This window comes from Cygnus atratus, chromosome 10 (assembly GCF_013377495.2).
Source record: "Cygnus atratus isolate AKBS03 ecotype Queensland, Australia chromosome 10, CAtr_DNAZoo_HiC_assembly, whole genome shotgun sequence".
Lineage (NCBI taxonomy): Eukaryota > Metazoa > Chordata > Aves > Anseriformes > Anatidae > Cygnus > Cygnus atratus.
Window position 1 is genome coordinate 14727106 of NC_066371.1, and position 142433 is coordinate 14869538.

The following is a 142433-nucleotide window of genomic DNA, read 5'->3' on the forward strand; positions in this document are numbered from 1 at the left end:
GTGAACTTTAGTTTCATGTGAGTACATTTCTTCTAGTGCGAGAGCAGCGCAGCCTTAACCATACCTTATGCATGACTGATGGAGTGGTCAAACGAAGCTGCCTGATGCTAGTGGCTATTCTTCATCAGTTTTTAATGCTTCACACTAGCTTACTTTATGGCACCGCCACCAACCCTAATCTGCACATACACAGTTTGTGCTGTGGTGTCCAAGAACATCTTTACATCTCTTACTGCAGCCACTAAGTGTTTTGTAGGAATTCACACTTCTATCAGATAATTGGCAGCACTGTCATAGAGCTTAATACAGCAACAGCACTGGCACAGTAGTACATGTGCAGCACTTGGGTGATACATCCAGCTCCTTACTCGTACAACTTCAAAAGCATCAGCTGAAATTGCAGAAGAATATCTTGCCTTTGACCAGAAACAAATCTGACTGCTTGTCGGCATGCAGTCAGTGTATGAAGCAAGCGACTGGAAGAGGTTCCTCCTGCACAGGAGCTGCGCAGCAGTACTGCACCAGTAATGTGCAGTCAGCATTGCAAAGACTTGGGGATTGGAACAACCTACAGTAGCAGGATTCTCCTGAGTGCCAGGGGAAGTGCTCCCGGTCTGGGGTTACCTTCAGAGCTGGAGATGACTTTTCTTTAGGTCCTTGTTAGGATCTCTTTGGGACTGCTTTGTTTTTTTACCTGATGATGTGTTTCACTTGTGCCATCTTGGAGAGCTTCCAGAGGCAGCAGGTGATGAGAGGAGGCCTGCTAGCGTTCTGGAGATTGACTAGAAGGGACTGCAAGGAACTAGAGTGGAGGAACAGGGCTTGCTGTAGCTTCTTGTATTTTATCAGGTATCACAGACCTGCGGAATTAGAAATAATTTCCTGGGGAAAGGTTATCAGCCACATCTGCCTGCAAGTAGCTTAGGGAAATCTGCAAGGTTACTTAAAATTTCTTCTCCCTAAAGCTCCCAGTCTTTAGCCCGAGATCTTTTTCCTTCTCCTTTGTGACCTGTACAGCGTGTCCTACACCTGAAAAGTCTTCAGTTATGAAAAAAATGTGAAAAGGTTGCAACTATCCTCATACCCAACAGAGCAAGTATGCGAGACCTTACCATGGGGAAGGTGCAAGATGGCATGGCACTGCTTTCCTGTGGGTAGTATCTCATAATAGGGACAACATTTTGGCATTATAATAAAACTTGCAAAGATAGCTTATGCTGGTAGACTGGAGGGAGAGAATATTTTTGCATTCCCCTTTGCAGAACAGCTGTTAAGCTACGTGAAAGCTTACGTGCTTTTATCTCCAGCTGTGTGCAGGGGTGCTTCAAAAAGGAGCAGGATTCCAGTTCGGACACACTGGACGCTCTTAAGGCTGAGCTTGAGGCTTGCATCACTTTGTAAGTGACTTGTTTCCTTTATGGGTAAAGTGTTAAACTTTCTACCATTATTCAAGCTAGTCTAAATAGACTAAACAAAGGGCAAGGGAAAATTATTTATGTGAAAAGTGAACAGCATCGTGGCAGGTAAGAGCCAGGTTTCTTTCATGAACTTGTTTTCCTTAACATAGTGAAAATGGATCTGTAGTGTTAAAACAAAACAAACAAACAAACAAACAAACAACCCAAGTGAGGTGGAATGGATATTAATATGAAGTAATAAAAAATGGGAGTGTAGAGGTCAGATGAAATGAGAAGGAAGCAAAAACATAGATGGAAAAAGCAGCCAAGCATAAAAGAGCATGCCTAGAAGCTGAACTGGAGAGAAGGTAGAAGGTAGGGTCCCGTGCTGCAGGGACCAGGTTACAGATGCTTTCTTCTGCTGCCAGCTGGGCATCTAACCAAAGACCATGTAGCCTTTTTTACCACTGATGTAAAATGACTGATAAGGGAGCTGCATGTGCCCTGAAACCTTGTTGTCCTGAGTCTGGAGTTTATGACACCAGAAAGCAGTCAGGTGGGGAAGCAAAGGAACAGACCAAAGCCCTTGGATCTCAGTTTCTTCTTCCTTCCTACAATTGAACCTGATCAGGCATATCTACATGCCAATGAAATGCCTTTAAAAGAGAGAGCTGTCTTGAATATCTGAAGCAAAGGAAAATGCTGCCTCAATAACCATTAACATCCCCAGTGCCTGCAGCAGAAGCTATGAGCATCTGGCACCTGCTGCTAACTGGGGGAGCATCTTTTGCAAGGCCACTGAAGGAGGAGGACGGTCTGAGTTGCACTTAGCCCTGTGCGCCATCGGCATGCTTCTGCAACAGCAAACAGAGGAGTCCCAGTGGCTTTTCCCTTGCATCTGTGCTACGGTTCCTCTGGGGATGAACAGATTGTCTGTCACAGGGCTGTCAGCTGAGCCTCTCACCAATTTTAATACTGACATAATTTTCAGACTCTATAAAGTCTGAAAACAGGAAGAGCAAAGCAGAAGTCCAGGGATGTCGCTCAGTGACCCACAGAAGGTTATCTTCTGGGTTAGAATTCGTCTGGTTCATTGACCACAGAAACAGCAACTGCAAATACTTCATTTCCAGAAACGTATGTCTCTGGTTATTACCCCAGAAGTACTCTCTGTATGTTGATGCCCACGGGAGCAGTGGAGAGCAATGAATATTAATAAGTCTTTGGCAATTTTTGTTCTGTAGCATGGTAGTAAAGTTCTGTATATTTTGGAATAAGACATGCAGCTCTAAGTTAACAGCTAAACACCTTCAGCAGCATTTGCAGAAAAAGTCCCTACACTTAGGGAAAACTTAATGAGTGCAAACCACTGTGTCGAGCTGTGTGGAGTAGAAAGCTCAGTTAACAGGGCTTTGTCTCAGCTCCCCTTTGGGCATCCTGGGCCATGCTGCTCTTGTTATGCCCCTGCATTTGGTTTCCTTCCCAAACACCTACTTTTACCCCATTAAGGGCTTGCGATGCAGGCAAGGATCATGAGGGGACCCAGGATTTCAGAAGCACTTTTGCCTTCCCCTTTAAGATACAAATAGTAATTCCACTAAGACCAGCGTATGGCACTCACGTGCGTACTCTCGTGCGTACTCATGTAGGCTCCATCTCACAATCTTTACCCGAGCAAATCTTCTATTAAACTACAGGTAGAGACAAAAAGTTGTAACCAACTTGTAGCTAATTTGAATTTACGTATCTATAACTTACACTATCATCTCTGGGTTTTGCTCTCGCAGACACTCGCGATATTCCTGTAATTGAATTATTCCCATTCAGTGGATGGGAATGCTCAGCTACATTTGGGATACATTTGAGTACAAACACAGGACTGCAAAAACCCAGCGGTCCTGTTCTTAGCGCAGAGAGGTACGGCTTGAGCCTGCTGTCTGCGCACTCAGAAAGTTCATTGTAGTCGGAGGATCTTCTTGGCCCTTGCAGTCTGTAGGAGTGTGGTCCTAATTCATGTATCAAAACGAAGCCCAACTGAATGTTTCTCTGAATGGAGCGAAACAGAAACCCCTGCTTAGGCAGCAGCTGGCCAACACTTACTCCTGATACTGATAGTCTAATGCTGTTCACACAGGTTGAAAACTTAGTGTCAAAAAGGGTTTCCCTTAACGTTAGGGAACAACAGTAGGAAAAGGCAGTGTGCTGCTAACAAGGTATGTGACTTTACTGGCTCAGGTACTGAGGGTTTAGAGAAAATTTAGAATCCCTCTTTAACCACTTAATACCAACAAGAAAAATAAGTTTTTAGTGATTAGGAAGCTGATGATCTTTGAAGATGTGTGAAGCGCACAAAGTGTTCAGGTTTACCTTTGTTGTAGAAATGGTGTATCACAGTCTGCAGCAAAACCAAAACAAGTGCCAAGCAAAGGAAAAGGCTGTGGGAAAACAGCCGAACCACGGTGGTTCTTGGAGGTCCGCCTGTTGCCAAAGAGGTAGTGTTGGTTCAAGAATGGGGCGTACTGAGGAACGTGGGTAACGTGTGCTGGGAAGTCTGGTGCAGGCTTGGACCAGACTCCTGGGGGCACTTTTTCTGCATTTCTGACATGGCAAAAGGTGTGGATGGGTTGCACAGAGAGTGAGCGAGCTTCAGTGTAAGAGGGGAGACCTCCGAGGAGGCTGATACTAAACGAGCTTAAAACAATTTTTAAGGATGCCAATTTTTAAGGCATGGCATCATTTTAAATAGTGCTAGCACAATTGCTGAAGATGATCTATTGCCTGGAGCACCAGAAATGGGATGGAATATAATAGCAAGAAGTCATGCACTTAAAGATTAATTAGAATAACTGCGAGTAAGCTTGGAGGTTCATCAACTGTGAGATTACGAGGAGAGGAGTGCGGGTATGTTATTGGTTGTAGGGTAACTAAGATGCCACTGTAATGCGGTCTTAAAAATGCTAATGTATTCCGGGATGCATCGAGTGAGGTGTTTTCAGTAGACGGCGAGGTATTAATATCAGTGTGCGAGGCAGTTGTTAAGACCTTGTTTAGAGCAGTGCGCACAGGGTAGAAGGTATAGAGGACACTGGAAGAATGGAAAATGTATTTAGAGAGAAGATTAAAAACACAGCTGAAAGGTTGAGGGATGATGATCTAATTGCTATTTATAGGGACATTTTAGGTAAATATCAGAGGCACAGAATTATCATTTAATGTGAAGGGTAATACCGGTAAAGATCAAATGGCTATAAATCGGTAACGAATACATTTAGGGTGGAAATTAGAAAGTTGCTAGTTTGTCACAAGAGCGGATGCCAGAAAAGCCTTGAAGACGAAGGCAGGGCAGCCTGGCCACGTCCTCCGGCGGGGCAGGGACACGGCGCTGGGCGCCGAGCGCTGGCCCTGCCCCGAAGGGCTCCCGCTGAGCGCACCGCGGGCTGCGAGCTGCCGTGCGCTGCCCCGCGCGTCAGGACTCCGCTCACCCCCCAGAGGGGCCGGCAGGGCCGCTTTAACCTCCTGCCGTGCCTTTCGACCTCCTCCCGGTCGCCACGGAGGACGCGGAGCTGAACCAACCCGAAGCTGGCCAGCCGGAGGAGGCTGTGAGCGCTCCTGGGGCTGGCACCAGCTGACGGCACGGAGCGGCGGCGGGCGGCGGCTGAGCCCCGCGGCTGTCCCCCGCCCGCGCTGCCGGCAGCGCGCTCCTCTCGGCGGCCCTTCGCCTCCCCCAGGGCGCGCACCGAAGCCTCCTTTCCGGGATCGCCGGAGCGCTTCGGGGTCCGCCGCCGGTGCGGGAACTTCGCGGCGCTTCCCCGCCGCCCGTCCCGCTGCCCCGGTCCCCGGTCCCGGCGCGGGCCACACCTGCCCGGCGCGGCTCGGCGGGGCCGGGAGCGGGGCTCCCTCCGGCGGCACGGCGAGGCCCCCCTCTAGCGGACGGCCCGGGCCCGGGGCTCCGCCGCTCCGCTGCCGGGCGGGGAGCGGCGCGTTGGGGCCGGGTGGCGGCGGGGCCGCGCCGTGCTCCTGCCGCCGGCTCCTGCGCGCTCCGCTCCGCTCCGGCCGGGGTGCCAGCAACTGGTGGCCGGCACCGCGCGGGGCAGAACCCCGCGGGGGCGCGGCGGGCGGGCACGGCACCCGCAGCGGGCGGCACCCAGCCCGACTCGGCGGCGCGTCCCTGCCGCCGCTCCGCTCCGCTCCCGCCGCCGGGCTCGGCCCCGCCGCTCCTTCCCCCGCCGTTGCCAGCCCGGTGCGCGGCGCCCGGCCGGCGGAGCGGCGCTGCACGCGCAGGGCGCTTCCTTTTTCTTTCGCTTCGCTTCGCCCGGCCGGGCGGCGGGGGCGCGGGGCTCCGCCGGCAGGGAGAGCCGAGGCCCGCTCGGCCCCGCGGGGGGCCCCGGCGGGGGCGGGCTGGGGCTGGGGCTGGGGCTGGGGCCGGCGCCGCGCATCCCCGGAGCGCCCCGGGCCGCCGCCGGGCTGCGCCCCTGCCCCAGGCGGGGCCCGGTACCGGCGGCCGAGCCCTCGCCCGGCCCCGGCGCGGCGGGAGCAGGTGGCCGGGGGCAGGAGCCCGGGGCGGCGCGGCGGGGGCGGGGCCGGCGGCGAGCCCCGCGGGGCCGGGCGGGGAGCGGGGCTCGGCGGGCCGGGGGGGGGCGGGAGGGGCCGGCAGGGACCGGAGCGCCCGAAAAGCCGGGAGGGGAGGGGAGGGCGGAGGGGCGGCGGGGGGGGGGGGGAACGGGGGGAGCAGCGGCGGGCGCATGCGCCGTGCCGGCCGTGCCATATTGGAATGAGGCGGTGAGCGGAGCGCCGGGAGCCCGAGCCCGGGGAGCGGCGGGGGCTGGAAAAACTCCCCGCAGGTGAGGCGGGGGGCGGCGGCGGGCAGGCGCGGGCGGAGCGGCCCCAGGCGCAGCTGCTGGCGGCGTTTTGCCGGCGGGGCGCGGGGCCCCCGGGGTTTTTCCGGGCTCCCGAAGTTTGGATGCGGGGAAAAAAAAAAAAAAAAAAAAAAAGGCGGCGGAGGAGGAGGAGGAGGAGGAGGAGGAGGAGGGGAGGAGGGGGGAAGAGGCAGGCGGGGGCGCGCCGGGGCGCGATGCGCGGGGCCGCCGCCGCCTCCCCGCCGCGCAAGTGCCCGCGCGCAACTCTGCGCGCTCCCGCGGGGGCCCGCGGCGCGCCCGGCCCGAAGTTGCCCTCCCGGGCGGCCCCGCGGGAACTTGGCGGCCCCGGCTTGGGGGGGGGGGGGGCGAGCTCTCCCCCCCCCCTCCCCAAAATGGCGGTGGGAGGGGACCTTCAAACCCCGCACCGCCCGCACCGCCCCGCACCCTGCCCTGCCCTGCCCCGCTCGGCGCGTCCCGCCCGCGGCTCCGCTCCCCGCTCCCCGTCCGGCGGCCGCGCTCGGGCCGGGCCGGGCGGGCGGAGGGGGGCGGGCGCCGCCCCCGCACCGCACCCGCGGCTCTCCCGCAGCGCCTGCGCTGCCGCGGGGCCGGCATTGTGTGCGCGCCGCGCCCGGCGGCTCCTCGGCCGGCCCCGCAGCCTTTGTCTCCCGCGGAGCCGCTGCCCGCCGCCGCCGCACCTGAGGGCGGCCGCCGGCGACGCCGCCGGGGCGGCCGCCGAGGTCCCGGGGCCGGCCGGGGGCTCCCGGACGGGAGCGGTGCTGGGCGCCCGGCGGGCGGCGGCGGGATGCCCGCCCGGCAGCACCCGGCAAGTTTCCGTCCGCGGCTCCTGCAAACTTGTCACTGAGGCTTCTGCCCCCCGGCCGCAGTGGAAATAATGAAAGGAGAAGGAAAACAACGCGGGCAGCGGATGGTGAATTCCCAACTCCGCTCACCGTTATGGTTCCGCAAGGCCCTCGCTTGTTCGGAAATAGGCCAGCGCCGCCCGGTTCACAGGCACGCACGTGTGCGTTAGCAGAGCAATTAGAGCTCCTCGCAGAAACTTGTTGCCGTTATAAAATGGCTTTGCACGGTAACCTTTACGCCTGACAGTTTTACCCGCTCCCACGGTAGGATCGGGGCAGGAGAGGTTTCGAAGCAAGAAGGCCTACCCACCTACCTACCTACCTACCTACCTACCTGGCTGGCTCCTCGCCGCTCCCTCCTGCTCATGAGCTGGCCGCTGTCAGCAGCCTGGGAGGTTACCAGAGAAAACCTTCCCGGTGGGTAGAAGGGAAGGTGCGCCGGGCAAAAGTCATGCAGAAGAAGCTGAGCACCTCTCTTGTAACTTCAGAAATACCTGGGTTTTGCAACTCAGGGGTCACAGCAGATGTGGACTGGTCAGAAAGATCTGATTTGTAAGAGGAAAAAGTTGTCAGTGGGGAATGATCATGGTGTTGCTGGAGCGGGGGCTGTAACTTGCAGCACCCAGCGGGACAGAGTCCTGCTCTGGGTAAGGTCTGTGATTACTGCTTCAAAACAGCCAGCTTTCAGGGCCGAGTAAATCAATGATATAATGAAAATATATCAGCTAACTGTGGAAAAATGTGGGTTTCCTGTGTGGTGGTTATTACAAGCATGGATTTTACAATTAAAAAAAGAGTAAGAAGGCATCTATCTATCTAGAGGATCATCTGTAGGAAGAAGACTTAGTGGGCTTCCTGCCTTCAGTTCAGCCATTTCCTCTTTTACTTTTGCTTTGCAAATTGTTGCTGTGATTGAAGGCTGAAGAGAGTGAAATCTGGTTCTTCCCAGAACCATTATTAGTGGGAAAACGATACCTGGGCAAGCCAGACAGCTGAATAAAACCAAGAGACCTCACTTTACCCTTTTTGTCAGTCATACTTAAGGCTGAAGGTGGAAGAGTTGGGAGAATGGCTTGGCTTGTGTTTGGCTCCCTTTTCGGCTGGGCGCTTGCTTTGGGAGACTTCGGCAACCCCTTGAGTTAAAGCTGGCATGCACATTCTCCATGGGAGGCGGCAGCGTAAGATAGCTGAGACACAGTGTCAGACCGTAGCGATTATTGATCTGCATGGCTTTTCCTTTGCAGTTTTTTTCCCCTCCACTATTAATTTGCTAGTATTGAATTAACTTACCCGATTCTTTTACCTGGCAAATCTCCTGAGCAATTGCTGTGTGGGAGAGAAAGGTAGGTCAAGTGTAAGACTCACACAGTTTGCGTGCTGGGATCTTTAAATTCTGAACCTCTTCCACTGTCTTGTGGCAAAGATGTTAAGGAATACTGCAAAAACATCTTTGCCATAGCATGTTTCTGTACCAGGTTCTACCTTATGTAGGGGTTTTTCTGTGTGTGTTGTTCCACGGCAGACCTGTGACAGCTCCAGAGCTAAACCTTTGTCGTGTGTACTTTTTGAATCCACTCTATTTATTTTAGCAAGTCACTTGAAGATCATTACCATGCTTCCGTTTGCGAAGTTTGGCCATGGCATAGTGCTGCAGACATCAGCGCAGTCACTTTATGCTGGCCGGACTTCAGTAATTGTGTTCGAGTGGTGCACTTCAGACACCTGGCAGCTTAATTACACGAACACATTGACAGTGAACTGACTCCTGTTAAATTCACTACTGCGTCTTGTAAGTGCAGGAGAAATTGAAATCTGGGAGGCATTTAGTAAGGGATGAGTTCTGGGGAGAGAGTTTTCAACACCTAAAAACACAGGTTTTGCACTACATACCTTGTCCCTGCGTTAACGTGGTAGTCTTAGCATTACAGAATAGTCTTGGGGTTTGGTTTCTTGACCTTTTAAATATGCAGTTCTGTTTCTTGTGGATTGATCAGCGACTGAAAACCACGTAGCCTACGTAAGTTACAAGTGCTCTCTGGAACTACAGCACCTCTCTTTGGCGGTGTCCATCAGACGCGTCCTGCTCGATGTTTAGCAGACAGTGTGCGTCGCCTCTGTTTTGGCAGCTTCGCGCAGCGATGCGTTGCCACTGGTAGTGGAGTTGGCTTTGTGCCCATTTCCTGCTGCCTTTGGGACATGGTGTTCAGTTTTGGGGTCATAGCTTTAGGTTTGAGGTGGGTGGTGTTTCCCTCTAAAGTTTTTTTTGTTTGTTTTTTTCCTCTCCCGAGATTATTGTCGTGTTTGAAAAGTCAGAAGATGAAGTAAGGGGGGGGGGAGTTCATTTTTTTTGTTGTTGTTTTTATACAAATGCTTGCTGAAATTGTGCTGAAGGGGAATGTTGTGTTAATATGCAAGATCCTGAAAGGGAAAGGTAGCAGTTTGCATTCTCTAAATGTAGCAAAAATTGAAAATGAAAGTAAAATTTTATTCTAATTATATATTAATACCTTTTTACATTAAAAAAACTCATTAGTGTAATGGTGTTTTTCATGTAATTATATATTTTGATGAACTTTAATCAATAATTCTTTCCACTGCTCAATTTTCTTTATATGGATAAAGCCTATGAAAGAAGCATTAAGATGTTACTTATTGCTCATTTGATTTTAAAATGGTCTTGCCATTGGTAGAACAGAATGCTTTTTGGGGAAAAAAAAAAAAAGATTCAATGCACGTTAAGACACATAACGTTTCATGTTAACTCTGTATCCACTCTGATTTTTCCTTCTTTTTCTTGGGCTTGCTGACTACCATTATGGTTTGGCGGTGACGATGGGAGAGGTCTTTATTATTATTATTATTATATATATTTTTAATAACCTCATACCTTAGGATGAGATTGTATTTCTGAAGTGTACTTAGTGAGAGCTCGGCTGTACAATTGAAGTACTGCAACATGAATTCTACGCCGCATACTAGGGCATATCTTAGGGCAGTCAGTTGCCTGAGTATTTTCAGTGTTCCTCTATGAGAAGTGAGGGCATCAGTTTAGGCTGGAACAAGATACGCTGTGTATGAGTTGGGACTCTCCAGATAACTTTCCACTTCTCTGGGCAGTTAGTGTATTTTAACTAGCACAAAGCTGCTTGGTAGTTACAGAGCCCTAGGTGAATGCTTTAAAACCATGCTGAAGATGGAAAGCGCTGAGAGTTGGGGGAGCTCTCTGCTCGGTGTGCTGGGACAGTACTGTGTTATCACCCCGTACGCTGGTGAGGAGCATTTTACTGGGAACTGTGCAAACAAATGTGGCCCGTGAGCCAGAGGACTGACGAAGCTCTGCTCCCAAGGACTCTTTCTTCTTCTGTCTCCCCCTCTTTATCCTTTCTTAATTCCTCGGGATTCTCAGCAGTGTCTGTATTCATCTTTCTTTCACTGGAGACTGTGATGTATAGTGTTTTGTTTTTTTCTTCTGAAAATAAGCATTCTGGTACAACACTTGCAGGACTTTAATCTCACTGAGACCCCTGCCCCTCTGTCATATTTAGTTTACTGATTCTGATGAAGAGCCATGAGAGAGTAGGTAGAAAACTGTACATGCAGGCACTTCAAATGACAAGCCTTGTTTCCTGGGGAAACCAGGTAAACAATAGTGTTAAAACCCGGAGTAAGAGGACTTCGTGTTTGCAGTAAAACTGTTGTCTCTTCTGGAGATGCCTGGCTCCAATACTAGGATTTCTGCTCTTCCAGGTTCTCTTTTTTATAATACAGGACGGTCTTAAATGACACTAACATCTTGCTGCACAGATGACTTCTGGTAAACAGCTCTTGACTACTAGGTTTTCCCTCACTTAACGGGGGCGGGAGCCCTGCATGGTTCGCTTGGGCATTTTTCACCCGTTCACAGTTGGCAACTGGACCCAGTTGCAGATGCTTACAGGTCAGGTGAGTTGCTAGTTACGGAGTTAATCTGAACAATTTCTTGAGATTATGTGGACACTTAAAATGGGATTATTGTCCCTAGAGTCACCGTGAGGAGCAGCTTGCTGGTTTTCAAGGTCAATATTTACACTGCTGTGGCACTTCATTTACAGTGGTTTATTTGCTGTTACACTCGAGGACACTCCTCGCTACAGAAATGATCTCTTTCTTCAAATAGATGAGTTGGGAAGGAGACTAGTGGAATTTGATGCTATTTAAAAATGATGTGGCTATTCAACCAGCTTTGAGATTCTCTGCGAGTACTGAGAGGTAGAGGAGATGTGTCTTGGAGTTGTTTTTTTTTTTTTTTAAAGAATAAATTCTGTGCAGGGCTGAGTGACCTCCTCTCCCATTTTGGCTGATTGAACTCGAGGGCCCTCAGCATACCTCGGGAGGTTCTCTGTCTTGCGGAATTGGGTCATTGGATGAAAGTAATGGTGGTGGGGGGGAACCCTGCAGGGTTTCACTGTTTGTCACTTAATCTTTTTCAAGGATGTAAAGGACTGGAGCTGTGATATTGAAGTAGATATCAAGTGAATGGGAGAAGATGAACTCCTCTTGATGTATTTAGAGGCTGTAGTCTCTATTTCTTCTGGGGATGGGTGAGAGAAAGCCATAAATAGCACCTTCAGATTTGTCATTGTTTCCAGAAGAAGCCGATCAAGTCAGGAAGTGAATGCACTTCCCCTCTAATGCTGTTGTGCGCATTTATTACAAATGGCTCTGTGAGTCCTGTGGGTGTCTCGCCTCTCCGTACTGCAGTAGGTGATGCCCTGGCATTTGTTGCCTGTTTTTTGGTCTCTTGAATGGTGAGAATATGTCTAAATGTAAGATTTTACCTTTTATTTGGGATTTTTTTTTCTATCTGTAGCTGGACTGAATGAAATACTTCTAGGAATCCCTGGCTCCTTGGGAGTTGTGATAACGTGCACACACGTGCTGCTTGTATGTGCTGTCTGCTCAATGCATGGGGAGCCGTGGCCTCTGGTGTAAAAAGAAAAAAAAATCATCTTGAAATCATAAAATATATCTTAAGTCTAAGGAAATTCAAGTTACAGAATACTGTAAAGTCTTGTCTGAAACTAGGGTGGTTTATTTCTAACTATCTTTCTCTCTTGTCAAGGCATATTTTCATGAAGGGAGGCCGCCGCTGGCCCCTGTGCCCATTGACATCGCCCTGAGAGTGAGGAGGTGGTGCTGCAAAAGCTGTGGAGGTTCCAGGCAGGACTGAAAAATGCTATTGGAGCTCGATGATACACACAGACAGGCTTTCTCTCTCATGTGGATTAGTATTTTTTTTTTTTCCCAGCATCTAGTTCCAAATACTCCCCAGATCGCGTGTTAAGTAGTAAACCGATCTAGTGGTGTTGTAATAGAAGTGATGAGATCTGTCCAACACGATTTGTAAAGAAATGGCCGGGTAGAAAACGCCTGGCAGGCGGGCAGGGTGAAGGCATGGGGTGCTCTCCGGCAGTTGGGCCAGCGGAGCTCACTCACATCACTCGCATAACGCACATCCTAAAAGAGAAATTATTGAAGAAAGCAGTGGTTTATTCTAGGATTAATTCTGCTCGTTGCTGTTTTAAGTGTTACCATGAGAGTTAAACTAATGGCCCTAAGAAATAATGAAAGTGCAGGATCAGTCAGAAGTGTTACATATATGGCACTAATTGGCCAATTGAACAGAACTAATCAGCTCTTGTAAATGAATGTGACCATGGGCACAGGCATATGAAAATCTTCCCTGCTTTCAGGGAAGTTTTCTCCATTGTATTTGTAAAACAAGACTTGATCAAGTTAGCAGCTAGGCTTCTCAATCCAGCGGCTGAAAGGTTCTGGGGTGATCATGTTATGTCTTCAGTTATTTGTCAAACTTCTTGCAGAGGTTTGAGGGAGGGGGGAGGAACTTAACTTTGAATTCCCACTGCTGTTGTGGCCAACTGTTACTCTTTGAACTTACTCTTGTGCAAACTGAAGCATGTATTTCTCACTCCTCTTAATGAAAACCAGTGTTTTTGGGGAAGTGGCTTGGCTAAGTACTTGAATCCAACATTTACTGTGAAAATAAGCCAATTCTAGATAATTCCAGCCTAGTTGCAAGTGTAGAGGGATTACGGCCAACAGTTGGTTCATTTGGCTTTGTTTTCTCAACCAGTTCTTCAAGTAAGAGACAATGATTGTAAACGGAAAAAACTGGGAAGATGGCCTTTAATTCTTCCAGCCTGGGTACAGAATGGAGACAGGAAAATAATATCTGAAAGGACAAGGTGACAAGAAAAAAAATCAACTTTTTAAATTGCAATTGCTATTTCTTGTTTTAAATCTTTATCTGTCTTAAATGGAAAACCAAAATACTGTTTTCTTTGTATCTGTTTTCTTTGTATATGTTTCTAAGGTGCGAATGTTACTTAGCTAAGTAAAATGAATGTGCAGTTTTTGTTACTAATTGTAGTCCAATTTCCATCTAAATGCATCTTGACGTAAATTATAACTCTTAGAATTATCCAGTAAGAAATACAGAAATTACCTTTTTTATAGGAAAGGGAGAATTTTATTCAAGTACTCAGGCTTAATCTTTTGCATTTCGACTTTGTTTCCGAACAGTGGTTGAATCTTACTGGGAACAATTTTTAGGTTCTTGAGAAATTGCAGCATTGCATAGTTTAATAGGCTTTTATTTAAAGCAATTCGTGCTTCAGAAATGCCTTTCTTTTGTGCTGTTACGTAGATGGTGGCATCAAAACATGCTTTGTCAGTCTTGATCATTCTTAGATGGGAATGTGAATGATATATAATATAACAAAGCAATTAATGTAACAACTGCCTCTCAACTGCTGGAGGCATCTTAATGGAAAAAGAGCAGCACTGATGTTTCTAACTAGGTGTCTTTTCATACAGCTGTGTTACGCTGGTTGCAGTGGCCAGCCTGGGAGATTCTCGGAAACTAGCTGTGTATTTTGGGTTTCAGAGACAAGTGGTGTATGAATTCTTTATTTTCTGCTCAAAAGGGAGAGATCTGTCTTACCACAATGCAAAAACTTGATTTCTGACAAACTGCTCAGCAAAATCCACTTTAATGTATTAAAATTACTAACCCTTCCAAGGTCCTGCCTGAGTAGTGGGGCTTGAAAGAAAAACAGCAGCTTGATAGCTGTCGGAGGGGGCTGAAAAGGCTCTGTGTGCTGTGGGAGGACGAGCGCCTTCAAGTCTAGCTGAAGTTGCGATGAACTTTTACGTTCAATTGCCGCAGCATGTCAGATCAGTAGGACACCAAGCCCCGTGTCTCACCTCAGAAACCTTTTGAAATGAGGATCAGAAGCAGTGAAGGGTCCTTCTTGCAGTTGGTGACACGGGCGTGTAGCTGTGTAGGAACCAGCGGTTTGACCTGCTCGCTGTCAGTTGGTCTAATCCTTTCCGAATCCACAGCTTCCTGTGATTATGAGTCTGCAGTTTAATTATGTACAGCGTGACAAGGTGCTGCAGTTTGTTTTCTGGTTCTTGTGGTAGGAGAAATAGTGAATAACCTTTCCTTATTCTTTTTTGTACTAGTTATGATTTTACACGGCCCTGTTGTACCCTTCCTTAGTCGCTTTGTTGAGCCCAAAGAAGGAAACGGTTTTATTGTGCAGAAGGCACCGAAGCCTATTCATGTCTTGTGCGTGTGTAGTGCTGGACTGGGAAGGACCTCTCTTTCAGGCTGTGGGTATTGTTTGGTGTAGCTGTAAAACTAAACTGCACATGGATCTCGGTTAATACCGAAGTGCTGCAAGCCTCTGATCCTTTCCTTTGTGCATCTTCTAGTCGTGCTGTGGCTGTTTGGCACCAGGACTACGTGCTCTGTCAGGGTACAGGTGTGCTGGGGGTTTCCAGAGTTGTAACACAAGGTTTTCTGTTTTCTTCTCCATTCCTTGGGGTTCTTAATGACCATGGAATTGATGTTCTGAGGGAATTACTCATAACAATTCAAAATCCCGAGTCGCAGTTGCTAATGTAGATCTCAGTCTATAGGCAAGGTTATTTCTTTCTCCATGCGTTATTATTCTAGCTTTAATTTCATCTTCAACTATACTTCTGCAGTTCTTAGCAATCAACATTTATTTTTTATCGCTTAAACAGTTCTCTGTTGTCTTAAAGCGCCACACTTACTTTGTATTTCTGCACTTCTCCGCATCACAGGAAGAGAACTCAGGATAAGCTCATTAGTCCTCCCTGTATTGTGAAAAATGACTTGGATTTCTGTCATTACTTCCCATCTTCATTACTGAAGTTAAAATATAGGGTGATCTTCCAGAAAATGCTTCAAAATGATTGAAGTCTCTGTAGACAGCAGCAGGTTCTGGAAATACCGTGCTGTATCTGTGGGCCCCAGGCTTGGGGTGAGACATTTGCTTTCCTTAACTTGTGTTGAAGACAAGGAATGGGAGCTCAAGGTGCCACAGTTCTGATGGATTTTATATTCTCTGCTTGGGTAGGTATTTCTGTACACTGGCATGGGAAGCAGATGTCAGGAGCTGTGGGAAGATGGGTGTGAGGAGCTGGCCTTTGAGTTTATTTAGCCACAGATTCTTTCCCTGTTAATCTCTGGTCGTTCACACATGTATTTTGGAGGGGAGGAGGAGAAATAAAATTTTATAAAACTAAATTCTGTGCTTATAGCAGCATTAATACCGAAAAAAAATGTTTCTGTATGCAGAAAGCTCTTAAGGTTCCAAGTTCTAGCAATTGCAGTGTACAACTCCTTTTTTCTTAATTTCAGAAAGTTTTCATTTTGATAACGGAGGATGTACAAAGCAGAAATGCTGATACCACTTCTTAGGTGTTCCTGTTCTGGTTCAGATCACTTTCTCACCTGAGGTGACCATTAAACTTGGTTTTGGCCTTAATGCCTGGGTTGTGGCACATCCGTATTGAAACTGTTACTTGTTGCAGTCATGAAACCAGGTATCTGTGCCTAGATCTGCTGTACAGCATGTAGTATTGAATTTAACACTGAGCCTCTCGTCATTAAGAAAATCTCATTCTGAATTTCTCAGGGTTGTAAAGTGTTTTTAAACACTGTTAATTCAGCTATGTACACCAGGCTGCCACCCAGCCACCGAGCTGCGCGTGGTGGTGTTGAGTAGGTCTGCAGTAACTGCTGAGGTTTGGCAGAGAGCAGACCGACGTCCCTGCTGTGGGAGACGAGATCGGCCGCTTTGGCCGTGCCTTGGGGAGCTCGCTGTGTCTGGCACCTCCGTGGCTTGCACAGGAGAACATGGATTTTGCAATTAATCCATATCACATGGGAATATATTGCGATCCGAAGTGTTTGTATCCCACATGAATTTCTGCTGTAAAAGGCAGGAAGCACGCTGGGAAGTTGAATCCAGCAGCATGACCAGTGGCTGAGTTGTGCGGGTTTTCTGTGGCGCTTTGACAGGTCCGTTTGTTCCCTCTCTGTACCTCGGCAGTTTTCTGTTCATTTTGTGCCTCTCTGCTTCGCTGCTTCTGGCCTTGCCCATCGCTGGTGAAGGAGAGCATACTTTTCATCTTGCACATGTAGAAGAATGTTTGCACAACCACCAGAGCTAACGAAGTACCTCCCAAGCGTTCAGCTTGTGGTACTGCAGAGGTGCTGAGCCTGGGAAAGCTTTAAGGTGGCATTTCTTTCTAGGCCGGTTCTTCACTCAGTCTATGCGCCTGCTTTGCGTAGAGATTCGACAGAGCTGGACCTAAGTCATTTTTTAAATTCTCGTTACTCTTAAAAGTGTTCGTGGCAGTGCTTGTCTGCAATTTCCAGCTGGAGCTGAGGGAAGCGCTTAGGTGTGAGGTGCTGTAATTTACATCCAGCGCTGCACTTCTGCTTTGTGCTTTACTAGCAACTAAATACATGTACGGGGCAAATCAAAACAGGCTTTGGCTGTCAACCAAAGATAGTTTTTAAAAACAGGCAGCAAGCAATTTTTTTCCACATATGATCAAGAGCATATTTAAAAAGGAATCTCCCAGTGGAAGTGCATGATGACAACACATACCAGTATTTCTAGTGGTCCTAGCTCTTCAGAACTTGTGGGAGCCTACAGTTAGATACAGAGTATTGACCTGGGGAAAGAAAATCCAGGAGACTTCAGGAAAGGACATTTTAAGGTGGCATTTTCAGGAAGAGGGTGTCGTTTGATTTTTCTGAGACACTTTTTATTACATCCTACTGTGAAATGAAGATTTTCTGATTTAATAATCACATCTAATGATTCCAAAGTAGAAATTGAATTTGAATGAAAGTCTTATATCTCTTTGGTATTTAAATTTAATAACAGAAATAACATTGCATGTGCCAGCAGAATGGTGCATGAAAAGAATCCATTGAAGTTTAGGGGGAGGAGGCTGCAAAAATAATAAAATGAAAAAAATTGTTTCGATTTTAAAACACATTTTACGACTGTAAACATTCCAGTGTCATCAGGATCAAGCTTCAAAATCATACTCCTAAAAATAGAGGAATCTTTTTTAGTTGCTCTCTGTCTTTTGAGCCCTTAGGCTTCGGTCTTGTTTATCTCTGTGTATGAACAGAAGTGCAAAAGAAGTCTTAAAATGGGAACAGATTTTCATGTAATTGCATCACTCCTGATGCTGGAGTAATAACAACATCATCAGTTCCTACGAGATATCCACTAAGACCCTGTGCTGTCACTGTTCTTAGGCCTTTAGGCCTGTTGTGATTTGAAATGTATGTTGTTGAAAGCTGTTGTCTTGTATTTTTTTAAGCTTTCAGTTCTTTTTAAAGGGAGGAGCGGGAAGGAAGCATATAGGTTAATGTGCAGTAACAAAAGGCAAGGCCATGTTTTTGTGACGTTGCCTGGAGAGGGAGAATTCCATCACTGAGCACAGCTCGTAATGCCCTAATTCCTATGTAGCAGCAAAGGAGAAGGGGGAGAGCTGTGTTCTGCCATCACAGTTTGGAAGTCCAAAGGGTGGTACGGTCTTCGTAGTGACCCAAAGGGAGCTTTAGCCAGTTAAAAGAGCATTTCACTGCATAAAGCAGAAACAGTTCACGAGCTGTAGTGGAAACAGGTGGCCTTCTGGGGACCAGTCAGAAGGTTTGAAGATGATGGTTGGTTAAAGATGTTCCAGGATCAAATGTGGGGACTTTGTGAGGATTGTTTGTGTTGATGCTTGAAGTTTCGCAGAGTTAATATGTCCAGCAACACCTATGCTGGCTTCACAGTCAAGTGTGTGTGTTTTTCTCAGTTTTCTAGATGTAAAATGCCACATTTAAAGCTTTGTTGCTCTGAAATGTTTTCTCAGCCTGTTATGAAACTTAACTTACGCACTTTACAGAAAAGGCTCAGCTGCTGCTTTAACACCAGAAGTGTATTAAGTAATCCAGTCTGTACAGGATGAGAAATAACCGTATTTCTGTGCTTTTAGCCTCTTGTTATTGCTGTTTGGACATGATGATAAGAGATGTTCTGGCAGTGGAACTGAAGTAGTGGCTGAGATCTGCGGTGTAGGTAATGATGGCAGGAAAAGGACTTTCTGTTCGCATTTGGAAAGGTAAGTATCAGGGCATCAGTCAGGGAGGTGAGCGTGTTGGTGATGCAACGGTTGTGCCTTGCCTTGAAGCCAGCTTGTCTTAGTGAGGTTTGTTGGATCTTACACATAGAGCAAAGAGCAAGGTACGGTAATCTGGAATTTGAAATAAATGTGTCCTGTCAATATACACCACTCGAACAGAAGTTTTCTAAGCCTTGAGCTCATTGATGGTTTTGGGATCCCTTCAGTTGCAGAGAGGAATTTTTGGGGTTATCATTATAATATTCCTCGTTTAGATTCACATTTATTTCCACTAAAAATGTATTTGCCAATCTGAACTGGAACTCCTTTAAAACAAAAAGCAAATTGGAAAGCAGTGGGAGGTCTGAGGACTCTGTGTTGAGAGGATTGAACTCTGCCATCCACAGCCTCTTATGAATACAGTTAGCCTTCTAAAGATAAAGGAAAATTCAATTAAAAAGCATGAAGGAGGGTGAAGGGGTGTAATTAAAACACATAATGCTAAAAACAAAACGAACAGTGCTTTTTTGTGTTACGCTTAAAGCAGGCTGCTTTCTGTGTGCAGTTGCTGTTGCTTAAGATTATTGATTTCGTTTCCTAGGGGAAACACTTTTTAAGAAGATGCTAAAAGAGTGATGTCTGTTGGTGTAAGTGGCAGTGGGATGCGACACAAACATTGCTCTGATGGGCAGCTCTGTGGAGAGTTTGCCTCTTCAGCTTGCTAGTTTTTCTTTGAAAGAAATGAAAGCAGAAAATGAAGCGCTCCTTCTGCTTTTGTCTCACGCTAGCAGCAGTTGTCCTACCAGGCAGAGGGTGAGTGCTTCAGGCAGCGGGAGAAACCAAAGGCAGCACAGGGGCAGCTTGTCCTCTCTTGGTTCATCTATGGCAGCGCTTGCTTCCCGGAGTTTAGTAGCTTGGACCCTGATTCTCAAAGCATTTGGAGTCCAACTCCCATCAACGCTGGTGCCTAAGACCTTAGATAAGATGTGTGGCCTGAGGTCCACACTAGACTGGGAACCTCTCTTCAGTTCCGTGATAAAGGCTAACGCTGTGTAGTAGCAAATACACACCTGCTCCGTGGCGCTGTTTTGCTACTAATTCGCTGCTTGCTCTCACACGAATGGCAGGTGCTGGGTTAGAGCACCTGGTTCCCTGCTGGTGAAGCATCACCTGGCTTGAGGTAAAGCGCTTTGTTGTCACTGCTGTCTTTTAGGGTCAAAATACTCCAATGCTGTGTAGCGGGGTGAACTCATACACACACACAGTGACCTGCCCGCTGCAGCTCTGTCGGAAATGAGCGCGTACAATGTGCGTGAGTGATTGAAGCTGGCATGCGTTCCTTCTTCTGGATTTCAGACCTTCAAGAACCACAGCTGGTTTGATTTCACAAACATGGACGGTGTCTGATTTGATGGAGGGGATGAAGCTGTATGGAAGAAAAGGTGGGTGGGAGGTGGCAAAAGAAAAATGAGGATGAGTAAAAAGATTGGCATTGGGCATGAACTTCACTGTCAAAATGTTTCAGAATGGTTTCTGAATGCTGTTCTCTTACATCAGTAGCATTCAAAAACACATCTCCTTCCCAGCACTCAGGAGTTAAGCATTAAAATTTAATATTATTATTATTTTTAGTACTTAAACTGGTTGGTAAAATATTGGTGCCATTAGTTCATGAGTTTTGTGCAAAAAAATTGAAAAGGAAATATTTTGAATCACTGTAAGAAAGAGCGCCAGCTTCTTGTGGTAGCAAAGGCATGTATCTTGTTCTCTGCACAAATACTATAAGCATGTTTATAGAAAAATTATTGCTTAGCATCAGAAAACTTAGTATTAACCAAAAAAAGTACTGCAAGTTTTGTAGTGAGTTTGAGTCAAAAAAGCATTCTTCCCTTGTTTAATCTTTTGCTTGGTCTTCCTGATGTCTGCTTTTGTAACAATAGCTTGAGCTGTCAGTTCAGTTCCTTTGATAAAACTAATAATTAAACAAATACGCAATTAGAAACTAACGGCACCTATGCTTTTCAGCTGGAGAAAGCAAGCATATAATCACTCTGCCCCTACGAACATCCTGGAAGCATCAGGATGGTCGGAGCAGTGCATTTGCATTTTGAATGCAAAAAAAAAGGAATCCACAATCCTTTCAGCAAAAGTCACTGGGAAACCCTTTCCTGCAGGAAATAAGTCTGCTCATTTCTTCCTGGTCTGGTCTGAAATGGGAAATAAAAGTGGTCTATGGTTTGGAAAAGTTTAGAAGTAACAGCAATCTGGAAAGCCGATGCCTTAACTCTCCTGCAAATACACAATACGGACTTTATCCTTAGCATTTGTTTTCCTGTTACTTTCAATAACCAATCAACTGTAAACCAATCGCTATTAGTTATTAGTTATTTAGTAACCAGTGAATTATTTTGCCTACTTTATTTAAACTTCTCTATATTTTTACTTCCTTACACCACTTAATATGGTTTCATGTGTAGCTGTTCCTTAACCTGATTTTATCAAAATAACCCAGTTTTATCAAATGTTTTAAATTTAAAAATACCATTTTCACAGTTGTCTGCAGGAAATTGCAGGGATAACTAAAATTTTCTGATAATTTTTCTACAGATGTTAAACTTTTATTTAAGAAGTAGAGGGAGCTTAGTCAGGCTGAAACTATTCACGTGGATGTAGACTCTGTATTCTAGCTAGGTAGCAAGTAACATTGGAAAACCTAACCACTGCTGGTTTACCTCTCTTCTTATCCTGCTGTCTCCACCACCCCCACCCCCCCCAAAAAAAAACAACAAAAAACAACAAAAGACAAAGTCTTGGCAGATTTTATGTAAATAAATAAAAACCAAAAGACAAACAGAACGTCCATTGGCCAGAACGAGACCAGCTGGAAGGGAGCGGCAGTGCTTTCATCCCCAGGTAAGGCACTAGTGTAACGATCCACTCGACATACCTGCAGGCTCTTGCTTGGAGACCTTTCTGAACAGTTTTTACCTTCTGAGGGGGGAAAAAAGAAGACGAATTGTTGCCTTCTGCTGTTGAAGCTTTTCAAACATTGTTCAATGTATGTAATTGCAATGAGTTTCCTCTTTTAGTTAACGTAGAAAGGGACCGCATCTCATTTTTATTCATGCCAGTTAAGCCTGGTTTCTGGCCAATATGAAGACTGTAAGGGCCACAAGGGAAGGGCCATGGTTATTGCCTCATGATACCTGAGTTCACACTCGGCTGTTTGACAGGCATCATGTCGATGGCTTTTGACCTTCCAGCTTGAGCTGTCTTCACGCTGGCAGCCTGCAGCTTCTTCCCATGTGAGGATTTCTCTGTTAAACCTGGGTTAATGGCAGGTTTCCTCCTTACATACCTCTTCTCAGCCTTCCTTATGGTGCAAGCTGAAACCACATGGGGTATCCTTAATCTGCAGTAAGTGTGCATTCCAGATATTTACACGGGTCAAGCTGTGGACCAGTTGATAGGTGAGCTTTCATGTCTTGCAAATCCCTTGAGTCCTCCCTCCATCTTTCTCAACAGTCCCATGTCTCATCATCAGCTACTTGACTATGACCAATTGTTAGTTTGCAGAAATTTATGTGCTGTGCAAAACTTCCATCTTCTCCTTACTTGATGGCAATTTCTCCCTAACCGTGAGGTTTCCTGTCCTTGTGCAGAAGAGGATCTCCTGTATTTAATGTAATCTATTTCTCCAATGTCTTCAAAATATTTGTATTTTCTGTATGTGTGCAAAGCTGAAACATATGTTACCAAACAGGTGAGAAGCTAGATTTTGGCTCTTGCTTAATCTGATATCTAAGACAAAGACATTGATAAATATGTTTCAATACTTCAGTAAACATTTTAAGGTTTATCACTTAATACGTTTTAATAACTGGGATGGCAATCAGAACTTGCTGTTGGAAAAAGGGCTCTCTGGAGGCCACGTAGAAAAACAAGGTAGAAATTTTGAATAAGGAAGGTGTGGTGTGAGTTACTGTGCTGAGCTGTCTTAGAAGTGCTGACATTCCACATGCTTTAGGCTGTGCTGAAATGTGATTGTTTTGACCAAGCTGAGATCTGTGATTCCTCCAAGTTTTGCTTGAATTTCGATTTCCTGGATGACATTACAGCGTGATGGTGTCGTGCTGCTGGGCTTCTCTTGCGGGGTCTCGTTCACGCCGTGCAGGAGTGGCATGGCTGGGTTAGCCATTGTCATGAAGGTCTGCGTTGTAGATGCAGATGCTTTTAAAATGAATTTAATCATATTGAACTTTACCTTTTGAAAAATTACCTTTTAAAAATAGATGGTCTTAGCTGGCTCTGTCCAAGAACACCCTTTTTTGTGGCTGCAAGTTACACTAGTGTTCCAGTAGCAGTGCTTTAGGCTGGGGTATTGCCACAGAAGTCGCCCGGGGCTGTGAACACCTCGGCTGAATTCCCCGCTCTGTGTTAGGAAGGGAAGGCGGTTGTGAAGTACAAGTACAAGTACATACCAGCGGTAGGCAGCTGGCCTCTCTTGGGACATACGATACAGTTGTTCAGCAATTTAAAATAATACTCTGAATCTTGTAAATGTGATGCAAAGACTCCGATAGTACCTGGGGCATTACGCAGCTCTTCCACCAGACCATTTGACTTCTCTCGCCATGTGCAGCATAAAGAGCCTCTTAAACGGGATGCTTGGGAAGCTGCCAGCTGTTGCTTGCTGCCTGCAGACACCATGCCCGTGTTAAGTCTTCCATGGTGCATCAGCGAAGAAAAAGTGTGTGCTGTTAAAGAAAGAGGTTATTTTACGGTTTAAAACAGAAGATATGGCGTGGGAACCTGGAATCCTGCATTGCTGAAACAGTGAAGTGGCGGTGAAGAGTAAACTTGATTCTCATTTCCTCTTAACAACTCCCCAGCAGCGTTTGATTTTGATAGTTTCCTTTAGGTACTGGTATTGGATTAATTTGGTTATATTATAAATGAGTAAGTCCTGATTGCATTCAATTTAACTCCTTCTTTACTTAATCCTGTTGCATTTATTGTCTTTAATATCAGTGCCAGTATAAGTTATGGGAACAATTTTGAGCATCCTGTGCCCATGATCTCCAGATAGCAGAGTATTACAGGCTGTGCTATAATGGTGACTAAAAATCATTATAACAGAATTGTGATATTTTTATATATATATGTGTATATATATATATATGTTGGTGTTTTGTTTTTTTTTACTAGGCATCTATTTAAGAAGAAAAGGATAATGTCATTTCAGCATCATTTGTGTAGTTCTGAATTCTTCGTGATAGATATTTCCGATGTGACCTCTCTGTCATTACTGACTGCAAATGCTCTAGCCATGGGTAAACTAACTTGGGGCTTTACATTATCAGAAAACATTCCGAGAGCAGAGGCAGCCAGCCAGTGTGTGGTTTACTCAAATGGAGAACATGTGCAATATTGCACAATATTGCTAAGCTACTCTTAGGTGGCTGTGTTCAGTGACAACTAAAATCAGAACTCATTACATTTTGAGTAATTTGGATTAAAAAAAAAAAAGTGGTGATTTCATTTCTACTGAGCAGTTCTGTGGCAGCTCTGGATGTAATATCTAGAGCATCTAACTTTGCTCTTGTGCTCTGGTTTGTGCCTTGGATAAATGAAAACTGGTCATATCCACACTGCTCAGGTGTCGGCGTGGCATTGCCACTACTTGCTCAGCTGTATTTGCACATGTGGTAACGGCAGTGAACATGACTGAAGCAGGGAGGTCCGGCAGCTTATGAGCAGCTCTGGGTTGGGCCTCCAACTCTGGGGAAGTGCTTGGCTCTATGTCCTTCAATCCACAGCTGTCTCCCTGGAACTCTTTTTGGTAAAGCTTTTCCAATCAGCCTTACCTCCTGTCTGCCTGCAGGGATCGTGGAAACAGCTGGCCTGAGAGGAAAAACAGTGCTAAATTCCAAATTCCCAGGTCTTTCCCACTGTGTTGTTTCCCACTCTGTAGTGAGGATTACATCCCTCACTTTGTGTTTAGATGCAGCTCTCTCTTTTGAACAGACACAGACACAGACACAGATTTCTAGGTTGGAAGAGACCTCAAGATCATCGAGTCCAACCTCCGACCTAACACTAAGTACTCCACTAAACCATATCACTAAGCTGTACATCTAAACGTCTTTTAAAGACCTCCAGGGATGGCGACTCCACCACCTCCCTGGGCAGCCCGTTCCAATGCTTAATAACCCTTTCGGTAAAGAAGTACTTCCTAACATCCAACCTAAAACTCCCCTGTCGCAACTTTCGCCCATTCCCCCTCGTCCTGTCACCAGGCACGTGGGAGAACAGACCAACCCCCACCTCACTACAGCTTCCTTTAAGGTAACTGTAGAGAGCGATAAGGTCGCCCCTGAGCCTCCTCTTTTCCAGGCTGAACAAGCCCAGCTCCCTCAGCCGCTCCTCGTAAGACTTGTTCTCCAGACCCCTCACCAGCTTGGTCGCCCTTCTCTGGACTCGCTCGAGCACGTCCATGTCCTTCCTGTAGCGAGGGGCCCAAAACTGAACACAGTACTCGAGGTGTGGCCTCACCAGAGCCGAGTACAGGGGGACAATCACCTCCCCAGACCTGCTGGCCACACTGCTTCTTATACAGGCCAGGATGCTGTTGGCCTTCTTGGCCACCTGAGCACACTGCTGGCTCATATTCAGCCGACTATCAACCAATACTCCCAGGTCCTTCTCGGCCAGGCAGCTTTCCAGCCACTCATCTCCCAGCCTGTAGCGCTGCTTGGGGTTGTTGCGCCCCAGGTGCAGGACCCGGCACTTGGCCTTGTTGAACTTCATACAGTTGACCTCAGCCCATCGCTCCAGCCTATCCAGATCCTCCTGCAGAGCCTTCCTGCCCTCGAGCAGATCGACACACGCACTTAGCTTGGTGTCATCTGCAAACTTACTGAGGGTGCACTGGACGCCCTCATCCAGATCATCGATAAAGATATTAAAGAGGACCGGCCCCAGTACCGAGCCCTGGGGGACACCACTTGTGACCAGCCTCCAACCAGATTTGACTCCATTCACCACAACTCTCTGGGCCCGGCTATCCAGCCAGTTTCTAACCCAGCGAAGCGTACGCCAGTCCAAGCCCCGAGCAGCCAGTTTCTTGAGGAGAATGTTGTGGGGAACGGTGTCAAAAGCCTTACTGAGGTCAAGGTAAACCACATCCACAGCCCTTCCCTCATCCACCAAGCGCGTCACTTTGTCATAGAAGGAGATCAGGTTCGTCAAGCAGGACCTGCCTTTCATAAACCCATGCTGACTGGGCCTGATCGCCTGCTCGCCCTGCAAGTGCCGCGTGATGACCCTCAAGATAATCTGCTCCATGAGCTTTCCTGGCACTGAGGTCAAACTGACAGGCCTATAGTTACCCGGGTCTGCCCTCCGGCCCTTCTTATAGATGGGCGTCACATTGGCTAGCCGCCAGTCAACTGGGACCTCCCCCGATAGCCAGGACTGCCGATAAATGATGGAAAGCGGCTCGGCCAGCTCCTCCGCCAGTTCTTTCAGTACCCTCGGGTGCATCCCATCCGGCCCCATCGACTTGCGCACATCCAAGCTCCTTAGCAGGTCGCTAACCATTTCCTCATGAATAGCAAAGGCCACATCCTGCTCCCCATCCCCTTCCGCCAGCTCAGGGCACTGGGTATCCAGAGAACAACCGGTATTGCCGCTAAAGACTGAGGCAAAGGCGGCATTAAGCACCTCAGCCTTTTCTTCATCCTTAGTAACTAGGTTTCCCCTCGCATCCAGTAAAGGATGGAGATTCTCCTTAGTCCTCCGTTTCGCATTGATATATTTGTAAAAGGATTTTTTGTTGTCTTTAACGGCAGTAGCCAGGTTGAGCTCCAGATGAGCTTTGGCCTTTCTAATTTTCTCCCTGCACAGCCTCGCTACATCCTTGTAGTCCTCCTCAGCGGCCCGCCCTTTTTTCCAAAGATTATAAACCCTCTTTTTTCTGCTAAGCACAAGCCGCAACTCTCTGTTGAGCCAGGCCGGTCTTCTTCCACGCCGGCTCGTCTTTGGGCACGTGGGGACAGACCGCTCCTGTGCCGTTAAGATTTCCTTCTTGAGGAGCGCCCAGCCTTCCTGGACTCCTCTGCCCTTCAGAACCGCCTCCCAAGGGACTCGGCCAACCAGCGTCCTGAGCAGCTCAAAGTCAGCCCTCCGGAAGTCCAATACAGCAGTTTTACTGGTCCCCTTCCTGGCCTCGCCAAGAATAGAGAACTTTACCATTTCATGGTCACTCTGTCCAAGACAGTTTCCGACCACCACATCTCCCACCAGTCCTTCTCTGTTTGTGAAGAGAAGGTCTAGCGGGGCACCACCCCTGGTGGGTTCACTGACCAGCTGCGTCAGGAAGCTATCTCCCACGCTCTCCAGAAACCTCCTAGACTGCTTTCTCCGTGCCGTGTTGTGTTTCCAGGATATATCCGGGAAGTTGAAGTCCCCCACGAGGACAAGCGCCGACGATTTTGCAACTTCTGTCAGTTGCCTATAAAACTCCTCATCTGTCTCCTCATCCTGGTTCGGCGGTCTATAACAGACCCCGACCAGGACGCTAGCCTTGCCGGCCTTCCCACGGATCCTAACCCACAGGGATTCAACCTTATCATTCCCAGCCTGGAGTTCCACAACATCAAAAGATTCTCTAATGTAGAGAGCCACGCCACCACCCCCTCTGTGCTGCCTGTCCCTCCTGAAGAGCCGATAGCCAGGCATTGCAGCACTCCAGTCATGGGAGCGGTCCCACCACGTCTCCGTGATGGCAACCAAGTCGTAGCCTTCCTGCTGCACGATGGCTTCCAGCTCCTCCTGTTTGTTACCCATGCTGCGTGCATTAGTGTAGATGCACTTCAGCTGGGCCATCGCCTTCTTCCCCAGCCTAGCCATTGTTTCCCCCGGCACGGCTCCAACAAGCCTTGTTTGAGCCCCGTCCCCCTTCTCGCCTAGTTTAAAGCTCTCTCTATGAGCCCCGCCAGCTCCTGGCCTAGGATCCGTTTTCCGCTTGGAGATAGGGACCCATCTGAGGCCATCAGGCCGGGTGCCGAGTAAAGCTCCCCATGGTGAAAAAACCCAAAATTTCTGTGCCGGCACCAGTCTCTGAGCCACCTATTAACCACGTGAGCTTTCCATGTCCTCTCCGTGCCTCTCCCTCCCCCCGTAGGGATAGACGAAAACACCACCTGCACTCCCGCTCCCTCCACCAATCGTCCCAGCCCCCTATAGTCCTGTTTGATAGCCTTGAGGCTTCTCTTTTCAAGATCATCACTGCCAGCCTGGACTATCAAAAGAGGGTAGTAGTCAGAGGGGCGAACCAGGTTTGGAAGCTTCCTGGTAACGTCTCTGACCCTGGCCCCAGGGAGGCAGCAGACTTCCCTATGCGTGGGGTCAGGCCGACAAATAGGGCCCTCCGTTAAGCCTACAGCACCCGGTATTCCCAGGAGGTCTCCCATCCAAGTACTAACCGGGCCCGACCCTGCTTAGCTTCCGAGATCAGACGAGATCGGGCGTTGCCAGGGTGGTATGGCCGTAGGCCATAGAACATTTCTAACTTGAATTATTTTCATCTTTCCTCCTGGGCAAGTGGGAAGCCAGGCAGAAGTAGACCAGTGGGGTGGTAGTTGAGTGGTTTGGTTTCATTTCTTCTGGGGGAGAGCAGCACACTGGAAGGGAAATGGCCTTTCATGCTCCCGTCTCTAGAGCTTGGCTGTGGCTCGCAGGCAGCCATCACCCTGCTGCTCTCCAAGCCGTCTTGGTATGCTGGGCAATGAGAGGCCTTTGACCTCTTAATTTGCTGCTCTTTAGTCCTGTTTTACATGTGCCACTGGAAGCCCAGGAGAAATCGTCTGTGTTCACCTGTCCAAACCAGACCTTGCATGGTAAGACGAAGGCAAATGGAGTAAGCATCAATTAAACTAAAAGAGAGGTGGCCAAGAAGAAATCTTGAGTGAAACCCACAAAAAATGACTTTATCTTGTATCTTGAGCACCAAGTGAAATGGCCAGGCTGAAGAACCATTGACTTGCTCAAGTGAACAGCTGGCACTGTCTGTGCCAGGAGCCGTGAGGCCGCCTGGCTGTGGCTGTTGCCTCAACTCACAACTCCTGAGCATTGATCATGGCATCCTTGCCACTGCTGGGATTTAGCAAATGGTTTTCCTGCTTAGCCAGAGCAGAAGGCTTAGAAGTGAGTGTTGCTCTGCACGTTGGTGCTTCAAGGCTGATGGCATTCTGCAGCTGGGGGCTCACTGCTGTGTAGAGCTGGCATCTTCAGCATAGCATATACTGTATTTTCCAGGTAAAATCAAGTTTTCTGAATAATCAGCTTCACAGATCTGGTCCAGCTGACTGCATTGTGCAGAATAGTTGTCCAAAGCTGCAGATAGTTCTAGATAACATGTTATTTCCAATTCTGTTTGGTGAGTGCGAAGGGGAGAAAGCAAGACACAACTGAGCCTCAACCAATAAAAGATAACACTGAGTTATCTTGACAATGGACTTTTTTCTTCATCTGAGGAAAACTTTGGAAGACCGGCACTCTGTTCCTGACAGTGACTGATGGTTGTGGCTCAAAGTCTGCATGGCAAAGTGGTTATTGCATTGATTAAAATGTATTTGTGTACCTTGCTGGGGGAGAAAAGTTTGATTTGGTGAGTACAGATGTATTTTCATATTATGCTACTGTATGAATGAAACAGCTGTTTTCAGTACTTTTTGATTGCCATTTTTATACCTGGTGCATGGTAAATGAAATTGTGGTACCTTTAAAAGCAGCTGACATAAAGATTTTCATTTAACACAAGAAGCTAAACTATGTTTCTCCTCTTAGCAATTTTTCCCTTGGAACCAGCGTAGTTACAGTCAGATTTAAGTTCACTTGAGTTTCAGAGGTACCAGACTGTGCTATAGTGTAAACACAGCTGGTATCGAGTGAAATAGGCTTCAGTCTTCTCTAAAGTACACAAGTTCACTGTTAGTGCAATAATAGATGCTTATTTTATTAACTTTTAGTCTGCCTGTTGGCTTCCTTCGCAAGCTAAAAGGGTGAAGTGCACCATATGCCCGGCTGTCCATTCAGCGATACAGGCTGGGAGTGGAAAGCACTGCCAGAGCCTCGCTGAGAAAACAAACCTGTATGCTGGTCATCCAGAGGAAGGAACAGGGGGTTCCTCTCATGTTGTAAGAGGGACAGAGTATCCGTAATGGTGTGCAAACTACTTATAGTGGTTAAAATAGTGGTAAATATGTAATAGGTAAGTTTAACTGCATAGTGGTGCAGGTGAGGTGATGAATGCCAAATCCGACGTGGCCACGTGTATTTCACAGAACTCGAGAATCAGCTTCTCAAAGGCTCCTTCCGTAAGCTGCTGTCTCTCAGTTCCACGTGGTTTTGGATTAAAAAAATAAAATGACACAGTGGAAGTACATCCTCATGATAATTTAAATATAATTCACCTAAAACATCTCAGCTTTGCCTGACAATGCACTGAGTGAACACGTAGAGCTTGTCAGATACCAACATGTAACACAGGCTGAGTTCTGTTGGGCTTGTTGTGCGTTGGTCTTTGAGCTGGGAGGCTGTGGCATGGAAAACGACCGATGTTACCTGTAGCAGCGGCGGTGGTGTCGCTCCCCAGCGTGCTTTATGCGCACTCACAGCGGGTCCTGTGTGAGTCTGGAGCCTGTGCACTGAAAGGAAGGGGGTGGACGGCTGCTAGAGGGCAGTGGGACGCTGCTCAGCGCTCCGGGCAGGTGGGAGGCATGGCTGCTGAGAGAAAACATCTAGCAGGGGGATTGCAAGGCTTCCTGAGCGTTATTTGGGAAATCTGTTGTCACTGAAAGGGCAGTTAACCTGAAAACATGATTCAAGTCGTTGTTTGCACTTTGACACTTCGTAAAACCAGCTTGCGTAGCTCTCAAGTCAGATCGCAGGGGTCAGTTCAGTGACAGTCTGACAAAGCCCAGGCGTCCCACAGGGTGCCGTCAGGGTGGAGCTGGTGCCCCCCGTGCTGTGCCGGGAGAACAGGCGTTACTGCCCCAACAGACCCGGGAGGCAGGGTGCCTTACGTGACAGCCGGGATGGTGCGGCTCTAAGAGGTTTATAAATAACCGAAGTTACAAAATCTCATTCATCTGTGCTGCTAGAATAGAAGGCCATACCCGTGGGGAGCATGAGGTGTGTAGTAGTTTCCTATTAGCACTGAAGAAGTTATGAAATCAGCTGGCATTAGATCTCAATTGATACTGCTGTTCTGGCACAAGCCTGGGCTTTAATGGGGCTAGGGCTGGTGGGAGCAAATCGAGATGAAACGCAGAAACAAATACAATAGAACTTTAAAGTATATTTACGCAAATCAGACCACATGTCACTACCATTGCAAAACTGCTGTGAATCTTATGGAAGTCACGCTGGAATAAGGATGTTCTCTGTGTGCTCCCAGTGCTTGGTAATCCTGCAGCGGAAAATGCTCCTCACTTGGATACTCGGCACAGCTGCGTGGTTGGGGCTGTATGGCAGCACGGCGCCTCAGTCCTTAGAAACAGCTGGACTTCAGTGCATGTAAAGCAGTAAAAGGTGGAGCTGAAGCTTGTCATGTTTTTAGCAGGCTTTTATATCTTTAAGAAAATGAAGCAGCTGTTTCCCTTCTGTCGCATAATGTATATGGTGTGTAACCACTGGAATAATCAGGTGCGTTGTGTTTAGAAGAGTGAGGTAAATTCCTCTCAGTAAGAAAACATTGTTTTTTGTAAATAAGCTGTGGTGAGCACCATCCCATAAATGTAATGTTTTCTGCCTAAATCAACAGTCTTTATAGGTCTCTTTCTGCATGAGCACGTTGTGACTTGACTTTATTGCAAAAATAAAGGTTTTGAATTGGCCACTTTTGTGTTATGATGGAATTTCTTCCCCAGATTTTCATCTGGGGCTGCAGGAGCACAATGTCCAATGTGATACGAATGTTGCTGTTCATACAGTTATTTCTAAATGCTTTTTCCTGCTTTTTGTTCTTTGATGGTTCAGACTCTATTGCAAAGTGAGTGGTTTGTCTCTTGCCTGGAATGTGCCACACTCAGCATTTCACTGCTTCTACAGTTGCAGCCTCTTGGAGCAGGTGGCTTCAAAGGGGAGAATGCAAGGGGGAATTAAGGAATACTTGACTAATTTATGCAGGGTACAGTGTGTGGATTGCACAGGAGTGAAATACAGTTATTTCTACTCCTGAGAGTTTTAAAGTCGAGTTCTGTCAAATATGAGCTATCAAGCAATGCTTACTTATTCTTACCTGTTTGAAGCAGGCTGGAAATAGCATAGTTATACAAATGGTGAGTCTTAGGCAAAGTCATTTGCCTCTGACATTGGGCATATGAAGGAAATTGCAGAAAATTTGGAGATGTCGCGTGCTGAAACCTATGTGAGAATACAGATTAAGATAGTAAGTCTCTTCTCCATCTGAGAAAGAAGATTGTAGAGCTAGCTTTGTTGCTGGTGTTCAGCCACAACTTTCCTTTTTTTCTGGTTCTGCCCATCAGACTTAGTCTTCTGACTAATAAATATGTGTCTTGGTTGTGTTTAAAGTGTATTTTTAGATTAACCTGCTTAGAAAGCATGCCATTTGATGTGACATAATGCCTGAGTGTAGAATGTTTAAGTTCACCAAACATTTGCATCTTTTGCCACGCAGGTAAGTGGCTGTAAAGCTTTGCATCTGAAGCGCACCTTTTCCTGTGCAGTGGATGACTGCAATGAATCCTGAAGCACACGTGTGTTTTGTTGGCACAGAAGAAAGTGAGAACCACTTCACTTAGTCTTATTTGTTAGCATTAGTTCATTTTCTGTATTTTTTTAAGTGAGGCTTTGGAGTTACCCAGAGTCTTTATCGTTACTTCAGAAATCCTTTGGATATCATAATGTGCGCTGGCACAGGCATTTTTAAAACAAGATTCAGATGAGTATGCAGGGTGGGTAAGTTCTCTGTCACGTTGGTGCTTTGCAGCAGGACCTGCTGGACTTGGGTGACCCTGGTGGCTTTCTCATTGAGGTCACCGATGGATCGTGAACCCTCTGGTTCAGCTGCGCCTGGCAAGTCAGGGGAATTTTAGCCTGGCCCAAGTCTCCTCTTTGGTTTTGCTGTATGTGTTTGCTCCAGTGGAAAGTTTAGTGTGGAGCAGGAATGAGCGAGTGGGTGTGGAAATGCCTTTTTGGGGGTAGTGCAAACCTTACTCTAGTTTAATTACATGTGGAAGCTATAGCCAAGGTATAACTAATGCTCCCAAGGCTTTCAAAAACAGGTAGTGGTATAGTCTAGAAGCAAGCATCCTTTTAAGATGCGTTTCCTTGTTTCATGTTGAGGCTGAGCCCTGAGGAGCTGTAATCCTCAAGGAAAGCCTGACCTTTTCTTTCAGGTTCCTCCTCCTTCTGCAACATCAAAGGTTCCCATAGCACATGTTGGGGCAGGATCGTACCTGGACATTAACTGTTAGCGCTTTGCTTTCTGCTCTCCTCCTAGTTGCTTGTTTGAGGAGGCAGGGTGCAGGCGGGAGGTTTCTGGCGGTGCAGCCCTGGCTCAGCATGCGGCTGCATCCCAGTTATGCGAGCAGCCCTGTCCAGGTCAGGGCGCTTTGCCTTGGGAGTACGAGACTGCTCCATCTTTTCATGTCTGTTCACAAACCAAAAATGTAAACTCTACATTTCATCATCATCCAAAAGTGATGGCGGTGCTGAAGTAAAAATCAGGAGGGGAAAAGCTCTGAAAAATGTCTTTTGTTCCAGTTTTCTCCCTCATGCTGATTACTAACAGGCAAACAACTTCTGCTCTGCTCCCCTTTTCTCCTCTGAGGCAGCTGCGCTGCTCGAGTGCTGGGGCTGGAGCACCGAGAGCCAAATGGCACCAAACACGTCCCCAGGCCGCGCAGGTTGCCCTGAGAAAGCACAAGTCACGATGTGCGCAGCCAGGTTGGGCCAGGAGCAGCCAGTAGACTTTTTTTTTCTGCTCAGTCACTGAATTTGTCACAGTAACTGACAAATTAATCAACAAACTCATAATTAACGTCAATGAAAATTTAATTCACTTGTTATTTAAATGATGGAATAATTTCGATGGCAGTGTGTGCAGGGTTTTGTGTCATTGTGCAGTGAAGGCTGAGTGTGGGAAGTTGAAGATAGAATGGGAAAAAAACAAAACTAACAATTTGGGAGGCAGCATACAAATATTTACAGTGTTTATTGTAGTCATGAAAGCTGCAGAGTTCATAGTTGCAGGAGATGAGTAAGTTCTTCAGGACGTTGGTCTCTGAGCCTTTCCTCACATCACAGAGGTACAGAGTGATAAATTTGCTTGTTTGAAGCGAAGAGAAGCTTTAAGCCCTGAAAAAAGCTGGGTGTGTGGTGCTGGGATTGCTGTTGTGTGATGAAGCACGAGAGGTTTTGTTTGCTCTTTGCTTCTGCGAAGAGTTCGTCAAAATGACACTTGTGTAGGCAGCCTGATTTGAATTTTTTCCCCCTATATTCTTTATGTCCATAAGTGCTCACTTTCTACTTGGGGTGCCAGTAAGTGGGCTTTACAGGGCACAAATTTTAAGTGTAAAAAGTATTTGCAACTACAGTGTGTTGTAGGTCAGTGAAATAAATTACCACATCGTTTGCCTAAAGGGTTTCATTTCCTTCGTCACCAACTCCTTCAGGGAAATCTCTAGATCAACTATTTAATGCTTGTAATGGAAAATTTTGTTTCTGAAGCAACTGAATATTTCCTGGTGCTTATTCTTTCTTTCACTTTTTGTTTCTCCGATCCTTAGGTTTGGACAACATTGCAACAACTGCTTTACCCCTGTTTCCTCCCTCTCCTCCCGCTTCGCCCCATACACCCAATTTTGTGTGTGCCATGGGAAAGAGTCTAACACCCTTCCCTTCTTGGAGCTTTTCTTATCAAATTTAAGGTTTTTAGGCAGGATATAATGCTTCTACGGTCAGGGAATTGAGAGGTGCTCAAAAATTATCTTTTCCTTGTTGTCTGAGGAATATTCTGGTGTTCGGCTCTCAAATCCAAGCAACACAAAGGATGAAATGGTGCTATTTACAAAGCAATACTCTTATCTCCACAACCAAAAATGCTGAAAAAGTTGCTAGTACCACTGAGTGAGCCCATGCAGCAGATAATGTGTTCTGAAACATGTTCAAAATCCCATGGTCTGGAAAGAAAGACTGCTGAGGATCTGCCTAGCTCAAGATTACAGAGTAAGATTCAAAGAAGAAAAGCTCCTAATCTCCCTTACCGGTTGCGTTTGCAGCATGTGAAGTACAAGCTGATGTCTTTGTATGTTGGAGCTGTCACTGCTGCATTGCTGTGCGAGGCTGCAGGGCTGTTGGCCTTTGCAGCTAAAGCGCTTTCTTAGTAATAATAAATCCAAAGCTGCAGTGCCGGCAGGCTTAGAGGTGTTAATTTAATTTGCAAATATATCTTTTTGACCTGCTTGGCATAAGCCCATTCTTCAGGGAGTCCTCCCCACTTTGGTCCTCGTTCTGCTTAGCAAATGCTTGCGCCGTCCTGAAGGCTGGTTCTCAGTGATGTCTGCTTGCCTCTGCCTCTATAGCACTGCCTTCCTCTCCTTCCCATGTGGACGGTTTGCATTGCAGAAAGCTGCAAGTCACAGCGTTGTTCTGCTTGGCAGCTGGACAGCCTTGACACAGCCCACTGCCACTGTAACCTTACTGCGGTTCATTGGTGTCTTCATCTTTGCCTTGATCCCATGAGAGTTTGAAAAAAAACCCCATCCTCCTCTGGCATAGCGCCTCCTCTAGTTTAAGTCCAAGGATTAAAATTAGCGTGACTCTGGGAATTGGTGGACGCTCCTTAAAGTGCAGGATGCCATTCTTCGGTGGAAAAGAAAGAGCTTGCACAGATAATCTACAGCACAAAGCTCTGAAATAAGTTCTGCAAAATTAAAATTCAGGTGGGGGTTATGCAGATTGCCTTATTTGAATATTTAAATCTTCTTTAGCTTTTTGATGACTGCTTTATCATTGTTTTCCATATATATGCAATGATGCTCATTTACAGCCTTCCCCAATCAGTTATACAGCAAATACCACTGCTATAAATAAAATGTCATTTGCAGGAGACAGTTTTGTAAGTTAAATGAGCAAGAAAGATTCCCTTTGAAGAAACATTAGCCATCATCAGTTGGTCAGGATTTTCTCTACAGGATTATTAAAAGGGGTGGCTGAAATGTGTGTTTTCCATTCCCTTTCTTCCCTGATAGTGGCCTGGGAGTACTTTGGGTTTTTTTTGGTAGTGTTTCACAGCAGTTGTCCTAAAAGAAGGAAAGGTCTGTGGCTGCAGTGGCGTGTTTCAGCTCAGTCACTGCAGTGCTTAGCTCCAGAAAGGAGCAGAGCCGCTTGTCGCCATCCCTGATCTCTGCCATGGTTGCCGTCTTAATCCTGCCGTCTCAATCCTGCCGTCAGCTGCTGCTTCTCTTTAGCAGGAAAACTAATTGCTCTCTTTTTTTTCCAATTCTTTTTGTTTTCTTGGCCAGGTCATACTTGGGCTTTTTTAGTTCTTTTTCCTGTCTGTATTGTCTACTAAATAATGCAGAATTGTCGTCCGGGAGATATTTCTGTCTTTGCTGTTACTGTTTGAACGGTGTCAGTAAAGTCAAAGTTGTCACCACATGGGAAAAATGCACTTACTTTTGCTGTTAGGATCTGAAGCAGCAGTAGTGTCAGACAAACACCACTTTTGCAGGTCATACAGCCACACATGAACCGCATGCCTGTGGTTCCTCCATGGGCGCTCCTGCAACTGTGGGGAAATTGGTTGGCCTCCTCTGCAGTTTGTCCTCTTTTGTGTGGAGTGATAGATCCTGCGCTAGGTTGGTGAATCGTTGTGAATCATTTTTAAAGTAACCTAGATTAGGTTAGTTTGAGGTGGTTACACACAAGACTTCCAGCTTTACAGGCACAGTGAATTTTCGTCAGCAATGTTGTCCTTGGCAGCTGTGGAGCAGCTCATGTCAGAATGCATCTCTTGGTAACAAACCTGTAGCTGGAGTGCAGTAAGCTAAGTAACCTGAGTGTGCAGTAAGCCTGTGAAACAGGATGGGGATCAAAGTAAAGGTAGGACTACCGCACTCGAACTGCAGAGGGCTTTGTCTGAACTGTTAGAGGTTAGGATGTAGAATAAGCTGCCTCCAACACTCTTTTGTTAAGGTACGTTTAAATACGCATCGTAGGAAGCTGAATCTTGTCTCATCTAGGATTTCTGACTTGATGTAACAATCTTTACTCAAATAGTTGAGTTAGAAGGATTATATGTTTAATAAAGAAAGGAATTAGAAGTTCTGGTATTCACGTTTGGAGACCCAAGTAAAGGTCTCCAAAGCCTTTAAGATGTCTTGCTCATTTAGATGTACTCCCTGTCGGCCCCCATACATAACAGAACTGTGGTTTAGTTTTTCAGTTTCCCCCATTTTAAGTTGGTAATTCAGTCATGCTTTTGCTTTTGAATCGGGGAGTTCCTCTGAGTAGGAAATCATTATAGTCCTGTCAAGGCCTGATGCTTGGATGGCAGCGTGCTTCCGATGTTTCCCTTTGGTGCTCCTACCAGGGGAAAGAACAGAGAACCTGTATTTATGGAAGTGAAGCATGCTGTTATTCTGATTTTCTGCTACCGAGAGCTCTCCTTCTTATGAACATCATCTGGCAGGGGAACATCTTCTCCTTGCAGGAGAATACAAGCCCTCCGTTTTCAACTACTATGGACATCTGCTCCATCCTGCTGTGGCGGTCCTCTTTCTCCTCCTGTCGTGCCATCTCGAAGCCAGCTGAGGAGCACGTGCCGTGCTGGGCCCTGCGCGGGAGCAACAGCGGCCAGGAGGAGGAGGAGGGCAGATGCAGCCCCTGCGCGGCTCCTGTCCTGTGCGCTGCTGGCCCCAGGGAGCCTGTGGGGAGAGTTCAGTGCAGAGCGGGGGGATGCGGACGCTGTGATGGCGCCGGCACCTGCTGTTTGCAGGGTTGTTTGCTCGTGTCCCAGTGCTGCTGTGGTAATAAGGCATTGCCTGTCACAGTAATGAAGCACAGCAAGATTAAACTGTAAAAATAAGAACCTGTGGCATGGAAGTCCTAAAATGCTGCTGAATTCTGAAGCCTGTTTTTGTGAAGAAAAAGACTCAACAGGCCTGGAGTCCTGACCCTTAAAGGTTTGTAGTCTCATTTACTCCTGGGTCTCATCTGTACTGAGAAAGTGCTTATTAGCATTTCTGAAAGCAGGGCCTGAGCTCTGGAGGTCTTGGTGCTGAGGCGCCTTTGTAGCATGTATTCAGCGTGTGCCGAGCGCGGCTGACACTTTTGCAGACCCTCCACCTCTCATGTCCCACATGCAGCAGCAGCTGGGCTCCAGCACTTGGGTTTAGTTGGTAGGCTGAGGCTTATTTCTTGACAGTAGGTAATACTCAGTCCTTTCTGGGGAAATTGAGCCTTGGTTTCACACCTTCTGCAGCCACAGGTTGCGTTTGCTTTGTTTCCCCGCACTCGCTGCCCAGGTGTATGTTAACTTCTGCATAAGGAAAATGGTGACTTACGACTTTGTTTTGATCCAACTCCATACGATGTGATGAGTGTTTTTGATAAAACAGTGCAGTGTCTTACTTGCTTCTGCAGCTTTTATTTGTAATTATGTTTTTTTATAGAGCCACTGCTTGTTAAAATAGGCTTTCTGTCTGTTGGATAGCAGTTTGATTTGCAGTTGCATCTGTCTATGTAGAGTGTATGTGTGCTTAAAAGCAAATTAGTGTGCATTAGTGTGCTTAAAAACAAATAACAGATTCTTAGTTCTTCTTGTTGTTGTTGTTTAATTGAAATGATTTAAACTGAATATAGTACAAAACCTGCAAACTTTGAAACCAGCTCTTTTCTATTTTAATTTTCACTCTAGCCCACCCTTGCGGATTTGGCTGCCTGGGACTAGTTGCTTGCTCAGAGACGACCAAGACTCTGTGTCTGCAAGAAGTACAAATGAGATGCTACTCTCCTTGTTGCCCCCAAGTATCAGTGACAATATTTTATAAATACAAACCTAAGGTTAGACTATGGAGTCTGTTTTTAAATGCAAATCCAGGAGAACGGCTGTAATTTCACAAATGGTGAGCGCTGGTTAGGATGGTGATGGAGTTAATGGGATCTGTAACTGGGTGTACATGTGTTGACAAACAGGTTTAGCTCCTAACCTTTAAACTTGTGTATTGGTGGGGTGAAAGGAAATGTCCTTGGTGTTAAGCTGGGCTTGGCTGTGGATCTCAAATGGCTGGAGCTGGTGTGAGCCCTCACTGGCTGATGGGACCTGAGTTTATCCTGCGGTTCTGTTGGCATTCAAGGGAGAGTTCCCCTTTCCATGTGTAGCCTGTGGTGTAGAAGCTCTTCTGAGAAATGGGTGTAATATATTATTTTCTTTCTATATTGTATATTATTTCAATGACACAACAAAGGAAGTAAGCAAATAGGAGTATTCTTTAATATATCAAAAGCATTTTACATGATTGACTTTCTTTTTTAATGTCATGTTTGCAGAGTACCTTCCTTCCCTCTCCACTTCCTCCTCCTTTTATTGATGTGTTGTCTGTAGTGGTGGTATCCATTAGATGGTTCAAGTATAGTTTCCCTGGAATGAGGAGTTCAGTTTCAAAAAAGGATTTGGAAAATGCTGCAGGGTTTTTTTCCCCTTTGCATGACTTGAGCTTTGAGGCAAGTTGAGTGTCCTGCTAAGATTTAATTCAAAGACTTTCTTATAACATATGCACAGATTATAGGAGTCGGCAAAGAGGACTTGTTTGAATAAATCAAGCCTCCTAGCAGTATTATGGAGGTATTTATTACAACTTAGTTAAGACTGCATTGACCTTCATACTTTATCTGCAGGACTGATATCCTTCATGCATTGAAATTAGTTTCCAAATCTGTTGTTCTAACAGATAAATTTTTGCAGAGTCACTGGCAATTTTAATGTTTCAGGCATTTAAAGATGATTTTTTAATCTTTATTAATTGCCTAAAAAGTATGTGCAATCAATGTATTTTTTTGGTTTAAAACAACTTCCAGATACTGGATAGCTGAGTGTTATATTCGTAATTGTATTTGTCTGTTGGTGCTGGAAGTGCTCGTGCTTGAGACCACTGAAACAACCTGGTTTTCTTTCTACTTTTGGAGCTAACAGTTGTTGCGGTAAGCTGTTTTCATGGCATTCTTTTCCACCGATAGCTCTTCCCAGGTTGCTGTGTAGGTTTCTGTATTGAGTATCTCAAGTCCTGCCACTAGCTCAGAGTTGTCTCTTGAACAAAATTGAGTGAGTGAGCATTTATACTTCAAGTCAGAAGAGTAAGACTGGGTGGTGACTGACAAAACATTCAGTTATTTCATTTTTAAAATCTAAACCAGGATATTGTACCCATTTGTAATGCACCTACGGTGGGGCAGGTGAGAAGCCCGGTGTTTCACAGTGCTGTGCCTTGTGGTATGCGTTTCACTTAAAGGCTTCTCAAACCCACCTTAGAGGGTCCCATACCCCAACGGCTCTTACGTTGCTGCTGGCAGTTTAACTCTTGCGTTTCACTTTCTGTTGGGCAGCCATCTGCGTCACGTCAGTATGTCATGGGGGATTCGATACTTAAAGTGGTGGGGATTCAGGTGTGGAGGCAGGAGCCATTTCCTTGCTGTTTGTCAGCTCTACTTTGTCTCGTGATGACTTTTACTGCATGTTCCTGGCAGAACATGCACTTGTGCATACACTACCTGTCTTTAGACAGAGGGTTAGAAATTCTAGAGCCGTTATCTGGTTCTTCGGAGCACCAAGAATTTCGCATCCCTCCTTCATCTTTTTGTCTAGATTCAGGCAAATGTTTTCGTGCTGTAAGGTAAGCAATTAATAGAGTTTTGCATTAAAATGGAGAAGTCTATTCTGGCTGTTTTCTTTATTTGCTGATAACCCCCCGTCTTCTTGTAGCCTGTCTGCTGGAAAAAGGAGCTGGAGAAGGCAGAATAATGCTAGAGACTTACTGATTTGTAAAAAACAGAACCTTGACAAAAACAGTTGCTATCTTAAATGTTGCTGAATCGAACCAAGCAATTCCTAATAGCTTCTGTTTGCAAGCAGTTATAAATACAAGAGAACTTTTTGGGACACCCTGTCGTGTGTTGTTCCCTGGTCAAGTTGAATGCTCGGCACTGAGTTCGCTGGGACCGGAGCAGTGACTTCCACATTCTCACCTGGACTTGACGTGCAGCCCTGTGGAGGTGGCCTTACCAGCTGGGTAGCGCAGCACGGGTTGGAAAGACAGATCCCGTTCTTTGTTTAGCCGGAGCTGAGCATTTCCACATTTATTAACCAGCCTTCCCATTTTTAAGTGTGTTGCACAGCTGGTGGTGCTCTGTTGAGGGTCGGAAGCAACTGGACCTCGGGCAGGTGCTGGGGTTGGAAAAATCGCTTAAATTCATATAGCCTCAATGAAAGAAGATAAATGCCAAATGTTGCATCAGTGGACCTGGGTTAAATAGATTGTTGTTTTTTTCTGTGGTGGACTAGTAGCCCTGTTAAAAGGTTAAGTGTACAAGCCTTGATCCTATTTTGTGACAAAAGGACTCTCCTTTTCTCCCCGTTAAACATTTTTATCCTAATAAAAATGCACATGCACATACAACATTTCCACGTCTTTGAGGCAGAAAGGATTACCAGGGTTGCAACCTTTCCATCTGCTGCCAGGTTTTTGTTTCTTGGTCTGTGCAAACCCAGCAATTTGCTCTATTATCCTGACGCGAGGGGCTCCTGCCGAAGTTGGCCAGTGCAGCAAGCTGCCTGCCTCGACTGCACGCGCGGAGGCACCATGCCTCGTGCTGCTGGCGCCAGCCTCCTGGGGAGGCTACACAGGCAGGGAGGCTGCACAGGCCGTGCTGCTGCCTGCTGAGCTGAGGCCAGATCCCTTTCCTTTGCTACAGCCAGTGCGAAGCCTCTGCTCAAGGGTCGCGACGTGCCGCTGGGGCATTGCTCTGTCAGCACCTCGTAGGGGTGCCTCTCCAGGACCTGAGGGCATCTGCGCCTGAAGAAGCGATGCTTTAAATGTGTGTTGGTAACTTACTGCTCTGCTTCCAGCAAATCCCAGGGTTCGGTGTTCTGCCCACGGGCCTGGGGCGAACCCCGGGAAGTTGGCAGAAAGAGTGGGGTTTTCCCTAAGCCCTTGGGACAGGAAAACACGTGCATTATTGCAAAGGAGCGTAGCGGCGCTGTGCAGTGCGCTCTGCACGGGCTGACCCGACTGTCCTTCGCGGGTGCTTGCAGCGCTGTTGTTGCCTTTGTGTGGACAACATGCAGCGTGCTCCAGAGCCAGGTGAGTTACTGTGAGCCCAAATTGCTGCTGATGGCTGCATTTGGTGTTCTTCCCAGCACATCCTTTGCGCCATTTATATTTTCCTGAGAATTTCTTTGGAAATACAAGAAAGTAAGGTTTGCGTTCTTCAAATGCAGTTCTCTGGAGGAGTCTTGTTCTTGCTGTTGCAGTGGGGGGAACAAACAGCTTGGGGCTGGCTTTTAGGGAAATGGGTTTACTGGAGAAAAGCACAGAAATGTAAGGGTGCAGCTGCGAGGGCTGCAGGTCAGCCACAGGAGGTCGCAGTGTAGGTGTGGTGGAGGGATATGCTAAGTTTTAATAGTTAATCAATCTAACTCTGGTGATAGTGGGTTCTATTTGCATATATATATATGTATGTATACATATATATTTATAATCCTCACATTCAATGGGTTGTGTTCACAAAGGCCATGCAGAAGCTGTTCAGATAAGAACACTTGCATGCACTCTTGGCAGCCATGAAGATAATAGGGATCCTGTGCCATGTCTTCAGGAAAGCTTTCCTTGAGAAGAGCAGGAGCTGAGTGTTGAGACAAACACAGATCTTGTCCTCACAAGTACAAAAACCAGATAGGTTGTCAAGAGTAGAGGCTTCCTAAAGAGATCAGAGCAGTCTTTATGTGAGAAATTCTGAACGCTTTTAAAGAAATAACAAATTCTCCGGAAGGATGGCTTTAGGTTGCTGCTGCTGGCGTTGTTGGCCAGAACATAAGTGCTTATGGCTGAGTCACCAGGCGGAGCTGCAGGGCAGGGGCTGGCGAGCAGGACGCTGTCCCCGGGCCTCGGAGGGCGGAGCACAGCTGCATGACTCGATGGTAAGAGACCGCTCAGGGATGCGATAACTGAGGGTGGTGGACTCAGACTAGATTTGGTCACAGTTGGTCTAGCAACTACAAAAACCATGGAAGCAGAGCTACCACTGTTACATATTTTTTAAATAGCAGAATAATACTGGAATGTTTTGCTTTTGTAGTGGGGCCACCAACATGCTATCAAGATGGCCTAAAGAAAATGTTGGTGGTCACACCTCCAGTAAAGGATGAATTAGCGATCTGTTTGTCACTGATAAATCCTCACAGAAGCAAACAAATACGCTCCTGTTTACAGAGCCACTGTGCCATATGTATATGTAAAAAAAATACTTCAAAGAACTGGAAGTCCACCCAAAGTTTCTGTCTGTATTGGACAGGAAAATTTCTTCAGCAGCTGTGACTTTAGTGACATTGGTAGCATTTTTATTTCTTTGTCATAGAAGCATCAAACTTTATTTTGCCTATCTGTAGTTGACATTCTGGGCTTTGCAGGGCTGTCTTGGAAAGATTTAGAGTGTGCTAAGAGTGCTGAGCTAAGGGATCTGTGGCAGATAGTGGCTTTTACAGGAAAGAAAACTAGAACTGTGTTTTCCTAGTCACAGGACAGCACTTAAAATGGCTTGAGAAAATCAACATTCCACCATAAATTGGAGCTAGTGAGATGTCTCACACTTTGTCTTTTGTTTGCGGACGGTCAGACACTAGGGGAGCATATGCTTGTCAAGTACTTTGCTTATAGAGCTGACGGTTGGAAAATCTGTAAATGCTGGGCTTTCAACTGATGGTGCCTAAAGACTAAAGGACAAGAAAGGTCTTAAACCCTGTCCGGACTCTACAATGCTTAGAGAACCCGGAGCGTGCCCCAAACCTAGTGTCCTGGAGACCCCTTCTTGGAACAGCAGGATCCCTGCTATGGCTCCCAGCAGGGAGAATGACAGGAGGATGGGGCACAAGAAGAAAAAGAAGGCATAAAAGCAGGTATGTAGAATGCTGTGCTTCCCAAGCAAAGAACTTGAGAGCATGGTCATCCTCGTTGAAAGCTGCATATGGGCCCTCTGGTGCTGTATGCACAGAAAAACAGTAAAACAGAAGAAGTATGCACAGTAGAACAGGAGCTTAGAGAAGTGCGATTGTGGTTGCTGAATCACAAAACACATGAGGAGCAAGAATCCTACTCCATGTGGCCGGTTAGCTGGGGGGGCTGGTTTTGTGCGTGCTGTGCACAGTGTGGATGGAGTGAAACAATCCTGGACAGGGGAAAGGAGAGCGAGCAACGCCTCGGCAGCAGCTCTGTGGGGTTCAGGCGAGTTATTTGTCCGGATGTCACCGAGGTGGTTGTGCAGACTTTTGCTGATCTGTGAACTTGAAATGGTTCCTTACCGTCACAGATCTTCTACTGTCAAAAGATTTCTTCTACTGAAGGCTGTTCTAAATATTTGCTTGCTTTTCCCTCTTTCAGTCCTGGTTTTGAGGATGAGATTTTTCAAAGAGGGCAAATGCCTCCCGCTGATGTGCTGTGCCTGTAACTGGCGGTGTCCTGCTGAAAGGGCAGTGGGCTACCTGGCCTTGACATTTTCCCCCAAAAGAATGTGGCTGTTTTCAGGAAACACTGACCTCTAATTCAGGGGATTTGGGTGTTTCTGTACTGTTAGTGTGTTGTTACAAGAGAGGGAATGAAGCCTGCACTGAGCAGCCTTGTAGCTGATAGCTTGAAAGTTTTCTTCAGTGCTGGAGATCTTGGTTCTGATTGACAGATTTGCTTTCTTTTTGTCTTGTGCTGAAAATATTAACAAAAGGAGTTTGCAGCTACTGTGACGCGAACCTCACCAGTATACCTGTAATGGATTGCATAAAAATGGTCATGGGAAATCAAGTACTGCACATTGCAAGTGGACTGAAAATAAAGTTGGCTCCTACCCGAAGTGGTTTGTTATGTTGGGTTCTGGTTGTGCTGTACAGTTCTGTTGAACAAATTCTCCTGCTTAAAAACAAGGCTGACAGGAGAAAGCTAGTTTCAGAAGAAACATTTCAAAAGAAGCTGTCATCCTAGAGGATCCTATCTGATTTTTGGCGCGCTCTTTATCAGTGACAGTTGGCAGGGGCTCTGTCGGGTTGGAGTCCCTTTGTCCTTGCAGAGAGTGTGAACGTGTCTTCGTAAGGGCTGATGTTCTCCACAGAGCTTATCTCCTCGGTGAGAGACCCCATGCAGCTGCATTTCAGCCAGCTTAGATCTGCGGCCATGTCGATAAGGCGTGTGGTGTGCGAGCACCCGTTGTGTGCAGGTCCCTGATCCCAGCGTGTCCCCCTTCACCCGTGGCACCCCAGCCTCATCGTGCAGCCAGTGAGGCAGCTAGTGCCTTGTCATGACTGACTGCAATAATGTTAGATTAGGGAAACAGTGTTTTGTTTTTTTTAAAAAAAAAAAAAAAAAAAAAAAAGGCATGAAGCTGCCTTTCCCCACCTCGGACCACGTGCCAGACCCCCCCAGCATTGAGACTGGGCTCACTGGTGTGCGTGTTGGTGCACACCTTCCTGCCCGTGAAGGAAGAGTCTCTCCACCCAGCTAATTGTGTCATAGGAGATGCAGATCTTAACTACAGAAGAGCTTTTACGATGAACTCGTGCATTAGTAAGATGAATAGGGAATAATCACTGAAGGGGTCACTGTGCACAAGGAAGCGTAAACACTCATGGTTGTTTCCTATTTATAACCACACGCCGAGAAAGGCTGCTGCTGCTGGGCACTCGCCTGCCCCTGCTTTGTGCTAAATGTTGTTCCTTCTGAATGTTTGTTGGACAGGAGAGTGTAGCAGAGGGCTGCTTTTGTCCCGAGTGGTTTCTCTGCTGAAATGCCAGCAAGAATCTCTACTGTGAACACTGGGCCTAATCAGAAGTTGTGCTGAGCAGGGCACGGTTAAACCACAAGCATGAGTCTCACAACAAAGAATTTGTAATAGAAAGCCTTAGATGAAGTGCATGTGCTTTCTCTCCTCATAAGGAATATGTAATTAGTATATCTTTGAAGTAAGAAAGCATAGGTATATATGTGTGAATCCTCTCCTCCCCACTCCAGGGTATGCTCCAAGGATAATTAAAAGGACCTTTTCTTTTGGTCCTGCTTCGGCAGTAGATTTTTCTCAGTGGCCGAGCTGAAGGTTTCAGATGGTGAAGAACTTCTTCCCCTGCTCTGACAGACCTCTGCAACAGGTTTCCTGCCTGCCTCTGTGGAGTGAGGCTCCCCCTCTGCAGACACCGGGTTTTGAAGGAGATTTTGCTGGATGCCTTTGCATGAAGGAATGTGCTGAAACCCGATCCCTTCTGTAGCTTCTTCCCTGGTCCCTAGGAGTATCGCATGTCCCCGTTGTCTCATGCGCCTTTGTTTTAAAATAATATTAAGCCTCAGACACCAGCTGATTTACTTTAATTCAACATCCAACTTATGTTTGATTTCTTTTCATATTCAAGTGAGCCATCTGGCTTTAATGAACTGTAACTGTTTTTAATGCTGCCTCCAGTTGCTAACATCTGAATATTTCATGCGCTGAAAGGAGGTTTGAAATGCAGAAGTGAGACTGAAGAGTCCAAAGTATTTCCAAATCAGCTCTGTTCCAGCAGCACTTGAGCTCCCCTCCCCTCGAGGTTTATCAAAAGGTAATCTTTGGGGTGGCAAACTGCAAGCATCAGCCATGGTGGGTGCTAATTGCAAGTACTCTCAATGTTGTGTACATAAAATACCAGTGCTGCTTATGAAATCCTGAATAACCACCCAACTTGGGCAGAATATCAATCAACTTCAACAGGAGCTGCCAGGATTTGGCATCTTCTAAATAAACAGCCTCTTAATTTTGGGGGGGTGTTTAAATATTTCCTCATTGTAAACAACAACAACAAAAAACTAGTTTTACGTCATGTAGTTTAGTTCTAGAAGTTAACTGGGAGCTGGATGCCATAAATGAACAATATCTTAATTTCAGTTAAATTTCAAGGGTACTTTGCCAAGGTTATACTGATGGAAACTAGTGATATATCCCTAAATTTGCTGAGCTGTGTGCTTCACTAGTTTTTTTCACAGCATTGCCTTTGTTTTGGCTTAGCAGAGTGACATCTGATAGACTTCCTATAGGTCATTATCAAGAAATACTTTGATTAATGATAAAAAGTACATCGTTGGTTAGGTCTTCACTGTGTGCCAAGCATCATGCAGGTTACCAGCAACCTAATCTTGTAGTGCTAGAAGTTTAGATCGAATCTGTCTGCAGAGGGAAACCACCTTCAGCAAGGGTGGTCAGGGAACACCGTGGCTTTGGCTTTCCTGCACAGTGCTGTCCTGAGAGCATGGAAGGCAGGTACGTAAGAAACAGGTGGTGGTTGTTGGAAATTGCTTTGTTTCTCTTAAGCTCTGCTAAATTTCTCAATAAATCGCTCATAGGGACAAAGCTGAATTGGGAGTTCACTGATGGCTTTGTGGGTATCCACCAAACCCAGACTTTCTGAGCTGGAGAAGAGCAGGTTGGGAGCAGTACTGCAAAGACTGGCAGCTGAGTTCCATCCAGTAGCATTCCCGAAACTGTAAAGAATAAAGCCGTATAAATATCTTCTACATGGTAGGATTTTGTTGCATTATACCCCCATTTGAAAGGAGCTCTTAATGAGATACTCAGTCTTGCACGTGCACAGATTTTTGTTCCTCACTTGGTAATGGACGTTTTCAAGTTGTTAGTTCCAGAGAACTTCCTGCACCGCTGAGCAGTGTCGGTGGATATTTCTTTATTCTGTTCCAGTTTTTGTTTTATTTTTGTGTGTGTGAAGCTCACAGTATTGCATGCAGGAAAGCCCAGCTGGGCCTCTCAGTGTTTTGCATTGCAGTTCCCTAAAATTTATGCCAAAAACAAGCTCAGTCTACAGAGCAACTTTGGCATCTCCCTTTGAGTTAACACATGACTTGAGTTTGGTTGGACCTGCAGCCATCTAGCAACCTGGATGCTCCATCATCATGCTCAGCACACCAGCATTTGCAGCCTGCTACACTCAGTATTTTACAATTACACCATGGAAATCCTCCACTTACAGGCAAGTGATTGTCCCGCTCTGCTCTGCGCTGTGCGGCCTCACCTCGAGCACTGTGTGCAGTTCTGGGCACCACAGTACAAAAAGGACGTGAAACTGTTGGAGAGCCTCCAGAGGAGGGCTACAAAGATGGTGAAGGGCCTAGAGGGGAAGACGTATGAGGAGCGGCTGAGGTCACTGGGCCTGTTCAGCTTGGAAAAGAGGAGGCTGAGGGGAGACCTCATCGCGGCCTACAGCTTCCTCATGAGGGGAGTGGAGGGGCATGCGCCAATATATTCTCTCTGATGACCAGCGATAGGACCCGAGGGAATGGTGTGAAGCTGTGACAGGGGAGGTTCAGGCTTGGTATCAGGAAGAGGTTCTTCACCGAGAGGGTTGTCACACACTGGAACAGGCTCCCCAGGAACGTAGTCACTGCACCAAGCGTGGTGGAGTTTAAGAAGCGTTTGGACTGTGCTCTTAGTCATATGGTCTGAATTTTTGGATAGACCTGTGTGGAGCCAGGAGCTATACTCGATGATCCTTATGGGTCCCTTCCAACTTGGGATATTCTGTGATTCTACTTTGGGAGAGGTTTTTTCTTCCCCTTTGGTTTTCTTTCCAAGTTCTCTGCCTCAAAACGGGGGAGACACATCCTTAAGAACGTGCTTTCCACGCAAACCCTGAGAGCCTGAAGATACTGCTATCACAAGTGACAATGACGCTGCCCCTTCCGTCCCCGAGCCTGGCGTTACGGGAACTGCCTTCTCTGGTCACCCTGATAGACTGCTGAGCAATGGGGCGGGCAAGCTGGCCACCTCAACTTCCCTTTAACAGAGCTGCTTCTTCAAAACTCTTCAGTTTTTAACAAGTAGACAGATTTTCAAAGGAAAAAACATGCTGTTAGATTTTTTTCAGACCAGCTGTAATTCACAGTCTGCTTATTTGAATGACAATACAAATGAAACTGCAGCCTGCGTAAAACTGCTTAAAGGCTGCAAGCAGTTGTAGTTGGATGGAAAATGATCTTTAGTCATTGGTAGCTATCTTGTGTCCAGTCCAGTTACAGTTTCAGAAGGGAAATCACAGTGGCACCTCTAAAAGGTGAATCTTTCACCTTGCAGAATCTTTCACCTATTTATGGTGCTCATTTTGAAGTAAGATTTTGTTTCCATCTGCTAGGCAACTTGTGTTTTTTAGGGATTTGTCCATGCTATAGTAGGGGGAAAAATTGTTGCTGTTTTCTTTCTTTTTAAACCTTGGAAAAAACAAACAACCTCTCTAAGGATTATCAAGTAGTCTTCATAGACACTCCAAGTGTACAAAACTCAGGACAATTTAAGACTTGCAAATGTTTAAGGCTTCCCTCTTGTAAACCGTAGTTACTCAAAATGTGTTTGGGTGAGAAATGCAGCCTTTGTTTTTAAAAAATTTCCATCATTTCTAGTACATTGTTTAAAAAGGAAAACAAGGTGCTTCCCAGGCGTTCAACAGAAATGCAAAGGAAATCTGAAGATTTTTTTTTTTTAATGATTTTTAAGCTAATAATTTGTTTCCAGGGCTGGAGGGCCAGGTGTAAAAACCACTTGTATTGGGCTTGCTTTAGACCTGTTCTTTTTCAGTTTCTACGAGTAATAATGAAATAATGATTTAATTGCTCATAGGAATTGCAGTAATGGTTTGAAAGCCATGGCTTCTAATCATAAAATGTTTAGGAGCGTATTTCTGCCATCTGTACTTTGTTTGCTTTAACCTGATAGCTTAAAAACAGGTTATTTTTGCCTGGTGTGCATCAAGGGCAGGAATAGCTTCAGCCTGTGAGACCCAGTTTGTGTGTGCACATGCGTGTGTGTAGTGAATCCACGGTGCAAAAAACAACCACCTTCGGGGTGTTTTTAGTTTTTTACATGTGCCATTCTGGCATGTTCTGCAGAACGATAGCTTCTGGATTAGGGCTAACATGGTAAAATGTTAAATGCTTCAGCCATCTATGATTGTACGGCTTCCCTCTTTGTAGGGTGGGTTTGTCAAAACAGACTGCGCATTTCTTTTTGTCCTGCTGTCACCAAAACAGTTTGGGGCTCAATTGGCAGAGAGGCGTATTAGAGATTGGAGAGGGGCTGTGTTCCTTGGAGACACTGAGATTTTTCTCACAAATTTTCTCAGACAAGATCTTCTGCAAAGCTGTTTTATTCGCGATTGCAATGGTGGCTGTCCTGCAAGCAGGAGCACACAGTAAGAGTTTATCATAACCGTGTATTCCCTATTACCCAACACCTGATTTCTCCCTGTTTCCTCAGTGGCTGAGTACAACAGGTTCCCAACCTACTCGACGCACTTCTATACCATATATGTACAATTTTATTTGACCAACTGTTAATTACTCCTCTTCCTTTTTTTTTTTTTCCTTCTTCCCTCGTGACTAGAGGGCCCGTGATTTTTGTTTTTACTGATTTCGTACTGCTCATCCTGTTTTTCTTAGCTATCCTCCTTATTTTGGGACAGTGGGACCTTCCTCTTATCTGCTTAACATACTCCCTACTGCTGTGCCACGCAATCACTTGAATATGCAAGGTTAGTGGAATTTTCCACTGCAAAAACACCTTCTATTGCAAAAACACAACTTTGTTTCTCACAACTCCCCCCTCTTCTTTTCTTACTCCTATTGTTGCTTTTGCACCTCTTCACATACCCCGCTCTTGAGTTTTTCCAACATTAGGGCGCAATATTCTTCTTCGGATGTCACAGGGAATGACAGATACATGATGCCATTATTATTACAATACCAACAAATAGTTGTTTGAGCCAATTCCATTCAGGTAACCACAAAGTTCTTTTCTCCCAAATGTTTCTAAATCCCCAGGAAGTGTCATCTTGAGCCACTCTATATAGGATCTTTTTTTTTTCCCAAATATTTTTGAGATCAGTTAAATTCATCCCATTTGATCTATATACATACAGCAACTAGCACTAATTACAGCGCATGCTCCTCCTTGTGAGGTTAACAATAAATCTAATACCATTCAATTCTGGAGTACTATTTTTGCAAACTTGTTACCTCCTTTTGTAGTGCCTGGACTGCATCCAGAGTGTTATTTTCTAGTTCTTCAATTATAGCCAAGATATTTACAATAGCTTTTTCTAATTCACTCACCCCTAACTTTTTTTTTTTTTCTTCAGGATCTCTTCTTGAATGTCCTGGCTGCCAGCAGGATTGAAAGTGGGAGGCAACTCATGACCACCAAACTGTGACAGCCTCGGATCCCCCTGCTTCTAGCTGCTTGGAATAACCACTGGGCTATTGTGGAGATGAATGGAGAACAGCAGTATGATGCAGGTAATAGAGTGGTGGAGCTCTGGGGCTAAAGGTTCTCAAAATATTTGGCAAACAAGGTGGGGCAAGCTCAAATTTTAGTTACTGTGGGTTACATTATGACTACTGAGCTTAAGTTTGGTATTGCTCTGTTTCAAAAGCGAGGCGTATCATTGGCTTAAAGGAGAGCAAACTCCGACCTACCCTAGTAATTATGTTTCTAAGACGCTGTGTCTTTCCCCTTCATGATGCCAGCATGAGATGAGCTTATAGCTACTATTTTAAGGCATTTGCCTGTCAAAGTGGTTAATATTATCTTGTTCTGTCCTCGTGTGCCTTCATGTTGCTCTTAATATTCTCACAGGGTTGTGCTGCTGGTTTAAGAAGTCAGATAATCGAAGCTGTGTGGTGCTGTTGTAATCTGTCCCGGTTTGCTGATGTTCCTTGCTGCTCCCTTTGATGGGCTTGGGACATCAGCTCCTAACCTGCTGCAGAGTGGTATATTATGATACATTAGCTCAGGTTTTGGTTCATCTTGAAGCACCAGGCTGAGGAGAATGTCTGTCTGGGATGGCTGGGGATACTAACCGCTTTCTGAAACAGAGTTCTTAGGTTGTATGCTCGCATGGGGACCATCTGTTTTTCTGACTTCGCTGCTACAGTTTGTTCCTTCTCCTTGAGAAGGTCCCTGCCCACAGTGCAGCGTTGGGACAGTTAATGAGAAGTAAATTTTTATTTGTAGTTACCAGTATAAACCATTTGCTTAGGATTTTGCAGAGTATTATTTTCCTTTGATACTTGTCCAACAAGCAGCCCTTCTCATAGGACAATTCACCATTGGTAATTTTTGTACCTCTACTTTATGGAAGTCTGATTGCTGTGTTACTGAAGAAATGTTAAACATGATTTTAATCTACAGTGCTTTTGGCAGAATAACACCTGCTATCTGATGCTGAAACGGGCTTTTTGATTATTAATTACAGCCAATCACTCAGGTTGTTGTCAACGTTATATCCTCAAATAAGCAAGAAAAAGCAGCATGCACAAGTATGCAGAATGTCTCCAGGCACATGCAAATGCAGTTTCCTCTGCTACTGGGAAGTGCTAACTTCTGTCAGGTTGTGTAAGAAAGAGTTTTTGCAGCTGAGAAGAACATTAAGGAGATGTATATGCGGTCAGCAGCAGGGTGTTCACAGGCTGATGGCACACGGATCTGTACTAAATCCTTTATTGAAATGTTTCCATTTTCCTCTAAAAGTTGCAGAGGTCACCCAATCCTCTCTGCCTGCTTATGGAATAGCCGTGAAGGGCTCCCTGTTTCTTGTAATTGCTGAACAGGTATTTTCCTGAGCATCCTTTCAGTGTCTGGTTTGTGTACAGGTGGCTGTGAAGAGCAGGTGATAACGGAAGAGAGCTTTACTTGTTCAGTGCGAAGGCAGTTTCCAGCAAATGCTCACCATGTAAACATAAGCACAGTGGTTTTGGTGTTGCACCCTTGGCTAGTGTTTTCTGCAGTGCTTTGACTTAGACCAGTCCCAACCACCACTGGAATGTTCACTCCCTCCTTTGACTGGTGTCATGCTTCCAGCTGATGAATTTTAGCAGGTTTTGGAGATTTCCACCGTCTTTCTGTGGGAAAGACAACTTTCATTCTTGTCACAGTCTTCCTCAGCTGCCGAAATTCTAACCTGTCTTTATTTATTCATGGCCTTGCAGCTGGTATAGAAGGAAAAGATTAACTGTTACTAAAATCAGATTTAAATATATCTAAGTTTCAGTGTGAGAAACCTTTAGATTAGCTTTAACTGAAGGTCTTGCAGACTTCGATGTGATGTACTTAAATGTCCAATGTGACTGTTTTCAACTCAATCACATTAAAGATACATGAAAGTTATTTGCACTGAGAATTTAACTCCAGTCCAAAGATCAAAACAGTCTGGTGTAGACTGCTTCCATTGTAGGTATATTTAAATGCTCATGTCCTTAATATTCCTCTACCATCTTGTATCCAAATGATACAATTCGATATTCTTCCTCTACCTGCATGTGTCAGAGAGCAACAGGACGTAATTCATAGTTAAATCCAGAAAGGAAGAGTAGATGTTGAAAATAATGCTAGTAGAAATAGTGATAAATAGGAAGGGGTTTACATATCCAGGAAACTTTGAATATTCTTACCATTTTCTGACCTTCAGAGTGAATGTGCATTCTCCACAGAAGCTCTGTAGGACACTTCTCAGATTTTACTTACAAAATATGTTAGCTTGATTTGAAAGTCTTCCTGGCAAAAACTAGTTGTATGGCGAGGCCACAGGGATGAGAATCACACCTGGTTTCTCTCCCTGCCTGTGTCGAGGTTGTGCTTTGCCACTGAACTAATGTGTGCTTCAATCTCCTGTCTAATAAAGAAGAATATGGCCTGTTACATAGTGGAAAGCAGAACTTGTTTAGAACTCACAAGCAATTAAGGATATGGAGAGGAAGAGGGAAAGTACATACATGTACTCCAATACAGCACTACTTAACAAATTGTGCTTTAAGATTAAATGGATAAAACACATTTTTACTTGTTGTCATCTGTCATCCTAATCTACAAGTTTTCTCACAGTAGAATTGAATTGCTGGTGTAAATAGAAGAGGTTTGCCTGGGCAGTTTGAATTCGAATTGATTTGGATGTTTAATACAAATGTATGGCCCCTCAGGAATGCAGCTTCATTAAACCGGTCCTCTGCGTATCCCAGCATCTGCTAACCCACCAGAACTGAGCTGTGCAGTAGGGCCTGCCAAAATCTATCAGTGGACCGGATCAAAGACGTGGTTTAAAGAGGGCCCGGCTCCGCTGCAAGTATCCTACCAGTAAAAGCAGAAAAGCAACTGGATTCCGACTCAGCTTTCCAGCACATGTGAGTCTTGCTGGAGAGCAGGTGCTTCACCCCACTCTTGAAGTGTTTCTGCAGTCGGATGTAGAAAAATAGGTAGTGGATTTCTGAGATTTTTCTTATTTTCTATAGTCCTACCATGTGGCCATTCCATAATTAAAACATAATTTACTTCTCGCTCTGTGAAACACGGTGGAGTGTTTTTGCTGGGAGCTGTATCCAACGAGCTTGTCGTGTTCCATGTTGATTCAGCAAGCGCAGCACTGAACGACCTGGGATGCTGCAGCTGGGCAGTCAGTATCGCATAGCTTGACAAGGCCATCAGCTGGGCCTGCCTCCTAAAGCTAGTTTCTAAAGCTAGTTTCAAGAGAAGCTCTAGGCGTGCTGGTCGGATTTGGCCATCGAGGGGAACAAAGCGATCTGAGCCCTTCTCCCCACGTTGCAGACCTGGAAGGAAATGGCTCTTTGAGGTAGGAAAACACACAGGCTACAGGGCCCGGGGATTAGCGGTGTGAAAAGGACCTGGGATAGCTCTTGATCAGTTTGGGAACTGGTTTTGACCCTACTTAGAGGCAAAAGGGTAGCAGGAAGGGCATTCAAGCAGGCTTTCTGGGAGCTCCTTGTGGCAATTAAGTGGCAACATAAGTTACTAATTGACCCTTTCAGTGTGTTAAGTGACCTGTGCCTCATTTAAGGAGCTTAACTGCCCCTCAGACAGCTATCTGATGATCCCGCGTTACTGAAGGCTCGGAGCCGTCTCTCTCTAAGCAGACCAGTATGCTTAGACATTGCAGCGCGGGGCTTTGGGGGCTGGATGAAAGCTGGGTTGTTGCTGTTGTTTAGCAGTCTTGTGCTAAGGAGGAAGAGGGTGAGCAGCGCAAAGTCCAAGCAAGTTCATTCTGAGGTTTGCCTGACCATAAATGTTCTGTTCGAGCTAATGTTTCTTCCCGCTTTGGTTCACCAGCTGTAAACTTAACCATTTTGATGGCTATATTAAAGTAAAATGTTGTTTTAATGAGTTAAGAAGTCTTTGTTTTTTCAATGAGGTTATATTTTTCTTAGAATGACCTCCAGCCAAAACTTGGCTCAGCTGCACTCTAGTTTGCAAACAGCTGTGTTCTGTGACTTATCCTTTCTACTCCCTCAAAATTTGTTAAATCAAGGTACTTACTTTTGAGTTACTTGCTTTTGTCCTTTTCCAGGTCTGTTTCTGCAGTAAGTTAAAAATTATCCTCTAAAATGGGTGATGATGCTCAAGCTCCAAATTTTTTGAGCTCTCAGGCTTGTGAAAGGCCACTATAAGCAACTCGGTTTGAAAATAGCAAAATGAAATTGGATTGGGGAGCAATATGAGCTGCTTTTAAAACAGATACTGTCATCATCAGACAAAAGCTATCTGAAGATGTATTTTTAAATTTGGGGAAACATTCCTAGAATTCCAATGAAAAGTCAAAGATGAGCTTAACGTTCATTTGAAGAGAAAATGAACGCACCATACCCTGAGAATTTAGAGTTTTTTTAGATGATTTAAAGTACCTCAGACTTCTGGGCAAATATTTGCCTCTCTCTATTGAAGGAATAAGAAGTGCCGTGAAGCATTCTTAGCAGATTTTCAGCACGTCCATGGCTCTGATAAGGGAATGTGATAGCATTTCATCCTTTTTCTTTTTTTTTTTTGGACACTTAATGTTTCCTACTCACATTACTGCTTCTCGAAAGAAGAGTTGCCACCTGTCCTAAGAAAGACTGAGAACACGGAATGTTAGCATCACGTAACCTTGGCTGAGCTCTCCCCACACTTCGGACACGCTCTGATTTCTCTGTTCCCATGTAAACATGGCCCCAGGTTTCCTGGTACAGAGAGGTGAGCATCTCTCGTCTTCATTCACAAAGACAGCTGTGGTGTAGACTGTAGAACCAGTCTAAAAGTGAAAATTGAAAGCTTTACTTTTGTTTCATGTCCCTGCCATGCCTTTTCGCTACTGAAGCTGTAGTTCGTGTGTCTAGGTTAAAACTGCCACTTCCGCAGGGTGGGAGCAAGCCTCCCTTGTCATCCTGCCCTCTGCCTGCAGGGAAAAAATAATAAAAACACAGGGGCTGTGTGGTGAACGAAACTGGGGAGTAAAATCCAAACTGTTCTGGTTGCAGTGTCTTCCCAGGAACGTGGGTTACACGTTAGAGAAAAAGGGGACTGGCTCACTTCCCTGCTCTCTTTCCCAAGCACTGAAGGGGAGACCATGGGTGGAGGGACAGACGTGATAATAATGATAGAAAAGATGGCTAAATTGTAGAGTGTGGCTCGCACTACAGCTGCTGTCTACCCTGACAGCATGAGTGAGTGTACAACTGTGGCTTGAGTGGTTTTAGCCCATTCTGGCTTTAAATGCATCCAGAAATGAGGTTTTCTTGCTCTGAAGAAGCTGTTGCACCTTAAGAGCTTGTATTTTAAGTGACTAATTTGAAGGCTCTTGATTTCAGTTGTCTGGAGCTACTTTTCTTAGAACTACCCTGAATCCTTCTCTGTGCTTTTGTCACACTGAAATAAATACTTGCTTAAAAAAGCTTTTTTTAAGAAAAAAAAAAAAAAGAGGGGAGTCTTATTTCAAACTTTTTAAAGTCTTTCTTTTCAAATCACTTATGGTATTGCTGTTTCCTGGATGTTTTTTAATTGAATACACTGAAGGTCTGGTGTGCCCAGAACTTTTAGTCTCTTCCTAAATATTTATTGATACAAACACAGGGCTTATGCCTGTACTCCCCTCTCTTAGATTTATAAACAATTTATGCTTAACCAGAATACTCAGGATCTCACTATTTGGCAGATGAAATCCAACTTACAGTGCCCTTCCCATACAAAAAGAGGTGAAATAGTATTGTTTGTATGTCGAAATGCATAACTGAAGTTCATTGCACACTTGCATAGTCAGTCATTTAGAGGTGATCTTTGTTGTAGTTCTTAATAGGCCAAAACTTAAGCCAACAGGTTGCTGGATAGAAGATGTTTGGCTTCTCTTCCAGATGCTGGTTCTGGTGTGGAAGAAATGGAATTCAATTGGGATGAGTATCTAGAAGACACAGGAGCAGTCGCAGCCCCTCATGGATCTTTTAAACATGTGAGTAAGGGATTGTGTCATTACTTACCATTTCCTACGTCATTCTTTTTAATATGCTGAATGTTTAGGGTTTCTTTGAGTGAGTTGATGCGCTAAAATCTGGAAGACTAACTAAAATCACATTTCCTAGAGTAATGAGAAATGCGGAATTTCTTTTTTTTATTATTGTTTGTCGTCATCTCGTTTGTACATAGCACAGGGTAATCCCATCCCCATGTGCTGAAAGTTAAGGGGTCCCTTGTCTTTTCTGCACCAGAGGATAAGCTTGATTTTTCTCATGAAGACTGAACTGGCCAGTCTCTTTTCTTTGGGGATTTCTACTAGTCAACTGCTATGGAGTAACTGCGCTTCGGAGAATGGTGCCGTATAGTTCTTGAATAGCAGAATTCAGATGTGCTCTCCAAGAAAGTTTTAATGATGGTTCTCGAAGAGGCCAAGGAGAAAACAATAGCTCTGTTGAACACTTGACTTTAATAGTTAGAAAACTGATTAGGATCACAAGGCTTAGTGGATGGGATGAAGTCTAGATAAGCCCTTGGCTTTGCCTTTGGATGTTTTAAGTCCTTTGTTGCTAAACTTCAGAACTGCACCGTCCCATTGGATGACAACTGAAGTGTGGCTTGCTGTACTAGGACATCAGTGAAAGTGAGCTGCAAAATATTAAAGAATCTATTAAAATACAGCACTTGTGTTATTAGTAAAGATCCACAGTAAATGTAGGCTTTGCAGAGACTCTTCCTTACACTACAGTCGTTAAGTTCTTTGCTTCGTATAAGCTTTCAGGTATCGCGTTTCTGGAGAGGAGAGACCTTACATTTGTTTTTATTTCTTAGTTTATGAAGGTGCTAGCAGGAGCAAGCTGATTCAGCAGTGGTGCTTGCACAGCCCACATTGAGGAGTGGCATCGAGTTGGAGCAGTGGCCTTTTGTAGGAGCAGTGAGAGGTGCTGTCTGCCTGCTCCTTTGGTGTGCTTTGCCTTGTTTGATCTCCATTAAAAGAAGCCTGCTCACAGCTCAGGCATACAAACAAATTGTAATGCCAGCCTTATCGTAGTGGCCAGCTGAATTAACATGACAGCTCTGTTTTGTTAATCAGCAGGAGACCACCTTGGGTGACTTTGTTACCCCTGCACACCACCCTTTGCCCTCTCAGCCAGGCCAAACAAGAGGTCTGACCACTGTGGCCGTGGTCAATACAATTAGGTTAAAAAAAAATAATCCACGTTTTTAATTGTCATTATCCCTTACATGTGTAGAACACTGCAGGGCTTTGCTTGTTTAAGCAATAACCGCTGGGGAGAGTGCTTTAGGGAGCGAGTGTGGACAAAGCAGTGTCACCGAGTCCTTTCTGCTGCCTTGGGTGCCCTCTTGTGGGCAAAACCAAGGAGGAGCAGAGCCCGCAGAGCTGGCCCGGCTCCGTGCCCGCACAGGGATGCAGGCAGGAGAGCTGCAGGGGGCACGTGGAGGAGCGGGGAAATAGATGGCTGCGGGTTAAATCAGAAGGGGAACTGTCAGGCGTTGACGAGCAGAGCTCCCCTAGAATTTGTCCAGAGGCCAATTTTGATGTTCTCCATAATATGATTGGCATAAAGAAAATTGTTTTAAGTTAATGCTGACACAGAACTGACAAGCAGAGAAGGGAGGATATTTACAGCAGAGTCACATCCCTTAGATCTTGCTGTTAATAGAAATTCAACGGTGCGAGGTCATGTGTTCAGCATTTCTGCTGTCCATTAGAAGGTAACAGTTGGGAAAGGTAGAGGAGGATAACCTCGGTGTCTCCCAGTGGGTAGCGGGAGCCCTAAAAGTGTTAGTGTGGTTCAGGATACATCAGGTGAGAGATTTTCAGCAGAGGGCATACAGGCACTGATGTCTCTGTGCTAGAGACTGGTGGTCCTTGCAGCTAGATCTGTGCAGTGCTTGTTGCTTCACATGAAGAAGGTCAGATTTCTATAATCTAGATTCAGGAGAGCTGAGAGGGAGCTTTTGTACTCTCAGAAAAGCAGAGTGGGAAAAAACTAAGCTGAAGAATAATGCTGGCACAAGAGAAAAAGGTGTTGCATCAACTATAAATAAATTTTAAATGGAAGCTTAAGGTTTTTGTTTGGTTCTTTTGAAATGCTGGAATAGTGAGACTGTGACCAGCCTTCCATTATGAGCAGTGGATGAGAAATACCTCACCCACATCATAGGGAGAGTACACACGCAAGTCAGGAAAACAACCCATAATAACACAGCCTGTGTTAGCAAAGAACTAGTCTTGCAAATGAGAGCTTATATTAATTTTGAAGGTTTTGCTGTTACTATGAGCAAGACACATTGGAAAATGTATGCTGCTTTCTCAAGTTAAACATGTTCTAATGTTTAATTTGTTTGCGTTTTACAAATTAAACAATACTGAGATCCAAGGGATTGTTTTGCTTACAATCTAGTAGGAAGCAGAGTTTAGGAACCCAGAGTTGCAGCGGATGCCAGTGCTGTTATCCCACCCTAAGTCTAAGTAAACTTTCTTTGGAACGGTTTAATGCTCTTCTTGAATTCCCTTCTGCAACTTGTATGTGTGTGCAAATATGTATTACAAAATAAGTTAGTGCTCAGCATTGTCCGAGGATATGTGCTTGCTGTGTGTTCTTGCATGCTTTTAATAACATTTTCTTTGTTCTTTAGCATTCTCTTCCTGAGACGAATCAGGTTTCTCTGGTCCAAGCACAAAGGGCCACAAAGTAGGGGGTGGTACTTGATGGGAAGGAGGGGTTGGGGATTAGGGTGCCTAAGCTGAATGTCACCAGGTGCTCGGTGGCGCTCTCAGCTTGCCAGATGTGCAGCAGGAAGCTGCTGCTCTCGAACCCACTGCTCTGAAGAAAATATTCGCAGAGCTCCTGCACAGCATCTCCTGCTAGCCAGCCTTCCCAGTGATCCAGCCTAAATTAGGAAGGAAGTTTTGTGCTTTAAACCTCTCAGCGGTGTCATCTTGCCCAGCTGCCAGAAGAGGGTGCTAACTTCTTGGTCTCTGCTGTATCCAGCGGGAGTATACATGACAGCATTCGAAAAATGTACCTGACTTCAGGGAAAGCTCCATCTGTTGCTGTTGGTTTCCTTGAATACAGTTCTCTATGCCACGAGGCTTTGCTGAAAGTTCAGGTAGAGAGAGCTGTGCAGGTTTCCCAGTTCCTCGGGCCTTGTGTTGCTAGTGACCTCTCATGGGAATTGAAATCCGAAGTCTTTAATAACATCTCTTCAGCAAGGCAATTGCCTTTTCAAAGAGATTACCCCTGTAATACTACTTCAGAAAGACTGCAGGTATTGGGTCCTGCTGATTTGTTTTTATGAAGGGGATTCTCTAAGTGAGGGATATCAACCTAAAGGATGTGAACAGTTAACAACAGAGGCATATGCTTTTCGTTCTGATGTTGTTCTCTTAGTTTTATTTTTAGCAAACCAGTATGTGCTGGCTGATGAGACTGTAATAGCTGTGGCAGTTACTGAACCGTCAGCACAGAACTGGTAATAAATAACCCAGAAAACATCTACCACATCTGCATTGTACTGAAAGCCTTTCTTGCAGTTAATTCAAAGAGGAAATGGAACTTGGGACCATTGAAGAAAGAAAATACCAGTTACATTTGGCCGAGAGCAGGGAATTGACATGTTAGATGTTTAATAAAGACTGAGGCTACGGCATTAAGTGTAGCTTGGAAGTACTTCATAGTGGGAGCAGGGCAGGATCCTTTTGTCCTTACAGGAGTCTTTGAGCTGGCAAAACTAGGAATGCAAGGAACTTAATGTTTTGCCTTCCCTTCTGAAGTTCACATCTCAATATCTGAGTACCATGCAGTTGGATTCCTCTCCTTCACACAGCACACACACAGAGCGTATACACTATTTGGCACTCAGCTATTGGCAAGACATAAGTTCGCTGAAAAACTGCATGCTGTTTTTGTTAATCTGTACAATTTATGTAACAGTGTCACACGCAGAATTATTTAGATTTTTGAACAGAGACATTAAAAGTCCTTGTTCTGCAATTTGTGCAGGTTTGTGCCTTCTTAAATGAGCATGGTAACAGAGACAGAAGCATCATTAAAAAGCAGGTGTATATACTTTAAGTAGGCTCTTTGTCCGAAGAGGTCGAAAGAAATAGTTTAACACAAAAAGTCAAGGTTGTGCTGCTGAGTTTGACTTTTAGCTCTGTCTAGCTGGACAGCCCAGCTGTGAGTTGGAAAGCCTTTCTGTGATGGGGCAGGTATTGTCTGGGACAGGAAGATGCATTGCAAGGTATTAATTGAAGATTGAAAAGTACCCTGAAGCGTGGAGGAGATTTCATTAATTCTGATTCAGTGTGCAGTCTAATTTGGGTCCCATAACATGATGAAGTTGTTTATCTGAAGAGGCTGGATGGCATTTGGCTTGAGGGTTTTTGCTAATGATTATGTCTAAATTGTTCCCCGTGTTGTTCCATGAAGTTTTCTTGGAGGTGCTCAGATGTGATGATCTTTCTCTTCAGGTGGATACAAGTTTGCAGAATGGTTTTGCCCCTGGTATGAAGCTAGAAGTAGCTGTCAAGTCTGACCAGAACACCTACTGGGTAGCCACCATCATTACTACCTGTGGGCAGCTGCTCCTGTTGCGCTACGATGGTTACGGAGAAGATCGCAAGGCTGACTTCTGGTGCGATATCATGACAGCTGATTTACACCCCATCGGCTGGTGTGAGCAAAACAAGAAGATTCTCAAAGTGCCTGAAGGTAATGCCTCCAGGTGCAGAAGAGGGGAGTGTGACAAGGTGGGGTTATCTGCTGTTTTTTCCTGAAATCCCATGGCTTACTCTCTCTGGATTTTGTTCATTCACCAGAGAGAGTTGTTAGCTTAATTTCAGAATTGGACTTAGATTTACACAGAGACTTGTGGTTATCTTAATCATCACCCTCCAAATCCTACTGCTTTGTCATTTCCTTTAGAGAATGTTTTTTGTTTTATTTCTTCTTTTGAGGTGTTACTGATGAGCATGTGGCAGCTTCTTCTGAATTACACAGCACAGTAGTGTGGTAATGTCTTGTTGCCCGAATGATATTTAACTGGCAGGAAGTATTAGAGTTTTTATTCCTCATTTTTCACTAGGTATCAAGGACAAGATACCTGACCAGGAGGAATTCCTTCAGCGAGTGCTGAAAGGAGCATGCAGTGCTCCTGCTAATCTGCTGGAGGGGGTAAGTGTTTGAATGTGCTGCATCTTGGTTTTTGTCTTGCTTTTCCCTTTTGTTATTAAAGGAACTCCTATTAAGATTATCAGTTCAATGCCTCTTTTTTTTTTTTTTTTTTTTTTAATTTAAGAGGCATTGTAGTATGCTGCTGAACTTAGAATTCCACTCCTTAGTGTTTCCTGTTTACAGTATTTTATTTTGATAGTATTGTGTTTAAACATATCTTTCACTGCAGGCTTGGACTGTGCTATTTATTAATTCTATCAGAAGAAAGACCTTTTTCAAATTTCCTTAGGTTTCAGTCTTCCTCCTATTCTGGTCCTCCTTCATACAGCTCTAGGGAAATCATCCTTTATTTATCTGGCATTCGGGTTGTTCCATTTCTGAACTGACTCCTTTCACTAATTTTTTACTTTTACTAGTGGGCAGATTATAGTTTCACTTAATCTTGTAACATTGCTAGTTAAATCGTTCTCTGCAATTAGAACGATACTTGATCACTTAATTACCAATGTCTGGTTGTAAAGTGCAGAACATAATTTTTTTTGTAGAATACCATTGACATCGTCCTCACAACTAAAATTTCTATCTTTGTATGCTAGATGAGTCAGTTTTTAAAAGGAGTTATTCATGTTTGCTCATGTTTGCTATATAAGGAATAATACTTCTGAAAGCGATAAACAGCATTTAAGTGAAATGTGTGACTGTATCTACAGGCAGTACAGAAGTTCTGATAGAAGCACTGGTGATTCTAAATGCAGGTTTCTGTTGTCCTGTGTTAGTAAGGGACATGTTTTTCTTTATTTTGTGTTGATACTTTGATTTATTCAAAATAAATGTGTATAAAGGACAAAACAAAAGTGGAAGTACAGGATTTGGGGGTTGTTGTTGTTGTACAGAATAATTTCTTTTATGTTCTTGTTGTTCCCTTTCTGCAGCTTCACAGAGGGAAAAATCCATTGGATCTAATTGCACCAGGCTCCCGACTAGAACTGCAAAACTTCCGGGATTCCCTGGAAGCCTGGATTGTCAATGTGGTAGAAAATGTTGGTGGGAGACTTAAATTGCGATATGAGGGGCTGGAGGATTCTGACAAATTTGACCAGTGGATATTCTACTTGGACCCTTTCCTTCATCAATTAGGGTGGGCAACTCAGAATGGATATAACCTGCAACCACCTTTAGGTACTTCAAAACTTATATCTTTTATACGATGAGCAATGCTTGAGAATACTCCTGCTACTTTGGTGCTCTGAATCTGCATTCTGGATGTATACATGGTCACATAATCAGTGATCTGCCGTTGTATCTAGTGAAATGTAAGTGAAAACACCAGTAAATAGTCCTCCAAGACTTCTCACCCACTCATGCAAATGTTGCTAAATGGTTTTGCCTGTCAGAACGTTCCACCTATTTGTGGAAGGGGGGGAGCTGAGGAAGGGGACTTTAAAATTATTTTCGGTAGGTTTTTGTTCCTGTATGTGGGGAGGTACTGCTCAATGGCAGCTTTTGCTGTTGAGACTCGAAATCCAGTAGGCTCCTTAAGGCTCTGTCTAAAGAGGTGTTAAGTGGATATGGAAATGTTCTTGTAAACAGGTTTCCAGAGAATGAGTTCACGGAAGAGGGGGCAGAGAGCAGGACAGATTTCCGTGTTTCCCAGGCATGTGCATGTCAGGGTGGGTGGTAGCTTTTCTTGGTCATCAGAGAAGTGGGGCCTAAAATGGCTGAAACACAAATGGATTGCTTATAAGCTGAGCAGTGATGTAATGTTTCCTGATGAGGAGAAACCTTGGGATAAAACTGGAAAATGGTGAGTGTTTACCCTAAAGTCTTTCTGTAAAGGCAGACGTACATGCAAGGTGCTGGTATGATCTGTGGCATTAGTTGTGGAAGTCCAGGTCTTTCAGAACGATCGTTTTTGTTGTATTTTTTGTGTGGTTTTCCCTTTACTGATAAGAAGAAACCATGCTGAGGAAACCCAAACTATTTCCATTGAAATGACTGAGCATGGTGCCTTTGCTCATGCTTGACCAGCCTCTGCTGAAATTAGGACAGCGAGCAGGTACACACAAAGACACTGGCAGAAACCAGATGAGTGGATTCCACAGCACCATTTGAGTGAATAACGTCTATAAAAAATATTAGGCTCTGACTTTAATTATTAGACTAGTTTACTTTTTATGTCTATGTAAGAGCATTTGATATATTCAGAAACTTGACATCAGGGATCCTTTGTGCATGGTCCTAGTAAAAGTAATTCCCCTGCTATCAGAGAGGTGTGTGATCTGCAATTGCAGATGCTGAAAGAGTAACGTATACAACTGAGACAGACATGTGGAACATTTCTTCAGCCTTCTGCTTGCTTAAGCCTAAAACAAACTAACATTGTCCACCTAGGACTGTTTTCTGGTCATACATTCCTCCAGACATTTTCCTCAGGGTTGATGTGACTGCCATTTTCTCAGAAAGACTGGACTGGACAGTACATAGGTGATAAAATAGTGCTTGACTTCAGTCCCATTTTGTAACATATGCAAAATCTTAACAAGCAGTAAGTTTTTAAGAATGAAGATACCTGCACAGATTCTGAACAGATGTGAATGTAGCACTTAAAGGAGCACAAATCAAATTTGCATTACTGCATATGTTTTATGAGGGAAAAGAAGAAAGATGACTTCATTCACTATTTCCTGTTCTGTTTGCTCAAGCCATTAGGTCCTTGAAAAGTGAAGCAGATTGGCAAGAGATCTTGAAGAAAGCGAAGGAGGAGGAAGAGGAGTCATCAGTTCCTACAGACCTTTTTAAGGCAAAGACAGAATTTGTGTATTTTAATTCTGTGTGTGATACCAGAAAAATGCTGCATTTATAAGAAATTATTCAGGGAAGTCAAACATTGTTGCTCAAATTTCTTTCCATGTTTTGTTTTGTTTTTCTGTTTTTTTTTTTTGTTGTTGTTTTGTTTTTTAACTTCTTTTTTGCTGCTCATTCTAGTTAAAAAAAATTAAATTAAAGATCATACTACAATACAGTTCTTGTGAAATTAGACAAAATACCTATCACAACTATGTGAGCCATTACTTGTCATGCTGGGAAAAAGCCCTGATTCTGATCTCTATAATGGCATCTCCAGTTGTTTACCAGCTGGCCTTGCTGATTACTGTTCTTCTAGAGGACTGAGGTATTAACTGCACTCCTAATTTTTTGAGCATATTGAAAAGTTTAATGTGTAACATCTAATATGTAACCTGATATAGTTACATATGTTATTTAATGGGCCCTGTTAGATCCTGAGTGTTAACAAATATTGCTAATGAGTCTGAATTTAAATTTTTATGAATTGAAAAAGAAAAAAGAAATCTTTTGAATCTTTTGAAAAGAAATCACGTTTTGAGAAGTGGAAATGTAAATTTAATCCTTTAAGTTCTTAGTTCAGTTTTCTCAGCTACATTTGGGCCCATAAACAGAACAGAAGAGGAAGTGGTGTTGCTCTTGAATCCGTTGGATCTTAACCAATAGCATATATCTAAGTCTGGAGCAGGAACACTGTTTTGTAGGCTTTTGGTAAGCTGAAACTGAAGACATTGTCCTCTTTTAGGTTAGATCATGATGAGCCCTAAATGTTAGGGGAAAAAAGAACTTTTCTATTGACTTAGCAGACCACTCTGCATTGTGAAATCTTGCTTCTGTGTGGAGAATGTCAGAGAAGTATATCTTTGGGACTCAGTCTTATTAAAAACTCAAAGAAATGGCAGTCTTACAGGGCTGAGACTCTATGATATCGAGGTTGCTAGTACTCTAACATATTATTTTCTTAGAATGAACTACTAAAACTCAAGTTATCCTCTTCAGTTGAACCTACGTAAGGTTGGTCTTTTCTGATAGAGAAAGGCAGGTGATCACTGATGCTTGATTTTTCAGGATAAACCTGTGATTGGAGTACATTCGTTCTCTGAAGGCATGAAGTTAGAAGCTGTGGACCCGATGGCTCCTTTTGTGATATCTCCTGCTACGATTCTCAAGGTACTGGGATTCTTTAACTTGTCTTGCTAAGATTCAATTAAATTGCTACTTTTGTTTTCAAATGCTCAGGAAAATCTTGTTAACCAATTATCTTAAAATATTGTACTAGTTTTCAAATTAGGTATTTTGTATGTCTCCCTTCAGGGACAGGTCACTGTGGGGGGAGGAAAAAAAAAAGAAAGAAGTGGGGGGGGGGGCGAGGAAGAACAATCCTAACTGCTGATGGTGAAAACACTGGATTTGAAAGTAGAAGAAAAGTTCCGTAAAGATAGAACATCAAAAGATCAAATGGCTGAAGCTGTCAAACCTGGGTTTTTAAGATGAGATGCAATCCTTCATAATCTGAGTATCCAGCTGAAGATAGTTGTTTGGTTTTTGGATTTGCAAAAGTTAATATCATTTTTATGTACAAGCTATGAACTTTCAAAAAAGGGCCCACACGTGGATTTAGAAGTTGAAATGAAAACTCCCCAGCATACTCAGGTTGTGAGCAGCTTCTATCTTCCTGCGTTGATAAACAGGTGAAAGGTTCTGGAAGAGACTTGTTTTCATGTAGTAAACCAAAATGTTCCTGTACAACGTAAAACAAGAGCATATTTTAAAATGTTTTTGGTGCAAAAATAAAGAACTATAGCTTTTTCTTTAGGACAGATACTCTCTCAGTATGATAGCTTATGTTTCGGTGATAGCTCTCTTTTAAACTGTAACATGGAGTTTCTTCTAATAAGACACTCACTTTATTACTAAAAAGGTGCAACATGTTCCAAGTGAAGCAAAATCATTTGCTTTTTGTGATGGTGATGAAGTTCTGCTCCTCAGTTCAGGAGCTTAGTGTTCTACTTTTGACAGTCCATTCTACGACACAGTTCAATTTTGGTGAAATAATATAAGACTGCAAGTTCTATTTTCTCTGCTGGTTTTTTGTTTGTTTGTTTTGTAAGAGAAGGTCATATAGCACTTGATCACCTTACTTTTTAAAAAAGGCTTATACATTGCTTTATATTACAATTTATTTTTCTTAAGTTTCCAGATAATGTAGAGGAGTCTACTTTCTTACAATTCCCACAGATTCTTTTTTAAATGTTTCTATTTTTATGCTGTTTTATAAAGCTATCAAAATGAAGGAGAAGTAGATCATTATCTGCTATTTACAAGACCACATGGTACTCTTTTGGCTAACTACAGGTATACAATGAAAAATATTTCATGATAGAAATTGATGACTTGAGACCAGAGCGTACAACCAGCCAGTCTTACATTTGCCATGTCAACAGTGCTCGAATTTTCCCTGTGCAATGGAGTCTGAAGAATGGCTTGCATCTTAGTCCTCCACCAGGTACGTTTGTGCAGGTTTGTCATGCTCCCTCCTCTTTGAAGTAGATTGCCAGTCCCCAGAGTGCTATGTTTAGGACAACGCTTTTGCAAAATAATTACTTGTAGTAGGAAAAGTGAAGAAAATGAAAGATTCTGAGACATAGGAGTTTTGAGTTAGTGAGTCTGAGGTTTCCTGTGTATGTGCTTGGATTGGAGAAGGTAGCAGTGGCTAGGGGGACTGGCCTTGCATAAAAACCTGAAAGCTTGGAGGACATGTTTCAGGGCTAAAGGTGATGCTGATTTCAGCATTAATTAACATAATATCAGAGGTCTGTAGTCCATGCATTGGATTTTTGCTTCTAGTCAGATCAGAACATTGTTATTCAAAGTCTTAAAATATTTTCAGAGTATCTTATCACTTTAAATGTTAATGAAGTATTTTTTCCAAGGACCTATCAGGCAAGGTAGCGGATTACTAAAATGTTCCTTCAAGATAGAACAGAACTGAGGAGTGATCCTCAGCTACTGAATTATTAAGACCTTTTTGCAAAAGGGAAGTGACAATGGTATTGTAAAACTAGGGACTTGGTACCCTTATTCACCACCACAGAAGTGGGAATGTTTTGGTTTATCTGCTCATGACATCAGAGGAGCAAAGAGTGTAGTGTAGTCTTGCCTTTCCTTGGGTAAGGTACAAAAAGTGGCTTTGCTTGACCACCCAGCATTACCTAGAATTTTGCATGTAAAAGAAGACACCTTGCTTTATAGGCATGTGTCTGGAGATGATGGAGATTTTAAGCTTCTCTTCTTTTAACCCTGCAGGAAATGGTGGGCATTCTGAATTAACGTCAGGTCTCAAGTCCCACTGGCACTGATAAAACTGAGAAAAATATATAGGTCTGTGTGGTTAGGCCCTCACTTGATGTTTGTAGATAGTTATGGTAATGCTATATTCTCAGACTAGTTTTAAAATTTTGTTTGATTTCTTTAACCCTGTCACAGATGCCCCTTGGAGTGGTGCACTTCAAAGACACTTCTGGAATCAACTGCTGCTGTTGTCCATTTGCTATTATACTGCCAGTCTCAAACTATTATGGCAGCACATTTATTTTGCACCCAGTTCCCTTCAGTTACTTGTTGTTTATGAGATCACGGGGAAGCAAAGCATTTCCTCCAAGAAAAATTTAATTTGTCCTTTTTTTCAAGAATTGCTCTGTCCCTGAAGGACTCCATGTTAAGACTCTTCCCTTCAAGCATATGCAGATTTACAGCTATTAGCAAACTTGACACTTTTAGGAAAGACTAACTGCTCTCTTTAAAGGCTTGATATTTAGTAAGTGTTTAAGAGAGTAATATGTTGCTATTGAGCAGCTTTTAGATGCTCTAACAAAACACAAAAACAACTTCCCTTGTCTGCTTAGATATATTCTGTTCAAACCTCAGCATGCTCTCTGTGAAGTTGCTTTCAGTTTGATGCCATTTCAAGCCAAAACAGGAGTCAAAGTGAGGCAGTGCCCAAAGCTCATCTACACTGGTAATAAAGAGAGTATCTCAAATATATGAGAACCGTGCTATGGGCTCAGTGAAGCCATAGTCAGCTGACAAACTGAAGTGGTCCAAACGAATGTCATGTCAGCTTGAAAGGAGTCCTTTGCTCTCATGCTGTTAAACTGACTCCTGTGCTTGTTCTTTGCCCAGGTTATCCAGGGCAGGACTTCGATTGGGCAGACTACCTCAAACAATGCGGTGCTGAGGCAGCTCCCCAGAGCTGCTTCCCTTCGGTAAGGTTCTCTTGCAGAAAAATGTTTTTTCTGATATGTGAATGATACGCTTGATTCCAGCAAGAAACATTTTACATGGTTTTGATTTAAATTGCCTGTGATAACTGTTGAAATGGAAGAGTTAAAAGAGTGCAAATGAGGGTAGAATGAAGTAGGTGCATATGAACTTCTTATCTAAGTAAGTATTGGACCAAACTCTTCAGTTATAAAGCAGATCAGTTCAGTGATAAAGCAGATCAAAAGAAATGACTGTTTTGTGAAATGGAAGTGTGTAAGAATCCACAGAATTGCCATAAAATAACATCAATCTTAGGCGCTCCTGTGGTTGTGGAAACAGGGCCTTTTAATAGACCTTGTTTTCATTTACTTAGTACGTTATTTCAGTCTTCCTTCCTTTCAGCATGAAAAATTCATCCCATTGTGTTAATCAATAACCAGCCATCTTAAATTAGTACCAAGTAATCATTTTACATTAATCAATGCCTGAAGTACTTGCTAGATTTTGGACTTTTGTTGGTATAATGATAGTACTGCTGTCTCCCAGAGCAGAATTGCTGTCTCCCAGAGCAGAATACCTTGTCAAGCAGAAAAGGATGCCATTAACACCTACCTTCCAATTCCATTTACAATACTCGGGCTATTGCAATGCTTAAGGAAAGAAATTAAAATGAATAATTACCATTTTTTGAAGAGGGTGTTGCTATCTATGAATTTTTGTTGCCCTTGTTCTGTCTTGTAAGCTGTGGCATTTCAGAACAGGTCATTGAATTTATTATCCTTTTTCTGAGAAGAGTTGATTGCTGTGGGCTAGTTTCAGAATTTGTAATATATTGATCCTGTAATTATGTTGCAGAGTAGCTCTTGGAGGAAGAGCCCTCTGTCTGGCTTCTACTTGTTATTTTTAATTCAGGTGCTTCGGATCTAGATAAATACACGTTCTTACTTTTTAGGAATTTTTGAATAAATCCAAAAACCTACTTATCCAAAAATATAAAACAGAAAGAAAGCTTCCATTGCTGTCTGCCAGGACTCATTTGGAAGAGGCAGAAATGTTATTTGCAAACCTAAAATAAATTTCCAAGCTAACGTAATAGAATAGAAAGCCTTGTCAGACTATATGTTGGACTCATCACTTCTGTAGCAGGCAGCAGAGAATCCCTGATTGCATGGAGTGGAATGAATCCTTTCAGAGAGTCTCAGCCTCCTTATTTTTGAGTACAAATATGTTCTCTTCTAGGTCTGTCTATAGAATCTTTTTTTTTTCCTAACTTAAACTCTTTATAGTTTGTAATATATATTATTTGTGTTTAACATGCTAATGATCTGAAGTCTTCTATTTGTGACTGTCCTTCTGTGATACTCAGACATTGTGGTTTTTGTGTGTTATTCCTGTTCATGGCTTTTCATATCATACATTGGATATACAGATGGTATTCTATTGAAGTATTCTGTCTTTTTCCTAGTTAACTTCTGACCACGGATTTAAAGAGAATATGAAACTTGAGGCTGTGAACCCTGTTGATCCTGAAGAAGTTTGCATTGCTACAGTCACCAAGTTGAAAGATTCTTACCTCTGGCTTCAGCTGGAGGGTAAGCATAACCAGGAAGAGAAGTGTAGCAGTTAACACTGATTATTCTGTGGTACCATCATCTAACCTGAAAAGTATCTGGAACAAGCTCACTACCTGCTGAATATTGGCAGCAAATCACTGTTTCATCAATAAAAACACAGCAAACCATTTGCACTGCCTGTTTCTCAGCTAGCTTTGTATGGCAGTGTTTATTTAAGCCAGGCAAGAATTGCATTTGTGCACTGCAGTGTGTCGGTGCGAGGTTAGTGTACTGTGTGAAAGGCTGATCAGTATCTTTTAGAAAGCAAGGGCCTTGTAACATTTTTTTAAATAAATGAGTGACTTCCATCCTGAGCCAACCTTTGACCAGACATAGGAAGAAAACTTTTGGAGAGGTTCTTCATTAGGACTGAATAGGCTATATGAGACACCCTCCACATTAATCCTACTTCTTGATTGAAAGTACATCAGCATGCATTTACTCTGCATTGTGCATCTCTGCTAACCTGTGGATGGCAAATTCCCATCTCCAGCTTTAAGAGGAAAGAAATGAGGTCAGGAAGGAATCTGGGTAAGAAAGGAGGATGAATATACAATTGATATTGTGTACCATATACAACGGTAAATAAAAAAAGGGAGCTTCTCTGGCAACATAGCAAGCATTAACCAAATGAGTTTTTTGGATTGTTATGAGTTGTTTCAATTTTTACTTCTTTTAACTGAACAGGTTCCAAAAAGCCCGTACCTGACTGTATAGTGAGCGTGGAATCAATGGATATATTTCCAGTGGGTTGGTGTGAGACGAATGGATATCAGCTCAGACCTCCTCGCAAAGCAATAGGTATCAGTTGTGTTTTGTTTGTAGTGGTTAGCTGGTTTGATAGAGATGGTGAGACCTCTGAGAGTAGGTTACTGCACAGTTAGTTCCAGCATCACTGAATTTGGAAATTTCCACTGTGTATGGACAATCTATCCCTTTGGCAACTGTTTCCCTGCCTTCTTGGTCCAGCTGTGAGAAATACTTCAGTGGAGTTGGAATCCATACAACAACTCCAAAATAGGCACTGTTGGTTTGAGACCCTCACAGCCTGTAAGAGAGCGTGGAAACAATGCATTAGCCACAGTAAAGAAATGATATGTATGCATGCATGCACACACGCGCGTGCTGTGCATATACTTTTGTCTGAGCTGTTCTTGCAATGTGTCTGACTGATTGATTTTCTACTTGGGTTGTGCAAGCAAAATTAATGCCTTAGTAAAACACTGTTGAGTATGTATGCATTTGGGAGTTAAAAGTGAGGAGGAATGGCTTTGTAAATGTGCCAGGTTGTCATGATCCCTCAATGGCAAAATGTTGAAAAGTAAATCCTATCTGTTCTAATTACACTGTAAGTAATGTAAGAGAGTGCCTTCTCCCAACTGGTTAGTGAGTTCTGTTTATTAAAGCTTAATGCGAGATGGAAAAACTGAAGAATGTCTATTAGGTAAGATAGTAAAATGGTAAGATTGGAATGAGCTGTCATTCACTGCAAGTCAAAGCAAGAGAAACTCGTCTGGGAAATGTCTGCAATGCCAAGAGCAGAGGAGGGAGGAGCCTAATCAGAAAAAAGAAGCTTAAAAAAAAGCCAGATGTTTGATGAGGACAAAGCCTGAAATTGCTGTGGAGGCACATGTTGCCTTATCTTATTATTTACTACCATTATTATAATATTAGTATCTGATTGTAAGGTAAGAATTGACTCTAGTGGGTCAGCTATTTAACAGTTGCAGTGACTTTGAGTATAGATTCTCTTTGGCATATAACTTAAAGGAAAGGTGTCTAGTAAATACAGTAGTAGAAGCTTCATTTGCTTGCTTCCTGTGCTTTGTGGTTTTTATTTTCTTCTCCTTCCTTTCAGTAAACAAGCAGAAAAAGATTGCAGTAGTTCAACCCGAGAAACAGTAAGTAACAGTGTTTTGCTGGGTCTTTTTTGTGTGTTTGTTTGTTTCCCTAATTGGTAAATCTGTTGTCTTAGGGGACACAACTTTAGAGAAGCCCTCTACTGAGGGTTGAGAGATTCCTTAGTCTGTTTATTGTGATGTTGGTAGTTCCTGTTGATATTGAAAAAGACCTCTTGCGCCACTGTGGTATAGAAAGCTTGTGATAGATAGTGATATAGAAAGCTTGAAATTTGTTTTTTAGCAATGCTAGTGTGGCTGAACTGAGTTGACCTGTTGAATAGGTCAAGTCATTGAAGGTCTAGACTTGAAATTTTTAATCTGTCATTTCTAAGATTGGATTATCTGTGAGTATTGAAATATATTTAAGAAGAACTAGCCTGATCTTAAGAATGTGAATTTATAATCACATGTGCTTTAGCCTTTTTAATGGTGATTAATAGGGAAGAGTACAAAAATGCTTTTCAATTCCCCTTTTGTTGTATTCCCTTTTGAAATAATACAGTTGCTGTAAGGTAAACATGCTTAGAAAATGTGTCTGCCTTAACACGTAGCTGTGATTTTGCACAGTTGATTAGAAAGTTCATTTCTAGCGTGAATACTGTTACTCAGTAGATGTACATCTAATACTTCTTTCCTGAATTTAATTAATTACAAGGCCAAACTAGCCACAAAGGAAAGACAAGTCCTACTAATATCTACAGTTCATCTACAAACTGTCGTGCATATGAAACTCCTTCGTTTGAGCCTGCTCAAAAATGCTCAGTAGAATGCCTGACAGTTGGTTTTATTGACTTATATCTTTACAAACACCAGATCTGTCGGTGGTTCTGCCAATGTTTTCATTGTTCTTAAAATAACGAGCAGACTGTTCTTCCATGTTTTGTAATTGGGATTCTTACCAGAGTGCTTGATTCATTTTGATTGAGTTCTGTTTAAAATCCATCTTTTTCAAAGTGCATAAGGTAAGACGGTACATTGCCTTGTGCTGTGAAATGAAGATAAAGGAGGTAGAAAAAGTAAACTATTTTCAGTTGCTTTGTGTAAAGTGATTATCAGATTATATGTTAGTGTAACTATGATTCTATGATCAGCATGCCAGCCCATATGCTTCAAGCAAAGTATGATTGCTGCTAGCTGTTAGCAGTACAGTAGTTCTTTCCAAATTGAAATCAATAGTCTTTGTATATTTAAGAAAAAAAGTTGACGTGAGCAATGTTATGAAATACAGAATGTATAAAAAGCAAATTAATAAAGCTGGAGCAAGAACGGTTTTGGCTTTTAATGATTGGGTTTTAGCAGCTGAGGGGTCGCTGTCCTTACCATCTGTCCCTTTCCCCAACCTCCTTCTTTGCCTTTCAGAGTTTTGTCTTCAAGGACAGTTCATGATGGACTAAAGAACCAGGAACTAAACTCTTCTGACTCAGGTATTGATCAGGAAGGGCAGGGGAACAAAACCAAAATCCTTCAACAGTCCCGTCTCATTGTGCTGCTCAATAGTCTTCTGTCAGGATACGGGAAAGAAGATGAGGAAAGAGCTTGAAGATTTTCATCCTTGATTGATTTGAACATCAGAAAATGAAATGAACAAAACCATACAATTACTTCTGTGTCCTGTAATTGAAATGTGCATTAAACCTGGAAAGTAAATTTTTACACCAAACTTTCTTCCACCTACAGAGAATATGTGGAGCCAAATGTATGCTGTGACCCATGCAGATGATTTGTTAATGTCACCTGCTGTGTTTAATAACATTGGGAGAAGCATCATAACAAGCACGCAGCATCTGTACTCTTGAGTTGTTAGATTCTAGCTTTGAGAAGCAGGTTTATCTGCTTTTTATAACTTTGTAATCATGATAAACAAAGGCAATTCAAACGGTAAGCTGTGTTGTGTGCCAGATGGTGAAATCTAATAATCTTCTAAACTGTTGCAAGAATGAATATGGTGAATAAGTACATCTGCTGGTTAAAGAGTCATACAGATCTGTCTGTTTGGCAACAAAATGCCTCTTCTGCTGTTTACTGTATAGTGAAATGCATATCTGAAGCTGCACCAAATGCAAGCTTTATACAAACGATTTGTGCTTTCTTAGCATTTTAATTGTTTTTTAATAGAGTCATAATGTAAATTTTACTTCATTTATTTAGCAGTTATCACCTACTGAATTTAAGATCTTAAGTGATAGTGTTGCTCAATCAAAAATACTGCAACACTGTTAGGGTTAAACTTCTTTTTTTAATACATAATAAAATACATCTTACAATACATATTATACAGAATTTTAATTTTGAGCAGCGTTGGACCACTTCGAAGGCTTAACAAACTTCATGTCATTTCATCAAAGGTCACTTCATCAGTTGAATCAGTTCTGATCGAGTGAAAAGAGTGAAAATGCAAAGCAACCAATATTGCAGTTTAGGATGAATACTGGAGAACTTTGCCAGCTTCTCTGGTGGCAAAAGTTTAGGGGAGAGAGAGTTATTCGACTGGAAAATTTGTCTGTAATTACTGTGTTAGAATGAGCTCTGCTACCAAATAGTTGGGATTGTCATCTTCTTGCCTGTTCTCACTGAGGTACCATAAAGCATCAGACTAGCCAGAAGAAATGCTTCTTTTCTGATATATAACTGGCTTTATTTTCTATAGTTTGTCAATTTGCAAGCATGCTTGTTAAGTATGGGAAATATTTTTAGCAACATCTATAACTAGTCCTGAGATGGCAAATTTGACACCTGTATTCGCCCAAACTAAACTCATTCAGGTGATCTTTTCCTTCCTTTTTTACAGCAGGCAAAATATTAAGCATTGCAAGAAGTAATTTGCTCGGGAGGTTGTACCACGTGATTTAAATCTTTGTTTTCTCTTTTCTCAGTGATAATTAATGGAAAGTACTGCTGCCCAAAGATCTACTTCAACCACCGGTGCTTCTCAGGGCCTTACCTTAACAAAGGCAGGATTGCTGAGCTTCCTCAGTCTGTGGGACCTGGGAACTGTGTTCTTGTTCTGAAAGAGGTGAGGTGGTTCTACTCAGTGGACCTCTATTAGCAGTGCATCGTAAACTCTAGAGTGCCTCTCTAATTATAGATGGGTAATTAATACTTTTAAGGCGTTCATAAACTGATGATGAGTGAACGGGGTTTTTGTATAAAATGAAGGATAAATCATGGACTGTTTTATGAATAGCTGGAAAGAGTAAAAGCGTCCCATTTGTCGGAGTTAAGTCAACCTTCAACTGCTAACTTTTTTTTTTTTAGGTTAAAACAGAGTAACCTGTAATTGCCATGACCAAAAGAGTTAGTATCTTTTTATAGCTGTAATAAATGCTTCAATTTTAATTAACAGAATTTAGTTTCAGATAATCCCAAAAGCTTTCCTTCACAGTTTGCACCATTGATGTTAGAGCAGAGGAAATACAGATTTTCTTAGCAGAAATGGAAAACTGTTTTCAGTAATTGGGAAATGAAAAGAATTCTTAATATTTAAGTTTGATATAATTTGCAATGATCTGATGAAATAATGGATAAGCTCATTACTGAAGAAGTTCTATTTCTGCATGCATACGTGTAGCCGTCCCCAGCAAACATCGGGGGGAATGAAACAGTAAAAAGACCTTAGTCATAATGTTTTAACAGCAGTGGGGGTGCATATTAATTTTTTTGGTCTTCAGACATAAATATATAAAAGTGAAAAGGGTATAAAAGGGTATGTGTGCATCATACCAGTATACAACATGGTGGACATTTGAGTGAGATGCATACTCTTGTTTTGATCTCAAATATTTGACTTAAAAATTAAAACTTGTGTTTTGGCATGCCCATAAAATTGTTTAAATGATTTATCTACACCTCTGCTTAAAAACATATATCTGATCCTTCAGCATTTGGAGATGGGGGAATGCAGTTGTGAATTTTTAAGTAGACCTGTACCCTCATCTCAACTCATTAATCAAGTTCAAGTACTTTATCACTGGATAAAGCTTACTCATACCTAGTAAAATAGATAGTGGGCAGCTGGGGTCCCAGGACTGTGGAAAAAAATGGTATTGTGTCCCCAGGTTGTGGGGGGAAATCTGGTTTTAAGAGGTAGCCTGTATTTGAGCAAATCTGCTAATGTACCTTGCTTAATGGAAAGAGCATTTTCTTGTTAAATAACTTAACTGGGATTTCAGATAGGTAAATTAAGACTAGTCTTAAACTCGCAGCTGTATGGGATGAAGATTGTATATTTGAGACTGATGGCATTAGGCTATAAAAGCAATTACTGCTATAGAAATGGCCAGATGGCATGGAAGATGGAGGAGTTACCTACCTTTTTCAGAAGTGAATGGCCCTAGTGGCTGCTCAGATAAAGACCTGGATTTCATGAAACACAGGCTTGATCTACCATGGTGAATCTATATTATGGGAGGAAACTGCAGCTCACAGAAGCTATCTCTGAGAACCCTTATCACAGAATTCACAGAATTGTAGGGGTTGGAAGGGACGTCAAGAGATCATCAGGTCCAACCCCCAAATGACAGCTTAAATGTCACTTATTATTTTTAAAGCAGCAGTTTTTGCACTTCTTGACAAAACTAAAACAGATTCTTTAGCAAAAAAGCATCTTCAGTCTTTAGATGTGATCTGGTATCAGAAGATGCCCTTGCAGTCTCTCATTGGAGTGGCTGCTCTTCGTTGGTCCTACAGCATGTTCATTTGCAAGGGCTGAATGTCCCTTCCCATGCGGGATGCTGCACGTTGTCAAACTGAGTGAACACCACACTGTATTTCTCCCCATCCTTTCTGCAAGTTTCAGTTCTCTGATGTAAATTCTTCAGCACTCCAGAAGAGCAAGTGTGAAATTCTGTGGCAACTTCATTTCACCTTGAAGAAGGTTTAACCTTCTTCACCACCTGAAAGCATGAAGTATGCACAAATCCTGCTAATGTACAGATGCTGAGTGTTGCTAAAAGTTCAACCAATCTGCTTAGTTATATGCATTTTAATTATGATTCTGACTCTTTGTATAAATCCTGCAGTGAGTTCAGTACTTGCATAGTGTGATAATTGAATACTGTTCACTGGAGCTGTAGACCTCTGGATTGCTGTGGTAGTAGGACTGAAGCTGCAACCCTGATACGTTGGTGCAACCAATTTGGGATAAGCAAACGCGGAAAATAAGAAATACGATTTGAATGTAAATTTTGTACTATCCCACACTAATTTGAAGCTGTTCACAACTTTGAGTTACTTGCTGCACAGCACCAGAGAAATTCTCATTTTATTATAGTACAGGCCTTATTGTGGCTCACAAAAGCAAAAAGGACCTTAAGATTCTGGAGTGTGATTTTGTAGCAAGCAGTGGGTTGGCAGGCAGTAAAACCCTGCAGCATTTGTAGGCATATCTTCGTGCGTCAAACAGGCTCTAAGGTGATAACTCAGATTTACCCAAGGTTATGCAAATGTGGTACCCAGCCCCGTGCTTCAGCGCTTCAATTTAGTGACATGTAATTCGAAGGCAGTGACTGGGAAATTGCTTGATAGACTTGTGATACACTTGTGACTCTGCAGACAAATTGTGAAGGTGTGGCATGGCCCAAAGTGTTGACTGCTCTCTGTTTTCATTTTGGCAGTATCTGTAATCGTGCTGTGAATGAGTGCTTTGATGCTGGATAATTCAGATGAATAGAATTAATTTCCTATTCTACCCTAGCACTTTAAAAAAAGATTCATTGTACAAATAACCTAAACATTTTCTCCTCTTCACCCAACGATAGGTTCTCACTTTATTGATCAATGCAGCTTACAAACCCAGCCGTGTCCTGCGAGAGCTGCAGTTGGATGAAGAGGCTGCATGGCATGGGCATGGAGAGATCCTAAAAGCCAAGTAAATTCTCGTCCTGTTCCCCACTCAGCTGATCCCAGTGACAGTGTTCTCTGGGGTCTGGGCTTTAACTTCTCACATTTCAGAGATGGAAAAATTGCTTATAGCATGTAAAGATGCTGACTGACTAAATTTCCAAATCTTTATATAAAGTCTTTTCTGAATGTCTGGTGAAGTGCATCTGAATTTAATGTTCCTTAATATGCCACGTGCGCTCTGCTGCTGGCTCGTTAGCAGCTATTGGTGAAGTACCAGTGGTGTGGTACCAGTACGACAGTGTATCCATGGGCAGACCAGCACGTGAGGCTTAAAATATTTAATTTGCCTGAAAATAATTGTCAGTATTTGAAAGCAGAAGCACATACTGCTTAGGAAGCTTCTCAGGCTTCTATGGCATTTCCATGCCAGTTTCTCAGGGGAGGAAGATTCCTCTGAAATTCAGTTGTAGCAGTGCTTTGAAATGGACTGGCATGGAAGTCTTTCAACAACAACCTACCCTAAAGTGCTCCCTAGTTTTCCTGTGAGCCTTTTGGGTTGGAGCTTCTTTGCAAGATTATTCTGTGGCTAGGAAGAAAAAACAGGATCATATTTGCATATATTTGATAAATCCAGATATTACCTTATAGTCTAGTGATGGCCTTGTAATTAGGTCACCATGTTTGTGTACTAGAGATTAGATTTTTCCCAGTGTGCCATAGCACAGACTTTACTACATGGTTTTGAATATAACAGTAATTCTTTTGTTGGATCAGTTTTGTGTGTAAAAGGACACTTTTCCATGTATTGAAGGATTGTTCTGTGTTTGGAGTTGTACAACAGGAAGATCATAAGAAAAATTAATGCAAATAAAAGATGTGGTTGAAATAGAAAAAAATCTTTTGATCTGTTTCATGGAAGTTGCTTGCTTTTGTCACAGCAGTGAGAGCAGGGATGTCTGCAGTAGGAGGATATTTCCTTTTTTGTGTGTTTTTTTGTTGTTGTTGTTGCTTTTCAGTGCATTAATTAGATATTTGCAGGCCTGAGACATCCCTAATAGATATCAGCGCATGTCAGTAGCTGTGCTGGGAGAACAAAGCAGAAATGACGCACGAGATGGGCGGGTATTTCACCATGCTACTCTGTCCGTGCCATCACAAGGCTGATGAACAAAAAGAAATGGCTATTTCTTACTTTGAGTCAAACGAGCAGTATGTGGAGTCATGACAAACGACTGTCCTGACAAATTGTTCAGCAGTTAGATGAAAACTGAATGGAAATGCAACAGTAGATCATTTGTTTGCCATCACATGTGCATACAATGGCTCACGAGAAGCTGTTTGATGCTATCTTTTATTAGTAGTTGTTTGGCCTCTAGTGTGAATTGGTGCACTCAGTCTTGGGATTTAGGGACCAGCTGTCTGCATCACAGTGGACACTTCTGCAGTCCCTTGAAAAGAACCCTGTGAACAAAGAAATCACGCCATCTAAACACCAGGATAGTCCTGTCAGAGGGTATTTGATAGTTACTGGCAGGGCAGTGTTTGTTATGTTCGGTACTGTCAGCTTTTTTACTTTGCTCGAGGATCTGTCATAAGAGCCAGGACTACCTGTTTCCTGGACTCTCTCTGAGTCTGTTGTTAAAGCAGTATCCTTATACATTTTTAATTAAGTACTTTTGTCCTTTATTAGAGGATTCCTGAATTACGACCACATTTTCAATTGCAGGTACAAAGGGAAGAGCTACCGTGCAACTGTGGAAGTGGTAAGGACAGCAGATCGGGTGGCGGACTTCTGCAGAAAAACATGCATCAAGCTGGAGTGTTGTCCAAACCTCTTCGGCCCTCAGATGGTGCTGGACAAGTGTTCAGAGAACTGCTCTGTCCTGACAAAGACTAAATACAGTGAGTAGGCAGTGGCTGTCAAACTGAGGTGGGACTTGGGAGTGTTATATTTTGCTTTTGCTCCAGAAGCAATCCAAAGTACATTGGTTTGCTTACAGAAGGAGAAGCTCAAGCACTACGTGCGCTGGCCTACAAAATATCTGTGTACCAATGTGTAGGGCAGATGAAAATAGTTTCTAATTAAATGGTAAAACCATAGATTTTGCTGTATTTATCTCTGTAAGACACATTTTGGGACAAGAATTGACTAATACTGTAATTTAAGTGACATTGTAATTGCTTTTATCATTTTGTTGTGGAACAAAATAAAATACTTTAAAGCTCTTCTCTTAGCTTTTAGGTTTTTTAGACTTTTAGTTTTTTTGAAACTATCTTAACCATTTGACACTGAGAACAAACAGTGCATGGAGGCCATGCTTAAAAGCTGCAGGACATCACAAAAGACACCATTAAATTGGACGAAGTCTGTAGTTGATGATTTTTACATAAAATCTGATCATATGGGGCTTCTCAAAGATAAGTAAATCTCCTGTTACAGGGAAAATAAAATTTATTAGTAACTCTTGTTCCTTAAACCAAATTGAAGAGGAAAACATAGACATACTCATTCTGAAGTTTTGCAGAATTGGGATTTCTACTGGGAAATGTCCTGCTACTGGTTTTCCAGTCCTGATGATGGACAAACATAACTAGTGGCATTGAAGGTGCATTTCAACATGATGCTCCTTTCTTCTGTCCTGGTAGCACACTATTATGGAAAGCGGAAAAACAAGCGGATAGGTAGGCCTCCGGGTGGCCACAGTAACCTGGAAGTAGCCATGAAGAAACCAAATAAAAGAAGGAAGAGACGAAAACATTTTTTTGTTCATAAGAAAAAACGTTCTTCTACTTCAGTGGATAACACTCCAGCTGGATCTCCCCAGGTATGAGACTGACACCAACTTTAACAGATAACTGTATGTGATCATGGACCAGCTTCATTTGAAACAACAAACTGTTAGTTCCTTGTAACCTCAGGTTACTGCAGATACATGGATGGCAATTGTAGTTTTTGTCCTAAACTTCCTATTTCTGATTTTGTTCCTTTTTTATTTTATTTTTTTTCCCTACCTTCCAGGGCAGCGGGGGAGAAGAGGAAGATGACCAGGATGAGGTAGATGAAGAATCTTTGACCGAGGATAGCACTTCGGAGCAGCAAGACGAATTACTTGAGGAATCAGAGGTATCAGAGAAGAAATCACTGTCATCCTCTCCTACACAGAGTGAGCTGTCTCATTCTCTGGCTCAGGACCGAGACAAGCGGAAGAGGAAGCTTAGGACCTTTTCTTTTTCTGATGATGAAAATAAGCCTCCTTCACCGAAGGTAATTCTGAAAATACATTAGTGCCCTTTCTGAGTGTTGGGTAAGCACAAATATCTTGGGACTATTAACCATTACGTGTATTTTTATAAAATACTCCATTATCCCATAAGGGCATTGTGAAGACCCTGCAGAATAATTAAAAATCATAATTGCTATTACAGTCATGTTACAAGACTGTAATAAAGACTAAACAGAAAGCTGTAGGCAAAATGGGGAGCTTTCTACTTCCCAGCTGTTAACCATCCTCGGTTCAACTTCAGCAGTGCCAAATCCTGGTTTTAGATCACTGCTTACTGGCTGTGAGGATGTGACCTCCACCTGCAGCATAGTGCTGTTCTGCACATCTCTTAACCACAGAGCAAGGACAGTTTGGAGCTCTCCTTACAGCTTTATTTGGCAGCTGAACATTGGGAGTGTGGGGGAGCAGAGGGGACTGTTGGTCCATGCCTTCTGTAATATTTTAGGAGTTCTTTTTGTGCTGGGTGGCTTGTCTAGGACATAAAGATTGAAGTTGCTGAAAAGCTGCAGCTGGACAGTAACCCTCTGGAATGGAGCGTGGCTGACGTCGTGCGATTCCTCAAATCCACCGACTGTGCACCGCTGGCAAGAATATTCCTCGACCAGGTATGATTTTCTGTTAAAGCGTTGAAGCTCTGTCACTTTGCTTCTCAGCCTCTACTGAATCACAAAAAGAAGCTAGTTTAAATTGTATAGTAGGGTTCTGAGAAAAAAAAACACATGCACAACTTGCTGTAGTTTGGGAGAGGAGAGTTAAGTGAATGGACACAATTGTGTTTGGGTTTCTTAGTACTCAGTGGAGGAGGTTTTAGTCTGTGAGGCATCAGAATCCCAAAACCACAGAGAATGCCCACAGTTAAGCACCACAAAAGCAGCAGCTGATTTTTTAGGTGATACTGTTTTGCAACTTGAGTTGAGGACTCCAAATGATAAATGTTTTCCATTCTGCAGACTAACTGCAGGTGTCATAATGTTGTATGCAACAAGTGAACAATTTTGTGTTAAAGTATGATGACTCGAGTAGAAATATAAGTCAAATGATGCATCTTAGTTAAAATTTGCCACAAAAAAAAAAATCATCTATCAAGACTAGTACTGGAACTGGTGCTGAATATGGTTTATGATAGATGTTACAGAAGATATACTTTACCTTGTAGAACATCTGTTTCTATAGAATGATTAGAAGTTAGGTAGAAGGACTTTCTGCGTGAAATTTCCTTTGTTTCTATTGTTAGGTTGATTTAAAAATAGCCTCTCATGAGGTTCTGTCCCTTAAGTAGTGAACTTGAGCTAGCATTTTAAGAAAGGAATTAATTTGTTAGTGAGAAAGAAAGGTTCTTAAGTTACCTGGAGTAGCATGGAAGAAACTACTAATTCACAAATGCCCATGAATCTGAAATTACAGCAAATCAAAGCTGCAGGGGGATGGAGAACAAAAATGCAAAGTCACTATGGAGATTTTGTCTTCTGACAGGAAATTGACGGCCAGGCACTGCTGCTGCTGACCCTGCCCACCGTTCAGGAGTGCATGGACTTGAAACTTGGGCCAGCTATTAAACTTTGCCATCACATTGAGAGGGTCAAACTTGCTTTTTACCAGCAGTTTGCTAACTAAGGAGCTGCCAAGATAAAGTGGACCTTTGAAGCACAACCACAACTCTATGCTCCTTTCCCTCCAGCGAGGAAAGCCAAATGAAGCTGAACTGGGGCTCTGGCAACCTAAGAGAATCTGTCAGCCTCAGTTTTTCACTTTGAGAAAAAGACGACAACATCTGGAGCAAAATGCCAATGCAAACTTGGGCTACTCTGCCAGCTGCCAGCTTGGGAACACGATAGTCTCTTGCTCTATGGTTCCCTTTTTTTAATGTATTTTTTAACGATTACAGAAAAGTCTCCTCTGGTGGGAAGTGACATTTCAATAGTTCTGGTGGCACAGAACTTTAAAAGGAGAAACGGATCCTGTTTACGTTCGCATGCAGGCTGCCAGAAATAACTTTCTCTGTTCCTGGTGATTCACAGAATCCCCATCCCCTCCTGTGGACGAACATTTGCTTTACCACAGCACTGGCTTTGGAATGTGCTCTTTGCACATTCGTGTGTTAATGTTGAGTCTTTTAATGAATTTGTTCATTGTTAGGACAACAACGTGGCCACAGGGTTCTGAATGTACAGTATAGCAAGAGTGTGGTTCTTTTTTGTTTTGTTTTGTTGTTTCATTATTGTTGGGTTTTTGTTTTGTTTTGTTTTTACTACCTCTGTAGCCTGAACAGTAGAAGTGATGAATTTAAAAGGGAGGGAACTATTTCTTCTGGACAAATCGTAGGTCGCTGCACAGCAGTCTCTCTTCTGTAGGCATGTCATAAGTACAAACCCATATCATCATACAGAGCTTCTGTTCCCAAGCTTTAGCTGAAACTTCTGGAGGCTTAGCTTGGGTGTTACCTATTTCTCAGATGTCAGAAAACTTAAATTACTTTGCACTTCTCTTACAGATGGGCTGTAGGAAAAAAAGAAAGAAAGAGAAAGTGCCTCTGGATTTCCTATATTTTGGTTTTCAGATAAAATTTCTTTTACTTTTTTCCCCCTTTAGAATTCTGTGAAGTTGATTCCTTTTTCTTATACCAAACAATCGGGCCATGTACACAGAGCCTGTAGCAGCTTTTTGCTTTGCTACCTGTACATCTTTTCGTAGAATACACTAAGAAAGCTGCAATCAATGGAGGACTGCTCTACTAGGCTTTGCTTACTGAAAATTGTCTTACAAGTATGACTTTGTATTTTTAACTACTTACAGCTGCTCAGGATCAGACTGGATGAAAACGGTGGGGGGGGGGGGAAGAGGTTTTTTTGTGCTTTTTCTGGGGAAAAGGAGCACAGGGACATCTAGTTCCAGTGGTAGACCAACTGTACGATGAACTGCTGATTTTAATTTTTCAGGGTAATTAAACCCATTCAGCCACTTGCCATGGACTTGTGTGTCACACTTTAAGTAACAGGGCTTACCTTACTTCCCATTAAAGATGTGGGAAATTTGCATCAGGCTTGAGATCTGCTTCAAATATGCATTAGGTTTCAGGTGGTTTGCATTCATTTGCTTTTGCCTGTTCTCATGAGTATTTGGAGGAGCATGGGCTGGACCTTTATAAAGCAAGTGTGCAGCCCTTTTCCTTTCCCCTATTCAATTGCATTTTTACAGAAAGCCCCTGGCAAACAAGGTATCTCAGGTAGGAAGGTGCTCGCTACATGAATTTGTTTTAGGAAGGACACGCGCTGATTTCTGATCAGCAGTGGGTACTTGGTCACATGGAGTGATCCAAGCTTCTCTTCGCCCTAAAATGATAGGATATTTTGATGCTGTGCGCTGTAGGATTCAGTGAGGAGGTCATGCGTAAAGCAAGAGCTGAGCTTGCACAGTCTGTGTCTGTATCCAGCACATGGGTGTTGAGAGGAGCTACCTCCAATAGAAACTGTTTATACAGTAAGCAAAGCGAAATAGTTGGTGTTGATTTCTTTTGCTATTATCCCCTTAGAATAACTGCCTTGTAGAGACAGAACTATTTAAGGAAGTCCTAAATTAAACGTTGGTTTGTTTGTTTTTTAGAATCAAAATGTCAATATTGATTCTAATAGGACAATTGTCATATGTCTAATATGACAGTTTATGTCTAATATGTCAGTTGTCTAGTTGTCAGTTGTCTAATATGACAGTTTACTAGCTCAGTAGTTTTGATTGAGGGAGGGCAGGCAGTGTGCGACTAGAACAATTTTTCTTCCCAGATTATAAAAGAGTCTGAAAACATAGTTAAATTGAAATCAGAGTGCCCCTTTTTCTTCCCCACCCCATATATGTGGCCAATAAATGGATGTTTTGTCTCTTTGTGTTATGCCAAGGTCATCCTTCTGTACTCCATTCCTTTAGTTACAAGCTCAGTGGTAATCCATTAGGCCTGAAATTTTTTTTGAAAGAAACATTGCTGCTTTGTTGTCAGTGTCTTGTCTTGAGAAATTTGACCTGCAGAGAACTTCTGGGCTGGAAGATGCTTTTGGATCACATTTGTCATTCTTCAGGGATTCCAGAATTCTTTTGCACTGTTAGAGAAGCTGATGCCCAGCAGAATTGATCTGCATAACCAAGAGATATTAATTCTACTTTTCCCAACGGCCAGATTGGTGTCTTCCTGAGTAGCTGTTAGGAGAGAATAGACCTTAAAGGGTAATGTAGTGAACCTGTTAACATGGCGCCTGAGATTTAAATACAAAAGTCATACTTCTTTTTCTCAGCAAACAAAGCAGTGAGCAGTATCAGAGGTTAGTGGGATACTTACTGGTCACCTTTGGCATGTTTTATAGGCTAGATATTTCTGCCTTGTTTTGGGAGGCACTGACAGTCTGGTCCCAATGGGATCCGTTTTTGTTGAGATTTTCAAAAGGGATGTTTTCATTATTTGTGAAATGTTTTTATGCTGCACATGGGTACTGTACACTCTGTTTCCTGGGGGGAGGGGGGGGAGCACTCATTGCTGGATTTTAAAAGGGATAATTGGGGCTTTATCTTGATGGATGATGTTTCTACTTGGCTGTTTCAAGTTCCTCTTCTTCTATGTGTGGCAGATGACAACTGCACTTAACTTTGTTCATCTTACACCAACATAACTTGAAATCAGCTCACATGCTGCTTTAGTTGCTCTCTTTCTTCAGAACTGGATTTTTAGTAGCTCAATGCCTGAATCTTGGCTTTAGATGATACCTGTGTTTCCCAAGCAGGAGTTGCTGGGACTTTTGTAATTAACTTAGGCTACCACTTCTATTCATCCTAAGACATGACAAAGCTGAAGTCCAGCCTCCTGGACTTGGAAATGTTTTCATTACAAGAAAATGAGCTCTCCTTTGGGCGTCATGTACTTTTATGTGGGTGATAAAAGGAGATACTGCTTAGTTTATATTTTTGAGAGCTTATATTCTTGTCTTATTTTTATATGCATTGTGTAGTCTTGGTTTGCACATCATAGCTTTAGAAACCTGGTGGTGCGTCCACATGGCGCTTGTACTGTGCTAAGCTTAGCCTTGCTGGGCAGAAGGATTTTGTTGAGTTACTACAGTTTGCTCTCTGCATCAACACAAGGAGCCCATAGTAGAGAAGCATTTGACAAAAATGTTGCTGAAGGGTAATGTGGTAAATTGATCCCCCAAGGCATGAGCAGCAACTGAAAGTGACCTTTCCAGGAGAGGAGAGGTACAGCACTGACTTGGTGAATGAAGACTACTTTTTTTCTAATGCTAAACCCTTGTGAAAGTTGCTCTTTGAGGAAAGAAAGAAAAGGCAAATTCGTTTACATGTTGTGTAGAACACCAGGGGTGTTTGCAGTCTCTCCTGGGATTGAAGGAAGCAGTACAGAGTTTGCAGTGGTGGTTAGGATTATTTTCCCTTGTCACACACAACTTTTAGCACTATTTCATTGTCGCTTTAGACTTTGCTAGGGCTTATTCTTGATTCCAGTGATGCTTTAAGTGAGGAAAGAAGTATGTAGCTGCTAGGTCCACAGAAGTGTAAATGTATTTACAGCTGATTGGACCGAGCACTCCAATCTTCTGCATGAAGTACAAAGACATGGCAAAAGGAAAAGAGATTTTTGAATGTAATTGAATAGGCTTCATAACTGTCGAACTCAAATTGGAGACTGGATACCTTTGGACCAAATCTATTGCTGTGGGAGAAGCTCTTTGATTGAAGTAGCCCTACCCGAAAGCCAAAAATATGATAGATAGTAAGCTACTCCTTAACCGGTCCTGTTGCATAGTGGCAGACTGGTTACTGCCTACTGTGAGCTGAAATTGCTACAACTAAGCACAAAGACATAGGCTCTGTCAGGAGACTTCAGGTGTTGGCTGAAGGCTCCATTTTAAAGGGATTGTGTGCTGAATCCAAATTTTAGAGTGCTGCCAAACTTCCCCAAATGTGCACATAGCCTTGTTTTCAAAGGCAGCCTTATGGGTGAAGGATTAGAAGGGGACTTGGGAACACCAGGTACAGCAAACCTATTGTTACATGTTATTCTAAAATGATAATAATAATCTGTATGAAATCTAGCAAAAACAACTTACAGCTGGTGCCACTTTGTCTCCATGGTCTGGTCATTTCTAGCTTTCTCATAGTTGCATCTGTTGTCCTGAAGTGCACCAGGCAATAAGGATGGATGTTTTGATGAGAAGACAAAGTTCCTATGTTAAGTGCAAAGCCAGCAATGGTTGGCTCAGCTTTAAGCCATGGAAGCGAGCAGGTCTTGCGCTGACAAAATTCAGAGGTGGTTAGGTCTGGCTGACTCAGCACAACCATGGGCATGGAGCCTGTGGAAGTCCTCCAACATTGTGCCATTCAAGAGGAACAGGCCTTCTGCTCGAGTCACAGGCATGGCTCACTCAAGTCAATGAACAATGAAGTCTGGGCAAAAATGAGTTCTTGCCCACCCCAAAAGTTGTTGAGCACCAGTTTCCAAGAAACCTCATGGAAAAAAATATTTTTTCTGGAGGTGTCATGTTTCTCCTATCCTCTTCTTTTTTTACTTTTTTTTTATTGTTGTTATTTTTCGTTTAAAATAAATTAAAAAATAATCTTTGTAGACAATCAGAGGCCTTCTAGGAGGCTCTGCCCTAAGGGGGTACCTGCTCTCCACACGTGGGCCTCTTTCTTATACTAACTCATTGGAACTGATGCACTTTTCCTGTATTTTGCCTTTTTTAATTAGCTGCTTGTTCTTAAACAAAGATTTAAATGCATATTGTGTTGCGTCCCTTCTGCTTGTTGTTTTATCTTTCTTTAACTTTTAAATATATATATATATATATATGCAGTGAGACTGAAGTACTAAATGGAAGAGAAACATGCACAAGAAAATATGCCTATTAAGTCCCACCATTGTTTGAGCAGGTGTAACAATTTAATCAGAGGATTTTTTAAAAAATATTTTGGATGGATATTTTGCTTGTTTTGTCTGTAAATAGTGTACATAAGTTTGTGGTATATGACAGTTTTAAGTGGTTGTAAGAAAATTAAAAAAGATACTTAAACTGTTCCTGATGGTTGTTAATATAACGATGAATGCTGCTGCTTACACGTGGGTGGTTTTCTATCTTACAAAAGCATGGGGAACACTAGATTGTGTGTTCCATTTTATGTCTAAAAGGAAATGCTGACTACGTAAATACCACTTGCCCAGCATCCTTGTTAACAGCTCGTTTGGGTGGTACATATGGTTCCCTCAAAGGCAGGTACGTTATTGCTCTAAGCTTTCTAAGGTACCAGATTTTGTTTCACAGGATGCTGAAGGTCCTACAAAGGAGCTAAGGACAGAGCCTACAAAGAAGTTTCCATTAATTGTTGCCTTTAAACGTGTGTATCCAAACCTTGCAGGCGCTGCTGCTCCTTCTGCAGGGTTCTCTGAAGGTATACGCTATCCAGTCAAGTCGGAATTTTAAAATAAGCTGGTTTTGTTTTCCATGAATAACACAAAGTTCCCCCGGGTGTTCGGAAGCAGGTCAGCCTTGCAGCAGTGTCCCTGCGCCTTCACAGAACCAGCGAGGGGCTTGGGTTGGAAGGGACCTGAGAACCCACCTCGTTCAGCCCCTACCCTGCCCGCGGCCTGCACCCTGCTCCTCGGCGCTGCTTTCTTGGCTACACTTGGCTCGTCTGGAACTTCTTTTGTACTGGGCTCAGAACAACGCGCAGGAACGGGCTCAGACTGATGCGCTCAGTGCCGTCTTTCAGCGTGTAAATACGCGCGGTGCCAGGTAACCGTCCCTCCGTCCGCTGTGAGGAAGCTGGCGGCAGGAGGCGGCCTCCCGCCCTCCCCGCCGCCTTCGGCGGGGTTTGCGGGGCCTGCCGGCGGGGCTCGGGGAGCGCCCGGCCCCGCAGCGCGGCCCAGGGGCAGCGCCCCCCCGCTCTCGCGTCCCGCTGCTCCCCGGGCGGCCGGGCCCCGCCTGCCGCTGACGCGCCGGGGCGGGCCGCGGGCCGCAGGAAGCGGGGCGGGGGCCCGGCCTCGGTCGCCGGGCGCGACACCGACACTGCCGCCGCCGCCATGCGCCGCTGAGGCGGGCGCTGGCCGGGCCTCGCCATGGGGGCGCCGCCGCCCAACGGCAGCCTCGGCCCCACCGAGAGCCCCCTGCGGCCCGGCGGCGGGGCAGCGGCGGGGCCGGGCGAGCGCGGCTGCGAGAACGGGGCCCTCATGGACAGCTTCGGCATCTTCCTGCAGGGGCTCCTGGGCGTCGTGGCCTTCAGCACCCTCATGCGTGAGTGGCGGCCGGGACGGGACGGGATGGGGCGGGGCGGGACGGGCCGCGGGGCCCTCCTCGCTGCTCGGCCCCGGCCGGGCCTTCACAGGGGGAGCGGCGGGGAGAGGCCCGGGGGCCGTGCCAAGCCTCCTGTCAGCCCGGGGGTCGGGGGCCGTGCCCGGCCTCCTGTCAGCCCGGGGCGGGGGGACAAGGCCGGTGCCGCTGCACGGCCGCCGCCACGCTGCTGACAGAGCCTGGAGGCGAAGGGGAATGGCGGGTGCGGGCGTTTGGCAGCTCGGTGGAAAGGCCGGGGTGCTGTTTGCGTTGCGGTTGTGCCGCTGCCTTCCACGCCAGCATCGTGCTCTTGGGGTTAAGTCAGAAGTTTGCGGCATGCTTCGCGTTTCGTTGACGGGTAACGATCACGTTGCGCCTGAAGAGCTGTGCACACAGCAGGCATCGTCACGGTGCTGAGCGGCAGCGTAGTCACCGGTAAAGCATTCGGTCAGCCAGGGCGTCCTCATACCTGGGAGTCTGAGCGGCTTCCCACCAAAAAGGCACCTTAGGAAGATGACACATTCAACACGTGCATGTGCTGTTGGTATTAGAGTTAGGAGGATGTGAATCCGTGAGAACTGGCTGTTTGTATCAAAAGGTGATGCACTACTGATGCTCTGCATCAAGACTATTTTTTTTTCTGGAGATGTTTCCACTTAAATCTTTATACGTTTCGAGTATGCCTGCGGACTCTGTGAATATAAGGAAAAGCGAATACACACTACAGGCAGGGAGTATAAAAGCCTAGTTGTAGGCAGCACTTCTTAACCTCATTCTGCTTAAATATTTTTGAACCATGAGCTATTAGAAGGAGATTATCAGTGAAGTGCTTGTAATTGTGGGAGAGGGGAGTGGAAGGAAGGTAGCCAGTCCCCAACCCGGTACTGGTAAGAAAAGTGATCTGTTTCCGAAGGAGATTAGAGCAAAAAAGTAGCAAATTGTTCTGCTTACACTGGAAAGCAGAAGGAGAGGTTTGTTTGTCCCAGTGTTGACAGCCACATTGTTTTCCACTTGACATTGGGCCTGTGCTGTACCAGAAGGAGAAGCTGACCCTGCCACGCAGATCAGTTGCACTGGTAAGAGAGTGGTGGTCTCCCAGTTAGGTGCTGTGTTGCGCTGGAAGGGCTGGTTCTGTTCAGTCTTCTAGTTTTGTCTTACTGTTTCCATCCTTTTTGTCATACTCCAAGCAGCATCTGGCATGCTCTTCCAAAATCTTTCAAAGTTGTCTCAACAAACCCAGTAGGGCTTCTTTGTGCTCCACGTGACAGATCTCATGTGAGAGAGAAGCAGGAACTCACGGCTGAGAAGGAGAGGGAGACCACGACGTCTCCTCTGCGGTCACCTCGGCACCTCCGTAGCTGTTCCTGTCCCAAGCTGGTGTGGCAGAAGGGATGACACAGCCCCTAGAGCTGGATCACGCAACCGGTACAGTGAGGAAAACAAACAGAGCGATGCGGTTGTTCTTAGGCTCAAGTATTTCCTCTGGCTGTTCGGTACAACAGAGTGAACGGCACTGAGGAAGAAGCGAGCGGCTGTTGGCAAGGTCTGCCTGAGACGCGGCACAGCTGTCAGGTTGGAGATCAGCTCCCATTCAGTGTTAAGCCTCTGTATGGAGCTTCCCTCTGTAAAATGCCAGGGAACTGAAGACATGGGACTGCCTGGTACTTAAATTTAACTGGAAGGGGCAAGTCACTTTATTTATTTATTTTGAAAGGAAGCATCAGAAGGAGCTGTTCTGACACTTTGGATGCCATTACTAGTGCAGAATCCTCTGTTGGGGAAAGCAGTGAGAGTAACATCAACACAGATGTATTGTAAAACTGTTCTTTATGCACACTGGCTGTTTTCCTTTGAAAAATATTTGAACAGTAAGAATTTTTCTTAAGTGGGTAAATCAGAGGGTGACCCAGGCTTGCCCTTTTCTTGATGGCTCCTACTGTGCTTGCATTCAGTTGAATAAGGAATTACTGTTTTTTTCTGGTCATAGTAACTAACTGCAAGAGGAGGGCCTTTTTGTGCCTCATTACTAGATGTTCGTCTACAAATAAGTGAAGAACTATCCTTAAAGCAAAGCTGTTTAAGATCTGATGCTCCAGCTTGGTACCTTCCCGTGTGTCTGCCTTGTCCGGTTGCCATGAAGTTACGCTGTCACCTCCCCCTCCAGTGGCATCAGTTGAACTTTGTCTTCCAAGGGCTGAGCGCGTCGTTCGTTCTGTGTCAAGTTCTTCAGCGTGCTGGAGATGCGGTGCCTCTGACAGCGTGCAGTCCCATCAGCAGCCTCCCCAGTACATCCTTTCACTGCTGGAGGGGCACAGGCAGGAAAGTTGTGGCAGGGACAGAGAATCTCGTGCTTTGAGCTGGTGAAACGAGCATTTGAAACTAAATCCGAGGTTTTCTTTCCTTTGTAGCTCACACCTCCTTGTTCTGTCGCACAGGGCGTGAAAAACAGTTTACCTTTTTACTTTACAGTAGCCTCTTAAGTATTTGAGAGCTGTTACTCCATTTCCTCCACGTTCAAATATACAACTTGTTGTAATCCCCAGAGTTTTGCCTTGTAGTAAACAATTTGGCTAGTTATCAGCTGTCCTGGGCTTATTCCCTAACTCCTTCAGCCTAAGAATAACTTGCATTTGTTCTTACCACATTAAGTTTTTTGAGGCCTAAGAAATACACAACTTAATCAAAATCACGCTTTCACACCTCTCCATCCCCTCCTTCCCTTCCTTTCTCATCATCCATAAACCAGAGGAGTAAGCTCCTCCTCTGTTGTCCAAGTCATGAGGGGATATACCTGGTGCTGTCAGAGCCCACTGGTGTGTGGATTAATTTTACCTGCTCTGGGTTCAGCTCTCTGCTGGGAAGCTGGAGGCACCCTGGGACGATTTCACCCAGGCGCTGCAGATGTTCTGGTTTGCCCAAAGTCGCACTGAAGTCAGGTTAGGTGACTTCTGCGGCTTCTCTCCTACCTGCAGGCTCTAACTTGCTAAAAAAGGGAACATGCTGATTTAAAAACTTTTTATTTTTTTTTTCTCCAAATCTGCATGGAATGGTAGCCCTTTTGGATTCTGTCTGCTAATTCTCACATCTGTTAGCCTGGTTTTTGAAGCCTGTTTCTTGATTTTGCTCTCATGCCTAAGTATGCATTGGTTTTCCAGCCTGGTTTGTTTCAGCCAAGCCACTTGGTAGCAGGAAGTCGTAATGGGTTTCCGCTGCCGTAGGAGATGGATGTTTGTGCTTCACGTCAGCCAGCCAAAGATGAGACATTTTTCAAAGTTTGCCATTACAGTGCTCATCTCTTATTTCATGGGGATATTGATTTAAAATGTCACGTTTGCTTCTTAGCTTTTATTTTTTTTTGGTGCTATAGTTACGGTTTTTATTACTGATGGCACAAAGCTAGTTTTAAACACTTTTTTATACCACAGTGTATTCAGTCAGTAATCCCAAGTACCTTCTGAGCATTCTCTGGTCAAGCTTTTAGTGATGAACATGGTGGGAGCACAGTCATCCCACACATCTATGACATAATTGTAAAGAATACAGTTATTATTAGCCAAAGCTGCAAGAAGGTGTGGCGAAAACCGTGTTGCCAATCCCTTTATCCTGTCTGTCACAAGCTTTGTCTAGTATTTTGTCCTGAATGTGTGCGTTTATCAGCAGACCCTTACCGTGCCAGAGCGTGGATGAGTTTGTGTCAGGCTGTGTAGGAATGGCTGAGAAATTAGATATAAGTTGTATTGACAAATTACTGAAATAGAGGAGACCTGTGGTGCTCTGCAGGTAAAAAGTTTGTGTCTGCCTGTAGGAAAGCATTAATATGCTGCAAAGGAGACCAAAGCGTGTGGGGCTATTGATCTTTTATGGCTTTTTTACAGTTTGTGTCTGTACTCACACCAAGAAGGTAAAAGCTGCTGAAAGCACTTCCAAAGTGAAGTGCTTGAGTATAGGTGCTGGGAATAAGCGAGAGGTTGGGTTTGCTGTTGGGGGTCACGGCTTACATACGGTATCTTTTATAAATATTTTTCTCTATTTTGTTCCTTGCCCTCTTTGTTTACAGTGCCCTAAAGGAAGCACCTTTAAAAGCTGCATCCTTACATCCATTTACTTTACAGCAAGGTTTTCCCACCTGGTAAGCCTGCCAGGAGAATGATTGCTGCTTCGTATTGTAAGTTGCCTTGTTAGATAGTTTGGTAGATTTTGAAATGCTCTAGCAAAATTAAAATTTTCAAAGGAGTTATTTCATATTTTCATCAGGGTAAGGGAGTATTGTTACAGGTGTAAATGTTCCAGGGAGCAGGGACTTGAGAAGGACGACAAAGTAACTCCAGTGACCTTTCAAAAAAAAAATTTGGCCTGAAGAAAACTATTAATTATGAAATAACAAAAGCATATCATTTTCAGGGCAAACGCTCCTGGCACGACTCGTTGTAGAGCTCATCCCACACACGAGTTTCAAATCACAAACAGCACACCTCGTATGTATGAAGGCGTGAGCAGCATTGCACGAGCCGTGCTGGATCATGCTTTGCAGGATGCACATCGTCCTCGTCCGCAGAGCTCTGCACAGGTGCAGGTGCTGGGCGAGTCGCCAGACGCATGCAGGTCGTGGGCTCGGGGATCGCCTGCGTTGGGGCCCAAAAGGGGTGTGAAAGACCGTGGCGGAGGGAAGAACGCCTCGGAGCAGCACCTCGGTGCTGTTATGTTATCGGCAAAGGAGATGCAAAAGTGACTTAGAGATGGGAGTTGTGCTGGGCACCCAGTAGCGAAGGAAAGCGATTTGGTTATTTTGGACTGGCTTGGCAGGTAAGGAGGCAGAGCCTGGCGAGCCAGAGCGGTGCTCTTCCCTGGAAAGCTGCGGGCAGGACCCGGGGTGGAACCAGGGCAGCCCTGCAGCTCCACCAGGGAGCTGGCTGCTTGTGGCTGCAGGACCCAGGAGAGCCCCGTGAGGTCCTGCTGCTCCTGTACATCCTGTGAAGTGTGGGGTTCCCTAAACTGCTCAAAGGTCCTGCTGTGTTAGGTGCTTGTTTGTAGTTTGATTTAAATCACCAGTCCTTTCTGTGGCATCCTCATCCACGTCTGAGACAAAAATGGGGGGTGCATTAGGATCCAAAGCAGGAAAAAAAAAGGCAGCCACATGGGTAAAAATTAGTTAAGTGAATTGCTTTCTTTTACTGTGCTAATATTGTAGTATTTAGCATACAAAAGATGTAGTTCTGACCACTGCAAGCTCTGCAGGAAAAAAAAATCTTGCTGAGAAGCATCATATTGTACAAAAGCAAGTAATAATACGGCTGGGAGCTGTTCAGTTGATCCTTTTTTAGGGAAGCAAAAAAAAACTGAAATGAATCTGGGAGTAACACTTTCAGGATTGTTTCTGATTTTTGGAAACTGAAGACCAACAATCTTGCCTTGTAGCATAGTTAGGTATGCATCTCTGCATTTACTGACCATAGCAGAAACCTTTTCATACTGTTTAGTTCTGCTTAAACTACATTACCTTGAGTTTTACTTATTTTTTTTTGCAGGACGTCTCATTCTTTGCGGGGTATAGTTTATAATAGCAATTTGTTGGGTGGCTTCATGTCCTGGTGGTGTGATAGTGTCAGGTCAGAAATATTTAGCGTCACTAAATACAGCAAGTCTTCTGGAAATGCCACGTCAATATATATATATGTAAAGAAAAAGGACAATTATTTTTGTCAACAAATAATCTGTAATGGTGAAGTAAGTTGTACTTTTCATTAAGAGTTGTCTGCTGCCCGTTTATCTTGTGGGCTCAGAATGTATTACGCTGTTCTTATTACTCAGCTGATTGCTGGATATAATTATACTCCAGATAATAAGATTGTTCTGAGTATAATTATGCATGTCATTCACATCATGAAATGTTTAGAAAAAAGGGTACATTATGTTGACATTTGGAAATTATTAAGATGATAAATTATCCAGAAACTGAGAAGCTGTGTTTAATCAGAAGTAACTTCTGAACTTAGCTAGCCTGTTGTTTAACTGTAAACTGCCTAATGAATTTTTGTTCTTGACTAATGTTTTATAATTGAATTTGTAAGGAGCTGATTTGCACAAATAGTGTACATTTTTGCACTCTGCTGTGATGTTAATTTCATGGTTAATGAGGTTTGCAGACATAACAGGTGTCTAACACTTATCTTGTGGGTGGTGCTGATGAAATGAAAAACCAGGTCTGCTTTCTCACAGCAGCACATGCAGCTTGTTACCACTGCAAGATTTCTTGACCCCAGCATGCCGTGTACCCCACAGACCTCAGCGTGTCAGTGCTTACCTGCAGCCAGCAGCTTGCGTGAGGCTGCTTTGCAGGTGGTAGAGGGATGATGCATTAGCCTTTGAACGGGAATAATTCAAGTTGCTCAGGATACCCATGGCCTGTTCTTCCACCACCAGTCCCGAGTTGCACATTACACAGCCTCGTGCTTTGTGTTTCTGTTCTTGTTTTGTCATACGTGATGAATGTTGAGGATGGCGATGAGCTAAGCAGATCTCTAAAGAGAGGTGAACGTCGGAGAGGAGTTCCTGAGTTGTGAAGGGTTTCAAAGGTAGCGGTGGGTTCTGTAGAACCAACTGTCCTCTGGTTTCTGGTAAAACTTAAGAAACCGCTGTCCTGGGCTTGAATGCTCAAAATGTGACCAAAAGCTGTTCTGTAGGGTTGATTCCATCAACCTTTGGCAGACACAAGGCAGACGGGCCAGCGACTCACCTTGCATCTGTGCAGAAACAGCCTTTGCTCGCTTTTTGTTGTTCTAGTCTGGTTGTTTTCTCCCTTTGTCAGAAATAGATATTTTTCCATGGAACAAAAACGACTCTAAAATTACAAACAACTATTCACAGTTTACAACGCGTGTCTTCTGTCTCTAATCATTTTTGAAGATGGTATGCTCTGAAATTTTAATTTGTTTTAGAGTAATCACCCTTAGTTATTCATACTGGAAAATACCAGCTATCAACTGTCAGAAATTATCATTTCAGGAAATGTTTCTTATCTTGAGGCTGACGGTGAGACTACCAGCATATTTTTAGTTTATGTGCGTGGAATTTCAGTGCTCTCTTTGGAAGGTGATTGTAATGCTAGAAGATGAAATAGTCTAGAGAGCCTTAAAATCAGAAAACAAACAAAACCTCAATTTGATGTTAAAAACTTGAGTTTTCTTATAGCAATAGGTTTCGTAGTGCTGGCATTAGCTTTTAGTGCTGTGAAGCTTTTATTAAATTTTCACAAATGTTAAGAGGTATGAAGCTGTGTCATTAAGAATAATGCTCATGCAAGTGGAAACTATTGCATGTTTTCATCTTGATTCAATAAAGACCTAATTGGTAGATACATTATATCAAAGAAATCTACATGATTGGCCACTGACGCTCCCTTCATGATACTTGTTTGCGTGAAAAGAACACGTGGAAGTGGGCTGTGTATCTTTTTGGAGTTTTTTATTATTATTTTTAAGTGGTTGGTCCTATGTGAAATGCGCCTTGCTTTTGCAATTCAATGCTTCGATTATTTCATCAGCCTAGTAGAATAAATTTGGTTAGCAAAGCTACTTAGAATTTAAATGGACTTTAAATAGAAAGTATAAATCCACCTTTGGCCTCCTTGATTAACTATTTTTGCAGTGTTTTTCATTTTCTACAAAGAGAAACCGTTCTGCGTGCTTTTTGGAAATGTCTGAATTTATGTTTTGTGCTTCGTTTCTGCTTTCAAGACTGTTCCAGCTGCCGGCGTAAGAGTTTAATATTTTAATTAATGACGGGGTGAGTTTGTTGCTGTGCTTTGGTGGCTCTGTCGGTTCCCAGGAGCTGATTTAAAATAAGTGCTGTGAATAACTGAAAGTTCATTGATATCTGTTGTCATACGAATAATGTCGGGAAAGCTTCATCTATTATTGAGTGATCCGTGAGTGTTGTAGGTGAAAATGGTGCTGTGAATCGTAAATCGCTGCTTAGTGCACATTAATATGGATCGGTTCTATTTGTTTTGCATTAAATAATTTATGTTTCCCAAATGGTTCTTATTTGTAATGGGGGAAAAAGTCCCCTTGGCGATGGCAGGCTGTGCTTTCCAGTTCTCCTGAGGTGTGCATATCGCACGGTGGGACGGGGCTTTCTGTAGCACCCTACCTCTTGTTCCTTGTAGTGTTTTCCTAGCACCTCGTGCAGAGCACAGAAGTGTTTTCAAGAGAGCTGTGTATGAAAATTAAACTTCTGAAGGCAATCTTACAGCCACTCCAAGTGCCAGAGGCTTAGATTAGCTTCCCTTCAGCTATCTCCTATCTGCTGAGGAAGCAGAACAGCACGTGCCTCTGTCTGGAAGTGCTGGGGAGCTGATTTACGGGAGCCTTTCAGACAGGGACACCTGGACCGAAGTCATGTGTTACACACGGAGATAACGACTAACGATTTTCTAAGACCAAACGCTGGCTCACAATTTAATGTTTGGGTAAATATTACGCAAGCCGTTGGTGCTGCTTACCTCAGCGTTCTTAAAGCTTGCAAGATTTAATGTTTAGTGTTGCTGCACCGTTGGCACTTATTTATTTGTGTACTATTTATTTTCCTGATAGTGGTTTGTCCTTTCCTTTTCCACTCCATTGCGAAGAGCAGCTTTGCGTCGTGCTAGCACAAAGCCCATGCAGGGACAAGAGTCACAGAGAGGCTGCTCGCTGGGTGCGGAAGCAGGTGGGAAGTAAACATTTTTGCAGGGGTCAAAGGACAGCACTGTACATGTAACAGACAGTATCTGTGCTTCTCCTGTGTTTGTCCAGGAAGCACTGCTGCCTGCTTGGTACATTACTTGAAGTCCAGTGTTGACGTATCATTTTCCTTCTTCTTCTTTCATCCATGACAAGACAAAGAGCCCTGGTCATGAGATAGCTGGGCTTGGCTGATGCTCAGCTCTAGCGCATGTAACTCCGCCATAAAACGAAGTCCCTTGTTCTCTGCTCTAACAGTCAGACCCATTTATCCAGGGCAAAGTCTTTGCTGCCGAAAAGCTGTAGCCACGACCTTGCTCTAACTGCTGCCATTGGACTGGGAGAAGGTGTGTGGGCACCTGCCTGGACACTGAGTCTTTAGTCCCCCAATGCCCCCCAGTGACTGTCTGGGGCGCTAAACTTTACTGTGTCCTCTGTTTCTGTAACATTTTTCCCTGGGTCACCATCTTTAACAGACAAGTGTTAATTGCCCACGGATCTCTACGGAGCCACTGAGGCCAAGGACTCGGTGCAATTCAGAAAAGGGGTGTGGGTGCTGGCGTGGCTAACACTGCTTTCTGCCTTCCAGACGTCTGAGAAGTCCTTTTTGCAGGTGAGCTCATGCATTTCATGGTATGTAAACCCTTAACATGGGCTAAATTGAACAGCAGCTCCTGGTGTCTTTCTCTGATGAAGCTCTAGTGCTGGATGTGGTTCCAAATCAGTTGCTGCAGCTGGTGCTGCTGTGTCCAGCAGTGACTGGTCCAGGCAAAGAGCAAAAACATGAGCAGCAGGCTTGCAGGGTGGCCAGTGTTTGAACACCACACTTGTAGCTAATGAGGCACAGGGAGAAAAGGAAGAATTACAGTGGGGCAAAGAGTGAATTACCAAGTACACGGAGCCGTTTCTTTTTTGTCCAGAAAAATGTTCAGCAGCATGACAAAAGCACTTGTTCTTTCAGTCTTTTGTGTTAACAAAGTCACACATTTACTACGTCTGTTTAAAACAAGTAAGTAAATACCTATGTTCCTTTTTCTAAACTGAATGGAGGGAGATGCTGAGCTCAAAAGCGTTGCAAAAGCTGGTTTGTGGCTTACAGACTCATTATCCTTTTGTAAGGCATGCTTAGCTCATTCTTGTTAGACATGTAGTTTCTTGCAAGGTTAGTTTAAAAAAAATTAGTCTGGCAAAATCTGTAATTTCTTATTCCTTCTTTGCTGCTACCAAAGAAATAATGAGGGGATCAAGTGAAACTCCAACTACAAGCCTCTTAAAAGCTGTGTGAAAGGGAGGTAAGTTCAAACATATGATAAAGAGCACAGGTAATGTAAAATTCAGCAACAGTTGTCATTCCATGATGGTGCAAATCATTTATCCTTACAGGATTTTCAGGAATTATTAGTGTGCATCTTCTTGTTTGTAACAGACGTGGTTCCCACTGCTTTGGCAAAGTGTTGATGGTAACAAGTGGAACAGGGTTTCTGACAGCCTTCCTAAACAGAATTTGAAATCATTGAAATCTGGCCTGCATACGTGGTTGACTTCTTACATGATCCAGCTGCAGGAGGTTCCTCATTCATAAATTCTGTGCATTCCAGTAAATGTGTGTGTATGGCTTTTAGCTTGATGAACTTTGGTCCTTGGGTACGTGGCTCAGATCCTGGAGCTCTTAAGCATCATATCGCAGGATGGTGATTTTTAGACCTCCCCCAGGCTGCCTTCTGCTGGAAGGGAACCCTGGGTTTCACCCCTCTGGGCACCTTATTGCAGAGTTCAGTTGTTCTCGCTGGAAATTTTCTACTTCTGTCATGTTGGAATTTCCCTGGTCGCAGCTCGTGTCGGTGTCCTGCTGCATCTGTCATAAGGGCCAGCTGGTTCTGTGTGCTGTAGCTGCCCACACGTACTAGCAGATTTGCATGTGTGACGTGCAAATGTGATCTTATCCTCGCTAAATTTCCCCCTTTCCATTTTCTTCCCTTTGGGTGGCTCAGCTGTTGCTTTGCTGAGGTCTGGTGACAGTGACGAGGAGGAGGTTTATGAAACGTTTTGTGATGTGCTTTGGTTTTGACCTCATCTCGAAGAAGTTTTGAGAAGCACTGGAATACAGGTGGAATTCCCAGCTCTGTCGTGGGAGGAGCAGGGTTATTGCAGTGCAGCTGCAGAAAACGTCAAACACATCGAATATTCTTTAGCTTGCTTTCATTCATTTGAATTTTAAATTGGTGAGCTACAGAAATCTTCTTAGATCTTTATTTGGATCAGAAAGAGTCTTATTGTGAGCTGCCAGAATGCGTGCCTAAGAAATTCAGTAAAATGTGGCATGAAGACCCGTTTTGAACACTTGAGTCGGGTCAGTTTTGGTGCTGATACGAGAAAAACCGTCTGGAAACCTGGAGTGCTTACCTCCAATAGTGAGGTTGTTTCGCATCAGGAAGGTCTTTCCTGGGGGATTTTCTTTTTTTAGGGTGAAGAAGGGAGAGAAGGGAAGGCTGACTTCCACGTGCAGGCTCAAGTGTTGCTTTCCCTGTGGACAGCACGGAGAGGTTTACTTCACCTGTGTTCATACATATGGCCTTTACTCTTCCCTGTGCGTCTCCAGATTTCTGGAATACTAAATGTAAAATATACTGTGTTGAAGTAACTCTTAGAAACCCTTCCATTATCCCTAGAAACTTCATGAAACATGAAGACAATTCAGCTCATGCTCTTGTCTTGTGTGCCTCCCTTGTCGGTTGCCTATCTGGCTGCCCCCGTGCTTGTTGGCAGAAATGCTTTTGTCGCCTTCCCTGAAAAATTATGGCATTGAAAGTATAAGTTCGCAGCACTTCTCTCTTCCTTCATAATTTAGCATGGAATTCTGAACATTATTAGGTAATTAATGTTAAATACAGTGAATTCTTGGTAGCGCGAGCCTCACGCTGCAAACTGAAGCATATGTCCTGTGCCGCAGCCACAGGTTCGGGGTGGGCACGAGCTGCTTTCCCAGCTCCCTGCAGAAGACGTGCCATGCCTCTCGCTGCAGGGAAGGCGAGTTGCTCTCCCCTGAGCCTTGAGCCTCTCCGGAGCGACAGCGTGCTCTGGGTGGCAGCGAACCCCCAGCCGTGCAAAAATACCACTGGGGCCCTCGTATGTCCCAGGTGCCTGATGTTCACCAGCATGAAGCTGCGAGAAACTGCGCTGAGAACACAGCTTGTTTCGTGTAGATCGGCTGGGCTTGCAAATATATAGGCCCACGTTCATCAGGTAGCAGCTTGTAAAGCACTTAAACACAGCATCTCATTTAATTTTTGTAATGGAGTGGGGTGGAAGTTTGTGGTATGATCGGCTGTATAAAGCATCCCTGAAGTTGTCGGTGGAGCCTTTCAGAGTTAACTCTCCTGTTCAGTGTTAACTCAAATGAAATATTTTCAGAATTGGATGGAGAAATCCAGAGGTTCCAAAGACATTTCGTATTCTATCAATACTGAGAGAAAGCTGTTGGTGGAATTGGTTTTAAGTAATCTCTTCTTGTGAATATGTATCTAAAGAAAGGAATTCATGAGCTCATACAACTTCTTCATAGTGCTAATAGACAAAAACCTGAACTTGGAGTTCTTCCCCCAAAGTTTGTACATCTTATCGGTTTAATTCCTACTGTGACTGCAGGAAAGTGCCTTGCACAAAACCTGCAGTAAGTTGCAACTTGTAGTTCTTCCATTTATTTTGACTTGCTTTGGAGCTTCTTTGTCACTTGCAAAAGTGACACTAATTAAAATAATCCATGTTGTGGCCCAGGAGGTTTTGTCATAAACAGTAAGCTGGTGAACTCAGCTGGGAAGTGCTCGTTTCTTAACGGAGGTTTTATATTTATGGCATGCTGTTCACAGGGAAAACTGCTGGCGAACATTGCTGTTACAACTTTATCGTTGGGGTAGTGTGCAGTCTTTTCCTCTTGTCACTTTTAATTTCTAATGGACGTATTATATGGGGGTAAAACACAGTTTATCTCTGCTGTCAGAGGCAGTAACAGTGCAGAAACAAGAATATATACAGCATCCCCTTTGAAACTTATATGCATCTCTAACACCTGGAGAAACCTGTTAAAAAACCTACTGATATTTTGTCTGACGTGCTGTGGTTTGTGCCTTCAAGGCAGAATCTCTGCAAGTTGAAGGGGAGTAAGGGAACCAAGGCTTAAAACTCTTTTTTTTTTTTTTTTTTTAAGAGACAGCTTCTAAAATAATAGCATAAATGGTTATTGTTCAAGATTGATGTTAAAGGCGCTGATCGGTGACATTGAACTTGAGGTGGTATGGAAGGACTCTAGGCAGTAAAAGCCATCCTTCCTGGAAGGGTTTTCCATTACCCTGTTACTGTTGGTCTGCCAGTGTCTGAAGATGGGACAAGCCGTGTAGATGAGGTGGTACGATGCTACGGACCAGCCACCCTGTATGTATGGCTGGTTGCTTTTATCCCTTACCCCTCTATTTTTCCTCTACAAATCACCTTGACCCCTCCCTTTCCCCACCTTTGGCTCCTCCCCTGAAGAACCCTTAATAAGTCCCATAAATGGCCCAGGGCTCTTCCCCACATCCCATAAGGCATCCTGCGATGCCCTGTTCCAGTGGTGCCCCTGGTCCCTCCGAGCCCCCCAGACTTCTGCTCTTTCATGGGGGCACGGAGAGCTTCCTGGCACGTAACCGCTCATGTTGTCAGTGGTAAGAAGATGGAGATGGTCAAATGTATCCGTGTGGGTTGGGTTCTCCTTGTGTGTAGTTGGCTTCTATTTTAATACTGCTTTTTCCTTGAGGTTGTCTTTTTTGTAGGCTAATAACTATCAACCTTCCTGTGAAGGGAGTATCTGATTAAGTAATCTGTCCAATTTCCCTTTTGGAATTCAATTTGCACACAAAAGTCCAATTTGTCATCCATAAAATAAATAGACTTTGTCAGAGAATGTTTGTCCTGTTACTAATTCTTTTGATTTATTTCTGATATTATAGATTGCCCCTACATTGCAAGTAATACTTTCCTATTTGACTGTTGATCTCCAGTGAGTGAAAGAAACTGCTTTTTCTAATAATACCCTGAACCTGCTTTATTATCGGAAATTAAATTTTCTGGTTGGGTGATCATAAAAGCTAAGGCCATTGAAATGGTGGTCAGGTAACAGATTATTTGTAGGTGATAGAAGGGAGGCAGTTGATTTTAAAATCTATCTTTAGAGCTTCATAAAGTGAAATACAGGTGTATAAGGCCTAATTTATTGAGGAGTAACACTTCTGCAAGATGATTTGCTTTTATTTCTCTATATTTCTGTTGCTCTGCGAGTTGCTGATTATCTCCAGTTGTTTCTTTCTTTTGTAGTAAAACGCTTCAGAGAACCAAAGCATGAAAGACGTCCTTGGAGAATATGGTATGTTTTTGCATGGTTCACTCCTTCATTTTAGCTTCTTGCATGTTTTAGAAGCTGATAGAATGATTGTCTGCATGTGATGATGATGATTTAAAAAAAATTGATGACAAGAAAGTGATGAATAAATGATGACCAGAACAGTTACAAAAATACATGATTTAACAAAATGTTGTGTTCTTACGAATATTTCCCCGCTAGTTCATTCCTACTAGACATTGCCGGGAGTCTTCATGAAGATGTGCGTTTAGACGTAAAGCTTAAAGTTGCACTTCCTCCTGAGGATGGAAACTAAAACTGCCCCAAGATGCTAAGCTTAAACAGATGTTCTTGTTCTGTAGCTGTCCTATTTTTTGTAATAGAGAAAATGGTTCGGTAAAAGATATAATTTAATAAGCCGTTAAAGACTATGTGGTATAAAAAGTATATTTGTTTTTATTATCTTTTAAATGTTGTTGTATTGTAGTGATGCCAACGTAACCTGTCTTAGGTTTAAGTAGAGACTGGTGTAAAATTTAAGCTGTTGTTTGTTCCAGGTGTTGTAGACTGTACTGCTTTGTTTTTTCTTCAATGGCTTATATTCATCTTTGATTCATGATGATTAAATTCATCATACAGTGCTGCTTTTCATAGTTAATCTTGACCTTTATTTTATGGGGAAAAATAAACACAAAATCTTTGTGTACTACAGTCTACCTCAGCCTGAAATTCTGGCTAGCGCTGCGGTAGCTTTTAATTTTTAAGCCAAGAATCTAGTTCTGAGATTTGAGTATTGTTATTTATAGTATGTTGTAGTGATTAGATAAGTAACGTTCTGGCTTCCTGCCTCATCTCCAACATTGTGCTGTCAGTGTTGGGTAATGAATGAGAGAGAATAAAGTTTAATACCAAATTGTCAGGGAGCGCAGATGAATTCGTGCATATAATATTGTTTGGATCTATTTTGGTGCTCTTTTTAGACATGGAAACAACAGGCAAAATGAGTGCTGGTCTGTATAAAGAACACACTCTTGCCTACATAATACTTTAGACACAATTCCTGTATTTAACATATTTAATAAAGCATCATGGGAAGTTAATAAGTATATAATAATAAAAGAATTGGAAGGGGCTGGAATCAATGTTGAATCTGTACCTAAGTGGTATTTTTTAAAATATTTTCACAGTAAGTAGGAAACTATTTTCTTCCCATCTGTCTTTTGCTTTGGAGATGGTGGTTTCAGGGTGATAACTCCTTTGCAGTGAGGTCTTGAAGCTGTTGTGCTTTAGCTAAAATTCAGGGAGGCTACTTCATGCTGTTAGGTGAAAAATACCGATGATGGAGTTTTAGCAAAATGCTATAGATAAAGGAAACATTAACCAGCTATTAAATTGTTCATGAACAAGCATGTGATGACAATTTTACCTCTGTCCCTGCCATAAACTTACTAAAAATACATAAACATAGAAGGACTGAAATATCTTGTGAGTCTGAGATACTCATTGCTTACAGAAGGTTATTAAAGACTTAGATAGGTTTAGTGAAGATTAGCTCATGGATAATGCATGTGATACCAGGAGGATCACTCTCGTCTTTAAATTTTCAGTGCCAAGGCCTCGAGTTGGTATGATTTGATTTATTGTTAGCATGATTCCAGAAAAAAAATAGCAAAGGGTTGAATTTAAAGTGGAACATGGTTAAGTAAGTTAAATACCATGGCATGTTATCCTTCTGGTGTTCTTGTTTGAAGAAAAATGAATAATTGGGATGGAATTTTAATATAAATTCGCAGTGTTCCTACTGTGTTGTAAACAGTTTTGAGTGTCCTAAAAGCTGTTTTTTACTCTCTACAGGTTTTTAGATACTTCCAAGCAAGCCATAGGGATGTTGTTCATCCACTTTGCAAACGTCTATTTATCAGACCTTACAGAAGAAGACCCTTGTTCACTGTGAGTGTTTAATTTTTGGATAGTTGGTCTTTATGGAGGTTCTGCTGTTGAGTTTGCTGTACTTGGACACTAATGCAAGATATATCAGAGAAACAAATTTGCATGCAAAAAGTCAGTCACTTTCAAAATACTATGTTTTAAGCTTAGTTAATCAAGGATCAGAAATCTGCTCTTTTAGTTTATGTCTGGCAGGACCTAGGAAAGTTTTGTTTTGTTTGTGTTTTTTTTTTTTTTTTTTTATCTGATCTGTGTATGGGTGTTTTAGACTGAGAGTAAACTGTTGCTTCTCCCTCTCCAGTTACTGATTGAGGATTTAGGATGCACATTGTAATATGAGGCTGTTTACTGAAGGAGGTAAGAGATACTAGGAACCAGTGGAAGTGAATGTAAAGTTGTGTACACTGACCTCCAGCTTCACTGTTCACTGCAGCAAGGCTTTAATATAAAGTCAGGTTGCTTTCAGGGATATTAAGCAAAAATTGTCCCTGCTTGTATTTTCTTCAGAAAACTGCATCAGCTACTGCAGTATCATTTTCACTCTGTTAAAAGCACGAAATCTTGCCTGGTATCGAGGCAGTTAGTGCAAAAATTAATTTTGCGATCTCACACTTGGAGCAGTGTGACTAAGTAGGTAAGCATTTCACTGTAGTGTATTAAACCTGAAGAATCTATGACTAAGACCCTGTCAGGCTTTTTAGAGGAGCTGCTGAAGCAAATGACAATTGTTTGGGTTTCTTATTGATGGGGCTCGTGCTCAAAGAAACCTACGCATTTCTTGTAATAGAAACTGTGAAGTTACTTTTAAAAGTCTAGTAATTTGCCCCTGAAAACCAAATGCAATTCCTTCCATGGCAGCTGCTCACAGATGTCCTTTGGTAAACAAAGGAGTTAAATAGCTCAAGGAATATGTTTGTTGCTTCATAAGACTAAATGTTTTATTTGCCTTATTTCTCTTTAGTTTCCTCTGTGTTCCCACATGCTATAAATGTGCTAGTAAAAACACTTTCTCCTCCCACCACAAAGCATTTTGGTAGGGAAAATGCATTTATTTTAACACACTAACTGTAGAAGTTAAGATATAAATATGAGAGTTTCAGTAATACCAGGCATCATTGTAAGATCATTTTGGTTACTCTTTTAAGAATTTCCTGATAATTTACAAAAACTGACAGGTGTAAATTGCTTTTATTTCATTTTCATATATATATTTAAGCAAGCTAACCAAAGCGTGTTTAGTATTGTTAGCATTCAAAGTCAAAGCTTAATGCTTCATTAAAATATTTTTAAAATAACTTTTTATATTGTCTGAGTTTTTAAAATAAAAGGTTTGCTAACGTGTTCTCTTCTACATGTTTCCATATAGTCTACATAACTTTTTTTTTTTCATATACCCCTTTTAACACAAATCTAATGTGACACATAACAAAGGCACGACTGTCATTTGCTGTTCTTAGGATAACTGTGGAGGTGGGCAGTTTCTCAGATAAGGGTGCAGGTCCTCCTTATTGGCAGAAAAAAATAGCATGCTATATCAACCAAAGCCACTTGTCCTTTCTTGGGGAAAAAATACATCTTAAAGTTACAAGTGGGTCAAAATTACTGAGTAAAAGTAGTGTTTCTGTATGTGACTTTAAATAATAGTAGTTTGAGTCAGCAAACCCAAACACGGATAGCTTTCTGTGCTTTCCTGTTTTGTAGTGTGGGGGTTATTTTCAGAGCAAAGCCAGAAAATGTAGTTTTAGAGAACATTGTGGTTGGAAAGAACCATGACTGGAAGTTGCCATTCGTTACTTTGGAAATGTAATGCTCTGCGTCAGGCAGGTACGGGATAAGGTGAAAGCTGATGAAGCGTCTGTTAAAACACCTCAGACAGGGCTGGTGTTTGAGGGCTTTGTACTAGCCAAAGGAGCCAGCGGGGTTTGGTGGTGCAGGGTGCCAGCTGGCTGCCAGGCGCACCGGGGGGGAGTGTTGGCTCAGGCCAGCCTTTCTCGCGGAGCTCTCAGCCACCGATGGCGCCCGCCCGGAGCCCGCCTGCTGCCGGCAGCGCTGCCAGGCGCAGCGCGATGTGCCCAGGTGTCGGCACAGCCCTTCTGCCAGGCCGGGTGGAAGCCTTCCTGCCGCGGGCTTAGAGCAGCCCCTGGTGGCCTCTAGCGGAGCCTGTAGGCTCCTAAGTGCTGGGCTTCCTCTGCCAAGCGCTAAACCTTAATTTCTGTGTTCCTCAAATAGAAAGTTCACTAAAACTATGATTTGACACAACTGTTAGAAAATAACTATTTTTAGAAAGTTTGTGGATACGTCTTTGCTGAAGCAAGTTACGTTCAATTCATTTTTATTCTTGAGCTGCTGCTTGAACGAGATTTTGAGGATCAAAGCAGCTCCTCCTTTACTTCTTTGATTGCACATACTGTGTATTTGCTTTCCACTTTCTGATGTTATTTTGTCCACGTGGACTTGCCTCTGCAGCTAGCAGGAGCCCCCAGCTCTCTGATTTGTTATTTTAACAGATTCTAAAAATAGGATTCTAGATCCTATGAATTCTAGAGTTTACCGTAAGTATTTGGAATTGCCAAATAAGACTCAGTCACAGGGATTTACAGTGTGGCGTACAGCTGGGATAACCATCGCTGGCTCTTTCTCAGCTGCTGTTTTGTTCAGCCAAAATGGAGCAGTAGTAAACAAACCAAACTGACTTGCAAGATGCTTTGAACTTCAGCTGCACCATTTAATGGACCTAAGAATTAATTTGAAACCCATGGTGATCTCTGTTTTCTTGAGGTATAGGTGAGATCCCAGAAGTTCCTTCTGAAACAATTAATAGTGCAGCAGTTGTGTGTCCATTACGCTTTATTTTTTTTCTTTGGAAGGCTTGTTCTAGATTCAGTTTCAGATGTTTATTAGATATGATTTGAAGTGCTAAAGCAAATCACTTTCTGCTAAACTCTTAAGTAATTTGAAATGTGGTTTTGATAGTGGCTTTGATAGTGACTGTTGTTCCTTGTCAGCTCTAGTAGAGTGCTCCTTCAAGCAAGAGAAAACTGCTTGTGGGGCCTTCCGCATTAGAATGAAAGTGTTTTGGGTTGTTAGGTTATTATTGTGTTTTGTGTTTTTTTGTGTTTTTTTTTTTTCCTTCAAATTCTGTGAGGTGTTAGGATAACTTATTTTTTTGTTCTTATTCCTTTTATTCCCCTGGTTTTATTCAAATAGAGTGTTTCTATGCAGAATGAACTGAACGATGGGAAAAAGGAAATCTGTTTTTAATTTAAAGACATAAAATGAATATTGGAGTTTTACAGAGGATGCACACACACAGTTCATGGAAGTATAAGTTGAAGGTTAAGTTTAAGGTCAGAAACAGAATGTTAAGACTCTCAAAACTATTTAAATTTTACACTATGTAGGTACAGAAGTGGGTAAATGATTAATCTCAATGTTGTCGCTTTTCAACATATATGAAGATCTATCAATTGTGGTGTAAAAATACATGGAACTTCTGGAAATTGGACCCTTGCTCCTTGTTTTCTTTACATTTTTCCTTTCAGGTACCTTATCAACTTCTTGTTAGATGCCACATTAGGGATGCTGTTAATCTACATTGGTATACGTGCAGTCAGCAGCATTGTGGAATGGCAGCAGTGGGAGTCCCTTCGCTTTGGTGAATATGGTAAATGTTTCTATTGTTGCACTAAAATACTTTCCAAGACAGAATTTTGGAATATTTCAGCTAACAGTTCACTGATCTTTAAGTCATTACACAGTTGTTATAATGGCTATTGTAAAATTCCACTCGGCAGTAGCACTCTGAATCTTGGCATGCAAATTCTGTGTTGTAAAGTTTAACAAGTCTTTAAGCATTTAGTGAGGTTTGGAACAACTGCTTGATTTTGTTGTTGGGAGTGATTGAACAAATTACGGTACTGGCTAATCTCGGGTTAAAAAACAACAGGATAACTGTACTCTGAAACACTTTAAATAAATGGTAGCTGGAACATCATTTCCTATTAAAGCTTTCACTGCACCACATGCCGTTGTCTGAAGATACGAGTTGAGCATTCTGCCAGCCCTCTTTAAAGTAAACAAGCACATATCTTTGCGAAGAGAATGTGCTTGTCCTCAAGTAGGGATCACTTGAACTCCTGCACACAGGGCTTGTATCTGATGAAAAATGCACAAGTCTTTCTTACAGGCTAAGAAATACCGATGTGAAATTACTTTCATGTGAAGTTGTGGGTTTTGTCTTCTGTTAGCCACTGCAGTCTGCTGACCTGCAGAAACTGTGGATTTGAAGATGCAAAAAAAACTTGATGTATTATGTACACAGCATTCAATTCTGTTCAACCTGATATTTTCAGATCATTTAGTCTGGCGGGCTGGGAATCGAAGTTCTGTATAAATACTAAAAATTGCACTTGAAGCTCCTTGAAATAAGAACGTGGAGAGGGGTTGTCTTACAAGAGAGCTATGGCTCTTTACCAGAGAAAAAAACACACTGTAGTTTAAAAATAATAACAACGTTTGCCTAACAAAGTAAAAGCTTTTGTAGCAGTTTCATAATTACCATTGTTTGGTTTTGTCTAAGAAAGACAAAAAAATAAAAAATAAAAACAGCCAACCAAACACCTAAGTGGCTAACATAATTAAAAATTAATAAAGGCCTTGTTAAATTCAAGTACTTTAAATGGTTGGGAATTTTGCAATTAAATCAAATAGCATTAATTGCTGTTTGTTTTTAATGTCACAGGTTTAAAATAGATAAATGCCTGGCATATGTATTGGGAGAAATAGCTTCCTCTACCATTAGTGCATTTTTTAATGTTAAATTAATGTCGAATGAATGTATATCTTAGGCTACAGTTTATGACCATTAAAGCTGTTTAAATCAATGCTGCCACAACACTGTTTATCTTCTTTTTTCCCACGTACCACTGTCCAAATGCTTTCACTCTTTTCCTTGGACTGGTGCTCATCTCACTCTTCAGGGAACTGATGCAGAGAGCTAAACTGTCAGAAAATTTGCCATATGTAGAAAACTAAATAGTTTCTCCAGATCAGTCCCCAGACTTGGGTTTCTAAGGGGTTAGGTAAGCACCAATGCTCAGGGAAGGTTAAAGGGCTGAGACATTGCTGAACTTACCTTCTGACTTAGCTGTGAGACCTGCTGCTCAAAATCCCCTTTTATGAGTGTTGACTTGGCTTGAAACTATTTGAAATGTTTTAATAGCTTTTACCCCATGTAAAACTGGCTTTCTACTCAGAGCAAAATTTATTCTGTATCTGTTACCATTATAGGTAGGTAGTCGTAATCATGTTAAATATTAGAGGGTTTTTTTCCTCTTGTAGCATTGTTTTTTCTTGTGAGATCTCTCTTGTCCCATTTTAATTTCCTTTCACAAATAAGTAGTCTCAGTGGATGGGAGGATGTGGGGACTCTCCTGCAATTGTTTCCATCTCTTACTGACTTCTAAATGAGCCCATTTTTATTTTAGTTAGGCATTTGTTACTGCATTAGCTAAGCTTTTAAGATCCACAGCTGAATTTGTTACTTATGTTGAGGTGGGCTGGGACTGATCCTTCACTTTCATTTTGAGTTAGGAGATCCAAAATGTGTAAAAGTCATGTATAAAATTCTCTAACTCCTTTTAATTAGTTGTTCTTTCCAATATCAGATCATTCTGTTAGTGACTTTCTTTGTATCTTCATTAATGTGCTGCCTCTGACCTTAGTGTGTTGGTTTTTTTAAACAAACTATCAAAAGGACTAATAAAAAGTGTATTGTAAATCTGTTTTCATTAGTGATGTGGGAAAAACTTCTAGCATGAAGAGAACTAGGTACCAGATGGACAGTTATTGCTGACGGTTGTGCATTAAGGTTAGATCCCATGCAAGAAATGGGGAACTGTCTAAAAAGGGCAAGTCACACTGGGTTGTTTGCTGCCCTCTTCCCTTAAGCACCACTGTTGTTTCTGAAATGAAAGCCCACTTACTACCATTTTATCTGAAACTTTTCACCTTGGCTACAAGAAAGCTCATCTTATATTTTGTAAGATCCTTAAAAATAAATAAATGAAGTGGGGTAAAAGGAGAGGACTAAACAGCAGTTCTGTGGGGTCTCAAGGGCATTTAGATTCGTATTTGGAGGTAAACATGGATGTATAGCATACATTAGTGGCAAGGTGGCTGCTCATTGAAATGTGTTGGAGACCTGTGCCATTTTATCTGAAGTACTAAAGGAAGGCCTTTGCTTGAAGATCAGTATGTTTTTTGTTTGTTTGCAAGTGTGGAAAAACAAAGCCCACAAAACAGCAAGTCTCTTCTTTTGATTGAGTGATGTTTGTGTTTCTAGAGCCTAAATAATCATTTGTCTCAAGTTAATTCTCACTGTGAGCTCATTTCCCGTCTTAGCTCTATTACTTGATCCCTGGTGATTCATTACTTGAGATGCTGTCATAAAAATAGCAGTTGTCCTGCTGGTTTTAAAAGCCTCTCTTTATATGGAGGATAGTTTTTAAGTGTAAATGCCTCAAGGAAAGAATGGATACCAAAATATCAACATAGTCGCTGCTAGTACAGCAAAACAGCACTGCATGCTGATTTACAAACCAACTAGCATGATGCTCCCTTGAGGGCATTCGTGTGTCAGAATTTTTAAACTTACTAGATTTGCCTTCACATTTCCAGTTTTGTATTATCAGATTGATTATGTCAGCAGCTGGAAGTACAGAATCAGTTTATATAGTAGAGTATGTAAATAGGAGAAAAGCAGTTGTGATCTGTACCAAAAAGAATGTTCCCTGCATTCCTCTTCCCTTCTTGTGGTAGCTACTTTAGCTGCTGTGAGAAGAAAACAGGTGACTAAACCCTGCTGGTTGACAATGAACTGTATTGACAGGTAAAATGTCTGTGCTTTTCAGATGGCAAAGCTTAGGAATTGCATTTGATGAATCTTTTCCCTCTAGCTCTTTGCTTGTGATTTGCAGAACAACTTACTCATTTACCTATAGCCTACCTGTAGGGTAGATAGGCACTTGCTATAAAAGCTTTGAAAATTGGTCTTGGAGAAGTTCTGTGAGTTGACATTTTTGTAAGAAAGTTCCTCGGGATTTGAACAGAAACAAACTACAGGATAGAGGAATCACAGATATTTTGTTTAAGTGCTGTCTATAACCACGATTCTATGCAGTAGCTGATGTGAACTAGGATGCCCCCATATAAGACTAGTTACCATTGCCCAACATTTTAAAAAAATAAATGTTGCTACAGTTGTCACTGCTGAGGCTTCAAAATTTTTCAGTTTCAGTCTTAATGTGGATTGTTTTTGTGTTTTTTTTTTCAGTAACAAATTTTCTTTTGACTTGCAAGGATGTTCTAAGTGCACAGATTATACAAGGAAGGTATAAAATCAGAATTCAAAAGACTGTCCCAAACTTTGGAAATGAAATTAGGGCTTAATGGCTTCAACATTAGCTTTAAAGTTCTAATTTGAGTTTATGCACTGAATCTTTGATTGTACGAATGTCCCAGATATTCTTGGGAACACAGCCTGGATGTGACAGTGCTATTAACGTTTTTCACTCCAATTACATAATTTATGAAATTGTTTAAAAAACTTAGTTTGAAAGCGTCTCCAGAGATCTCATTTTTTGCATATTTGCTACTTACTGAAGAAAACTAGAGAATGCAAATAAAAATGTGGAGTATACAATTTCATTATCAAATTTAACTCAGGCCTTGCATCCCCAGAAGAATCACAGTTGCTTACTTGTGAATTACTGTTTCTGCCTTCAAATCTTATATATATTTATTTTTTTCACAAAAGAAGCCTTAAACTGCAGTGCGTAACTATAAAACTTGAGTATTTAACTGTTTTTCTTTTGGACTACTGAGTGTCGATCCATTAGCTCTTACTGTAAAACTTATTTGGAAAATGTCCTTTGTCTTGGACTCCGATCTCATTTATCAGTTTTTCTTTGTAGCATTTAAGCAGCAAACAGTAAGTCTCAAGACTATTACCAAGTATTAGTACTGAAAGCCTTTCAGAAATCTTCCAGAAAAGGAAGTAGCAACTATCCATTATGCATTACAAATACATAAAGGCATCTGAATTTCCATTGCACATTGTTCATCCCCAGGCTGAAGAGTTCTAAGCTGCATTTGAAGATGATGCAGAAGGCTGCTGGGAAGTCTAAAGAGCTGACAGTCCCTGCCAAAGCTTCCTTTTCGTTTCCAGCGAAGTGCTGCTCTAAGCTCCCCTGCAAAGCTGCTAGGCATACCGTTCTTCTCTTTTCCTTTTTTTTTTTTTTTTTCTCTCTCCTTGCTTTCATGGAATCTAATAGTTTACAGAGTTTTCCTGTTCAAATATTTGTCTAAGATGGTCTTCGTTCTGTTGGCAGATAACAGCGCACTCAGGTTTTCACTCTGCCATGTTCTAATGGGGTGCAGCACAGTTTCAAACCCTTTCACACTGAAATGAAAATGTGATCTTAATTAACTTCTTATTCAATTAATTTTTTCATATCGGTGCTTGCACCTGTTGCTGCAGTTAAGATTGGTTAGTTACAGCAGCCAAATTTGTAGAGACAAAAGATATGTTTAAGGTAGCCTAGGGAGAATGGCAGAAATCCTCATGTTTCTATTTAAAGTAGTAGTGAAGAGAAAGATGCTTCTCCTCAGCCATGCTTGTTTTAAGTTTTTCCGTTCTAGGAAATTCAATGCTTTGTAATAGAGGAGAAAAAAGAACAGTTTTGTGAGAAATAAAGGTAACGCAACTATATCTAACTCGTCATCAGATTAGGTAAAACAGCACATAAGCAGGCACCACTGAATCAGACAAAGTCCGGGTATTTTCAGTTTCTAACTGATACTTTTTGAAAATTGAGGTGAGGCTGAGGGAGGGGAAGGAACAGCACTAAGGAAATAGTGGAAGGCACTGTGAGGGGATATAGTTGCCCTTCCTCTAATACTGTTTTTCTGAAATGTTTGCTGTGAAGTAAAATGAAGCATACGCATCTCCTGAACCTTTCTTCCTTATTGCAGGTGACCCACTGCAGTGCAGTGCCTGGGTGGGGCAGTGTGCTCTGTACATCATGATTATGACGTTTGAGAAAACCATCATCATTATAGTGCTTCTGATACCTCAATGGAAGGAGGTTTGTGTTTTTTACAGCATCTTACAAATGAATTTCAGGTGGAAGCCGTAAAGCATAGATTTCTAATGTTCCAGTGTTTATTTGGTTAACTTGTCCATCATAACAGACTACAGTCAATGCCATTTAATTCTGGGAGCAGTATGTTCCTGTACTTTAATTAGGCTACTGTTAAATAGGCTTTCTGTCATTCATTGCCAGGAATATATATATATATAACGACATATAAAATTTTATTCTATCTACTTGTCTGAGTGCTCTTGAAGGTAGTGTTTTCTGCTTTTCTCATTTTCTTAACCTTATTCAAAGCTATTTTGTTTTGTTTTCTGTAGTATTTTAAATTTCCTTTGCACGGTTTTGTTGATAAACCTAAATTGTATGCTTTTAGTAAGTTGCAGTGGATTAGTGAAGCCAATTGCTGATGACTGGATATTTATTTTAGCATCTGTGTAATTTAATACTCAAAAGTGATGGGGTGCGGTACTATAGCACATTAAAACCAGTTAGTTCCTATTATATGGTCTGGACTAATTTGGGAACTCTGAATCCTCTCCTTACTGTGTATTTTGTAAAGCTCTGGTCTTTTTGAATTTTCTTAAGATAAAACTTAAAAACATGTTCCTTGAGAGCATACAGCTCTAAAATGGCCAAGATGGTTTGAATGCATCTCTTCAGACTTCTATAAACAAAAACAACAGAGATAAGTTTCTTGCCACCCCCGCTTACTTACTTATCTGTGGTGATTTATAAACTGTCCTAAATATTTTCCTTTTTGTACAAAGCTGTCCTTGTTTGGTTCACATGAATTATTTCTATAGTGTTAGCTAGTACAAAAATAATTGCACTTACTAATCCAGTTGTGAGCACGTGCTGCCATGATCTGAATTTAATCCTTTTCTTTTCACAGGTAGCTTTATTGAATCCTATAGAGAACCCCCAGTTGGAGTTGGCTATCGTCATGTTGATAGTTCCCTTCTTTGTTAATGTTAGTACAACTTGCATGCTTCTGTGAGACATTTACTTGTATTTTTCTCCCATATGATAGTTAAATAACATTAATCCTTAAATGTTAATCCTTAAACATATAGCACAATGTACCTCGATGTTTAAGTTATTTTAATTTTTTAAAAGGAAGGGTGTTAAAGAATGGAGAAAATGCCTGGATATGTAGATTATTCTTAGCTGAAACCTATACTGAGCTAAGTAACCAGGCTGAGAAGAGGTGTAGAAATGCTTCATTGACCCTTTTGGGCTGATGACTTTGGTAGATTGAATGTAATACTGAAATACTGACATAGAGATTATGAAATGACACTGAAATTTGCTTTGGGAAACAGTTGGGCTAAGGATGGCTGTGCTGTGAAGTATCCTGTGTCTGATGACAGCTGATAGTGGCTGGCCTATGCAGGAGTGGAAGGAAAGGGAAGTGTGTAATCAGCCTTCCCAAAGAATACCCTTCCAGCAATCTGGGATTTAGGAACAAGAGTCAGAGATGGTATCTTCGCATGTAATACCTGCTGGCAGCTTTTGCTTTCATTAATTTGTTCAAGCATGGATTTTATCTTTGCAAACTGAAAGTTTGTTGCAATAAGATGTCTGCCTAAGCCATTCACATTTCTATACAGAGTTAATGTATGATCACGCTGAACAGCATCTGTTTTGCTTATTCTCTCCTCTTCTGAAAGGAATAAAGTGGATGTGTTTTAGAGCATTTATGCAGTGTATAATAAGCTGTGGGAGTATATGCCTGTACAAAACTTTACCTTTTTGGCCAATTCAGAATTATTTTTAAGCTTTCCTAACTCTGTCCAAATGCTGACTGAACAAACATATGCTAATCTGAGGAAAACTGAACTGTCACCTTTCTCTTTCTCTTTACCAGGCATTAATGTTCTGGGTAGTAGATAATTTTCTTATGAAGAAAGGGAAGACAAAAGCTAAACTTGAAGAAAAGGAAGCAGGACAAGATTCAAGAAATGGAAGTAAAGTCCGATATAGGAGAGCAGCATCACATGAAGAGTCAGAGTCAGAAGTATGTAGAGTTCATTACTGCAATTAATGCAATGTCAATCCAGTTCATCCCTCATGCTATTGATTTGACTGTAACATTTTTAACTCGGTTTTGATATTCTTTGCATGTACCTCTAACAGTGGTTCCTAGTATTTGCAATTGAAAACCAGTTAAGAAAAGTTATTGTTGCACCACTCACCGGTTAGTTATTTTCCTTTCAAATGAGCGGGAAGACATAATATATGTAAATGTCACAGATGAACTGTGTTACAAATACTTCTACAGATCTCACATAGAGCACGAAGCTAACAGACCATTCTAATTTGAAGACAGGTTAATGGCTTAAAGTGAGAGGAAGCTGGAGGAGGCAATTGGCCTGATTTTTGTAGAAGTACTTGTCTTTGCTCTTGCAAATAACTTTTTAAAAGTGCCCACTTAATATTATTTAGTATAGCTTGCCTGGAGGATGGGCAGTATCTCTGAAGGTAAGTTTTTTGCTTTAGTCAGTTGATGTGTTTAGTCAATTTTCTGCATTCTAGGCAGTGCTGCCTGTATATTTTGTTTTTTAATAAAATGACTATCATGGTGCAAATGTTGGTGGGGAGCTTATGCATTCCCTTTCACTTTAACAGCAAGCTGCCCCCACTGTTCTGGAGGTGCTGGAATCAAATCTTTAGGTTAAGAGTCTGTGATTGTAGTAGAGATTAATTTGCATGCATCCTTCTTTGAGGTGCTTGCTTACTTGAGGTTCCAGTAGGGTGCATGACAGAATGCAGTTTTTTGATAGAACTGGCAGTAAATCCAAATTATGTTCGGTAAGCTCTTTCTAGAGCAAATACTAAGGTCCTTTGCAAGGATAAAAAATAGTAAGTTAAAAGTAGAATGAGGAAAGACTGACTTTGATCCATGTTACTCAGAATCTGTAATTTGTTTTTAGATCCTCATTTCAGCAGACGATGAGATGGAGGAATCAGACGCTGAAGAGGACTTGCGTAGACTGACCAACTTGAAGTCCATTAAGAAAAAGAAGCATCGTTTTGGTCTGCCTGTATGACACATTCTCTGACCTGTGTATTTGCAGGTTTCATGGCAAAAACTCCTCAGTCAGTGGGTTTTAATGTTGCAATTGCATCTCCCTTTTCATACAAACTGACTTAAAAGCAAGGTCTACCAACATAATGCAAGCATTTGGAAGACTTGCAGTTCAGTTGCACTACAGACACACTGACCAATTATGCAAGAATGTCTTTTCATCATATGTGAAAACAGCGTTGTTAAGGACTAGTCACTAAGGTGATTTGTATCTGACATTTCAGAGAAGATCATAGAAAACAGATACAGCGATCTTTCATTTATGGTTAGTGAATGACACAGTGTAAGATGTTCTCAAAAAGGCATCTGAATCAACTAAGTTAGTGTGTTTTATTACTAAAACTGGCTTTTGCAGCATAATTCCTAGAGCAGAATAGTTTATGGTTACAAGCTGTAACTTAATGTTATTTTTTTAAAGTACAAATGTTTACTTGCTACCAGGTACCTATGGAACTAATAGGTGGAACAAAGATTTTTTCCAAGTCTCCTCAAATCTATTTGACTATTTTATATTTAAGTTATATTTTCATACAGTTGTATTTAAAGATTCTCTTTGTCAGAGAAAAGGGTGCAGTTCCCTTTTTTGTGCAGAAAAGGTCATAAGATGTGTAGTGAAAATAATTTTATCCTTGTGTCCTGGTTTAAGACAAAGAGGTTGCAAAGGGAAAGGCTCTCTGTCACTGCTGAAGTCACCAAATATCACTAAAAATGCAGTCCTAAGTGTGCTTTTGACCACATAATTTGAAAGTACCTTTTTTAATAGGAGGTGTTGTTTGCATATTTGACAAATGTGCACTTTAGTGTATAACGAAAATCTGTTGTGATAGGTTACTTATTTGTGAAATGAATATATCTATGGATGACTGTAAGTATTTTTGTTTCTCTAAGTCTGTTATGTGTACCTCTCGTATAATGCAAGAGAGATGGAACATTTCTTTCACTTTTCCTTGTATAGGGCCTGCCATCCAGGACCTTGATCTGATTGGAGGAGCTGTGCTACAGTATTGTGAATAATTCTGTCCCATACTTGATTTTGTTGAAAAAGCAATCTTCTGTTTAATGTGCTTAAAAATGGGTTTCTTCTGTTTAATTTCCTTTAAGTCTGATTATTCTTTAGTATTTTTAAAAAAGAGAGGTATAATACAGTCACTACAGAATTTCTGCAGTTTTCAGTGTCTGTCTTCTAATAATTGTCAACATGTGCTGCTTTAAAACCCTGCAGACATGTTTTCAGTTACATCCTTTTGCTTTGCGAATTTTCTAAATGATTGTTTCTGACAGCTTTCCTTACGTAGCTAAACCTTGTACAGGACAAGGCGGTGTGTCGAAGAGGTGACAACAGAAATAAATTGCAGATCTGTTTTACAATCTAGACATCAGAAATGTTCCAAGCCTTAAACCAAACAGTTTCATCAGAAAACTGCTCAGAACTTTTTAAGATTTTTTACATTTTTATAGATTTACTAGGTCTTAATGTGATTTATTATCCAGGCCACTTAAATGGGGTTCTTGGGCCTTAGTAAATACTGAACTGTGCGCTCCCTTACTTCTTTTCACTATTCCAGCATTCCTTTTCACCGCTTGGCTGCTGAGGTGAACACAGTGTTCTGAGACTTCAGGTACACTTCGGCAGATCCGGCTGACTAAAAGGGACATTTTACCAAACCTAACGTTTGCAAGTTTAGTTGAGCCACTGACCTCTGTTACTGTGCACTGAAATGTAATAACTGCAATAAGTTTAAATACTAGTGTTTCTTTTAGACTAAATCTAGAAACTAATGACAATGGAAGCTTAATTGAGTTATTCTGAAGTGGGGGTAGGGGGCTGGGGAAATGTCTCTAATCGGTGTTGCCTCTGTTTTAGTTTTGTTGGTTTTTTTTCATTGATTGTGTGACTAGCATCTTCTCTTGATTGTTGACTGTTGGGCAGGCTCATATCTCCAAAAGCACAGTATTTAAAGGAATTCATTTTCATCAACAGGATAGTCTCATACAGCTCACTGTTCCAAAGGAATTTAAGAGCTAGAGCTGGCTCTTGTTGCAAATGTCAGTGTTTATTTTTTAGCATAGGATTTGTTCTATTTCAGATAGTGAAATAAAAGTATTTAACATGTGCTACATACCACTGCACAGTCATTGCTATCCTCGTCAACTGAGCAGCGCACACAAATTTAACTGTACAAGCTTTCATTTTATCTTCCTTTTCCCTCCTCTTCTATAATTACTTAAATTATCGAAATGATTTCTATTTCTAGTCTCATGTTTAGTCTGTGAAATGTCAGTATAAAATTATGGCCTTAATCATGTAAAATATTTGTTTTGAGCAGACCTCAAACTTACTGACCAAGTACAAAACAGTATAAAGCACTATGGAGCAGTTTCTTGAAGGTGGTTATAGCAAAGGTATACAAATACCTATTTTTTTTTCTGTCTTAAGTGCTTAAATGTCACTTGGTTCGAGATTTTGGTATGCCTAGCAAGATGACATAGTAAAGCACTACGAGCCAAAGAGACAGAAGTCAAATATTTTAAATACCACAGTAGTAAAAGGACTATATCTTCAGAGGGAAAAAACAATTCTAACTTTCTCTACTAAAGTATACAAAATTTATTCCCAACCTTAGCCAAATAACAAAACTGTTTTTTTTTCATTTTCTGTTATCATATGGAAGAGAAATGGAAAATGTAAAATTGGCAATTTCCCTCTTTGTAAGGTAAGAATTGGAATTCTCGCAGTAAATACAAGATTACATGCTCTTGTCAGAAGAGCTTGTGTGTGTGTGTGAGAAGGAAGTATGTACCTAGTGCTTCACTATGTCTTACTGCTCATTGAAATGTAGTGGCACTGCAGGCTGAAATAAATTTTTCATCAAGAGTTGATCCAGTAATAATAATATTGCGGCCCAACAACATTTGCATTTATGCTCAGATTGGTGCTCTGAGTTAATGCCTGGTAAAGGGACTTCAGGACAACTCATAGCAAAGGTTTACTTCAGGCTGTGCTTAAAAAATGTGATTGTTTAATGAAAATAAGCTATGTAGTATATGCCAAAGTAAGAGAAAGGGATTGTAACTTACCGAAGAAATACAGAAGCACTGGTGCAAATGGAGTTTACCACGAATGGTCAACCTAAATGTATTAACTGTGTCTGGTATCTGACCTGTGACACATTTGCATAAATTTAAAACACTGGTGTCGTCTAATACGTGGTTTTCAAGTTCTGGCTTTGATATGTTCAGGTCCCCTTGTCTTACTTTAAGTAGGTAAATGCTGTATATTAATGTTGCTAACTAAAATGTACTATAGCTTTTCTTCAGGGAAAACTCAGAAAATGAGTTGCAAATTAGAGCAATGCAAAGTGATCCCCTCCAACAGATTCCAGCTGCACCTGGGGAGGGAGGAGCGGGCTCGCAGCTCTGCTGAGAGCTGAGCATCACAAGGAATTTCTGCCACTGTGCTTGACTAACCCATGTTTGCAACTTTGCTGTGCTTTTTGCAGGAGAAACCAGTAATGAAAGAGCCACATCAAGTCAGAGTAGATCTACAGCATAGGCGTGCAAACTTTTTTTATGTATTTAAAGTTTCCAGTTCAATTACTGAAAATGACTACTATGGTTTTACAAAGTAAAACTGCAGTATCTTTAAAAAAGGGACTCTTTTGTAGGTGTTTCTGTCTTTGCGTGGGTATCTGTCTCAAACTGAATGTTGGGTTTGTTTGTAAGTAAATTCAGAGTAGAGCCTGTGTGAGCAAAACCAACGAGCTGTATTCTGCTGCCCTCTGTTTGGACCATATTGTTTAATCAGTAGTGTTACCGTAAACTTCTAAGGGTATCTGATGTAATTACATTGTATAATGGTTTACAATAAAGTTTGACTTATTACAGATTTGTACACTTGTTTTATGCTCCTTCTGTTTAAAAGTGAGCATGTTTGAGTGTTTATAATGTGCTGTTGCAGGCATCTGGTTTTGCTAGCGGAGTTTAACCTTGGAACTGCAGATTCAATTTTTTGCACTCCCATGTCAGTATTAATTTCTGTATATTCTTGTCCTTTAATAGTTAAGTCTCATTTCTTAGGAAGGACTGTTATTCTTAGAAAGCAAATATTTTTTACAACTATAAGAGCCATTGCAAGTTCAAATCTGTGCCCTGAGGAGAGTTTTTGCCCTCAATGTGTGCACACATGGAGAATAACCATCTGTATTTGCAATAGAAAACCCTGGATGTGCACCCTGAGAGCTGCTGAAGTTGCAGAACATAGACCCGAAGCCCTCTGGAATGTAGGACTTTGTTAAGGTGCTGTACCATACAGCTGATAATCACAGCCTGCTTTCTGCTTTTGGAGCAAAGCCAGACCTTTTGGTCATTGGCCACAAAAATGTGTGAACTTGAGAATGTCTGAATTTACCTCCAGTATCCTGCCCCTTGGCAGGGTTTTAGCCTAATGCAATAACTTGTTACCCTATCTTATCATTTCTCCCCCTTCTGATGTGTTTGCAGCAGGTAGTAGAAATGAAGGAAGGTGTCTGAGGGTCCTGTTGAGAAGCTGGTGAAGCGCTGTGTATCACAAAACTCACATAGTCTCTCCTTGTGAGACAGACGGGCTGTGTGGGGCTGTCTGGTTGTAGGACCAAGTAGCCTCTCTGTACCCCATCTCCAGAGGGCAACATGCTGGAGATGAGCAACGTCGCCCTGCTGACTTCCATCACCACTACTTCACAAAGCAAAATGAGAAGAGGAGAAGTAGTGCTGTCTGAAGAAGACATCACTCCTACACGCTGTGTGTTACAGAGTTGTCTCTGCTTACCAAAGGGTGCTGCAGTAAACACTTGCACTTCTCTGGTTATATCCAACAAAATGAGCATAGCCCAAGCTTGCTTCCCATCCCGCCTGGTTTTGGAGGCTATAAAGATGCTGTCTTACTCTTCAGGTGTCTTGTTCCCTAGCTGAAGTGTCTAGCATCTATTTCCCAAAGTGCTGAAGGAATTAGGAGGGCTATCAAGAAGGAGAACTGCCTTGCCGTGAAGCTGTAACCTGAACCATAAAGGTAGGTCACACCTTCATGCCAAAACAGAGTAGAAATCCTGTTATCAGTGGGCTTCTGCTGGTTTCACCACTTCTTTCTGGGCAGAAGCAGATTGGTTTGTCGGCTGGGCTGGGCCTGCAGTATCAATTCACAATTACCTCAGTTATTCCTCTCTTCTGTTTGTGCATTACTTTCATTACTTATCACTTACTATACACAGGCAGCCCTATCCCCATACCCACCACCTCCTTAAAGGCAAGTCAAAGAATAATCTTCACCGTATTGAGCTTGGCAGTCCACTGGGTAAGCAGGTTCCTGGAGAAGTCACATCTGCTGTAAGATCCCTCCTGTCTTGTGGAAATCGCAGTGGTCAGATGTGTACATTTACTAAATTCCCCATGGTCATCACCAAATTTTCATCCTAACCATTCTTCACCAAAGGAGTTTTACACACTTCAAACTGCAGAGGAAAATGAAAGAGAGTTAGCTTAATAGCCACTATGAAATGGATGAGCTGTTTTTTGTCACTCTTGTCCTACTCAAAAGATCACAGGGCTTCAGTCAGGTGAGCAGGATTCCTACTTAGAAAAGGTAGTAATGGGAGATTTAGGTTGGGTTTTCTTGGTAAGAAAAATTAGCCCACGCTCCATAAGAAGAAACAATCATGATAGTTCCTCATCTTTGGTTTAAGTAATGTACAATTAAAGCAAAGAAAAAGGATTTGCACAAGCCGTGCTAAACACCTTAGCAAAAATTCAGGATATGCTGCCTCCCTCTCCGGATGCCTCAGCACCAATCCCCATGGAAGAAATGTTTTCCGTAAACCTGATGGTTTTTCTTTCCACTCTGGTAATCTTACAAAAGGTACTGTCATTTCACGGAAACTTTTCCTCCATTTTACTAAGCTGTGGATTTGAAATAGAAATTTAACATTAGGAATGGTTAAGTACATAGCATCCAAAATGCTGCTTAACTTACAAATAATTGCTCCACAGTCACATAAAAGAAGGCATCATCTCGGGCCTGGAGAGAGTTCATTTACAGGTAAAATGGACCCACAGATATGGGGGATAGTTCACAACTGACAAATCCCGGTCTTGACTGCAGTTTGCCAATGCTGTGGCACTGATGCAATGTTTTCATAATGAAAAAAAATGCCAATTTTATTTTACTTCCTGTGTCTCTCTGTAGCCTAAACAAATCACAGGCAGAGCCTGAGAAAAGGCTGGGGAAGATTTGTCGCTACAGCAGTCACCATTCCTGATAAACGATGTCAGGAGTTATGCCAAGTCCACCTTTCCCATGGTAAAGTACCTGGCTGGAGTCTTGGTGCTTTCTAAGTGTCAAGCATAGTCACAGAAGTGTAGTAGTAGTAGTAGTGGTAGTAGTAGTATGCATGATGCAAAGAATTAATGTTATATATATATAAGGGGGGAAACAGCTCCCCACCCAACCCTCTCCTGGTAATAAAAATTACAACTCATGCGTAAGACTTTCTTTTTTCTATTTAATTAAAAATTAGCTTGGGAACAAATCTTAAAGGTTTTGGAGAAGGTTTTACTACTGCCAGCACATACAGTAGGGAAAACTGAATTTATTCATGTGTGAATAATCCACTCTTATATGTACAACAGATGAACTGGTTAAACTTACTAATCCTGCTGTAAACAGAAAGTGATTTTACTCTCTGAAGTGTGTAAGAGCCAGCTGGCATCAGAGTGAGCTCAGGAATAAGATTGTAAGGGTAAAACCATATCCTATCTATCTCATTAACTCCAAAACACACAACGCTGGTTCCTGTGCAAAAGAGAATTAAGGCGCAGTGTAATGCTTTTGATGTTAGGTTTATATAACCTTTACAGAAAGCATATTTTCTTATGCTGGGAATGAACAAACAAGACTTTTTTTTTTTTTTTCCTATCAAGAGAATTCAGAGTCAATTTTGTGTCTGTAGCAAACTTTCGCCTTTTAAAGTTACAAGTAGAGCCCCAGTGGACTCCCCTGGAAGTTGTTTTTGCTGTGGATTGGGCTTCTCCACGGTCTCACTGCCACAGCTGTCTGCTCTCGTCACTCCTGAACTTCATCTGTCCCCAGGCACACAGCGCGGCAAATCCTGCCAGCCCTAGTCATAGCTAAGAATAAACCTTTCAACAACAGCCTGTGTCAACCCGAATCATCCTGGGATCTCGTTTGGGAAAGTGACCCAGCTAATGACTTCACGTTAGATGCTCTATATAAGCTGAGAGGAAAAAAACAGGCACACACACAGTGCACAGGCTGGATTTAATCAAAGCCGGGAAACTACCTTGGAAAGGATTTCAGGCGAGTGAGCGCTGCAGTTATGTCACAGGTATGGGGGCATTGTGCTGGGCTGGCTCTCGTTCGAGCAGCTTACCTGACAAATCTGTACTTATTTTAGATGGTTTGCTCGAAATATCTTATTAGCAAGTTATTCTTGCTAAGCAGTGAATTGTCTCATCTACTTGGATTGTTTGATTACGTTGAAATATTTTAAACCACTTTATTTATATAGTTTAACAAATAAGGTTTTAAGGGCAATTATTATATGGAGAAGGAAAGCAGCTGCTCTCTACATGGTTAACTGAGTTTTTAAATATTCTTTTTTTTTTTTTTAACCCTAAGTACTTTGTTTCTGTAGGAAGGAAAAAAGCATTTCTGCTGCTCCATTTTGGGCTGTTTTACTGAAGGTTTTCTGCTTTTCCTACACACTGTCTCAGCCAATTATTTGAAATTTTGACAGTAGTTTGAAAAGATGTGTCTAGACTGAATGTGCTGCTATGTAAAGCAAAGCTTAATTTATTAAAATGCAAGAAAAGAAAGTGTGACTGAAAACTGTAGCTGTTATACACCACTTGAGATGGAAATTTTGCACTACACATTTTTGTGTTCATCTTGTAGTTCAATCAGTAGTTTTTCTTTACTGTGTTCCCCAATATTCCATGTTTCAAAGTGATCTTAAAACTAGCTCAGAAATGTTGAGTTTTTCACATAAGTCCTATATTTTCAGCCCAAGCTACATGTACCTGTCAGAGTTCCCCCCATAGCAAGGGTTTTATATGGTGGGTGAGATAGAGAATGTGGGATGGGCAGTGGAGCATAATCCTTCAGCCACACGGAGTAGTATGGTTCTGCTTATTTTCTTTACTCCAAAGAAAAAGAGACTTAAAAACAACATTGCATGTCTCATAAACCAACACTGAGTTGGGACAGGAGGAGATAAAGGCCAGGCAGGACCGCTGTGCTGGCTGGGGGTGGCTGCTGGCAAACCCTGCTTACAAATGTGCTTGTGTCGGTAGTAATTAACAGTCATGTGGCTCCAACACCAGCAGCTACTGGTGCTGCTGGCAAGACTGGCACTTGCCTCTGTGGCTCGTGGTCACCTTTCTGTGTGGCACTGTTGCTTTTTAGCTGGGAGACAGCTAATCCACAGACAATCCTGTTGGAAAATCCAGCTGTAATCAAAGCATAAGAGGTTTTACTTTAAAGCTGAGTGGAATTCAACAGTTCTGCTCACCCTGCCTGTGTCTCAGTGTATATCGAGTGCCTTCTTTTCCTACCTTCTGTCCCCAAGAAGTCCCTTGTCCTGATGGAAAGAAGCCTCACAGTTACTGTCTCTTGCCAACAACAGGCGAAGGACGTCAGCAGATTTCATATTCCTGCTAACAAAATGAGGTATTTTTTCCCTTTTCTGCATTGGAACCAACACATTTGTTTCCTGTGGACTATGCCAAAGACCCATCATCAGCCAGTTCTTGTTACAGATGGACAAATGAAATGCTGGCTATGGAGCTATTTGGTTCACCAGCTAACCCATCAAAAGTTGCTGTGAATTTTGAAGAGTTTGCTCTCAGCTCTTTCCTTCTTTGGATACTCGTAGAGTGTTTTTCCCAGAGATCTCATGAGTGTTTTGTTTCCTACAACACATGTAGATGGGATTGAGAGCGAGCTATTCCGAGTGTTCCTGGGAGTTTATAGCCAGACGGAACTATGCCGAAGTCTCCAGTGCAGCCTGGCATGCATGTGCTGTCTCTGCAAATCCCCCGGGACTCACTGCTCAAGCCCTTTGCAGGCCTTGGGGATTTGTTCCCCTCCACAACCATTTTTAGCTTTACAGGCAGTGGCCCAGGAATGTACAACCGGGCTCCACCACTGCCAAAACCCAAATCAGGAGCCCTGCATATGTAGCGATGGGCAGAGAAGTTTCTTGCTGATAAATAAATACATTAAAGTTGGAATGCCCACATCTCATCTTCTTTTTAATCCCATCTCCTGTTGAGGGTGGTGAATCTGATCCCCCTGCACCCCACCATAAGGTCTTCCTGGTGGGACCTTGGCACCCAGTCCTTGAAAATAGTAAAATGAAGAGGGGAATGTTAATAGTTCTGATTGATGTAGTGTTCAACTTTGAGGTGCTGATTTAAAGGTAGGGATGTTCTTCCATCTTTTCCTGATTTTCTTCTAGCAAACCGTAAACAGGTTAGTACTTGGACATTCTAGTGTACCACCTGATGATGCCTCTATTTCTGTATTGGATTTCCTGTTCCTTCTCCAGATTCTGAGTCCAGAATGTGTTCAGTAGGTGCTTGTCAAAAACCCCTTTGAGTGCTGAGATACTTTTGTTCCCTAAATTTAAATCAATAACTATGGGCCAAGTCTTAAGTTTATTCCAACTAGATCAAACTGGACTTCTTTAGGAAATCAGTCAGAGAGATTCTGATGTAGTGGTAGACAGTGGCTGAGCATAATTTAGCAATGAAGTAGGTTTGGTTTTGGTGTTGTTTTTTTTTTTAATTTTTTTTGTTTGCTTGTTTGTTTTCCCTGAACATTGGACAAATTCTTTAATTACCAATCTATCTTGGTCTTTATTTGCAAAAGGACCAGGCAGGCATCTGCCCTATCTCTTTCAAAGGCTGGGCAATCAGAAGACAAATTTAGAACCGGAATGGTGGCAACAGATTTTGGAAAGGTAATGAAATCCTGCCCTGATGTGGAGTTGTGGTTGTGTAGAGATCTGGAGTAGTTGAGCGTTTATTCTCAGAGTTGCAATAGGTGGAATACAGAATTAGCAACTCTGTATGTTGTAGCCGTTAGGTTCAGACCTCTTTGTTCCCTATGTTTCTAAACATGAAATACTGATGAGTGGGCAATACTTTTGTTTCATAGCCAGCCCCTGTGAAAAAGAAGCGTCCTCCAGTGAAGGAAGAAGATCTCAAAGGAGCTAGAGGAAATCTTTCCAAAAACCAGGAAATTAAATCTAAAACCTACCAAGTCATGAAGCAGTGTGGTAAGTCTCTTCTCCTTGATGGAAATAATAAGAAACCTTACAAACTAAAGCATGGACTTAATTGTTGTCTTCAGTGAAGGAGTGCACCTCAGAAACAGCAGCAGGCAATGCTCTCACATCCCCTGGCCTGGCTGCACAGAATCCTTGAATCCATCATCTTGTTGGCATCCATAGGTGCCAACAGGGCTGTGCTTCAAGTGATTTTTTCTCCCTGTCTGGACAAAGTGGGAGGGAGAGCTCTGACTTTGCCTTCTGAGCCAGAGTTCAAAACAAATCCTGGTCCCACAGTCAGAGCGGTTGCCAAAGTTGAAGACCTGGATGTTTGGTCATCGACTAGGGCCTCTCAGGTGTACAAATTTGATGTGTTTGAGATGAAACACGTGCTGGGGGGGATGAAGGACAGAAGGTGAGAGAGAAGAGAGTGGGTGCTCGCACTGAATGCTCCTGGTGCTCTGTTTTTTTTGGCTTTTCCATCAATAGTGGGAGGGTACAAGGAAAAATGATGAATTTCAACTCCTTTTCAGGGTGATATCCTGAACCTCACAGTAGGTTTTTAAGCACCTACAGGGACTTGGGGTGGTCAGTCTTGACGACCACCTACAGATGCTGGAAGCTGCCCTGTGCTTGGAATGAGAGTGCTGTGTTTTACTGTTTGGGAAGTTGATGGACTGATGAAATAATTATCAAATGTTTATATGTTTTAGCTGCAGTAACACCAATGCTAACTGATTCACTGATTGCCTCCTCTCCTGGTTTTCTTTTCCAAGAACAAATGGGCTCTGCAGCACCTTCCATATTCAGCCGAGATCGGACTGGAGGTGAAACAGTCTTTGAGAAACCTAAAGATGAACCGGCCAAAAGTGTCTTTGGTTGACAGCTGAGCTGAAAGTGATTGTTGAGATGATTGTTGTAACATTTTCCCAATTTTCTACCCCTTACACTAACCTCACTGTAGACCTAAATAGCTGATTTCTACCTTAAGTCATTAAAAAGTGAATGGACTCATGTCAAAGGGTATAACTTCCATTTTATTTTTTATTAAGTGCATTCTTTGTGTTGAATGGTGTTTGCTATAATGGTTTAACTGAAAAAATGGTTGTTGGACACTGCTTGGCATACTGTAGTGACCAATTTTAACTCAGACTTAGATTAATTCTGTGGGCTTTTTGCCATCACTAGCTATGATCTAAACGTCAAAAGCAAAGAATAAATATTCAGATGACACCATTTTAGTGTCCGTGCAATTTCTTCACACTGCTTTCACAGAGAGGGAAGTAAGAAGCTGGCTGAATGAGCATTGCAGAATCACTGACATCTGTTCTGGCCACGGCAGCACCCCAGGGAGGCCTCCTGGTGCTGGGAGAGGTGGCAGCTCCCTCATGGCCTCCTCAGGGCAGCACCTCAATCATTACCGCCATGGTGAGAGAAGATGGCGGGCAGTGCCTCAATCATTCCCTCATGGTGAGAGAAGATGGCAGGCAGCACCACAACTGGTTTCCTTAAGAAAAATAAAGATGCTGTTGCTGCTTTTAAGAAACACACATTTTATAAATGTGTTTATAATGTGTTTTGTTTACAAATGTTATGGACAAGGTTAGTGCAAGTGTCACAGAATTAACCACTTACCTGTGTGCAGCAGCTGTGCTGTGGATTTAGTAAAAGAAGGATCACTCTTTTCTCCTCTTCCCAGCTCCTTCACCGCCTATTCATGTTTTCCAGGGGCAAACCCAGCCAACAGTTTAAAACTCCAAAGAGTTTTAAAAGAGCCTTATTTTGCCTATTTTTCAATTTCAGGGATTATTCTCTGCAGCTGAGGCACTGCTTCCTCTCTGCTGTTCACCGCTCTTCCTCAAGAGTGGCAGCACAGCCTCTTTCTCTCTGAAGGACCAAGCTTCAAGAACTAAAATACTGAAGAAAAAAACTCTCACTCCAATACTGCCAGAACTGTCCCCGCATCAGGTTTAACTACACCTCCTTAATTGATCTGTGAGGAAGAATTGGCAGGACGTTGCTTATCGATTAGAAAAGAAAATGGAGAAGGACAACTGGGGCTAAATGGTGTTCACACTTTCTTTGTATGCTGCAAGTGATTGAATATTGCAGATTTGCTTGGAAGTGGTGAAACCAGAAAGGAGGAGGAGGGGTGCTGTATTTCAGACCCATCTTTGGGTATGTTGGTGCTGATTTAGCACAGCACGGAGACCTTTGCCTCCTGCAGACACACAGCACAAATGTGGCAGGGAAGCAAGACAAGTTATCTATCTGGAAAGTGGGGTTTTGCTAAGAGCTTTATTTCCATGATGTCTTCAGGTTCAATTATTTGTGATGGTTCACTGTGTGACACTAAGTGCTCAGGTTCAGGAATCTCTATTTCATGTTCTCCCTTTTAAGAGGGATCTCATCTAAAAATATATGCATTGGAGGTAAATGTGTATCCCTGGGACAAAACTTCTCCCCACTTGTGACTGCAGGGTTTGTGCTCTCCCTTATGAACTGAAGCAATCCTGTGCTGGAAGTTACTGGTGGCTGCTGCAGGACTGGAGCTGTTTGTAGGTGAGAGAACAGTTGTAACAGCTGTCTGGAGAAATGCTGTCGTCTTTTTCTTCATCCCTTTGTATGTAATACATCCAGCCATGGGAAATGTGGTTTCTTCCTTTTTTCCTTCATTTTCATAGAGGAATAGTGACAGGGGAGTGTCTGACTGCCTCCAGAAAGTGAGTTTTCATGTCCTTTTGCACTCAAAAGTATCTCCTGTTGTCATGATGGCTTTAAATCTTTCCTCCAAGGGTCTGAAGTCATTTCACAGCATGTTCATTCCTCAGAGTAAGGAACACCGAGTGTTGCAGGATCAGACCTGTGCCCAGCACATCACCAACATCAGCAAGGATGGCTGCCATTAGGATTCATATAGAAACAGTCGGATGCCTCTATTGAAAACATCTCAGGATGCCTAAATCTGTGCAGCTCAAGCAGCTGTTCAACATCTGTGTGATAGTACATAGGGGTATTAGAAAACCAATGACAGATCCACTTAATTACAGCTAAACCTTTAGCTCTTGGGGATCTTAGGCCACTAAGTATATAATTCTATGCATTTTAAGGGCTTAAAGCACTACATGTGTTAAAGAAGTCAAATGAAATTTTTCTCTCTTAAAATATACGCATTTACGTGCCTTGCTATAGATGATACTGTATTTACAAGTAGCATACTTTGCCTGGAAGTAGCAAAGTTTGTTGTTGTTGTTGTTTTTTGTTTGTTTGTTTGTTTTAATTTATTTAAAGCAGGAGCCTTTTAAGACCAGGCTGTGCTTAACAGACTCTTTTATGATGAACTTGTAAACTACTGCTGAAGTAGTAAATTAATGAGCCCTGCATTAGCCGTTTCTTCCCAAAAGGTCACTGGAAGCCTACTCTCCATGTAGGAGAATAATGGCATCACCTACTATGAAGTTGTAAATGGAAAAAGGCTGTCAAAAAGCAATATGAAAAAGTTTTGTTGTTTTTTTTTTGTTTGTGTGGAGGGGCTGCAGGTCCAGTGGAGAAAGAGTTATCGGCCATCCTGGAGTTGTCAGCATGGGGCAGATAGGCAGGGAAATCATGTTGGTGTGGGCAGGATCCAGCCTTCACCAGCTGGTGGCTGCAGGCAGAGTGGTCTTTTCCATGTGTTTCCAGAGCACATGTCCCCACAGTGCCAGCCGATAGCATATTAACATATCTGTATTTGGATGTTCATAAAATCCATACTGGAACCAAGGGCTGTGGATGCCTAAGAGTTCATCTGAGCTCCAAGGGGGTGTTATTTTTCCTCTCCTGGTGTTATTTCAAGATTTCAGAATATTTTGTTGTCTTGCACCAGGCTATGAATGAATAAATAAAGCCCTCTAAAAGCTTTCCAATTAGACAAGTGAACATTAGTGATTTCTAGGGGAGAATCCCTAGAAATATGGCACAGAAATGGCTCGGGACCATTTGCTTGCTGCTCCCCATAGAATGGCTCAGTTGGAAGGGACCTCAAAGATCATCTAGTTCCAACCCCCTGTCATAGGCAGGGATGCCACCCACTACATCAGGTTGGCCAAGGCCCCATCCAGCCTGGCATTGAACACCTCCAAGGATGGGGCATCCACAACTTCTCTGGGCAACCTGTTCCAGTGTTACTCACTACCCTTACAGTGAAGAATTTCCTCCTAGTGTCTTGTCTGAATTTATCCACTTTTAGTTTAACACCATTTCCCCTTGTCCTATCATTACCTACCCGAATAAAGAGTCCATCTCCATCTTTTTTATTAGACACCTTTAGGTATTGAAAGGCCGCAATGAGGTCTCCACGGAGCCTTCTCTTCTCCAGAATGAACATCCCCAGCTCTCTCAGCCTTTCTTCATAGGAGAGGTGCTCCAGCCCTCTGATCAACTTTGTGGCCCTCCTCTGGACCCGCTCTAACAGCCCCACATCCTTCTTGTGCTGGGGGCCCCAGACGTGGATGCAGCACTCCAAGTGGAGTCTCACGAGGGCAGAGCAGAGGGGGACAATCACCTCCCTCCCCTGCTGGCCACTCCTTTGGTGATGCAGCCCAGGACACTGTTGGCCTTCTGGGCTGCAAGCACACACTGCTGGCTCATGTCGAGCTTCTCATCCACCACAACCCCCAAGCCCTTCTCTGCAGGGCTGCTCTCAATGAGTTCTTCTCCCAGTCTGTACTCATGTCTGGGATTGCCCCGACCCAGGTGTAGCACCTTGCACTTGGACTTGGACCTCATTAGGTTCACGCGGGTCCACTTCTCAAGCTTGTCCAGGTCCCTCTGGATGTCATCCCTTCCTTCTGGTGTATCAACTGCACCACTCAGCTTGGTATCACCTGCAAAGTTGCTGAGGGTGCACTATAGCTATATCACTGATGAAGATACTGAAAAGCACCAGTCCCAAGACAGGCCCCTGAGGGACACTGCTCATCACTGGTCTCCACCTGGACATAGAACCATTGACCACCACTCTCTGGGTGCAGCCATCAAGCCAAGTCCTTATCCACCAGATGGTCCACCTTTCAATCCTTATCTTTCAAATTTAGAGATTAGGATATCATGTGGGACTTTGTCAAAGGCCTTACAGAAGTCCAAGTAGATGACATCATTTGGTCTTACCTTGTCAACTGATGCAATCACTCCATCATAGAAAGACACCAGATTGCTCAGACATGATTTACCCCTGGTGAAGCCATGCTGGCTGTCCCAGATCACCTCCTTGTCCTGCATGTGCCCATGTTTCATCTCGATTCCCCTTTACGTAGAGCTGAGGAGATGACCTTTTCAAATGGGTTCTCTCCATTGTCTGTTTACCATATTGCCTAAAAAACCAATTACTTTCCCAAAATGTGTTTGAAATGCTTTGTGAAAGAGGCAGACATCACAACTACTCAGATGGAGAAATATCCTTGAAATAGTCATGCAAGATGTCTTTAGATAGGAAACTACCTAAATGCCGATTGAGTGAGCAGATATTTTAGGAATTTTGTTAGTACAATGTTATCCATGAGTATTTACATATAAAAATGTGGACAGAATTTACTTTTCCAGGGCAACAAACCAACCATGAACCAACAAAAACTTCACAAGAACTGTTTGATGGCCCTCTTAGATAGCAACTTTATTATAAAATAAGAGGTGAAAACAGTCATTCCACTCAATTTACAGGTAAATTCAGGTGCAGAGCTCTCCCAGCACTAAACTTTTGTTTAAATAGCCCTGCTGGATGCACAGGTGCAAGACAACGTTGCAGAATCCGTGGTGGATGCACTGCAGCTGTGTTAGGGCTGAGGCCAGATGCACTCCTGTGCACAGCTGTTGTTGCACAGATTTTTGAAAAGTTCATGGCTTCTTTGTACACTTATATATGTTGCACGGTCTTAGCACCTCTCTGGGGAGTCCAGGCAAGGTCTGATTACCTTTTGTCACTGCTTAGCTGAAAAAACAAACAATTGGCATTGCTATTTGTCAAGCTGGTTAAGAGACAGCAAAAAGGATGTTTCAAGAGCACTACTCAGTGTCTCTCATGGGCCAGCTGGGCAAGATGGTACAAGGTTTGAAGAAGTCACCAGCTACAAAATCTCACATGGATGTCACATGTCTTGGCAACCTCCAAATCCCTGAAGTGCTTGAGATAATGTCAATTGTTCCTTTTTCTTTTTTTTTTTTTTCTTTTTCCAAGTTGTTACTGCTGGGCATGATAGAGATCCATGTATCCAAGAAGGCACAGACCTGTTCAGCTGCCTGTGGGATTTTACATGCCCCAGTAGAATCTCAGTTTAAACAGAAAGCACAAGGATTTCTTTGCTTTATGCTTTATGAAACATTAAAATTCTAACATTTAACAGCAAAGAGCTGTTGGAAAAAATAAACTTTAACTGAGCCCAAGTTTTACGTATGTTTAACATGTAAATATTATGTTTCTGTGTCTCTTCAAAGTCTACACAATATCCTCACATACAAGTTACTCATTAACTGATTAAGATAAACTTTTTCATTTGAAAATCTGGTCTTTCCAAAATGGAAGAGAGAATGTTGCTCGCATTGATGGTCTTCTCCTCACTTGTAGTATTAGCAGAAACTACTGCTCAAAAGGTATTTGCTCTTTTTCTCTCTCTTTCTCTCTTTAACAATTTGTTGTTTGCTCATTTTGTGATCTGGTGGTATCGCTGTGACTAGGTGATGCAGAGATGCACCTGTATAGCATTGGGTGTGTTATGCTGTAATTTGAGAACTTTGGGTCCTTTTAAGGCCTCTCTGTGTTTCTCTGGGCTGCTAACGTATAAGTATGGAGGCAGAAATTTGCAGATGTGTCTGATCACACTCTTCCCCTGTGCTGGAAAATACCCATTTGAGGGATTTATGGGTCTCCCTTGAACACCGGGTGAGGTTTGGATCTTGACACAGAGGAGTTACAGCAGGACTGACCACTGGCCATGGACTGTTGCAGTGCCAGGTGGTTTCTGACAGGTGTTTAATATGGGATGGAAGAGAGCAGAGGCAGTTATTTGTATCTTATGGAACAGCAAACTGTGTTTTGGAACACCTCAAGGTACATGTGGCTGCAGTCTCAGTTTAGAAAGTAAAGAAATGGAGGAAGCCTTATATCTGAAGGTTTTTATTTCCATAGTGCCTATTCAGAGAAGTGTGAAATACAACCAAAATGCAGACAGGGTCAGACCTCGTGGCTACTGCAAGGACCCTGCAAGAAGCCATGGATGTGGTGCATGGGCCCACAGGGAGAGGCAACAAGCCGCTTTGTGCTGTGCTCAGGTGGACACGTAGGGCTGGTCCTTGCCTGCTGCCTTCGCTGAGCGGTGCCTCTTGCCATGCTGCACCCCTCCGCTCCTTCGTGCTGCTCCCAGAGCAACAAGCAGAAGCAGGGGTGCTGGGGCACACCTGAAAAGCCTTTGGGAAGAGGTGTCCCCAGGAAGGACAGACCCCAGCGCAGGCAGGAAGAGGCACCTGAACTGCCAGGATTGGGAAATTGGTCTCTTGGTGAAGATTTTTGTTTTTTATTCTGTAGTGTCAGTAGGCATCAAGAGATGGAGCCTGCTCTGCCAGTGTACAATGAAAAAAGAAACAGCTCTCTGTTACTTGTACGGCCGGCTGCGGCACCGTCTGTGGTCACCCTTGTATTGAGTTTAACGTGACTAAACTTTTCAGTTTAGGCCAGTGGCATAATTAGGAAGAGGTCAGCACTCCTTAAGTGGATGCTGTTAGTTGGGGAGCACAGGAGATGAATGGTTAAAATAATTAAAGATCAATTAGCTATTCAAAAGGTTTGTGACACTGGGACAGTAAAAATAGAAGTGTGGTAATCTACTTTGATACTGAGTTTTTTGTTTTAATAAGCTATTGTGCTGTTGTCAGGCTGTTGATATCCAGACCAATACTCTTTACTGTTGCTGCCAAAACACAGGACCTGGTTGGGATAGGGCCTCACTGCCTTTAAAACAGAAATCCCACATGCAGGAGGTTGCTTGCAGTGGCACAAGGAGGTGCTCCAGACGTGTCCCCATCCAGCTGCTCCATGAGGTGTTCCCAGGTGACTCCAGCGTGGTGCCCATCTCCCTCCAGCCCCTGGAAGCACGAAACCAGCAGAAAGATGAGCGCTCAAAGGGCATCCCTGCTTGTGCAAACAACATGGGACAGGGGCCCCTGTGGGTTTCAGACCCGCTCAATAGCTTGTGCCACCACAAGGCACCAGCCTGGAAAACATGCAGCAAAGTCAACAGCTCAGAGAGCAAACAAATCATCACGTAAAAAGTTAGAGGGTGTCTTTCCATGGGTCAAGCACTTAAAGAGGCATGTGGGGTTTTTTTTTGAGGTTAATCTTAGGAGATATATCAGAGTAACACAGCAACAGTTAATTATTTCATTGAACTTTTCCAATAACATCACCCAAGTAAGGGCTGTCTGGGAGGAAAAAAAAAAAAAAAAAGAAAAAAAAAAAGACTTTTGGAGCTGTTTCTGTTTCAGCATGTTTCTTTCTTTCTTGTTTTTTTTTTTCCTAGCATGCTATTGAAATCTACAGCCTCCATGTGAACTGCAGAGTCACATCACGATTCGCTCACACCATCATCACCAGCAAAATCATCAACCGAGCTAATGAGTCTCGTGAGGCAACCTTTGAAGTGGAGCTACCCAAGACAGCCTTTATCACCAACTTCTCCATGTAGGACCAGTTCTTAGCTGTGGTGTTAAGGAGGCAGCTCTGGGGGCTTAGTGGGGTTCATCTGTCTTGTTAGGAGGTGCTAAACACAAAGCACAAAGAGCCAAGCTCCGTAATGTCCTGAATAAATGTTGTGGGGTAAAAAAAAGTAGGTGGCCAAGTAGAAAGAAGGTGACAAATGTGCTCAGTGGCAGTGGTTACGTTGCCCCAGCCCTCTGAGGCTCTGAGGAGGAGGGCTGTGTTTTGGTGGTGACTCCTGGTGTCCTCACGGACGGGGAGGGATGTGGGAGCTAACAACTGAGGGACACAACACATGGTGGTCCTCTTGTTTCTTCCCCAGCATATTCCCTCTAATGTTAATGATTTTTATTGAAAACTTACAGGTCCATCGATGGCAAAGTATACCCAGGAATAATAAAGGAGAAAGCGTCTGCGCAAAAGGAATACGATGCAGCAGTCTCACAGGGGCAGAGCGCTGGCCTCGTGAAGTACGTTGCCGTTCTGAGGAAGGATGCTTCAACGCTCATCCCTGGCTTCTCATTTAGCTGAGGGGCAGGTGAAGTCCTGCAGTCAGCCATCACTCAGGGAGGACAAAGAAAAGCAGCTTTGGGTTCTCATTGAGAGGGACCGTTTATATAAACACACATATTATATGATTTATATTTGAACCTGCAATGTGCGGGAGTGAGAGGTGTCACTGTTTTGTGTTGCCCTGGGGCTTGCTGTCACACGGGAGCACCTCGCTGGGTTGAGCTGATGCTCGCCCATTGGGTCTGCTTCCCCACAAGCGCAATGGCCATGGCACTTGAACAGATGTCATGTGTTAGGGGTATAGTTAACCTGTGCTTCCCATGCATGCAGTCCCAGTTCTGCTCAAACCCAATCTGAGGCACAGAGAGGTTTCTGCTCCATTTTTTAGCTTACATGTGCAGCCCCTGTGGCACATTAAAGTATTTTATATACCTGAAATATAAGACATCTTCTCTATGACCAATTAAGACAAACTGATACCTTTTAATTTACTTATTCCATATGGCCATTCTTTAGCACACTTCATGAACTTTGCCCACCGCATGCAAAGCTTTGCTCTCCTCCCCAGAATCACAGGCAGGAAACTGGAGCAGTTCCACGTTTCTGTCAGCATTGCGGCTGGCAGCAAAGTCACTTTTGAGCTGGTGTACGAGGAGCTGCTGAAGCGGCAGCTGGGGCTGTTCGAGCTGCTGATCAAGGTCAGACCCCAGCAGCTGGTTAAACACTTCCAGGTGAGCTGCCTCAGAGAGGGCTGGGCTAGGAGCATCCCTGTGATTTTGGGGCTCGGCAGGGTTTCCTCCATGGCAATGATGAAGGTTTGTTCTCCACTCTCAGATTGATGTGCACATCTTTGAGCCCCAGGGCATACGCTTCTTGGAGACGGACAGCACCTTCATGACAAACGAGTTAACTGAGGCACTCACAAAAGTGCAGAATGAAACCAAGGTAGGGCAGCAGCTGCCAAACATTAATGCCAGGGGCAGCTTTAAGTTATGTTGCTTTAAATCTTTTCTTTTGATTGCTTTTCAGGCTCATATTTTATTTAAGCCAACTGTGGATCAACAGAAGGTAAATCCTGAACTTGATGAAACCCTCCTCAATGGTGATTTCCTTGTGCGTTATGATGTTAAGCGAGTTGCCACCGCAGGTGATATACAGGTAAAAAAGAAACAGAAATAAAAATAAAAATCCTTTCCAATGACAGATAGGTCTGAATGTGAGGTGCAATCAGCAAAACAGCAACATATACTTTGAAACACCAACAGTAATAGGAAAAGCTATTTCCATTAATACAGGGGCAGCGGGAACTGATGGTGATGTTAAGCAAACCCCTAGGGACACTGAACATGTTGCAAGAATGGATCAGCCATGAAAGAGCAGTCATCTCTCAAATTTTGTTTCAATACCAAATACATATTCACATTGTATATATGTCTCATTGCCTTCTCTCTTTCTCCTTCTCTTTTATGTATTTATGTATTTATTTACAATTGATACAAGGTCATGTGATTTGCGGCTTCTTGTAAATGAAGTTTAGAGGAATGTGATTTATACAACTATTAAAATTACTACTTAGTTTTATTTTTTGTGACAACTGAGGCACAGCTAAAGAGAGCAGGAACTTAAAAATACTTATGGACCAATGTCTACTAAGAAATACAGTACATTGCTTTCCATATTATTTCATTGATGAAGTGCACATGAATGTGCAAAAATATTCAGTCATAGTCAATGAGCAGAGCTGTGCGTGGAGGTGAGAATATGGAGGTAACGTAATATACAATGATACACACGGGTGCATCATACATATGGCATCAAGACATACAGTTTATATAACATGAAAAAAATTTGAAATGTAGAAAATAATTAAATATTATTTTGATTATATATCAGCTGCTTTAGGCAAGTGGTTTCTGTGGTCAGGTGGATAATCTGTCTCGCTCCATTTGCAGTCTCCGCCACAAACCCTTCTGGTCAAAATTGCTTTGCACATTTGCCAGAATCGCTGCATCCATTAGAGGGTCTGTCTGTCATCTCATTCAAAAGATTAAATTGATGTTAAGCTGAAAAAAAAAATATATTATTCAGTGACTCTCTTCCATTTTAACCTGTTCATATGCTTTTGAGGTAGATTCAAAACATGGTAAAAAGGGATTAGTAGTAGATATTCCCCCAACTCTCTTACCAGCAGCATCCATCACCAGTGCTGAAACCGTACAGTAACCTGAAACATGCATCACTGCTTTCCTCTGGGCCACCTTTCACTTCCACTCATTTCTATTACCAAATTGCTTTTCCTTAATACCAAATTACTTTCCCTCAACTACATGATAGCTATGGGTATGCCCTGAAGTGATGGTCTTGGGATAAGTGAGTTGGGTTAAAATTTGGAGTGACACAGACCACTTATGTTTAACGTGATAATTTTTAAAAACACTTTGTCCATTGGCACAAAATAAGATCATTAAAATACAAAATATATTTGTATATATATATTTTAGTAGTTCCTTGATATGTTTATGTTTTTGTTTTTTTTTAGAAGAATAAAATGCTGACCATGGACCCCTCTTCTTGCCATGCCAGAATATTAAGAGGCAATGTTTTCTTATTAAGTTGCAATATTTGTTTATGTATAATTTTATGCATATTTTTACATTTGGTATTTCAGATTGTCAATGGGTATTTTGTGCATTACTTTGCACCCCAGGAAATGCCAGTGTTTCCCAAAAATGTCATCTTTGTTATAGACCGAAGTGGCTCTATGGCAGGCAGAAAAATTGAGCAGGTAACTTATTTCAGGTACTGACCTCTGCTTGTATCAGGGACAGACACCAGCCTTTCAAGGAAGTAACTTTGAATTTCCCTTTTGAAACACATGGTGATTTCATATACAGCAAAACTTTCATAAATACATAAATACTTGGAAATATGTATGCACAGATGAAGGCTGTTAAAGTGCAACTCATGCCTGTTAAGGCTATTTTCATGGCTATCACATCTTGAGGCAGAGAGCACTTTGCCTGCTTCCATCTTTGCCAAATATTTCACTGATAATTTTGTTCTTTAATGAAGTATAAGGAATTAATTTATTCATTTTTCCTTTACGGAAAACTGTGTACATAGATTTGCTAGAGAGCAGAAAAGTCCTCTATAGCCATCTTGGGAATGTTTTTTGTGTGTTTGTAAGCCAGGGGAATTAGCCATTTCTGATGGTCTCAACTGCAAAATGCTGTTAGGTCAAAACAAAGGCACTAGGCTGCACCTTGTATACTGCCAATAATAAATCTCCTTATTGTGATGCAAATCCACTCCCAGTTCTGATATGAAAGTAGAAATATTCAAAGTGGTTGTTTTCTCCTTGGAACAGACGAGGGAAGCTCTCTTGAAGATTTTGCAAGACCTCCGCCCTGAAGATCATTTCAGTTGCATCACATTTAACAACAAAGTGTCAGAGTGGAAGAGTGCGTTGCTGCAAGCCACTGCAGAGAACGTGGAGAGCGCCGCAGGATTTGTGCAAACTATTACTGCCAGAGGAGGTACCAGGCACCAGCTAGACACCTGTGACCATAAACACACACCCAACAGTGTACAAAATAACACTTAGAAAAAAAAGCATTACTTATGAACGATGAGTGGGATAGGAAAGCTGATTGTGGCAGAAGACTGATTGCTGGCTGCCTTGTGATATGTATATACGGAGGGTTGGTTATGTCACATCTATGAACTATACAAGCCAGGAAGTCTTGTTTAAAATTTTTAAGACAGAGATTTCCAACAGAACTTTTTTTTTTCTCTCTGCAGGAAAATGAAAATTTACTCAAACATTTCACAGCAATTTACTGTATTTTTTATTTTATTTTTTAATATCCCCTTGTAAAATAACAGTCATACTACTATGGCTCTTTCTGTACATATTAAGTTATACTAAACAAACAAACTAGACAAAAAAGGCAAGATGCATTTCAATTACTACACCATACAGTGTACTTCATTTTCACTATTCATTTTCAGGAAGATCTAAAAGGCTTTCTCTCTCATTAATGTTACACTGTAAGTATTAATATAGGTTTTCTCATCCCAGGAGCTAGCACTGGTAAAGGTCACCTGTGCCTAGAACTCTTTT

The 142433-nt window shown here is 42.8% G+C and overlaps 3 protein-coding genes and 1 non-coding gene across 6 annotated transcripts in view; 3 read left to right on the forward strand and 1 right to left on the reverse strand.

Moving 5' to 3' along the window:
* The first annotated feature begins 6123 nt into the window (after positions 1–6123).
* Positions 6124–83765, forward strand: SFMBT1 (Scm like with four mbt domains 1). Its single transcript, XM_035546935.2, has 21 exons — positions 6124–6238; positions 51074–51230; positions 57105–57199; positions 61703–61943; positions 62317–62405; positions 63338–63584; positions 65108–65205; positions 66318–66419; positions 67605–67755; positions 69432–69514; positions 70978–71104; positions 71813–71926; positions 72984–73026; positions 74386–74450; positions 75900–76039; positions 78783–78892; positions 80594–80769; positions 81514–81692; positions 81887–82132; positions 82628–82756; positions 83625–83765. The coding sequence occupies exons 2-21, from the start codon at positions 51203–51205 to the stop codon at positions 83763–83765; spliced, it is 2604 nt and encodes an 867-aa protein (XP_035402828.1). The 5' UTR covers positions 6124–6238; positions 51074–51202.
* LOC118248303 (5S ribosomal RNA) lies at positions 28064–28182 on the reverse strand. Its single transcript, XR_004778711.1, has one exon. It is a non-coding gene; the product is annotated as a 5S ribosomal RNA (ribosomal RNA).
* A 6422-nt stretch (positions 83766–90187) lies between the features above and the next one.
* Positions 90188–130075, forward strand: LOC118248158 (musculoskeletal embryonic nuclear protein 1). 3 transcript variants are annotated; one of them, XM_035546843.2, is made up of 11 exons: positions 90188–90433; positions 104536–104584; positions 106415–106510; positions 110050–110171; positions 115541–115653; positions 116558–116635; positions 117533–117682; positions 118599–118709; positions 127915–127930; positions 128968–129084; positions 129852–129998. In XM_035546843.2, the coding sequence occupies exons 1-11, from the start codon at positions 90259–90261 to the stop codon at positions 129956–129958; spliced, it is 1134 nt and encodes a 377-aa protein (XP_035402736.1). In that variant the 5' UTR covers positions 90188–90258; the 3' UTR covers positions 129959–129998. The 3 variants fall into 3 exon arrangements, with proteins under 3 accessions (XP_035402736.1, XP_035402735.1, XP_050568774.1); XM_035546842.2 differs by lacking the exons at positions 127915–127930; positions 128968–129084; positions 129852–129998 and adding an exon at positions 119709–122645 and having other exon boundaries at positions 90193–90433; XM_050712817.1 differs by lacking the exons at positions 90188–90433; positions 104536–104584; positions 106415–106510; ... (4 more) ...; positions 118599–118709; positions 127915–127930 and adding an exon at positions 126010–126129 and having other exon boundaries at positions 128964–129084; positions 129852–130075.
* Positions 130076–130500: 425 nt separating this feature from the next.
* LOC118248213 (inter-alpha-trypsin inhibitor heavy chain H4) overlaps positions 130501–142433 on the forward strand; it is a 23705-nt gene continuing 11772 nt past the window's right edge. The window contains exons 1-8 of the mRNA XM_035546962.1: positions 130501–130545; positions 137622–137782; positions 138163–138267; positions 138879–139041; positions 139145–139255; positions 139340–139468; positions 140979–141095; positions 141678–141846. Of these exons, the coding sequence (XP_035402855.1) occupies positions 130501–130545; positions 137622–137782; positions 138163–138267; positions 138879–139041; positions 139145–139255; positions 139340–139468; positions 140979–141095; positions 141678–141846 (1000 nt within the window). The remainder of the gene's footprint in view (positions 130546–137621; positions 137783–138162; positions 138268–138878; positions 139042–139144; positions 139256–139339; positions 139469–140978; positions 141096–141677; positions 141847–142433) is intronic.

Excerpts from the sequence above, each read along its gene's own strand:
- SFMBT1 (XM_035546935.2), top strand. The coding sequence starts at position 51,203 with ATGAATGGAGAACAGCAGTATGATGCAG. Across the intron at positions 63,585-65,107 it reads TAACCTGCAACCACCTTTAG|CCATTAGGTCCTTGAAAAGT; the intron begins GTACTTCAAAAC and ends TGTTTGCTCAAG. Across the intron at positions 71,105-71,812 it reads CCTCTGGCTTCAGCTGGAGG|GTTCCAAAAAGCCCGTACCT; the intron begins GTAAGCATAACC and ends TTAACTGAACAG.
- LOC118248158 (XM_035546843.2), top strand. The coding sequence starts at position 90,259 with ATGGGGGCGCCGCCGCCCAACGGCAGCCTCGGCCCCACCGAGAGCCCC. Across the intron at positions 104,585-106,414 it reads AGACGTCCTTGGAGAATATG|GTTTTTAGATACTTCCAAGC; the intron begins GTATGTTTTTGC and ends TACTCTCTACAG. Across the intron at positions 116,636-117,532 it reads TAGTTCCCTTCTTTGTTAAT|GCATTAATGTTCTGGGTAGT; the intron begins GTTAGTACAACT and ends TCTCTTTACCAG.